Below are 136,223 nucleotides of genomic sequence, written 5' to 3' on the forward strand. Positions count from 1 at the left end.
CACAGGACAGAGGGAGCTGAGGCAGCCCTGCCAGGGTCCCTGCATCCCATTTGGATCTCTGTATCCCACCAGGGCTCCTGGCATCCTGCCATGGTCCCTGCATCCCAGCGGGGCCCCTGGAACCTTCTGGAAGTCCCTGCATCCTTCTGGGGTCCCTGGAACCTTCTGGAAGTCCCTGCATCCTTCTGGGGTCCCTGCATCCCAGCGGGGCCCCTGGAACCTTCTGGAAGACCCTGCATCCTTCTGGGGTCCCTGCATCCTAGCGGGGCCCCTGGAACCTTCTGGAAGTCCCTGCATCCTTCTGGGGTCCCTGCATCCTAGCGGGGCCCCTGGAACCTTCTGGAAGACCCTGCATCCTTCTGGGGTCCCTGCATCCCACCAGGGATCCCTGGGTCCCATGGACAGGGCTGGAGGTGCTGCTGCTCCCACTGGGGCTCCTGGCTGGGCCTGAGCAGTGCCAGGGTGGCAGGTGGGGACAATCAACACCCCTGAGGGCACCAAGGGCTCTGACAGCTCCCCCAGCCGTGGCACAACCTTTGCTTTCTCCTAATGGGGCCAATAAATACTTAAACTGTCTTTACTTAAACAAGTGAAAAGAGGAATTGATGGCCCTGGCAGGAGATGAGTTCTGGCATCTGCAGGGCCCCGAGGGGCTGAGGGTGTCCATCCCTCGGCAAGCAGGAACCTCTCTTCCATGAGTCACCCCAGCAGAGTCACCCACACGGGTCTCTCTGAGGTCCCTCACACTCCTCCTGGAGGATGGCAGGGACTCAGCTCTGGTGGGATGAGAAGGGTGACCCCACCCTGGAGGCAGCCTGGGGACAATCTCTGCTCTCTGTGAGCAGGGACAGGACCCAGGGCAGGGCTGGAGCTGTGTCAGGGGAGTTTGGGTTGGATCTCAGGGAAGTTTCTTCCCCCAAGGGTGCTGGCACTGCCCAGGCTGCCCAGGGAATGGGCACGGCCCCGAGGCTGCCAGAGCTCCAGGGGCATTTGGACAGCGCTGCCGGGGATGCCGAGGGTGGGATTTGGGGTTTTCTGTGCAGGGCAGGGGCTGGATTTGGATCCTCGTGGGTCCCTTCCAGCTCCGGACAATCCCGATTCCAGGAGCTGCGAGCACTCAGAGCGTGGAGGGCCCTGGTCCCCACCTGATGTCACCATGTGCCTCCAGCTCGGAGCTGAGCCACCCCTGCTGATCAAACACGTGGGGTTTGTCTCTTGTTTGCCAGCAGATGGAGATCAGGCTGTTCTGCTTGACGGAGTTATTCCAAGGATTAATTAGTTGATGTTTCCTGAAGTACTTTGAAGATGTGGAGTGCGAGATGAGTGCTGTGCTCTAGGAGCCCATCGGGTGCTGCAGCTATTTTGTTCCTTTTCCTCCTCATTCCCAAAGAGTTTGTACAGAACAAATCCCACAGGAGCTCGTGGGGCTCTGGCTGACCTGGTTTAGTGAGCGGCACCTCTGCCCGTGTGCTCAGTACAGGGAGGAGGCTGGAGAGATTCCAGAGGAGCCACGGAGCTGCTCCAGGGCTGGAGCCCCTCTGGAGCCAGGCTGGGAGAGCTGGGGGGGCTCACCTGGAGCAGAGAAGGCTCCAGGTGTCACAGGGAAGTGCAGGACATGTTCCAGGCTACAAGATGTTTCTGGTGCACAATCATTGCTGCCCCATCAATTTTAATTCAAGCTGGAGAACTCATGGGTGTAATTATTTACTACTGTGAGATTTCTGAAAATTATATTTCTGTAACTGCCCTTATTGATCTTGAAAAGGGCCATAAATTAACTTGACAGTTCACAGAGTCCTTCACACTTGGATAATTTCTCTGCTTGACTTGCAGTGTGTGTTGAACTTTCAGCACCAGCCAATTACAGTCATTCAAAGTGTGTATTTGAAGATTTTTCTTATGCAACCAATTTGATTATAATACCAAAGAACTTGAGGCAAATACCAAGTGCCCTCCATGTTGCAGAACAGTTTGGCCTGAGCTGGGCACAGCAGGATGGGATTTAGGGTGGCAGGGGGATGGCATGGCCACTCCACAGCCCTGGGAGAGCAGGTGGCCCCCCTCAGGTGCTCCCCACGGAGCTGGCACCTCCCTGGGGTGTTCAAAAAGCAGCCTGGCACTGGCAGCAGCAGGATGCAACCCTCACCCAGCCAGCCTGGCCCATGGCTTCACTGCTTGTCCCCAGAATTGGGGAAAAAGGGACGCTCATGGCATCGAAACACCTGCTAACCCATCCTCTGTGCTCTCAGGATGTCGTGATGGGAACAAATCACAGCAATCCTGAGTTTCTAGGGACAGAAATGGGGCAAATCCTGCACCCTGCAGGGGCGTGGGGTGAGGGAGAGCACGGGGGACAGTCCCTGCTGGGGCAGGAAGGACACGGCGGGGACAGCTGGGGCTGTGCCAGCCCCTGAGGGGCTCCAGCACCTGCCCTGTCCTGCCCCATCCCCTCTGGGGCTGCTCTGTGCAGAACTCAGTGCCAGAGGAAGAGGGAAGGGAAGGGAAGGGGATGGGGCAACCCAGGCCTTACATAAGGTGGAGATTCTGCGGCTGCAGGGGGAGGTGGCCTGTGCTTCATTAGAAACAAACTCAGTAAAGCAGCAACATCTGGGGCCTGCTGGCTGGAGCACCGCCCCGGCAGGGGAGGGAAATCTCCTGCTGTCCTCCCAGATTAAAGGATTTTGCTGTTTGCTCACAGTTTTGTACATGTAAAACGAGCTGGCCCTGACCAGCAGCCTGCCCAAAGCCTCGTGCTCCATCTCTGCCCTAAGCCCTTCCAAAACCCTCACCCAAGCCCCCAGCATAAACCCCTGCCCAGGCGCCCACCCAAGGTCTGGCTGTGCCAGCTGCTCTGAGCCCTGCAGGGACACCCCACCCTTGGGAAGTGTTTTTTGGGGTGTCTCAGGGGCAAGGTGGAGCTCGGGGCTCTGACAGCCCTGCCCAGCACCCCACGCTCCCCCAGGCAGGCGGCTGCACTTCGCTGCGTAGTATTTATTCATTATATCAGAAAAGAAAACCTCATTAAATTAGTCCAGGACTCTGCTGGCTGCTCCCAGGCGGGGACACCCGGTGCCGGGGGGCGGCTGGGGTGGGGATCCAGCATTTCCTCATTTCACAGTGATGGGAGAAGGGGCAGAGACGCCGTCCTGCGGGCCGGGCTGGGCAGCACCCCTCAGACCTCCAGCTTCTTCTTCATCTCCATGCGGTAAATGATCTGGTAGCCGTCATCCCAGGCGTAGATCTGCCTCTCGCGGGGGCTGTACTTGAGGCTGGCGTGGGAGCCGTAGCGCTTGGGGAAGTAGACCAGGGAGGCGTCCTCGGGGGCCAGCGTGCCGCTGACGTCGAAGACGCACTGGACGCGGGCGCGGCTGGGCAGGCGCGTGTTGTACACCACGTGCAGCGCCCCGCACACCACGAAGGCGCCCTCGGCGTTCTCCCGCGGGCACGGCGTGTCCCACATCTGCTCGATGTCCAGCGAGGCGGGGTCCAGCTTGGCCAGGCACATGTTCTTCTCGTCCTCCTTGGTGGCGTAGATGGCCCAGAGCCCTTCCTCGTCCGCCGACACCTCGATGTAGGTGGAGGGGGAGAGGCCGAAGACAGGGATCTGCTCCTCGGCCGGGAACACCGAGCTGTCCACCACCGTCTTGTTGGCCAGGTTGAACTTGATCACCTGGAAGGACGGGCCCTGCTGGCGTATGTAGTAGAGGTGGCCATCGTAGACGAGGTGCCCGGTGCCCACCCAGGGGTAGGGCAGCTTGATGCGGGCGGCCTTGCGGGTGGCAGAGAAGAGGGTGAACTCCCGCATGCGGGGGAAGATGTAAACGGTGTCGTTGGCGGTGCCGTCGAACACGTAGATCTTCTCCGAGCTCCCCGCAGCGTCCTTGGTCCAGAGCCCCGAGGAGCTGCCGAAACGCTTCAGGATCTTCATGGCCCTGACGCTGGCGATGGTGTCGCTGCAGTCTGCGAGAGAGGGGCGGTTGTGAGAGCCTGGGAACAGCCCGGCCCTGCTGCTGCCCCGTGCTGGGTTCTCACCCTGTCCCGCCCTGACCCTCAGGCAACTGCCTTGGAAATTCACTGAAGGGGTTTAGGTGCATCCCTGGTGGCATTCAGAAGTCCCCTAGTGCACCCGTGCCACGGGCAGGGGAGCCACCCTCACCTCAGCCCTGCCCCAGAGGCTTTGGGGACGCACAGGGTGCCAGCCCAGGGCTTGGATGCAGCTTCCAGGCCGGGGGGATGCAGGAGTTTGTGTCAGAGACATCTGCAATGCCCTGCTGGGACACAATGCCCTGGCTCGTGGCTGGGGGACACCTGGACTGGGGTGGGCTGGGAAGCGTCAGGGTGACCTTCAGACAGGACCATCCCCTCAGGGAGCCATGGCAGCCCCTCACCTGTGAGCTTAGTGTACTTCTCATTCTTCCTCTGCTTGGCTGTGGCCACCTGCTTGTCCATCAGCGTCTCATCCACCTCCACGCAGGGCGGGGCGGGGTTCTGTGTCTCCAGGTAGTCCACCTCCCGCTCCAGCCGGTCCACACGCACGGCCGCGCTCTCGGCCTCCGCCCGCATCGCCTCCCGCTCCTTCTCGGCCGCCTCCAGCATCCCCAGCACCTGGTTCTTGAAGTCCCGCAGCTCCGTGGAGTAGCGGCTGCTCTGGTCGTGCCACTGTGAGATCCTCTCCTGGGGTGGCCAAGGGGACGCTGAGGTCTCCAAACCTCACAGCCCACCAGTGGCAGCTGTCCCAGCCTGCCCGGGCTGCGGGAGCCCCTGGAGCCACACGGGGCTTGTGGCTCTGGGCCCCATCCCACCCTGTTCCTGCTCTCGTGCTGCTTCTGCAATGTTCCCAGACCCACAGTGCCCCATTCCTGTGCTGCCCCCAGACCCACAAGGCCCTGCTCTCCTGTGACATCCCCAGGATGCCCCCATGATGTTCCTGAACTCACAGTGCCCCCCCAGTCTCCCACACTGCTCCCAGATCCTTGATGCCCTCTTGCTGTGATGACCCTGTGAAGCTCCCACACCTGCAATGTCCCTGCTCTCCCATGATGTTCCCAGACCTGTGATGTCCCCATTCCTGTGATGCCCCCATGGCTCTTCCAGACCCACAATGTCCCTGCTTTCCCATGATGTTCCCATTCCTGTGATGCCCCCATGTCTCTTCCAGACCCACAATGCCCCTGCTCCTGTGATGTCCCCATTCCTGTGATGCCCCCATGGCTCTTCCAGACCCACAATGTCCCTGCTTTCCCATGATGTCCCCATTCCTGTGATGCCCCCATGGCTCTTCCAGACCCACAATGTCCCTGCTTTCCCATGATGTTCCCATTCCTGCGATGTCCCCATAGTTCTCAGACCCGCAATGCCCCTTCTCCTGTGATGTTCCCATTCCTGTGATGTTCCCATTCCTGTGATGTCCCCACGGTTCTCCCAGACCCACAATGTCCCTGCTTTCTCATGATGTTCCCATTCCTGTGATGTCCCCACGGTTCTCCCAGACCCACAAGGCCCCAATCCCCCGATCCGCCCGTCCCCCAGCGTTCCCACACCCATCTCGCTCCGCTGTACCCGCAGCTGGGCTGTGCAGGACCCGGGCAGGGGCTGCCAGGGCCCCCAATCCCTGCTCCGTCCCCACCCCGGCTCCTCCTCACCCAGCCCCGCTCCCGGCCCCGCTCCCGGCCTCCACGGAGGAGGGTTGGGGTCCCCGCCACGGGGCCACTCGGGGTGCGGGGCTGTACCTCCAGGAGGGTGATGCGGCGCTCCACGTACTCCATGAAGTGCTGCTGCTGGGCGCGCAGGGCGGGGGCGAGCAGCGGCAGCAGCAGCAGGCAGCGCCAGGGCCCCATGGCCGGCAGCGGAGCAGCCTCCAGCTCAGGGCTCAGGAATGCTCCGGCCTCCCCAGCCCTTATTGCATCCAGATGTGCTCCGGGAGGGGAGGCTGCTCCTTCCCCGCAGGCCAGCCCCGGGCGCTTTAACCCCTTCGTGCCCCAGGCAGCGCGCTGCCCCCGAGCCGCGGGGATGGGGCAGGAGGCCGGGGACGGGCTGCGGGCAGGAGTTTGGGGTGCGGGGAGAGCCGCAGGAGCCCCGAGCGAGAGGACACGTCCTCACGAGCCGTACTTTGGGGACAGCGAGGGGACAGCTCTGGCTCCTTGTCCGCAGAGGTGCCCAAAGCCAGCGGTCAACCTGAGGCTCGGCCATGCCCAGGTCTGGGGACAGGGATGTCCCTGGGGACAGGCATGGTGCCAGCCCATCGAGTTTGTCCCATGGGACAGGGACACTGCCAGCCCAGAGGGATTGTCCCATGGGACCGGGACACTGCCAGCCCAGCAGGTTTGTCCCCTGGGACAGGGACACTGCCAGCACTGCGGGTTTGTCCCTGGGGCCAGGGACGGTGCCAGCACTGTGGGTTTGTCCCTGGGGCCAGGGACGGTGCCAGGCAGCAGGAGGGACAGGGATGCTGCCCCGGGGCCGTGTTTCAGATCAAAAGGAGGGCATTTACGGCCGCAGGGCTCGGCCAGCCTGGCCAGGTGTCACCGGGCAGGCACTCCACGGTGTCCGGCAGCCCCGGGATCCTGCGGGCACCCTCGGCACAGGTGAACGTCACCCTGGATCCCACCGGGAAGCTGCTGGAGGGCTGGAGTGGGCTGTGGCAGGAGGGGGCCCGCAGTCACCTGCGGCAGGAGAACACCTCCTCAGGTGAGGAGCCCCTTCCCGGCCCCAGGAGGGTGCTTGGGATGGCCCAGGGTTCCCCTGCGGGAAGGCACCGCCAGGGCTGGATCTGTGACAGCATCGAGCCACGGCTCAGCCCCGGGCTCGGGGGGTGGCATCCCCAGCCCAGCCCCGGAGCAGCCAGGTGGGATCCAGGCAGGTGTCCCTGGTCCTTCCCATGGCCTCATACTCACCAGGAGCCACAGGAATGCTGAGGAGCCCCAGCAGGGCCAGGAGCAGCACAGCCCAGGGGGTCGGGGGTCCCCCCCATCGTGGTGCTCCAGCCTTCATTGCAATGCTGTGCTCCTCTGTGGAGCCCCGCTGCCTCCAGGGCCGGGAGGGGATGCACTGCAGGCTCCACCAAACCTATGGAGCTGTGGAAACCTCCCCAGGACACTCACAGAGCTGAAGTCTCCATCAGGAACACAGAGAGCAGCCAGGCTGGGGACAAGTGTCACTCAGAGGCTCAGGGAGAACTGCCTGGTCCTCCTGCCCCAAGCTCCTTATTTGTGTTGCTTTGTTCTTGTTTTGTGTTGCTTTGTTCTTGTTTTGCGTTGCTTTGTTCTTGTTTTGTGCTGAGGCTGGCAGTGAGCACTGCCCAACAATTTTTCTTAGCGTTTGCCCCCCAAAATGGGGATGTGGAAGATGACAGCAGCTCGGGTGTTTGGCATGGCCAGGAACCTGTTTGAGCCCAGGGACAAGGTGAGGCAGCCTTTGCAATAAAATCCTTCTGAGCTGCCCTTACCCAGACAAACAGAAATCAGGAGCTGGATGAACAGAAATCAGGTTTAACACTTACTGCCACCACTGCTTCCAGCAGGGTGCAAAGGTACCCCAGCCTCAGCTGGGCCATGGCAGCAGCAGCACCTTCAGAGCCAACTCTGGGCTCGTCTCAGCTTTTCTGGACTTCACTCCCTTTTGCTCCAGCTTACCACAGTAAAGACAGTGATTTTAAAAAGCGAGATTTAATTTCTTTCTATTCTTCCTAATATGAAACATGAAACAACTTATTAGTTAAAGAGCAAATCAAGCTTGTAGGTTAGAGCAAAACCCACTCCCTGCTCTGGCATCCAGCGCAGCAAAAGCAGCTTCCCAAGCACTGGTGATTATTTTTCTGGCTCCAGGCATGCAAACATAAACCATGAAATCACCCAGAGCCTTTTTAGAGATGCTGTGACTGCACAAACTGAGGTCACCAAAGGAAAGGTGAGCGTTACAGGGATCCAGTTTTGTTTCAGTTTTCTAGTTCCATCTCTAGTTTTTTAATTTCCAGGAACAGTTTCTGTATTTCCAGCAGACTTTTCACCTTTTCTACAGGCACACCGCATTCGAAGGTTGATTTGATGTAGTGAACCTCTTGGCACACATCAGCATCACCTTCTTTCATCTGTTAAACAGGAAAACAAACCCCAGAAAAGCCTGTAAGGATGGACTGCAGCAGAGACAGAGCCACCCACCCCTCAGCTGTGAGGCTGCCCCATCCCAACAGGGGCTGCATCCTCCTCAGAACCAGAAATGGAAAGCTTTTGAGAAGTTTAAGCAGTTTTCATGTTAGAAATCAGGCAGCACCCACGCAGGGACTCAGCCAGGCTCAGCAACCTGAGGCTCTGAGCATCTGGGAAGGTTGAAGCATGGCAGGGTGGAACTGGATGATCTTTAGGGCTCCCCCCAGCCCAGGCATTCTGTAATTTTGTGGTACTCACACACTTGGGCAGTGGTGTCCAGCTGCCATCAGGCAAGCACGTGGCTGTCCAGGCATTTTCCATCATTCCATTGTCTGGAAACTGGTAGCCAGGAAGGCACTCCAAGGTGACAGTCTGGTTGGTCTGGTACCACCTTTCCTCAACCAAGGGGCTTGTCAGCTTTCCAAAGGGCACCCGTGGCTGTGGACACAGGACTGAAAGGAAAAGCCAGGGCAGAAGGCAGCTCAGCCAGAGGTCGGAAGGGAGTTTGGGAAGTGCAGAGGAACTTAAAATTGCGGAGCTGTGAAATCAAAAATACTTCTCCTCAAGAGGAGGGTGAAGGCAGAGCAGCCCCTGCAAGGGACTGTGAACTCCTTATGGATTTGCTGTTTCTGGCACTGTCTCAATCCAGGCATCCCCACAGGGGGGTGGACATTTGGCAATACGGGAAGGGAAAGTCAGTGAGCTCCTGACCTGTCCTCCTTTACACACAGCTGTCAATAAAAACTCAACTATTACCTGGAAAAGGCCAGCTTTGGGAGGGTTGTTTCTTCTGCAAAGAGGAGAAGGACCCAGGAAGCCCCAAGGACAGGCAGAGCCAGGCAATGCTGCACCCCAAACCCTCTGCTCTGCCCCAGGGGCCAGAGGCTGAGCAGGGAGATTTCAGAAGCACCCCTAAATGCCCCTCACATTTGCAGTAGAAGGGCACATTTCATTCACCCCATACCACAGCTTGTTAGTGAATCACCACATCCTCCTGCGTTGGGGGTTTGGGACACTGAACTGAAAGGAAAATGCACATTAAAATCCAGGAACGGGAGGTGGAGGAGAAAATGCTCACTCACCTGGCTGGCAGGTGGGCACGGGCGGGTGCCAGGTGCCATCAGCCTGGCACTGGCTCTGGGCAGCGCCACGCAGCCCGAAACCTTCCTCGCAGGAGAAGTGCAGGAGCAGCCCGTAGGGAAAGGTGAACATCTGTGGGGCCATTCTTCCCCTCTCCAGCACGGGCTTGGGGCACCGAACCGCTGCGGGACAGAGCAGAGCTGGCACTGGGCTCTGGGGACAGCAGAACCCGGGCAGGGCTGCTGCTCCCGGCCCCTGATGGCCCCCGGTGAGGAGAACCAGGGTCTGTCACTTCCAGAGGGATCATCCCCCCTCCTGTGGAGGAAGCAGCATCTGCAGGCAGCCCTGCTCGCTTCAACCCCGTTGTTCTGAGTGCTGGCACTGCCCCCCAGGGCCTGGCTCAGGCTGATGCCATGCCCTGTTCCCCCCACAGTGACCCCAAAGCACTCACCCCTGTTCTCCCCACAGTGACCCCAAAGCACCCACCCTGCACTCCCACAGTGACCCCAAAGCACTCACCCTGCACTCCCACAGTGACCCCAAAGCACCCAACCCTGCACCCCCACAGTGACCCCAAAGCACCCACCCTGCACTCCCCACAGTGACCCCAAACCCCTCACCCCTGCACTCCCCACAGTGACCCCAAAGCACCCACCCTGTGCTCCCCACAGTGACCCCAAAGCACTCACCCCTGCACTCCGGGGCAGGTCCACTCCAGGTCAGGTTCTCCCCATCCTCGGAGGTGCAGTAGAGGGACCTGTCCCCGATGAGGGACAGCCCCTCTGTGCAGCTGTACTTCACTTCAGAGCCGTAGGTGAACTGCGTGAACCCCATGCCAGAGTGCTGCCCGTTGGCGATTTGGGGAGGGGGACCACAGACTGTGTGAGAGTAAAGGGAAAGGCCAGGTGTTCCTCACTCCATTCGGGAGGCAGAACGCAGGGGGGTAACAGGAGAGGCAGGTTCTCTGTGTTCATGCCAAGTGCTGCTCTCCTCACTGTCCTCCCTGCCTCTGGCCAGCTTTGGCCATGGCTGTGCCAGTGCTCCCAGTCTGAGCCAGCAGAGGAATCCACCCTCAGCACAGCCCCAGCACTGCAGCATCTGTCCCCTCCCCTTCAGCCCCTTCCCCTTCCTTACCCTCTCTCTTTTCCATCCGGCTCCTAAGCAAGGTCAGGGAGTGGTGAACATCATAAACCCCTTGAAGAATCCTTTCAGAAATGGCTGCAAGTCCCATTAACCAGCACATTTCACCAATGACGGTTTTGGTAGAAGATGGAAATGCCAAAGCCCTTCAGTGCTGTGGCTTGGGCACCTTCTCCTCACACCTCACATTTTTTATTCCCTGGGTGCCCGTGGCAGGAAGGAGTGATGAACCTGACTCTGTGTTCTCAGCAGGCTGATTTATTATTTTATGATCTGTATTATATTAAAGAATGCCGCACTAAACTGTGCTAAAGAACACAGAAAGGATACAGACAGAGGGCTAAAAGATAATAATGAAACTCGTGACTCTGTCCAGAGTCTGACACAGCCTGGCCCTGACTGGCCAAAGAGTGAAAACAACTCCCATGAACCCAATGGAACAATCACCTGTGGGTGAACAATCCCCAAACACATTCCAAAGGAGCAAAACACAGGAGAAGCAAATCAGATAATTCTTGTTTTCCTTTTTCTCTGAGGCTTCTCAGCTTCCCAGGAGAAAAATCCTGGGTGAAGGGATTTTTCAGACAATATGAATGTGACGCCTCCCCACGGATGGAATTCCCAGCCCTGCTGCTGCTGTCCCCACTCACCCCTGTCACAGTAGGGCACGGCGGGTCTCCACATCCCGTCAGAGGAGCACTGCACCCTGTCGCTGCCCCGGAGCGTGAAGCCATGGTCACACTGGAACTCCACCTGCTGCCCGAAGGTGTACTCGGCTCTGCTGGGGCTGGTTTCTGTCCCGTGGGGGATGGCCGGGCTGGGACACTGCACCTCTGAGGGACAGCAGCAGCAGAGAGGAGGGGTTTGCACAGAGGCATTCCCGGCAGCCGTGCTCTCCTGAGCCTGCCAAGCTGCCGGGCAGCGCTGCCAGGCACCTCTGAGCAGAGCTGGCAGGCTCAGGGATGGCAATTACAGGATAAAAACCTTCTCTTGGAAGGCAGAAGGATGTGAGCATTGTATTCACAGGCAACCCCGACGAGGGGAGAGAATAACGAGGAGGAGTCCATGGATATCACAAGGCTAATTAATCACTTTGTTATACTGTATTATTCTATATTATATTACACTATATTACATTACATCTAAACTGAACCTGCCAAGCACTCAACCCTGCACACACTGCACTCATCTCGTGACTGTCCCCAACAGTCCCCACACACACTCTTGGCCCTGACAGGCCAAGGAACCCAAACACCATCACTCTGGGTAAACAATTTCCATATTGCATTCTGCTTTGGCACAAACACAGGCACAGCGAATGAGATAGGAATATTCTTGGGAAGGATTGTGCCTTGCTTTTCTCTGCGAAGAGAAATGTGGGGCCACATGTGAGAGCCCTGTGATCAGCTGGAAATCGCGCTGGGGGGATGGCTCCTCACCGGCTGCATCCCTGAGTCCTTGCAGCCGCTAAACAACCAGGGAAGCTGCAGCTTTTCCTATCCAGGCACGCCACCTTTTGAGCAGCGAAATTACTGCCGGGGAGAGCCGGAGGAGCCGCAGAAAGCCCGGCCGGCCCGGCAGGGTGTGACAGCGGTGACACTTTGCTGGCAAAGCCAGCGCAGCGATGTACTCACTGCGGCACAGCCTGGGCACCGCGGTCCAGGTGAAGTTCTGGAGACAGGTGCTGGTTGGGGACACTCCGGGGATCAGCGAGAAGCCGGCTCTGCAGGAGTAGGACAGCGTGGTCCCCACCGGGAACTCCCGCCGGGGCTTGAAGTCGGCGAACTCCACAGAAGGGGGGTAGCGACACTGCCCTGGGGACAGCAGGGACAGCACAGAGCCTCAGCAGTGCCCTGGGGACAGCAGGGACAGCACAGAGCCTCAGCACTGCCCTGGGGACAGCACAGAGCCTCAGCACTGCCCTGGGGACAGAGCAGGGGACACAGAGCAGGGACAGCACAGAGCCTCAGCCCTGCCCTGGGGACAGCAGGGGACAAGCCTCAACACTGCCCTGGGGACAGCAGGGACAGCACAGAGCCTCAGCCCTGCCCTGGGGGACAGCAGGGACAGCACAGAGCCTCAGCACTGCCCCGGGGACAGCGGGGACAGCACAAAGACTCAGCACTGGGAGCTTTTCCTTGGTGGAAAACCCCAAAAATAAGTGAGGGACAGCAGCACCCCTGAGCTTGGCTGTGGGGTGAAGAGAAAGGGAAAAACAGTGGGGAGAATTCACCAGAGAATGTGAACTGAGTGAGAATCTTTATTCTTGTGTGCTTTGGTACCTCGTGGGTGTCCCCTGCAGGAAGGGACAGCCCTGCCATGCTCCCCAGGGTGATCCCAGAGGGAATTAACACAATTGACAGAATCACTGGGCTGGAAGAGACCCTACAGATTGAGTCCAACCCAGCCCCAACACCTCAACTCAACCCTGGCACCCAGTGCCACATCCAGGCTTTGTTAAACACCCCCAGGGATGGTGACTGCACCACCTCCCCGGGCAGAACATTCCAGAACTTTATCACCCTTTCTGTAAAAAACTTCCTCCTAATATCCAACCTAAACTTCCCTTGGTGCAGCTTGAATCCTGCCAGCCAGCAGCGCTCCTGGTGATGCGCCCACCCTCCAACCCCCCTCCAAGTGCTTTTGGGGAAATGGGAGCTGCCGACTGCCCCTGGCAGAGGCCAGCAGGGGCGGGTGAGCTCACCTGGGACGCAGGAGGGCACCCGTGGGTACCACCTGCCGCTGGGCGTGCAGCGCGCCGTGGCGGCAGTGCCCACGAAGCCGGGGTCGCACTGCAGCGTGGCCGTGCTGCCGAAGGTGAAGTTCTCTGCAGAGCTCAGCTGCCCGTGTGCGATGGAAGGGATGGGACACTGAGCCTCTGTGGAGCACCAAAAGGAAAAGGGGGTTTTGGGGCTGTTCTTGCATGATGCCACCACGGTGACCAAGTGTCACGGCAGCTCTGTCTGGGGGGGACAGGAGACGTGGCACTGTTGAGTCAGGAGCAGAAGTGAAGGTGACACAAACTCTCTTCAGCAGGCTAACAACAAGTTTGTTAGAAACCCATTCCTTTTATACCCTGTTCTGATACGGGTGGACCTGACTGGTCATTTACTCAACACACTGTCACCACTGGCTAATTAAGGAAACCCCCTTCGGTGAACACCTTATGAGAAAACAACGGTTCAAAGCACCAGCTGCAAGTTGTTTTAGTTCTTTCTCTCAGCCTTCTCCAAACTCCCCAGAACAATTCTTGGGGAACTTCATCTGCCTTTCTCTCCCAGGCTGTCAATATCCACAGAGACAAAGCTGTGTAATGACTGCAGCGACTCAGGCAGAGGTTTGGGGGTTAATAAACGCCCTGAGCAGCCATCAGTAGGACCCCAAACCTGTAGGGTTTCCCTGCTGCACCATCAACCACCTTTCCTGCCCTTCCCTTGGAGCCCTTGCTCAGGCAGGGCACAAGGGACTCAGCTCAGGGGGGTGACTCCAGGTGCAGCAGCCCCCTCCAGCCTGACCAGAAAAAAGAGGCTCTACAACAGCACAACCTGTGTCACACCTGCACATCACTGATGTCCCAACAAAAAACTCCTCTTTCCATGTCTCCCATGAGAAATATTTCAGGGCTTATCACAAATAACAGAGAAAATAAAACTCCAGCAGCTCTAACTGGGGTTTCTTCATGCCTGGCAGTGCTGGCAGGTCACCAAGACAGAGTTAAAAACATGTCAGAACATCCTGGTCCACATCCAGGTGCTGCAGCAGCATCCCACACCTGCGCCATGCCAGGGCAGTGCCACCCATGCTGCCTTTGGTGCCATCCCCATGGAAAATATCTTGGAAAAGATCTTGTTTGTGTCTCCTCCACATTAATTACTGGCACCTCATTAGCAATGCTTGGCTTTGGGAAATGGGATGAGAAGCATCAGGAAGTAAAAGCAATAAATATTAAGAATAAAAGCACTGTGCACAGGCAGTGCTGGTGCAGGGCTGTGCACCCTGGAGAAGTTTCTGGAAAGGTTTGGGTTTAAGTGAACCCCCAAGTTCCAGACAGAAACTGCTGCTTATTCCCCTTCCCAGAGACATTCAGTACTCAGCAGATTTGCACTTCTCCAGCTCTGAGGTCAGCCTGGGGGATGCCTGCCCGTGCCCCAGCTGCCTCAGGGCTGAGGCACTGCAGAATCAGCCAGAGAATCAGGGAAGGGACATTATGGAAGGGACATAAAAGTTGGAATGGAAGGGACATTAAACCCCATCCTGGGCAGGGACATTTTCCACTGTCCCAGGCTGCTCCAAGTCCCATCCAGCCTGGCCTTGGGCACTGCCAGGGATCCAGGGGCAGCCACAGCTGCTCTGGGCACCTGTGCCAGGGCCTGCCCACCCTCCCAGGGAACAATTCCATCCTAACACCCAATCCAACCCTGCCCTTATCCACCCTAAACCCATTCCCCTTTCCCTGTCAGGCCATTCCTGGTGCAAAGCCTCTCTCCAGCCTTCCTGGAGCCCCTTCAGGCACTGCAAGGCTCTGTCAGCTCTTCCCGAAGCCCCTGTGAAAGGAAAGCAGAGCCCCAGGAGCCGAGACCCCGAGGAGGGAGGGGAGGACACTCACCCTGAGTCCCCGTGGGCTGCAGCACCAGGACCAGCACTGCCAGGAGCTGCCCTGGCCCGAGGAGCCCGGGCATGGTGTGGGGTGGCAGCTGCCCTGGGAAGGAGAGCTCCTCTGCCCTGAGAGCCTGCCAGTGAAGGGGAAGCAGCAGTGGGAAGTTGGGGACAGGCCAAACACGGCGCTGACACCACCCCCAGCCCTGGGACGTGCAAGGCAGGGGAGGCTGCTCTGGGCACAGGGGGTGTGAAGGTGTTTTACAGCTCAAACTGCTCTGCAGCAGCCTGGCCTCGTGTCTGGAGCAGGTCTACACCTGGGGAAGGTCAGGTGGGGTGGGGGGGTCAGGCTGCTGTGGAAACACCCCCCAAATCCCTGCACTCATGGAACAGCACCTAATTGAGCTGTTGATTTACACACACCATAAATAAACCTATTTGTTATATACACTTTATGTATTCATACATATTACAGAAATGCTTCCCTTTACTAGAGATAGGACAGATTATTAAAACCCAGACAGAGCTGTTTTTACAATTTCATCTTTATTTTAATCTCTGGTCCCATCCCAAAACACGTGGCCCACACAGTGCTTCCCCTTCACTGGATGTTGCAGAAAAAAAAAAAATCAAACCCATTCATTTCTTTCTGTACACTGTTATTTGTCCTTGGAGCACACACAGACATGTGGCACTTCCATCCTGCTTGGGAAGAATACCTGGGATTTTTGTTTTGCTGGGACAGAGGCTTTGAGGTTTTCTTGGTGATAAGAAAAGTAATTAGGCAGTGAAGTGGTTGTTTCCCCTCATGAGTGCAGTGTGGGGGAACTGGGCAGCACTGGGGTGGACTGGAGAGGTGCAGCAGCTGCAGGTGAGTGGCTCTCACCACGTTCATGCATGTTTCTACCACCAAAATTCACTCAGTGCCTTCCTAACAGTGCACTGCCAGTGTAGCAAACAGATCTAAATGCGAAGCTTTAAAAGGTATAAAGTGATCTACAAACTGAAGCTGGTGAGCTCTAAAATCTGACTCACAAGTCATTGACTCCCAAGTCATTGGCTCCTCATGTGACCAAATCCACGGCCAATTGTTAAATTTTGTCCTGGCTACTTCAGCATTAGCACAAAGTACAAAGTGATAAAAATCCTCAGTCGGCATCGTGATCCAACAATCAGAGGATGGTTCTTACAATCCCAGTGCCACCAGTCATCCGTAGGTGATGATTTTTAGCTCCCTTTCAAGTTTCTGGATCTCCAGGAGGAGCTTCTGGATTTCCAGCTGTGTTTTCAGGTCCGACAGAGGAATTCCACACTGGAAAGCTGCTTTGTTTAGAAGAACCCTCTCACACACCTCACTTTTCCTCTTAAAAAGAACCAAAACAAAGGCAGAGTGAGACTCCAGTGCAGGGTGACAAAGCAACCACCCACGTAAAGCTGGGCCAAAGCTATTCCAGGCCACAAATGGGGCAAGAAACAGGGAAAATGGGGCAAGAAACAGGAAAAACGGGGCAGCTGGTGGTACTTACACACGTGGGTGGTGGTGTCCAGGTGCCATCAGCTGAGCAGGTGGTTTTGGAAGTTGCCCCTGTGTGCCCATCACGTCTGCAGTAGAAGGTCACAGTCTCATTCACCTCATACCACATCTTGTTGAAGTTGACCACCACGTCCTCCTGCCTCGGGAGCCTGGGGCACTGAACTGAGGGGGAAACACACACAAAAAACCCAATAATGGGAGGAGATGGAGGAGAAAGCACCCTGCAAACTCCCGCTGTGACCCAGCAGAGCAGCCCCTGGGCCGTGCAGGGCAGGGCTGGCACTCACCTGGCTGGCAGGTGGGCACGGGCGGGTGCCAGGTGCCATCAGCCTGGCACTGGCTCTGGGCAGCGCCACGCAGCCCGAAACCTTCCTCGCAGGAGAAGTGCAGGAGCAGCCCGTAGGGAAAGGTGAACATCTGTGGGGCCATCCTTCCCCTCTCCAGCACGGGCTTGGGGCACCGAACCGCTGCGGGACAGAGCAGAGCTGGCACTGGGCTCTGGGGACAGCAGAACCCGGGCAGGGCTGCTGCTCCCGGCCCCTGATGGCCCCCGGTGAGGAGAACCAGGGTCTGTCACTTCCAGAGGGATCATCCCCCCTCCTGTGGAGGAAGCAGCATCTGCAGGCAGCCCTGCTCGCTTCAACCCCGTTGTTCTGAGTGCTGGCACTGCCCCCCAGGGCCTGGCTCAGGCTGATGCCATGCCCTGATCCCACAGTGACCCCAAAGCCCTCACCCCTGTTCTCCCCACAGTGACCCCAAAGCACCCACCCTGAACTCCCCACAGTGACCCCAAAGCACTCACCCCTGCACCCCTGCAGTGACCCCAAAGCACTCACCTCTGCACTCCTCACAGTGACCCCAAAGCACTCACCCTGTGCTCCCCACAGTGACCCCGAAGCACCCAGCCCTGCACCCCCACAGTGACCCCAAAGCCCTCACCCCTGCACCCCCACAGTGACCCCAGACCCCTCACCCCTGCACCCCCACAGTGACCCCAAAGCACCCACCCTGCACTCCCCACAGTGACCCCAAAGCACCCACCCTGCACCCCAACAGTGACCCCAAAGCACTCACCCTGCCCCCCCACAGTGACCCCAAAGCACCCACCCTGCACCCCCACAGTGACCCCAAAGCACTCACCCTGTGCTCCCCACAGCGACCCCGAAGCACCCAGCCCTGCACCCCCACAGTGACCCCAAAGCACTCACCCTGTGCTCCCCACAGTGACCCCAGACCCCTCACCCCTGCACCCCCCCAGTGACCCCAGACCCCTCACCCCTGCACCCCCACAGTGACCCCAGACCCCTCACCCCTGCACTCCGGGGCAGGCCCGCTCCACGCCAGGCTCTTGCCGTCGTCCGAGGTGCAGTAGAGGGCCTCGTCCCCCAGCAGGGACAGCCCCTCGGCACAGCTGTAGGTCACCTTGGCGCCGTAGGAGAACTCCCTGCCGCCTCTGCCAGAGTGCTGCCCAAAGGCGATCTGTGGAGGGGGCCCACAGACTGTGGAGGAAAGCGAGGTGAGAAAAACACACACGTGCAGCATGGTTAGCACCTTCAGGGGAGAACCAAAAGCCTTTCTGTGAAATCAGCACGAAGCTCATTTCGTGGTTGGTGCGAGGCAAATTCACAAGAAGCTCCTGCCTGGTTTCTGGCCTCTTACAGCAGCTCAGGGCCACAGAAATATCAGGAGATTCCCAGTGGTGGCCTCCCCACTCCTGAAGTGGATGTGGCACTGGGGGCCACGGTGGGATTCTCTCAAAGCTGGGACCTGATGATGTTGGAGGTATTTCCAACCTTAATGATTCTAATTCCAACCCTGGGGAGGGGACACCTGGCTCAGGTCTGTCCCCAGGAGCAGGTGCTGCAGGCAGATCACCCACTGGTGGCAGGAGATCTCTTGTCCCCTGTGTGTCACACGTACCTTGGTCACAGAAAGGCACCTCGGGCTCCCAGCTCAGATCAGCCCCACAGGTGATGGAGTCGGACTTGCCCCTGAGGGCAAAGCCCTCTTCACAGGCCAGCCTCACCTGGGTCCCCACTGTGTAGTCACTCCTGCTTTTATAAACCTCCTTCCCATGAGGGACATCTGGCTTTGGGCAAGATTGTTCTAGAAAGAATGGGAAATAAAGGATGTTGTGTGTTTCCAAAAAGAACTCCAGTCATGTTTTCTATGGAGAAGAGCTACCAACAAATCTGAACCCTGGGCAGAAGAGTGACCATCCGCCAGGTGCAGGTTTCAGGCTGCCTCTGTAACCCTGAAAGGTCAGTACAGGGAATTCCCCATGCTCTAATGCTGCCTGCCCTGGGAGGTGGAGCAGGTTTTTCCCTCCTGCCAAGGTTTTCCTGAGTTTTTGGGGATATTGCTGTGGTGCTGGAGTTTGAGCAGTGTTTGAGCACTGCTCAGGAGTTGGAGCAGTGTCAGTTATTTACTCATTTTCTCCTGACAGGGGAAATGCCTTGGGAACATCCTCTGCTCCCCAGCCTCATGTCAGCAAAGCAGCCCCAAACACAAACCACATCCCCTTCCAGCTGGGTAAATATCTCCCTGGGTTCCTCAGGAACCTCCCAAGCCTCTAGAAGCTTCCAACACACCACCCTTGCACCCCTCTAGACACCAGCTCAGCCCTGCCAAAACCCCATCCTCTTTCCATAGGGTCCATCTGGACCTTTTGCTGCCTGTATATTCTACATTAACCCAGGAGAAGTAGACCTGGGGCCACCTGGAGTGGGGGGAAGTTCTCCATGGCTTCTGTCATGCTCATCCCTCCACTGTGTCCCACCTGGAATGCACTCTGGCACTGCTGGATCCCATTCACCGTTGCTGTCACAGTGGAGGGTGACGCTGCTGCGACGGCCTTTGAAAGCAAATCCTTCACTGCACGCCACCTCCAGCCTGTCCCCGCTCTCATAAACCTCCTTCACTTGCCATGGGTGCAAGGGCTTGCCATTTGGGATGTGTGGATCTGGGCAAGGAATTCCTGGGAAATGCCAAACATCAGCGAGGGTGAAACCACGGCAGAGCCAAGTGGGTGACAGGAAACTTGTTGTGAAGACAAGGATGGGTGTCTTGTAGGACACAGACACATCATGACATTAAATCTGCCCCAAAAGCATCCCCGGGCTTTCCTGGGGGGGGCAATGTTGGTGGTGCACCCTCAAGGCCACAATGGATGTTTTCCAGAGATTCAAGGAGCTGGCAAATAAAGCAAAGCAAACTCTGCAGCTGGGGAATAAATCAAAGGAATTCCAGGGTCAGCAAAGACCAAGCTGGGCCCTGCAGCATCCCCCTGTCCCCCAGGCTGTCCCCACCCCACGTGCAGCTCCTTCACACGTTCTGGCAGTCACAAGTAAGCTCCAGGCACTCACTTTCACACGGAGGTGGGGCTTCACTCCACACAAAGTCCTGCAGGCAGCTGATGTTCCAGGTGCTTTTCCCTGCTCTGAACTGGTGGCCCTGCTGGCACTCATAGGTGACCATGGTGCCCACAGGGAACAGATTGCCAGCCAGCCTGGTTTTCCCAGCGTTCCTCACATCTGGGGGGTCATCACAGCTGCCTGGGGGTGAGACAGCAGTTTAGGGACAGTGCTGCCTCACAGGCCTGGCGTGGAGGGAATTAGGGTGCAAACCACGGGCTCTCATTGTTCATTCTGAGATGCATTGAATCATCCAGGTTCAGGCAGGGGAAAGAGGGAATGCAAAGGAGACAAATGAAAATATACAAATATCTTTTTCCCCCGGAGAGAGATGTTTCACAAGGGCATGGGGTGACAGACAAGGGGAAGGGCTTTAAGATGGAGGAGGTTGAGTTTAGATCTGATATTGGGAAGAAATTCTTCCTTATGATGGTGATGCCCAGAGAAGCTGGGACTGCCCCAACCCTGGAAGTGTCCAAGGAGAGGCTGGACAGGGCTTGGAGCAACCTGGGCCAGTGAAAGGTGTCCCTGCCGTGGCAGGAGGTGGGTGGGATGGGCTTTAAGGTCTCTCCCAACCCAAACCATTCCAGGACTATGATTTTGAACCGCACAGCGATTTTCACTGTTACAACAATCTGTCATTTCCAATCAAGCTGATACTCCCTGAGCAGGGGGGGTCCCAGAGGGGCTGTCCCTGCACACTCACTGCGCTGGCAGAGGGGCAGGGGGGGCTCCCAGAGGCCATTGTCCCTGCAGGTGGAGGCCCCGCTGCCGCTGAGGCTGTAGCGGAAGTCACAGTCGAACACCACCGTGTCCCCAAAGCTGTAGTCGAGCTGGGACTTGCTCAGCAGCTTCCCATTCTCCACTCTTGGCTGCTTGCAGGTCACCACTGTGCCAGGGGAAGCACACAGTGAAGCAGCAGTTAGGCTCCAGACAGGAGATATGAGGGCGTCCCACATTGCACAGCAAGGTGTATTCTATTTGCCATCTGTTAGAGGTGTGGCAGTTATCATCTGTTAATTAGGCAGTCTTTCTTTATCTCCTCCACACCCACTCCTCCCTCCAGAGAGACATCTGCTGATAACAGGCCATGGAATGTCACTGCAGGGCTGATAAGAGCTACAGCATCCCATGGGAGATGCTCCCCCAGAGGGAGGAGCCAAGCATTCCTACCCAGATATAATCCGGAGCTTCTGGAACACCAGCACAGCTTCTGCACTGGATTCCCAGAGGAACAGCAGCTGCCTCTGCCACTGGATCTCCAGAGGAAGACTCCACCTTTCTCCAGGATCCCTGCTCCAGCAGAACCACCCCTGACACTCCAGGAGGGCTGCAGCCACAATTCCAATGGCACTGCTGCCAACCCCCTGACCCACAGGGTGTCAGGCTGTGCTCTGACCCTGTCAGTGTTGTTTTGGTTCACTGCATTGTTTATTTTATCCTTTTATTTTCTTCCCTATTAAAGAACTGTTATCCCTACTCCCATGTTTTCTGCCTAAGAGCCCCTTAATCTAAAATTTACAGCAATTCAGAGGGAGGGGTTTTCCATTTTCCATTTCAGGGGAGACTCCTGCCTTCCTTAGCACACACCTGTCTTTCCAAACCGAGACAGATATATGGGATATGAGGGTTTGGAAAAAGCCCCCATCACCTTTTTCAGAAGGGCTGAAAAGGACCAGGACAGCAGCAGGGTGACGTGGTGGTTTTGTCCATCTTGCTCCATGGTACAGCAGGGGTTTTAAGGCAAAGCACAAAGAGAGCCCAGAGGGGCAGGTCTGGGAATCCTTTGCAGCTGTTCTGTTTGACAGCAGGGAGAGGGATCCCTGCCCTATGAGCACAGTAAAATCCCACTCCACCTCCCTGCTGACACCGTGACCGTGAGGGGAGACCCTAACTCCTGTCACAGCTGCCACACTCAGAGGGTCCCATCTGCAAGAGGTGATCCCATTCCAGCAGGGTGGAGGGGAGAGGAGGCTCCAAGGGAAGAAACAGCAGAGCAGGAGCAGGCAGCAGTGCAGGGGCTGGTGGTGGGAAGTGGGAGCAGCTCACCTTTGCATTCTGGAGCTGGGCTGCTCCACACACCGTTCAGGTTGTCCCTGCTTGTGCAGAAAATGGAGGCCTCTCCCAGCAGGGAGAAAGGTCTCTCTCCCCTCCCGGTCTTGTGGCACTGGTAGGTGACAGAGTCCCCGTACTGAAAATGGTCCTTGTCCATCCCACTGTGCTTCCCATTTGCTATATTTGGAGGGGGTTCGCAGGGAATCGCTGCGGAAGGAGGGGAAGATCATCATGGGAATGAGGAGAAGAGAAAAAAATAATTTAATTAGTTTTAAACCAAAGATCTGGCCAGAAAAAGGTGGAAGCAGGAGGTAGCAAAGCGTCAGAAATCAAAGGCAGGTCTTGAGGAGCTGCACCAGCCCCAAGCTCTGGCTGGCACTGAGGGGGTTTGGGCTATCCCAGACTCAAATGCAGCTGCTTCACTCCCAGAGAGTGAATGAACATTTCTGCAGGAAGGGAAACACAGATTAAAAATGTCTTTCTAGACTCCACCATGCACTGAGATGCCAAAATCCTCAGCAGAGCAACACAACAGCCTCTTTATCCAGCCCCAGCCACATCCCAGATAATTAAAGAATAGATAATTAAGGAACTCTGCTTACCCTCACAGATGGGAATATCTCTGTTCCATGTAAGAACCTCATTTCTGATCACACATTGAATCTCAGACGGTCCAATCAGTCTGTACCTGTGTGAGACAGGGGAGAGGGAATTACTCCACAGACTCAGTCCTGTGTTACCCTCATCACCACCAGCAAGGTTTGGGCTCCTTTGTCAGAATTCCAGAAGATCAGAAATTGGTCAGAAAGTGTCACTTCCTCAAGGACACACTGGCTTTGACCAAAAAAAAAAAAAAAAATAATTAAAAAATGACACATTTCTAAGGAAATGGATGTACTTTATCAACTACTTACAACTCTGAGCTCAGTATTCACATCTTTCCTTCAAAAGGACACTGAAACACTGGGAATGGTTTGAAAAGAGCCAGGAGGGCGAACCTGAGTTTGGGAAGAGCTGCCTCAAAGCAGGAGATTAAGACACTCACAGTCAGTCTTAAAGCTCCCAAATGAAAGCTTAAAAGGTATTTCAGTCAGGGTCTGCAATTACCTACATGGGGGAGGCTCTGACAGCAAAGGGGGGAAAAAGCTTTGGAAAACTGGCTGGAGAGGAAGAAGCCCTGTGGCCCAGGTGCTCCTGGCTTACCCAGTGTCGCAGGTGAAGTTCACTTTGGAACCGAAAGTGAACGCTCCAGGCAGGACCAGTCTGCCATTGGCCGGCTCCCCGGGGAAGCTGCACGCCTTGGCTGGGGACAACAGGGCTCCAGTCAGCTCCCAGCTCAGTTTCTTGGTGAGAAAGCCAAAGAGTCACCCAGTTCTGAGCCGGGGGATGGAGCAGAGACCTCCAGATGTCCCCTCCAACCCGAGGTTATTCCGTGATTCACGGTGCTGGCCAGACCTGCCTCGTGAGCTGCTGCCTCTGGGGTTTGCAGTGACCTGTGGCAGCGTCTCTTCCCAGCTAAAGGACTCTCCCTCTGCAGCTCCAATGCTTTTCTAGACACAGGGGCTCAAAATGCCTGGGCAGAAGGACATCCTTTGAGCCAGCAGCAAAGCACAGCCAGCACCAGAGGTGATTTCAGCTCCTGCCCTCCCTGCCAGCAGGAACAGACCCGCTGCTTCCCTTCAGGACACTCATTCCAGGGCTCACTTTGGGTACTGCTCCAACAGAAGGAGCTGGCTGCATCAGCAATCAAAACCAAAAACCCCAGAATCACAGAACTGTTTGGGTTGGGAGGGACCCTAAAGATGATCTTGTACCAATCCAAGTGTCACTGTCATATTTTCTGGAAAATCTCTTTGCCCAGGATTCTTCTCCTGGGAAGCTGAGAAGCCTCAGAGAAAAATGAAAACAATATTATCTGATTTGCTTCTGCTGTGTTTTGCTGCTTTGGAATGTGGCTTGGCCATTGCTTACCAAGAGGTGCATGTTTGATTGGTTGCATGTGAATTGGTTTTACTTCTTGGCCAATTATGGCCAGCTGTGTCGGACTCTCTGAAGGGAATCCGTTTTCATTATCATTCTAGTTTTGAATGATAGTTCAAAAACTGGTTTTCATTATCATTCTTTCCAGCCTTCTGTCTGTACCCTTTCTCTATTCTTTAGTATAGTTTTAGTACAGTATTCTTTAATATCATATAATATCATAAAATAATAAATTAGCCTTCTGAGAAGATGGAGTCAGCTTCATTCCTTCCTCCTCCATCCGAGGACCCCAAAAGTCCCACACCCAAGGGCAGGGACACCCCAAACACACTCACGTGTGCACATCTCACTGGGTCCACGCCACACCCCGTTCACTCCACAGATGAGGACGTTTGGGGTGTAGGCATTTCTGCTGTAGCCTGGCCTGCAGACAAACTCCATCCTGTAGCCATAGGGGAAGAGCTCGATGCCCTCCAGCTGCTTCTTGGGCTGTGCCGACGGCGAGCGCGGCGGAGGGGGACAGCGACCTGGGGACACAGAGCCCGGGGCACAGAGTGGTCGTGTGGGAGCCACGGGGGTGGCACGGTCAGGATGGATGGAGATGGGAGATCCCTGAAGCCATGCTGGGAACTTGGGGTTCATTGCAAAGGGCCTGGGGGCAGGGCCCTGCTGGGAGCTGCCAGCCACAGCTCGGAGCAGCCCCAGAGAGGGAGAGAGGAAAAGAGAGAGGTAAAGGGAGAGAAGGCAAGAGCGTGGTAAAGAGGAGGAGAGAGAGAGAGTGAAGAGTAAAAGCAAGAGGGAAAGAGAGGTAAAGAGAGTGGTAAAGAGAAAGAAGGTAAGAGTGTGATAAAGAAAATAAGAGGGCAAGGAAGAGTAAAAGAGAGCAAAGTTCCCATTACAATCCCATAAATCTTCTTCTGTGCTGAATATTCTAATTTTCACTAGCCAATCTAGTACAAGATACAAATCCTATAGCATTTACATACAGCCCATAAGAATCATTACATTACCATACTGTGTTACAGTTTAAACCCCCAAAAACTGCTCTTTGGGCCCCTTGTGCCCAGCTGGCAGGGTCTGCTCTGACCCTGGGACCTGTCTGCAGGCAGAGGGATTGTTTCCTCAAAAGGGGATTACCTTCAGCCAGCCACACCATTGTTTTCCAGCTGTTCAGTAACTGAGTTTGGTATCTCAAAGCTTGCTTTCATTTCAATCTCACTTACAGTTTCCATATTCTCAAAATCTTTTGCCAGGCAATCATATTTGTAAGGCTTTTCTGGTTCATCTTCCCCAACAGGCCTGGTTTGGAATTGGGAGGAAATTTAGGGAAGTGATGTAAAGATTTTTGTGTAACTGACAGTTTGTTGAACTGCTGAAAAGTTAGACATGCTTTTGTGAAATGTACATGTTAGAGATAAAAAAAACTTGGATTTTTTTTTAAATCAGTAAAGAAGTAGCAGGCTTTGGTTTTAGTCTTCTGTCTCAGCTAGGTTAGTCTTGTTGTGGGCTGGGCTCTTTTTCTTTTTTTAAGTTTCTTGTTGGCTTTTAAAATCAGTTTTAGTTTGGTTGGGTTGGGTTTTAATAGCTGTTAAGTAAGAAAATAAGGGGAGGCTGTTGAGTTTTAGTTTAGTTGAGTTTTCACAGTTGTGGCTGTGAAGATCTCATCATTAAATCTTTCTTCCTCAGCGTAGCTGAGACTAGAAACTCTTGCAACTTGTATAAAAAAGTAAAGACTAACTGTAAAGCTAATCTTAGCACAACTTAACTGCAGGATTTTGTTACACGTTATTAACGAGTTCAGTAGACTCCAAGTGTGATGTTAATTTTTTTAGTACTTTAATCTTCTCTTGAGTGAAAGAACAAAATGTAAGCATGTGAAAGAACAGTATGAAGACATTAAAGTTAGTAAAGGAGTTAAGAAAGTTAAGATACATACTGTAATATTGGCTTTTCACAGACTTGAAAATGGATATTATATGTGTAATGTCCAAGTAACTTTATTATAGAGAGATGGTTTTTGTTGCTGTTAATTAAGCTTAGACATAGTAGTGAAGTAGCTGATATGAGTGTGCTTGTGTTAAAATGCCTGCTTGGATGGGCTAGCATCCAATGAACACAGGGTGAGGACACCTGCACAGATCTGCCAACCATCAGCACTCACTGTCTGAAGGCAGCGAGGACCAAGCCTAAAAACTGGAGGTGATAAAAAAGGACTAAAACCACAACCGAAAAATGCACGTGCTCTAAAAAGGTGCATCCAAGGAGGAGCCAGGCTAAACAATTCTTGGAACATGTAAATTAGTTTGGGGAAAATGTTTACTCTGCATGAGGGTCTATGAATATGCAACAGACATAAGGGAGAAGGTATTTAAGGGGTATCCCCAAAGATAGCAGGGTGCTCCTGGCTGAGTGCCAACCCTAATAACCTTTGCTCTGTGGTCCTGATCTCCATTGTCCTTTATTAAACTTTTTTCATTTTCACAGTGGAGTGAAGCTGTTTTTCACAGTAACAACCTTTGCTCTGTGGTCCTTGTCTCCCACTGTCCTTTATTAAATTTTTGCATTTTCACAGCGGAGTGAAGCTGTTTTCCACACCCCATCAGAATCATGCTGCCAGCAGAGGCAGGGGGGTTCCAGGCCTGATTCACCCCAGAGCTCCGGGGGAGGACCCCGCAGTGCCCCAAAGACTCCTCAAAGCAAAGAGAAGTGCAGCCTGTGGCTGGCAGGGATCTGGCCCCTCCAGTCCTGCTCCTCACACCTCACCCAGCAGGTTCAAAGGCTGGACACAAAGTCCAGATGAAGCGTTTCTTCTCCCCACTTAGTCTAAATTATTGCACTTTTCCAGCCAAAATAGTTTTGTACCTGCTTCTCACAGAAAGGGAAATAAAAGGCAAAGGAAGATCTGATCACAAAGATTTACAGAGCCCTTGAAATGCACAGGCGATGAGGAAAAGAGAAGGATCCAAGTCTTGTAAAACCCAGGAGAAGGTTTTCCTCCAGGGGGGTCTCAGTTCATCCTGGTGGCCTCGTTCACTTACTGTGGACAGTCACGACGAGAGCAGCAGCGAGGAGTGACCCAAGGACAGCTGCACAGCTCCTCTGCCTCCCCAGCTCCAAAGCTGACATGTTTATTCCTGCCTGGAGGTCCCACAGATGTCACCACACTCCCTCCTGGGCCAGTATCTGTGAGAACAGCAGAGGGGCATTTGGGGTATTTACACCCAGCTATATGCACAGGTCTGGTTTCTCCACCCCTGAGCAGTTCCTGCAGTCACGGGAGAGGAGCAGAAGGAGCAGGAGCTGAATTTCTTTTCTGGTAGTTTACGAGTAAAACACTCTATTTGTAGAAATAAATCACTTGGAAGGAAATTGCTAGTCAGGAGAAATCCTACAGGGGTCACCAGAAGAGTTCCCTAACAATGAATCACCCTCAGGGAGAGAGAGAAGTACCCAAGCCAAAAGTTCCATCAGTCTGTGCAAATATTCCCTGAGTATAGGGAATATTTCAAGCTGTAAAGCTCCCAGGTTAATCAAACCAAACTGGAATGGAACTTAAGTGCAATTTAGATGGAATTTTGCACTTTACGAAATGGAATTTAAGTGCAATTTGCACGCACCTGGCACCCCTAGGGAGCTGGAAGAGCCCTCTCTGTGTTATCCAGAGCTCTCTCTGTGTTATCTGGGTCATTCATGAACCTGAGCCCTCCCAAAGTTCCAGAATCTCCCAGTGCCTGATTCCCTCCTGGGCATGAGGGTCCCCCTCACTGCTCCCTGCCCTAAACCCAACACCTCCCCTGCCTGTTCCACTCCTCTGCCTTTCTTTCAGCCCTTGTCACACCTCCTGCTTTAATCTGATTTAGTTCCCTGCCCCGGGTGCCTGCTGGAGGGGCACAGGAGCTCCAGCCCAGCTCCCAGGAGCAGCCCTCGGAGCTGCCAGGCTGGGATTTGTCTTACCTGGAGCTGTGGAGGCAGGGGATGGAGAGCCCTGGCACGTTCAGCACTCGCAGGATGGAACGGGGACTGCTCTCCTCCAGCCCCCCAGGCAAAGGAGGAGTTTTATAGTGCCCACATGCTCAGATCTGGCCTCACAGAGAGAGCCTGAAATTCTGCAGAAATCAGAGCTGGCCTGTTGACCCATGAATCATTAACCCCTCCCAAGCAAGAAGAAAGGAGATTATTGCACCCCCAGAGCAAAACACAACAAAACCGAATGCAACCCGAGCAGATGTTGAAATTGTTTGGATTTTATGTGTGGAGGTGCCAAGTCTTTGAAATAACCCTTGCTGAGCTGTTCCACTGGGACCTGGGGCGCACTGAGGGGTGCCCCCAGGGGAGCTGCTCCACCCCAGGGCAAGGCCACCCTGAGTTCATCCCCTCTGACCTCAGGAAGCCACGACCAGCATTCCAAAAGGGGTTTCTTCAGCCAGCCCCACCCAAATCCCATGGGAGCAGCTCCAGCAGAAGCTCAGGAGCACAGGAGGGTCCCGGGAGCATCGCCCTGAGCTGAACACGCAGAGAATTCCAGAATGGTTTGCTTGGAAAGGACCTTAGAGCTCAGTTCCACAGAAGCCCTGAGATCCTGACCTCCAGGGGAAGCACCCTTAAAACTGAGGAGAGAAGGGGAACAGCAGTGGGGTTTAAAAGCCCCCATTTTCAACTCAGATTCCCAAACCAGAGGGCACCGGCCCACCCCTGCAGCCCCTCCTCCTCCAAACACATCCCAGAGACCCCCCGAGCTCCCCAGAAAAACAACACACAGCGGAGAGTTAGAGCAAACAATGGAAAAGAACCGAGGACATGATCTGTGGTTTTTAAAGTCTCTTTATTGTAAATAAACACTGACAGATATTTACGCTCAAGTGCGCAGAGCACACAGCACACAGCACGAGCTGACAGACACTCCAGCTTTTAAACCTAAAAAAAAACCACTTAGAAGGCAGCAGAACAGGAAAGTTCACAAGCAGCTGGGTAAGATCTCTCTCAGCAAACACTCCAGGCAGAGCTGCAGTGCAAACAGAGCAGGGGGACAGCAGGGGTGGCACTGGCACTGCTCATCGCAGAGGGGCATGGGGTGAGGCTTGGGGACACCCCCAGGGCAGGTGGCTCTGGCCAGGCTGGTGCTGGTGCCTCTCCTCCCCGAGCTGCTCCAGGGCCCCTCGGCAGCCAGGCCGGGCTGGGTTTGTGTCACCCACCCGAGCTGCCGGGATGGGGACGCCTGACAGAGGTGACAGCTCTGAGGTCACAGCCAGTGTACACAGACCAGCCAGCCAGGCTGGCTTTAACTCTTTTCCCCCGTTTTGCAGCTTCTCCCAGAGATGGAGCAGCTTTTAGCCCAAGTGCTCCCTTTCCTCTGCAGTGACACACAGGGGCAGGCAGGTCCCGCTGGAGGTGACAGCAGCCAGCTCCACCTTTGCTGCTTGAAACAGAGGCACAGAAAGTCAGGGGGCCACAAAACCCCCCCCAGTCCTGGGGAAAAGCTCAGGAAGGTGCCAGGCTCACCTCCACACCTCCACACCCACCTCCACACCTCCAAACCCACCTCCACACCCACCTCCACCTGCCCAGGCCACAGCACTGATCCCACTGACAGCACAAGCTGCTGCTGAGCTGTTCCACCAAAACCATCTCAAAAACCCCGTTGTGCAACGTTTGTTTGTTCCGGGGCGTCTGCACGCCCAGTGCCAAGGAAGTCAGGTGGTTTCAAGGAAATCCCTGGCACAGGGAGCTGCCAGGAGATGCCCACTGGCGTCACCCCAGCCCTGAGGGCTCAGCAGGACCCTCAGGCAATGATCTGCTCCCAAATCTGCTGCTGCTCTGCTCCAGACGTGTTTGCTTTAAACCTTCTCAAGGCTAAAATGCAGGAGGAAAAAGCTTTAATTAAAGCACTGAGGCACAGACGCTGCAGAGAAGGATGAAATTCCACCCCACAGCCCCAGAAGGGACCCCCAGCCACTGACCCAAACTGCAGAACACCTGATTTTCAGCAGTGATTAAAAAAAAAAACCACCAACAATACATCAACAGTGACATTCACAAATCCCAGCAGGTAAAAATAGAGATTTTTGTCTCCTTACAATCATTTACTGCTCAGTGATACGAACACAATGAACTCTTCAGCAAGTTATCCCAGCATTTTTGTGTGTAAACATCCTACAGTACATTTTCCACTCCTTTTTTCCAGAGCAGGAGGGGTTTGGTCAGAGCAGCCAGCCTGACAAGGACGGGTTTGTGCGTTCAGAGCATTTTGGAGTGTGACAGTCAGGACTGCCCTGGACAAGCTCTAAATCTCTTCCTTCAACATTTAATCTTTTTTTTTTTTTCTTTTTTCTGGTTTATTTCTAAGCACAGAAACATTTAAAACCCAAAACCAGACCTGGGGGGAAAACCCTGAGGAGAAAAACGAATAAAAACTCAACTTCTCACCACCAAATTTCACCCCTCTGTGGCACAGTCGCTTCAGATCAACACATTTTTCTGCTCCTCAGAAATCCTGAGGGGTCCAGATTTGTGCCTTGGTCCTCTCTACCTCAGTTTCATCAAATTGCAACTCTGGGAGTGTTTAAAACAACCAAGTTTGAGCTCAAAACGCCCAGGTTAAGCCTCAAGCTCTGGGGTTGCTGAGCTCCTCCACAGCCAGGGCATACTTGCCCTGCTATGGGTATATCCAACGTTTATTTACACATTTAAAATAAGCAATTTCTGGGGCCCAGAATTGCTCAGATAAACCCTGGAGTCACCTGGAACAGCAGGTCCAGAACAGCCTCCTGCTCTGTACCCAAATGTTCCTGTCTTCACCCAAGCTGAGGGTCCTGCCCTTATTGCAAGAACAGCTGGAGTGGGGTAAAATGGAGTGTGGCAAAACACAAATCAGGACTCGGGGGAGAGAACTGAAAATCTGGGGTTGGGCGGGGATTTAAGGGAAGGATTTAAGTTAAGACACGGCCACACAGAGCTGCACCGCCCGTGCTCCAAACTCTACAACAGCTTAAAACTAGGAAAGGCAGCGTTGGGAACGTTCACAGCTTATTCATAGGCAAGTTAAAAGCTTGTTGTGGGCCTAAAGTTTGGTGTAAAATAAAGCAAACTGGTAAAAACCTTGTGCTTCCTGCAAACCCTGCCCAGGAGCCCTGCTGGTCCCAGCCATGCTCCCATTTTCTGGGGTAAATGGATAAAACACCCCCAAAATGCAGGGAGAATGAGTGAGAGGATGGAGTTTAGGGAGGGAGGAGAAGCTAAAATAGGGCTTGAGGTGGGATTTAAAGCGCTGGGAGCTGTGCTGCTCCCAGAGAGGGGCAGGAGGGTTTATTCCCATCTGTCCCGTGGGATGGATGTGCTGGCCTGGGTGTCACATCCGAGCCAAAGCCTGGAACAAGCATCCAAGCAAAAAGGAACTGGCTCAGATTGGGGGATTCACACCAGAATCAAGGAGGGAAAGTCAAACCCTACCTGGAGCTCCCTGGATGGCTGAAAAAACAGAAAAAAAATGAGTTTGAACTTGGAACTAACTTGGAAATGGAGAAATAAAACCTCGGGGACTTGGCCTGGAAATGCCTTTTCCTAAGAAAAGCTCCCTCAGCGAGTAAAAACATGATTATCTTGTCCTCCCACGGTGTTAATTTTGGCACCTGGCCAGGAGGAAAGGCGTGGGATGCTATTTCAACACCCGGGGATGCGTTGGCTTACGAGAGTTAAAAGCAGCTTGGAAAAATCTCCACAGGAAATCTTCTCCAGCCCCTTGGACAGACATTGCAGCATTTGGAAAGAAAACACACAGACAGGCTCTAAAATCACAGCTCTAGGCAAGTACTGGCCAGGGTGGCTCATGGTGGTGCCCCAGGGATGCTCCAGTCCCGGCTCCTCCTGGCCCTGGAATTCCCAGCTGGATCCAAGGGGAAAGCAGGAACTCCTACACTGCCAAAGTGGACATCTTCTGCAGGGAAAAGAGAAACAGGAGAGGTCACAGCAGGGAAGGGTAAAGCAGGAGACAGTTCAGCTCATGGAGAGGTGAGTCCAGCTCCACGGAGCTGCTGCCCACAGGGGTGTTTTCAGAGTTCCCCAGACGGAGGAGGAATGATTGAATCTGACTCCATGTTCTTCGAAGGCTAATTTATTATTTTATGATCTTATATAAAAGAATACTATACTAAACTATAGTAAAGAATAGAGCAAGGATACAGACAGAAGGCTAAAGATAATAATGAAAAACTGGTGACTCTTCAGAGTCTGACACAGCCTGACCTCGACTGGCCATTAAGTCAAAACAATTCCCATGTTGGATAAACAATCTCCAACCACATTCCAAAGCAGCAAAACACAGGAGAAGCAAATGAGATAATGTTGTTTTCCTTTTTCTCTGAGGCTTCTCAGCTTCCCAGGAGAAAATCCTGGGCAAAGAGAAATTTCAGAAAATGTGATGGTGACAGCCCATGGCAGGAACCCCCTGAGGATTCGGTTCATCCCTTCCATCTGAGCACACAAACGTGGGAAATGTGTGTAGTGGGACCCAGGAGGGGTAGTTTTAGATTATTGGCTTTAAGACATTTAAAGCATGGTGGGGCAAAAAGCTGACAGGCCAAGAAATGCTCAGTGCTTTGTAATTAGGAAATAATTGGCTTCTGATTGTGGTGGTGTGAATTATAACACCTGTATTGTCTCACCCTTCTCATGAGACTGAAAATAAAATAAAAGTTTCTAAAACACCTCTCATTTGCCCCATCTCTGGGTCAGAAAAGGGCATTGTCTGACACACAAAGACCTGTTCCACTCTTCACATCACCCTTCAGCCTCCTGCCAAGCCCCCCTGAAGCGTTCTCCCATCTCAGCCTGAGCCCACACCAGCTCAGAGAGCTGGAGAAGCTCAGGAGTGAGGAGGCAGGTTGGTTGCTCAGGGTTGCTCACTTTTATTTACTTTCTCCATGGGGAATCACACTGCCAGAACCAGCCAAGAACCAGCACAGTGACCATCTTGCAACTGACCACAAAAAACACCTAGAGCTCTGACAAAACTCCTTCCTCTGCCTCACTCAGGGCCCAACAGACACCAGGAACACACTCAGGCAGTGAAAATCCAAGACAAATCCATGATCCAGTGACTCCTGCAAAATCCCTGAGAGCAGCAATGTCCCCACACCTTGCCCTGGGACACTCAGCTGGGACCCTGCCCTGCTCAGCACCAGGAGCCACCCCATGTCCTGACCCCAAGCTGGGCTAAAACCACAATGTGCAGCAGCCAGCACAAGCACCAGCCCAGCTGGAGCCCCTGGATCAGCAGGATCAGATCCCACTGAGGTCCCCCAGAACCTCAGGTTTATCCAGCACAAGATTCCTTCTGCTCCATGGGTTTGCCTTTGCCCAGAGAGGTTTCCATGCAACACAAATCAAGAGAAATCCGACTTACTAACCCCAAAGAGAGCACACCCAAGCTGCTTGCAGTGGCACTCAGAGGCAAGCATTTCCCTCTGGAGGCTGCAAAGGAAACAGAGAAGCACAGCAGGGCTCACAGTGCATCTTAAAGGAGACTGAAATAGGAAAAGCAGCAAAGCACATGAGGGAGGAGTGAAGCAGCCCCAAAATTCCCTGTTAGCCCAGGGCAGGTTTGTGTGGCAGCAGGAGGTGATAGAAGGCAGGGACAGCGCTTGGCTGCAGTAAAAAAACTGGGACAAAGAGGGATTTGTAACTTTTCCAGTGGGGCTTTAGCCGAGATGCAAAATCCTACCCAGAATTAAACCCCCTGCCAAAAGCCTGTGGCACTGATGGAAAGCTGCCTGCGTGGAGCCCGACTCTCAAAGACTGGCACCACAGTCCCAGTTGGATGGGGGGGATTTGGATGTTTTGGGGTTGGTTTTGAAGGGGTTTTTTCAGTTGTTTTGGGGTTTTTTTTTTCCTTAATCCAATCCAGGCTGGATAATTTCCATGCAGAAGCAGAGACCCTGCTCAAGAGCCTGGGCGGGGTCTGGATTTTGGAGAGACGGTGGGGAGGGGGAGCAGAGGGAAGGTACCACCTGGACAGTGACTTCCAGCTGTGGCTGCTCAGCCCCTTCTCGAGCTTCCAGGGGTGGGAAAGGCCCTCGAGCTTCCAGGGGTGGGAGAGGCCCCAGCAGGTGCAGGGGTTTGCTGCCCAGGCTGTGGTGCCGCGGGCGCTTTACGCTGTCGGCGCTGGCCCGCGGGGTAAAGCTGTTCCTCCTCATCCTCACAGGGCTCTGCCTGCTGGGGAGGTCGCGCTGATCCCACACAGAGGGAATCACCAGGAATGAAAAGGGGGAACCACAGTTTAAAGCCATGTCACACACCTCCAGCACCCCACCCTGAGTGTCCCAGTGACCCCGCGTCGGGCTGTGCCTTCCCCAGCTCTGCACCAGCTTGGGAAACAACTTCATCCACCTTGGCGACAACTGGAAAGTGATTTTCCAGCAGTTTTACTTCCCTTTGGGACTTTTGTTTTGCTTAGGTGGCTCTGTTTGGGTTTTTTAGAGGTTTTTTTGGGTTTTTTTTCTTCTCTGCACGATCAATTTAGGGGGAAAAAGAAATAAGCAAATAGAAAACTCTCCCTTCTTCCTGTTTCTTCTGCCCCAAAGCAGCTGTGTTACCCAAGCAAAGCAAAGAACAGAAGAGCCTCCAAGTGGGCAGCGACGATTTCCATGCAGGGGTCACAGAGAAGTTGGAAAAGGGATAAATCCCAGCGTGGTTTGGGCTGGAAGAACCTTTAAACATCACCCAATCCAACCCCCTGTGAGCAGGGACACGCTGGAAACCAGGAGGATCCACACAAATCGTGCCCAGTGCTCTCAGTTTGGCATTTGACAGCTCCCCCAAGGCTCCAGCTGCAGGCTCCCAGTTTCCCCAGTCCCTCAGCACAAAATAACCAGACCCCAGCCCAAGGGATCTGCACGAAACACAACCAAAAGCCTAAATGGACAAAACCTGAAATCAGATGCATTCAGAGCTCCTGTGAGCCATCTGTGCTCTCTAATTGGGGGAATTAATTAGAGGCAAACACTGAGGCCTTCCTTACAGTCCCTTTGGAAAACAGGGTTTGCAAAATCAACGCCCTCAGAGATCAGCAGCTTTAGGAGGTGGTTACAAGGTGGATTTAAATAGCAATTTAAACAATGGCAACAGGAATTTAAATAATGGCAGAGAGAGGATTTCAGAAAGAGAAAACTCATCAAGACAAGGAGAAAAATCCACTTGAACCCTTTTGCCAAGTCTTTTTGAAGTTACCAATAAGCATCAACAACAAACACTGCATTAAAAACTGAGAACAAGAGCTGGGGTTTAAAATCGATGCCCAAAATTTCCCCATTCTGCTCCCAGAACAGCTCTGAAAAATATCCCCCCTGGCCTGGGAAGCACTAATGCACCTTAAAACCAATTCTGCTTTTGGGGGTTATCTCTGAAGAGAATCCTTCTGCTCGCTGAAAGGCACCAGGCAGTTCCAGCAAGTGTTTAGGAGGGTTTGTGACTCGTTTTGGAAAAGCTGGAGCCAGAGGGGCGCAGCAAAACTTACTGAGTTGAGGGAGGGCTTGTCCCGGTGGGTGTTCACAGCTTCCACATCCAGGGTAATTGTCTCCACTTTGCAGCCTTCACCCAGGAGAAACAGAGGTTTATACGAGTCATTTATTAAAAAAACAGCAGGGAAAATGAACAGCAATCAATCCCTTATTTATAACAATAACCCAGCTCATAAATCCACAGTTCAACCCACAAACAGAGTTTTACACTTGGTGGTTTTCAAGTGTGAGAGCACAGCCCTGAGTTGCTCGGGCTGCACAGAAAAGCCAGTTTTAACTGCCTGCACCCCAAAATTGGAGGCACAGCCTTCCTCACCCACAGGGAAAATCCAATTGTTTAAAAGAGAGGCCGGGGAGGAGACCCTGCACCTCCACATCTGCTCCCCCACCCCTCCAGAACCCTTTTCTATGTCGACTTTTTGCATGTTAAGCAGGAAATAACCTCTTTAAGCATTACCAGATGCTTCTAGAGCACGGCCAGGTGCTGCCACACATGGACCCAAACCTGCCCAGAGCATCCCCACACGCAAACCAGGAGGGGAATTGAAATGAAAAATGAAAATAAAGCAGTTATTTACCATAGGCAACGGGTGTGAGCTTGAGAATGGTGTGCAGGGGGCAGCGCAGGTAGGGCAGCTCATCTAGGGCACAGAAAGGTGTTCTGGGGTCACCTGGGATGCCACAGCCCCCCTGTTCCCTCCCCAGCCCCCACAGCAGCGTGGAAGTCCCTGCCCACCACACAGGGGTTGGACTAAACCCTTTTCAGGGTCCTTTCAACCCAAACCATTCCAGGATTGAATGGGAGCTGTCCTGGCAATGAGAGCCCGTGGATGGCACCCAGACAGTCCCTGGTGACAGCAGAGAGCACAGAAAATCAAAATACAGAGGCTGGAGAGGAGAGTGGAGGCCAGGCTGGCTGGGCCAGCTGGCTCAGGGCTCTCCAGAGCTGGGCAGAGCTGGGGTAGGGGTTGCACTCCACCCTCTAAAAGGGCTTTTCCAAACCAAACAATTCCATAATTCCGTTTCCTCAGGGCCAGCAAGAGGAAACCTTTCCAGTGGCGCATGGCTGGGAAAGCACCTCAGCAACAGCTGCCATGGGCCCACAGGAGATTTATTCTGAGCTGTATTTGAAAGTTAATGCAGTTTTTTAGACGTTTATTAACATCATTAGAAGTTTTATGAAGCTCTAGTGCCGCTCACTGGAGCTTGCAGGAGACTGGAGCCTTCCACGTGTGTGTGCTGTGCAAGGAATCAGCATTTCCCTGGGATGGAGAACTCCTGCCAGCCCTTCCAGGCCACTGAGGCTCCTTAATTCATCAGAAAATGATGAATTTGTGTTTCTCTTTGCATTAAAAACCAGTCCCTTACACGTTCTGCAAGCACTGCTGCTGAAAGCAGCTCCCGAAACATCTGGGCAGCAAAACAGCAGCACATCCCTGGGGAGCTCCTTGCACTGCTGCAGTGCAAGGGTTAAAACACTGCTGAAACATTTCCTTTCCTCCTTTTTTAAACAGCTCGTTAAAAAAAAAAACCAAACATTTTGTTAAAAAAAAAAATTTAAAAAAATTCCACCCAGTCATTCCAAACCGCCCTCCCAAAACCCCGTGAGGGCAAGCAGGGAGAGCAGCCATCCCTTTATTTTTGTTATTTTTGTACCTGCACTCTTGTCAAGAAAATAAGCCAGGAGGCACCTCATAACTGCCTGGTGGGAGATAACCAGGACGTTGCCTTGCCTCTCCAGCTCCATAATTACGGGCTCCAGGCGCTGCACCAAGTCCTGGTAGGACTGGAAAACCAAACAGGAACTGGTCAAGGGGTTGTGTAAACACAGGGTTAAACAGAGGTGGCAATTACCAGCGTCACATTCAGGGAAATACCAGTTAAAGCAGCAGAAAGTTAAAGGAGGTGATGGGTGATGGGGGTAAAAATAGTGTAAAAAAAATAAAAATAAAAAAAGGCAACAGCAGAAAGTGAAATTCGGTGTCAGAAGCCTCAGACCGTGGGAGGGCTCAGATTACTGGGAACTCAAGGAGTGCAGTCAGGGAAAAAACCAAATAAAATAGTAAATGATTCATTTAAAGAGGTTGTGAAGTCAAGCCAGCGATGACTCCAGGCCACACCCATGATAATTCTGTTCCCCAGGTGGTTCTCAGTGACAGTTCTGGGATGCAGAAACCCCTCAGTGTCTGAGGGCAGCCCCCAGCAAGTGGCCAAATAAATGGACTGAAAAGCCTCATCTGCACACCCCAACGAGGGAAACCAAGAAACATTTCCCCCAAAAGAGAACTGAGGGCCCCAATGTCTTCATTAGGATGAAAATTTGCAATTTTGCATACAAATATTGGCAGAATAGCTTCAAATGGAGTCAGTTTTAAGTCCAACCCCCCACATAAATGTCTGTTTCACTGCCCTGTGCATTGTTGTGGTTTCCTCAGGGTCCTCACCTCCCCTCCAGGATAACGATAAAGATATTTCTCCTGATCCCTCATGGCAAACTCATCTGGATACTTGGCTTCGATTTCTGCATAGGTCATTTCTTCACAGACCCCCTGAGGGAAGGAGAAACGGGTTACCACAACCCTCATTTCATCAGAGGGCCAACGGGGACACACCAGAGGGAAGGAAAAGCAGAGGCTGAGATCAGGGCTCCCTTTATGGCATGGAAACTTTAGGTGCTGCATCTGACCCAGCCCTGCCCCCAGTGTGGGCTCCAGGGTGGTTTGAAGAGGCTGGGCTTTGGTTTTATCTCCAAACCAGAAAGGATGACATCCCTGGTGTTTGCCAGGGATGAAAAACGAGCCCTCGCTTCCCCAGCAACCACCCTGCAATTTCCTGAGAGAATCAGAGTGGGAGCAGCAACCTTTGCCCAGCCAGGAGGGTGTGACAGATGTCTGGGATGTTCAGGGCTCTTTTCCTCCTCCACACCACCTGGAATGTCCCCAGCAGGACCTGGCAGCTCTCAACACCCTCAGCCCTCTACCAAACCACCCCAAACCCCATCCTGGAAGGCTGAGCTCTGTGATACAAAACACGGCTGTAAATCAACAGAAATTGTGGGGGTTTTGTTTGGTTTTTTTTCTACTTCTGTTGGGGTTAAGACTGAAGGCACTTGAGAGGATAGTTCACATGTAGACTGAGGTGTTTATTGTTTCTTATTAGTGCTACAGCCTTACAGCCCTGAGTTCTGTAAGTCTTTCATTAGTAAGGTATAAAATGGGTAATTATTTTTTTGTTATAAGGTTTTTTAAGGCTAAACTATTTAATTAAGAAATTAATTCTAGCTAGATTATTTTCCTTTTTAACCCAATAACTGATCTCTCGAAGCCTGTAGTGTGGACTCTTCTATTTAATTGCAAAATACCACCCAACCCCATGAAGAAGGAATAAGAAGGTGAAGAAGAACAACCTGCCTCTGCCCTAAAACCTCCATCTTGCTTCATATTTATTACTATATTCTAAACCCCTAAACTTCAGGTTTTCTTTTCTGTGACATTACACACTTCTAACCAACTCCACACCCACAATCCCAGGGCTGTTTATCAGTTTTGGAGACCTGCACAGCCCCAGGCCAAATGCAGTGCTCTCTGGTGAGTCTGTGCCTTGCAGCACAGAAAGTTGAATTCTCAGCATCCAGGGGTCCAACACAAACCAGCTGGGTTTCTGGAGATTAATATGGCTTTAAACATTATTCCCCACCCAAACCCATGAAGAAGGAATAAGAAGGTGAAGAAGAACAACCTGTCTCTGCCCTAAAACCTCCATCTTGCTTCATATTTGTTACTAAATTCTAAAACCCCAAACTCTAGGTTTTCCACCCTGTGACATTACACACTTCTAACCAACTCCACACCCGTGATCCCAGTGCTATCAATCAATTTTGGAAACCTTCTCTCCAGCCCCACAGCTCTGCACAGCAAGCTGAAAATTCTCAGCATCCAGGGGTCCAACATAAATCAGCTGGCTTTCTGGAGATTAATTTGGCTTTAAACATTATTCCCCACCCAAACCCATGAAGAAGAAGGAAGAAGAAGGTAAAGAAGAACAACCTTAAAAAACCTCCATCTTGCTTCATATTTGTTACTATATCCTAAAACCCCAAACTCTAGGTTTTCCACCCTGTGACATTACACACTTCTAACCAACTCCACACCCATGATGCCAGTGCTATCAATCAATTCTGGAAACCTTCTCCACAGCCCCAGGTCAAATGCAGTGCTCTGCACAGCAAGTTGAAAATTCTCAGCATCCAGGGGTCCAGCATAAACCAGCTGGGTTTCTGGAGATTAATTTGGCTTTAAACATTGCTCCCCACCCAGAAAAGCTGAGGTTTTTTAGCAGCCCCTCACTCACAGCATCGATCTCGTTGAGGATCTTCCACTGCTCGTAGAGCACCCCCAGGGACTCGGCTGTCTGGATTGTCCTCTTCAGCTGGCTCGTCCACACCTTCAGGTCCACGATCTCCTGCTCCTCAATGAACTTCTTCAGCGCCTGGGAGAACTGGGGAGAGAAGCTCCAGGGAGGTTAGGAGGAGGGTGATGCCTTTTTGGGCTCCCTAAAAACACAGGGCAGACTAAATTAAGGGAATAAAAAGCAGGTCTATTTATTGAATATAAATATTCAGGTACGTATAGGGCAGAAAAAAGCCCCCCAGGGGCTACACCCCAAAATGGGTCACAGGTTTTCACACTTTTATAAATTTGGTCCATTTGCATGTTGGGGGTTAATGTTCCAATTACAGCTTCAGCTAATGAAGCCATTGAGCCCAGGTTTGCTCCCCCAGGTCACTTTTACTCACATCTCTGGGCCCTGAGGCAGTGAGGAGTCCCTGACTGCCAGGCCTGCAGAGGAACTGCTGTGTCTGCCCCAAATGGGGAAGCAGCAGCTCCCACTGGCAGGGGAGTTCAGAGTTCTACCCTAAAGAACTGCAGGATTGTAACAGATGAAATACATTAAAGGCATTGAGGGGACAGGGGAGCTGCAGCTGCATCCTGGGGGGCTGTGGGGAGGTGGAGCCCTGATGCCTTCAGATTTTAACCTTTATCATTTTCAAATCCTGGACTGCCTTAGTGCCTAACTGCAAACTCCAGATGAAGGGTTAACTACTGTTTTCACCTTTTGGCCAGGCAAAACAACCCCTCTGGGCTTGGAACTCAACCCCTCTTGAGTATGGAACTCATACTCAAGGAGATGAGTATGAACAAAGGTGAGTCGGGAGAGATCGACCTGGGGGTATCTGCCCTCATTACCTGAAGCTGGAATTGCAGAATTAACCCCTGATAAGCAAACAAACCAAACCTATTTCAGCCTGAGAAACTTGTGACCATCATTCATCTTGGGTGCAGCCTCTGGGAGGCTTCTGGCTGCCCAAGGTGTATCTAGTGAAGGCCTTTATGATTCTCTTAGTCTTGTCCAGCCTCTGATGCTTGGAGAGGCTGATCTGGAACAGAAACCACACAGATTTAAAAGAATAAAGTAGATATTTATGGAAAGGCCTTTAAAGGATACACCTTGGGCAGTCCAAGAGCCTGGCCAGGGCTACACCCAGGATGGATCCAAGATGGATCCCAGTCACGAGTTTTTACTTTTAGAAGTTTCAGTCCATTTCCATATTGGGGTTGTTTGTCCAATTACAGCTTCAGCTCATGAAGTCCCATCCTCCTGGTCTGCTCCCCTCAATTCACTGCTGTTTATGCTTTTTGGGGAATGGTCCTTGATTCCCCAGCTGGAAAAGGATTCTTCTGTCTAACTACCCTGTTTGAAAACTAGCTACAGTTTATATCAGAAAATATTTTCAATAAAGGTATTCCTTCTGTTCTAGTGTTATCATTTCCAATATTTCTGTTTTGCTTTTCCAACTGCACTTTGGATTTTCTGATTCTACTGGACTGTATTTTTCAGTTGAGTCTTGTTTTGGAAGTGTAAGTTATGTGAGGCTTCAGAAAGCAATGCTGGGGGATCAGCCTGGCCAAGGAAGAGGAATTTGCTGCAATCATTTGTAAAGACTGAAAAGGTGATGCATATGTAGTGACAGCCAATGCAGATGATTCTGCAGTGATCAGGACAGAATATGAAGGAGATATTGGTTTAGAGAGAAAAGGACAGATGATAAAAGTGTTGAGAAAAGGTCAGGAATTCTAAAGGAACTGAATGTGTCAGGCAGCAACTGACAGAACCAGAGGACACAGCCTCAAGCTGCACCAAGGGAAATTTAGGTTGGATATTAGGAAAAGATTTTTTCCAGAAAGGGTTCTGGATAAAGTTCTGGAATGGCTGCCCGGGGAGGTGGTGCAGTCACCATTCCCACGTGTTAAAAACAGACTGGATGTGGCATTCAGTGCCGTGGTGCTGGGGCTGGGTTGGACTCAGTGATCTTAAAAGTCTCTTCCAGCCTGGTGATTCTGTGAAGAGAACTTACTAACACTTCATACAAAGTTCAGAGTCCCACACCGAGCCAGCACAGGATCTGAGAAAGAAAAGCTAAGGCATCATGTGTATTAACACAACTTAAGGTATCATGTGTATTAACATGAACGTAAGGAATCATGTGTATTAACACAACTTAAGGCATCATGTGTACTTACACAAACGTAAGGCATCATGTGTATTAACACAAACGTAAGGCATCATGTGTATTAACATCATGTAAAGCATCATGTGTATTAACTTAAGGCACCATGTGTACTAACACAAACTTAAGGCATCCTGTGTATTAACACAAAAGCTAAGGCATCATGTGTATTAACACAACTTAAGGCACCATGTGTATTAACACAACTTAAGGCATCATCTGCATTAAGCAGCCACTCAAGGCACCAGCCCTGGCTCCCACAGCACAGCCACAGCCTGGGCACATACCTGCTTGCCCCGGGCTGAGAGCCCAGAGTCCCCACCAATCCTGCCCAGCAGGTTGTACTCGCTCTCGCCGTGCCGGCAGAGGTAGATGGTGCGTGGCTGGACGTGGATGTTCATCAGGTAATAGACAATTTTGCTCTGGATGTAGTCCTGCACTCGGTTGACCAGGAACCGCTGGCCCACGTTGATCACTTTAATGAAGGAAAGATCTCTGGAGGGGACATAAAATAAGAACACCCACGCGGGTGGTTTGAAAAGTGAGGCAGGAGCACCTGTGGGTGTCACCCAGCTACTGCTCCCCTAGGGAAGGCTCTGAACTGCTGGGCTTAAAAATCCTTCCCCGGGAGGACACAGGGTGGCTGCCCCTGGATGTGACCAAGGCCAGGTTGGACAGGGCTTGGAGCAGCCTGGGACAGTGGAAGGTGTCCCTGCCCGTGCCTCTTAGAGATGGGTTTTGAGATCCCTTCCAACCCAAACCATCCTGTGATTCTGCAGCACACAGAGAAAAATCCCCTCACATCTCACTTGGGACCTGAGATTCACCTGCACACAGAGAAAAATCCCCTCACATCTCACTTGGGACCCGTGATTCACCTGCACACAGAGAAAAATCCCCTCAAACCTCACTTGGGACCTGAGATTCACCTGCACACAGAGAAAAATGCCCTCACATCTCACTTGGCACCTGAGATTCACCTGCACACAGAGAAAAATCCCCTCAAATCTCACTTGAGACCTGAGATTCACCTGCACACAGAGAAAAATCCCCTCAAATCTCACTTGAGACCTGAGATTCACCTGCACACAGAGAAAAATGCCCTCACATCTCACTTGGGAGCTGTGATTCACCTGCACACAGAGAAAAATCCCCTCACATCTCACTTGGCACCTGAGATTCACCTGCACACAGAGAAAAATCCCCTCACATCTCACTTGGCACCTGAGATTCACCTGCACACAGAGAAAAATCCCCTCACATCTCACTTGGGACCTGTGAATCTGCAGCACACAGAGAAAAATCCCCTCAAATCTCACTTGGCACCTGAGATTCACCTGCACACAGAGAAAAATCCCCTCAAATCTCACTTGGGACCCTGAGATTCACCTGCACACAGAGAAAAATGCCCTCAAATCTCACTTGGGACCTGAGATTCACCTGCACACAGAGAAAAATCCCCTCAAATCTCACTTGGGACCCTGAGATTCACCTGCACACAGAGAAAAATGCCCTCAAATCTCACTTGAGACCTGAGATTCACCTGCACACAGAGAAAAATGCCCTCAAATCTCACTTGGGAGCTGTGATTCACCTGCACACAGAGAAAAATCCCCTCACATCTCACTTGGGAGCTGTGATTCACCTGCACACAGAGAAAAATCCCCTCACATCTCACTTGGGACCTGAGATTCACCTGCACACAGCCACACCTGGGGAGAGCAGAGGTGCTGGAGCATCCTAACAGCAAAGCAGCTCACAAGGACAAAGGGATGTGCCAAGGGATTTGCTTACTTGTCATTAGCATCCGGGTCCAGAGGCTGGTAGGTGACCTTGTAGCACTCAATCCTCTTCAGGAAATCGTCCATCACGTTCTCCCTGTGCCTCTCTGGGTAGTCAGGGCTGGAAACTTTCACCTCCTGCCCAACAGACAGCGTGAGTTGAGCAAACTGAAGAGGGAACAAAAGATGAATAACATTCCCCCCTTTTGAAACAAATCCACATTGTTTACCGGTGCCCTGAGGAAAAACCTGCTCCTGGAGAGGGAACAAAGGGCGACTCTTAAGGCACTGAAGTGGTTGGCCCTGACTGACACCCTGGCTCAGAGCTCTGCCCTCCCTCCCTGGCCAGCACAGCGCTTCAAGGTCACCCGTGCCCGGCTCCACTTGATTTCCACATTCTCCCATAACGGCATCCCTGGCTTTTAATAAACCTGCAAATCCCAGCTGCTTGTTGGAAAGGGGAGAGGGAGGCGATGGCAGAGATCCCCAGGAGCTCCCTGAGCCTGTGACCTTGCACTGAGCACCCAAAAGGCGAGAGGGAGGAGATTCCAGAGATCCCCAGGAGCTCCCTGAGCCCGTGACCTTGCACTGAGCACCCAAAAGGCGAGAGGGAGGCGTTTGCAGAGACCCCAAGGGGCTCCCTGAGCCTGTGACCTTGCACTGAGCACCCAAGCTCCCACGGCAGCCGAGCCCAGGGCAGCACGCACCAGGATGTTGGCAGCGATGACCTCTGGATCATCACAGACAGACTCCACGAAAAACACCTGGGGAGGAGGCAAGGAAGCACAATTCAGAGTCAAAACTCCAGAGCTCCCGTGCCAGGGAGCCACAGTGAGTGCTCATTAAATCACACAATCAACCACACGTGCAATTAAAGCACTACCTTGAAAGCATTTTCCTTAGCAAAATTTAGGATCAGGTCCCGGCGCTCCCGAGTCGTGTTGGTCGCATCAAACACCTGGCAGAAAATGAGGAAGGAGCACTGAGCAAGTTTATCTTAAGACTTTTAAACCCCAAATCAGGTTCCTGAGCACTCCAGGCAGCTTTGAACCGCCCCGATGGAAAACTATTTTTGGTGCAGAGGATCTTACAGCTATTTGCCCGCACTCCTCCAAGAGATAAGACTTCACATCTTCCAGAGCCACCAGGGCACAGCGTCTGCAGGACAGAAATAGGGATGGGCACAGCTGATGGAAAGCATTCCCACAGCAAAGCTTCTGAGCCAGCAGGGAGCGATTCAACCCCCTCCCTCACAGCCCTGCACCGTTCTAAGAGCCCCAAAAACCTTGGGGCACCTCCACTGGGACCTGACCCTTGCAGGCCCTGAGCTCTGTGCCAGCCCCAAACTCCCTCGCCCATCCCTGGCGGGATCCCTGCACAGGCTGTGCTGCTCCTTCTCCCTTCCCCAGCGATTCCGGGTTATTTTCTGCTCCTCACACACACGGCCTGCCACCACTCCAGGGCCCCCAGCCCTCCAGGGACACCCCCCAGCCCGTGCCAGGGACTCACTTGCGGATTTCCATGGCCTCTTTGTTGTCGTGCCTGAAGAAGTCGTAGGACTTGTAGGACTTCACCGCCTCGCGCCGATAAACCCCTAAATTAAACACTTCACACGCAGGAGAGGAGAGGGTGAGGGCACTGCACTGGCAGGGCTCACAGCACGGGGCAGGGATGTCCCCCACCACACACACCCACCTTTGGTGGGCACCCCGATCCAGTTGAGGTAGCGGGTGAGCTTTTTGGACATGTAGGTCTTGCCCCTCGCAGGCAGCCCGATCATCACGATCAGCGTCGGGGAGTTGGTCATGTAGGAAGCCCATGCTGCAAAAAAAAAACCCCAAAAAACACCCCAAACCCACCCCAAACAGCATCAGGGGCGCTGCAGAGCATAGAGTGAGACCCAGCACGGCGTCATCCCGTCTCCCGGCGGATGGAGCACCTCCGCGCATCCCAGGACGGGCTCGCCTCGTGTCCTTGTCGCTCAGGAGCGGCTGTGACCACTCTGCGGTCTCCCGGGCGCTCGCTAATGGGGCGGACGGGCAGCAGCGCTGCCTAACGGGGCTTCCAGCGTTAGAAGTATTTACCGCCCGGGCAGCGCCGTCAAGGGCGAACCAAAGATGCTTTTAACAAAACGGTCACGTCCTCTCAGCCAACAGCCCGGGCAAGCTCCGGGAACGGCCGCGGAGAGGCGGATTTGGGGGGAAAAGAAAAGCACGGGATGGGGACGGATGCAGCAGCCGGGAGGTTGGGGACAGGGTGACCGCGGGAGGGGACAGCCAGGGCAGGCAGCGGGACGGGGATCCCGCGCGGGAGGGACGCGAGGCTCGGGGCGAAGGCGCGCAGCCCAATCCCCTCCCGTGACGGGCTCCGTTTCTTTCGGTGAACGCGCGCAGCCCAATCCCCTCCCGTCTCGGGCTCCGTTTCTTTCGGTGAACGCGCGCAGCCCAATCCCCTCCCGTGACGGGCTCCGTTTCTTTCGGTGAACGCGCGCAGCCCAATCCCCTCCCGTGACGGGCTCCGTTTCTTTCGGTGAACGCGCGCAGCCCAATCCCCTCCCGTCTCGGGCTCCGTTTCTTTCGGTGAACGCGCGCAGCCCAATCCCCTCCCGTCTCGGGTTCCGTTCCCGTAGGGTCGCGGGGCGGCCCGGGGCCGGGGCTACTCACAGCACTGCTTCTCGCCGGCCCTGCCCCGCGGGGCCCCGCCGCAGCCCCGCGGCGCCGCCGACATGGCTCCGCGCCGCCGCTCCGCTCCGCGCCCCGCCGCATGCAAATCGCATGCAAATGACCGGCGGAGCTGGCGCGCGGCGGAGCGGGGAACGGAAGCCGGGTCCCGGGCACCGCACACGCGGGAAAAGGGGCGCGGCGGGGCGGGAAAACGGGCCCGCGTCATGCGCGGGGGCGCGCGCTGTATGCAAATGAGGCCGCGAGGGAGGGGCAACCGTTCGCTATATGCAAATAAGACCGGGAGCGAGGGAGAGCCGTGCGCTGTATGCAAATAAGACCGGGAGGGCGGGGCAGCCGCCCGCTGTATGCAAATGAGACCGGGAGGGAGGGAGAGCCACGTGCTGTATGCAAATGACACCGGGAGGGAGGGAGAGCCACGCGCGGTATGCAAATGAGACCGGGAGGGAGGGGCAACCGTTCGCTGTATGCAAATGAGACCGGGAGCGAGGGAGAGCCGTGCGCTGTATGCAAATGAGACCGAAAGGGCGGTGGGCGGGGCGAGAGGGGAACGGGAGCACGCGCGCCATGCAAATGAGATGGACGGCGATGAAAGGGGAGCGGAGCTCGCGCCTCTATGCAAATTCAGGCGGGCTATGCAAATCAAACGGGAGGCAATCATCACGGAAGGGAGGGGACAGCAACTCACGGCGACACCTCGCGCTATGCAAATGAGACTGCAGGAGGTGTCAGGCTGCATGCAAATTAAGTGGGCGGTGTCAGCTCCTGTATGCAAATCAGACGCCCGGCGTGCTGTACGGACGACACGGCCGCGGCACCCGGCTCTATGCAAATGAGCCGCGCTCTATGCAAATGAGCCGCGCTCTATGCAAATGCCCGGGCGCCGCCCGCGCTCTGATTGGCCACGCACCGGGGGGGCGGGGGGGGTGTGTGACGCGGCGTGCTCTCGCGAGAGCGGGGCGGGCGCGGGCCGGAAGCGGAAGCGGCGGCGGCCGGTGCGGCGGCGGCCCCGAGGATGCTGCGGCTGCGCTGCAAGGCCCGGAGCGGCTCGCACGCGCTGCCGGGGCTGTCGCCGCACTCCCGCCTCCGCGACATGCAGGCCGCGCTCGCCGCGCTCACCGGAGTGCCCGCGCCCGCGCAGCGCCTCCTGCACGGCTTCCCGCCGCGCAGCCTCGACCTCAGCGACGGCGAGCGGCGGCTCGGCGAGCTCGGCATCCACTCGGGTGAGGGCCCCGGGGGGAGGAGGGCGGCGGGCGGCGTTCTGCGGGCTCCGCCGCCGCGACGGCAGCAATTACGTTAATTAAAGAGGCCGCGGCACGCACGCCCCTCGTCAGCCGGCGGTCGGGCCGGTTCCTGCTCCCGGGGGAGGCGTCGGCGCCCGGCTCGGCAGCGCTTCCTGCTCGCTGCGAGCGCCGCCGGTGCTTTGGCTGCCTCCCGGGGGTCCGCAGGGAGAAGCGCGCGGGGCTGGAGGGGACGGGGTCCGGGCCACGCCAGGTGAGTCCCGCGGGGACCGTTGTGGTGCCGGCGGCTGTTGGCCGAGGCTGTTTCCCGGCGGGATCCCGAGCTGGGGGAAACGGGCGAGGTGTGCGGGGCCGGGCTGGACGGGGCTTGGAGCGGCCTGGGCTAGTGCGAGGTGTCCCTGCCCTTGGCGGGGGCGGGACCGGGCGGTGTTTGAGACCCCAGACCATTGCACGATTCTCCTCTGTGACCCTCGGCAATGACAGCACGGCCGCGTTGTTGTGTTGGAGGAGCAGCAGCAGCTTTAAGTCTCTCCTTTGTGTCCCTCCTCCTGTGTGGCAGGTGACACTCTCATAGTGGAAGAGGACACATCCAAACCCGAGCCCGACTCGCCGGTGGTCGCCAAAAAAGCCATGTCCCAGCCCGTGAGGGAAGCCGTGCCCGTGCTGGCCAGGAGGGTGGTGCCAGCAGACAATTCCTGCCTGTTCACCAGCGTGTTCTACGTGGTGGAGGGCGGCGTGTACGACCCCGGCTGCGCCCCGGAGATGCGCAACCTCATCGCCCAGATCGTGGCCAGCGACCCCGAGTCCTACTGCGAGGCCGTGCTGGGCAAAACCAACAGGGAGTACTGTGACTGGATCCGCAGGGAGGAGACCTGGGGAGGAGCCATCGAGGTGTCCATCCTGTCCAAGTTCTACCAGTGCGAGATCTGCGTGGTGGACACGCAGACCGTGCGCATCGACCGCTTCGGCGAGGACGCGGGCTACAGCAAGCGCGTGCTGCTGATCTACGACGGCATCCACTACGACCCGCTGGAGCGCCGCCTGCCCGCCTCGGACCTTCCTCCCCAGACCATCTTCCCCAGCAGCGACGACGTGGTGCTGGCGCAGGCGCTGGAGCTGGCGGACGAAGCGCGCAGGAAGAGGCAGTTCACGGACGTGAACCGCTTCGCCCTGCGCTGCATGGTGTGCCAGAAGGGACTGACGGGGCAGCTGGAGGCCAGGGAGCACGCCAGGGAGACTGGACACACCAACTTCGGGGAGGTGTGAGCTCGGCGCGACCAGGAGGGTGCCATCGACTACCTCAGCGCTCCGGAATCGGGTTCTGGAGTCCCAGATAAGCTGTTTGTAATCATAAAGATTCCGTTCGCAGAGCTTGAGAAGCGAATTAACTTGATGGTGGCCAACGCGCAGGTTTGGGGATCGGGGGTTGGGAATAGGGATGGCACTTGGGCTGGTGGTGGACGGTGGCAGCCACGGCTTGATTTCATCACCCTCTGTGTGTGTGTGTGTGTGACCTGAGCAGCCAGCCAGCCAGGCTTGTCCAGCACTGGTGTAAAATCCACCTCTGAGATGCTGAGTGTACGTTTTCAGGGGAACTCGATTGATCTGAGGGAATGAATTCCCAATGAATCTTTGGGAAACACACGTATCAGCATCACTGACACTGAGAATTGGCCTCTGCACGGATGTGCAGCTCTCAGAGGGGAAGCTGCTCGTGTGGTGCATGACTTTTGTAATGGAAACTCCAAGTACAATACAAATACAATTTGTAGTGGAAAGAGGATCCTGAGCTGCCCTAAACCATCAGGAATAGACTGTGTAGTTTGTGTGCAAAGAACTTTAGGGAATGCAATGGCCTCTAAGCTTTAAGGTAGCCTTTAAATTAATGAGTAGATGGATAAGTGTTGAATAAAACTTATTAATCCTCCATAGGTAGTTTTTAGTTGCTTGAAAAATAACTCTGAACCCCCTGGTGTTTACACTGCATCAGAGCATAAGCATGTTTCCTGGAATACTTGGGATTCTTCTTCATAATAGCATTGGAAATTCCTGCAAGAGGGAAGTGAGTAGTTAGGGAAGTGACTTAATTTGCATCTGTTAAATACATGGAATATTTTACTTGAGTCGAGCCAATCGAGGCCATGGTGTTACTAAGCTGTTCCAGTTTCCAAATACTGTGAATGAGCACTTTAAGGTTGAGTTCTCACTCTTTGCTGGTAAAAAAAGTTTTGCCCTCTGAAGGCCAGAGCCAGAAGGGAGGCTTGAAATTCCATCTGCTTTCTGCCTTAATGTGTTTGATTTGTCACCACTGACTGTGCAGTAGCAAGACTTGCATTGTGATAATGAAATTATCACAGCTGAATATTCAGACGAAAATAAGCTGGGGAAAGTGCCCCACTCCTTGGACTGTTCAGAATCAGGGAAGGTGAAATTGGTTTAATTGGAATTATTTTACCTCACAGTGGGGTAGTGAAGCTTAACAGCAGGTGCTTTTGAGGGCTTTTAAAGGTGCTGTAAAGGTGCATATTACTGAAGGGGATTTATGTTGTTTTTGTTTTTTTTTTCTTTGAAATGCCTGCAACACATCCTTGTTTCTTGAATTTTAAAATATCCTTTGCCTGCCATTCTTGTTACTGTTTGGAGTGACCCTCCTTGCACTTTTAGACTGGGGAACAAGAAGGGGCCTCCTTAGACTGAGGCAGAAATAAACCCACTTTGCACGTGGGTTTAACCCAAAACCCAGTTTGAAAGGGCCCCGTTCCCTCGGGCACCTGACCAAACTGGGGCAGCAGCACCACCTTTCCTGCAAAAATCACTTTTCTGCTTCTCAGCAGAGGCTCCGGGGTGGATCTTGAGATACAGGAGGGTTTTATTGAAGAAAGAACATAATTACTTAAGTGCTTTGCTGAATTAAGGCATGAATAATTAAACAGCCTAGGCTCACCCAGAGCACCGTGGACTGGGCTTGTTTTTAATTCAGTATTAAAACACACACTAGCACTGTTGGGAGTTCCCTGTAGAAAGCCACTTAGCTTCCAGTGTTAAACCCCACTCTGCTTGCAGCCTGTCATTAGGAAAAGAAGATAAAAACCCCCCAAAACCCAACATTAAACCCAGCCCTGTAGAAGCTGATGCTTAAAAACCTCCAGAAATACCTGACAGTTCAAAGGAACTTGAAGATTACACTGTGTTGTAACTACTTGAGCTGAAATACTGGCTAGGAACGAGACCAAGAGACTGGCAAGCCCCAGGTGTGCTCTCAGCTGTCCCAGGGAAGCAGGGACATGCCTGGGACCAGGAGCTGATCCTCCCCCTTTTGCCATCTGTCACACGGACACAATACCTACCTCAGAGAGGTGCACCAGGTGTCTCTGAAACACAACGGAAGATCCATATTTATTGTCTGCCTTGACTTTGGGGAGCAACCCTTAGATTTTAGCTTTGTGTCCTGGATGGATTTCTCAATGTGTGTGAAACCTTTTTCTTTTTTTTCCCCTGGTATTTCTCAGTTGCAGTATTTGAAAAATGAGCTTTATTTAATCCAGAGTGTGGAGCTTTGCTAGATCATGTTTGCATTGGGAATCTGCTACCAGAGAATCAGTTCCCTTGGAGGGACACGTGTCACTATCACTGCTTGGATGTTCTCTTTTGTTGCCTAGAAAAATAAAATCTCTTTGGTTAAAAAAGATGTACCTGTAATTTGTGGTTGTAAAAGTTGTTGTTTTTACAGGCTGACAAAGAACAACTCCTTGGTACTGACTGTGAGAAAAATTTCCCCTTACTCTCCTAAACTTTCCCAAACAAAAATATCTCCATTATTTAAAACATAAAGTCTGGATAGATTTAAAGTACAACTCTCTTGCTTTTAAAAAATTCTTATTAGAGTGTTTTTAGTATGTTTTAACTAGGATTTTCCTGCCCTTAATGACACAGTCAGGGAATTATCCCAAAAATGGCATCCTTCTAGTGGTGGGATGAACTCTGAATATCAGAAGGGGATGAGATGAGCTTCAGGATCCTTTCCCAGCCAAACCACTCCGGGATTCTATGAAATGTGGTACCTGAGATATCAGGAGTCAGCTGTAAAGAGAGTTTTACATTCCTCCAGAATCTTTTATGCATTGAAATGTACAAATTACTAAGCCAACGTCACAAATATTGGTGTCCAGTATTACCCAGATCTACTCCATGGATGCAACAGACTGAAAGAGCAGGAGAAAATCAGTAAAAACTGGGATTTCTGAAGGGCAAACCTAATTCTGAAGTTCTGAGCAAACTCGTATCAAAAGAGCAGTTTCTGGGGAGAGCACTGAGAAAGGGAACACCTTGTGCCATGGTACATCTCAAAGCAGCCCCTTTCCCTGGGCACAGGGGGGGATTGTGACAGTTTGGGGACAGTGTCCTGTGCCCATCCTCTCTCCATGGTACATCTCAAATCAGCCCCTGTCCCTGGGCACAGGGGGCCACTGTGACAGTTTGGGGACAGTGTCCTGTGCCCATCCTGCTCTCCATGGTACATCTCAAATCAGCCCCTTTCCCTGGGCACAGGGGGGGGATTGTGACAGTTTGGGAACAGTGTCCTGTGCCCATCCTGCTCTCCATGGTACATCTCAAATCAGCCCCTTTCCCTGGGCACAGTCACAGGGGGCCACTGTGACACTTTGGAGGCAGTGTCCTGTGCCCATCCTCTCTCCATGGTACATCTCAAATCAGCCCCTGTCCCTGGGCACAGGGGGCCATTGTGACAGTTGGGGACAGTGTCCCGTGCCCATCCTGCTCTCCTGGAGAATATCCCAGCTCTGGAACTGGGATCTGTTCTGGGGCAGCCAGGCCCCGGGGCGGCTGAAGCCTCTCTGGCCCCACAGAGTTGTGTTTGCCCCTCTGCTCTGGGCAGGGGCTGCATGAGGAGAGCAGCAGTTCTCTGCTGCTGCCCGGAGCTCGGGGAGGTCCTGAGCAATCAGACTGACACACGAGTGCTGAATCATCTGCGTGTGCCTGATTTCACTGCAGAACCCACCCATGGGCCAGCCCTGAGAACCCCTCCCTGCCAAGGAAACTCTCCAGAGGAGGAACTAAAAGTCGTCAGCTTGCTGTTTGGAAAATTGCAGCTGCCGTGCAATTAAATGTCTGCCTGCATTTGAAATCAGACTTTGCATCCAGCTCTAAAACTGCTGCCAGGTTTGCTCCAAATAAAATTCCTTCAAATGGGGTGCAATCACTCCTGCTGTTTGAGCTGTCCGAGCACCAGCTGCTCCCTGAAACAGGAATGCAGCAGAGGAGTTCACCAAATCAGGCTGTCCAGGATGGCAGCGCCCTTGTCTATTATTTTTAATTAAAGTCTTGAGGAAAATGTTGGGGAACTATTAAAGCTTGGGAGCTGCCTTCTCACTTCTGGTGTTAATGGTAAGCAAGCAATGGGAACACTTCAGCTCCTTTCTGTGAAACAGAGATAATAAATAAAAATATATATAATAAATAAATGTTTATTTAATAAATAAATAAAACCTTCCTTGGCCATAGGAAGGTTTGATGAGTGCTGTGCAACAGGAGGCATTAACTATGTGCTATTTTCCATAACTCTTTATAATAAATAAATATTACGTAAAGAATATATAATAAATAAATATTACATAAATAATATATAATAAATAAATATTTAATAAATATATACAATCTTCCTTGGCCATAGGAAGGTTTGATGAGTGCTGTGCAACAGGAGGCATTAACTATGTGCTTTTTTCCATAACTCTTTATAGTAAATAAATATTACATAAAGAATATATAATAAATAAATATTTATTTAATAAATGAAACCTTCCTTGGCCATAGGAAGGTTTGATGAGTTCTTTGCAACAGGAGGCATTAACTATGTGCTATTTTCCATAACTCTTTATAGGAAATAAATATTACATAAAGAATATATAATAAATAAATATTTATTAATTAAATAAAACCTTCCTTGGCCATAGGAAGGTTTGATGAGTGCTGTGCAACAGGAGGCATTAACTACGTGCTATTTTCCATAACTGATTTGTCAGCACACGGGCTGTGCCTGCAATTTGGGTGAAGGAAAGTGCCCAAGAGTCCCACAGAGTCAAAAAACCTCCTTACCTTGACAGGAATCTTATCAGTGACGCCGTGTGGATGCTTTTCCTTCAGGGCCAGGCCTGAGTCACTCGTGCCCTCGTGTTTAGGAACAGGGTGAGGCTCAGCAGGGCTGTGAAGCTGCCAAAGTCCTTCCAGGGCACTGGGGAGTTTTCTCTGCATCATTTGACTCCTCACATATCCTTCATGCCATCTGTGTGAAATCACACCTTATTTTGGGTTGCAGCTATTTATATTTGTCGGAGGGAATGTGGAAAAAGAAGAGGTTCTTTCTGGGCTCCTGATTCAGAGGAGCTCGAGGTTTCTCCTAAGGGACCCTGACACTCTCCTGACCCGCACGGGGCTGCGGGCAGCCAGCTCTGCCTGTTGGACTGCCCGGGCTGGAGTCCTGCTGCTGTCAGACACCCCAGCCCCTGCTGCTGCTCACTCACACCCTGCTGGCAGCGCAAGAACAAAATTACCCCAGCTTTGCTTCCCTCCCTCTCTCGGAGCAGCCTCAGCACCGGGCACAACCCAACGAAACCCACACAGCTCTAAAGCTTCCACTTCAAATTAAAATGAATTCATTCATTTACAACCAAACCCTCTTCATTAATTAATGCCACGTTTGAACTCTGTCGATGCTGTGCCATCCAGCACAGCTCCTGAAGCACTGGCACCAATCCTGCCCTCAATCCCTGGCTGCCACCATTGCAAAAATCACCTCAACCCCGGGCCCCGGACCAGGGGAGAGAAAAATGACACGGCATCTGACTCCATCTTCAGAGGGCTGATGAAGTACTTTATTCTATAACTCTAAAATTGAATCTGCCGTGCATTTACAAGCTCCCAGCTGCGCAGACTGCACTCTCTCTCACTCTTCCATGGCTCTGGCTGACTGCTCTCACACGGTCTGGCCACAGACACACTCTTGGCCTCGACTGGCCAAGAGAAGAAACATCCTCACTTTGGGTAAACAGTCTCCACATTCCATTCTACTCTGGCACAACGCAGGCACAGCAAGCGATAAGAACCGTGTTTCTGTTTTTCAGAGAACGTGAGTCCCAGCTGTATTCCTGGGAAAAGCTGTGCCTTGCTTTTCTCCGTGAGGAGAACTGTGGCAACGTGTCACAATGCTCCAGCAGCTCTGGCTGCATCCCCATCCCTCACCTGCGGCAGGCCACGGTGGGACAGCAGGAGGGGCTGGGGCTGGCTGGGGCTCTCAGCAGCTCTGCTTTGTTATTTGCTCTCCAGCACATGCTCCCTGCTGCAGCAGCACTTGCCTGGGCTCAGCATTGCCAGTGGGAGCCTCTGGCTCGTCTGCTCTCCCTCCATCTTCCCTGGCTTTAATTAGCTGATGTTTCCACTTCCCCGGTCTGTGGAGCAGGGAACATGTGTGGCAACACAGCCTTTTGCTAAAAATACCAATTAAAAAAAAAAAATCATTGGAGCGTGGAAATGTGAATGAATCTGGCAGCTGTGTCAGCCCTGGAAATTTCCTGCGGGGTGTTTGTAGATTTGCAGTGTGCAGCACCTCGTCAAGCAGGTACAAGTCCATGCTGTGTGTGGGGAATGGCCAAAGCATCGTTAATCAGCAGGAAAAGCTCCACTTTTAACAACAGAGCCCGAAGTCAGAGTAAGAAGGAGGCTCTGCTGTTCTCTGCCTGCCCCTGCAGCTCCACCCGGGCTGGGGGTCGGTGTCACCCTGCACAGGGTGGGGACATCTGGGCCCCTCTTAGAGGAGGCAGCAGAGGTGGTACCAGGGGCTCAGGGCAGGAGATGCTGCTGCAGAGCCCAGCAGAGGTTCTGAGAAGGTGTCGGTGAGAGGATGAGCCTGATGGGCATCTCGGGGGCTTCAGCTTTCACCAGAGCTCCAGGAGCTGCCTGGGGAAGGAGTCCCCAGCACGGGGAAGGAGCTCGCAGAGGGTTTTGGTGCCCACAGGGAACGGTGCCAAGTGGGGCAAAAGCAGCTGCAGGTCGGGACAGGCAGAAGGAGCCTCGGAGCTGCGCAGTCCTGGGCAGCCCTTCCTGCAGCACGCAAATAAATCTGTGCCGAATCTTCCCTCCCCAAACACTTTCTGCCCGTCTTCACAACCTCCTTCCTTGGCAAGCAGCAAACTTTTGGCCTCTGGGAAGCTGCGGTGAACTGCAAGTACCGACCTGCAAGTACCGAAATCAGGCCAGGCTGATTCCCGAGCTGAGCTCCCGGCCCGAGCTGCGCATCCCGGCCGAGCCGCCCCAGAGCAGGACCGGCTGCGGTGACGCGCTCCCCTAATTACCGTGTGCGAGGCCCCGCTGTCAGCCAGCAGCTATGCGGCAGAACAGGATGTCGGATTAAGGAGTCTCCGGCCAAAGCCGTGCCCGGGACAGCAGGGGACAGCAGGGAAGTCAGCGAGCTGGGTGGCACCGAGCGGAGCCGCCCGCAGCTCCCGGGCGCTGCCAGCTCACGCCCAGCGCTCCGGGGCACGGCACGGACGGGTTCTGGGGGCTCGGCCACGCCGGGATCCAGGCTGAAACAGCAGGAAAAGTGCCTGGCAGGGCTGCGGGATGAATTGCACTCGGCTTGGCCGCAGGTGAGGGGCCGGGGATCAGCTGTCAGGACGTACCTGCCGAGCACCCACCTGGGCAGCGCAGCCTTATCTGCAGCGGAGCAGTTAATGTGTAACCCGGCTGTGTTTGGTTAGCCCAGAAAAGCAAAGAACTCCTGGGATAGGCACGGCCGGGACAAGGAATTGGGCAGCACGGAGCGACGGACGGCCTGGTAAAACTACAAAACAGATTAATAATCATTTCTGTTCCTGCTTGTCCTTTGCTCTCTGCGCTTTTCCTGCTGGATGGGCTGCGGGGCTCTGGGTGCCTGCAGGGCTCTGCTTTGGAAGGGTGAAATGTGGTGGGGGATTCACCAGCGAAGCTGGACGAGGTGGTTTGGAGGTGGTGGTAGAGGGAGGAAAGCTGAGGAAGCGTGTGGTGAGGACAGCAAACAGCTCAGGCAGCTGCTGGGGTGCTTCATTTAGCTGTTGAGATAAGAGGAAATTCAGGTCTGCCCCCGACCCCTTGGCCCTGAGCTGGGATCATGGCCCTGGGCTGCTCAGAGCTGGGACAGTGCCTGCAGAGAGGGGTTTGCCTTGGCTTCTGTTTGGGGCTGGTCAGCACAAAGCCTTTCCCAGGCAGGAGGGGTCTGGCTGCTGTACCCCAGAGAGCAAAACCGAGGTGTTCTAAGCCGGGATGAAGAGCTTGGAGTGGTGCTGGCTGAAAGAAAGTAGCCTCTTCTCTAAAGCAATTAGCATTAATTGCTACCCGGCACCTCTTTGATGGCTCCGTGGACTTTTAAAGGACAGTTATGGAAACGGCCAAGAGCTGAGGGACCTGGCCCTTGGATTTTGATAAAAAAATAGCTTCTTCCAAATATGTTTTTAGCTGGGGAAGAGGGCTACACCACTGAAACCCAGCTATAAAACAGCTTTTTGAGTGCTGTGTCTTTTAAATCAAATGCTCCGTCGTGTTTTTAGTTCGTGGCTGTTACTCACCACAAAGAAGGAACTAAAATCTTTCTGAATCATTAAAACTGGGGGTTTCAACACTGATTTTTCCCCTTTCCCGAGCTGGATGAGTGTGCTGGAGCCTTGATCACATCAGAGAACTAATGGGCAGGAAAAGGAACTTCTCGTTTCGGTGCAGGTCCTCTGCAGTGCCCGGCGGGCTCGGGGTGGACTTTGCCTCCCGTGAGCTGGGGCTCCGTGGGTGCCCCAGCCTTGGCAGCTGCTTGAGGTCCCTGCAAATGCTGGTTTTGAATGAGAGAAAAGGATTTCTTTAGCGGACTGGTGGTGGAGGGATCCTCATGGAGACAATGCCTCTCTGCTGGCCCCAAGCAGCTGCATGCTCAAGTTCCAGCGAGGCTTTCACTTCCCCAGGAGGGTTTTGCTGTCTGAAATTTGGGAGGGAGGCAGCCAGGAGCAGCACAACAACCATGGCCAAGCCTCCTGCTACTGAGGAGTCGATGCAAATCTAGAAATCTGTATCTCTAGTTTTGATATAAATCTAAATTTCACGTTACGGATGCTCCAGTGCACAGCAAAACCCTGCAGAGGCCTGAAGTCCCCCAAGCTCAGCTCTGCTTCCTCACAGCTCAAATCCCTGGCTACGAAGAGATCTGAATTGAAAGAATCCAGGGAATTGCTGTTCCAAAGCCACCACTTACTTCAACGTCACTTAAGCAGTAAATAATGCAAAGCTGAGACTGAAATATTAAACTCCTCCTGCGTGGAAGGATTAGACCTGTCAGGGCGTGGGTGTTGAAATCTGATTTTTGCGGCGTATTCCAATTACAAAGGAATTCTTTCAGGGTCTAACGCTCTGAACAAGCAGCCAGTTCTGCTCACTTATCTCTGGATCTAATTCCCTGATCCTGCTACAAGGGAAAAAAGCAGCAGTGTGTTCCTGCCTGCAGGTTACAGCACAAAGGGCTCCTCTGTCTCCCGAGGAGCAAATCCTCTCGCGTGGGTCCGTGGGTCTTGCAGGGGCTGTGGGTGTTTGTTTTGCTGCTCCCTCTCGCCCCCACAGCCCAGTTCCCTCCCCAAGAACAGGGTGGTGCATGTGGAGGAGCCTCGTTGGTGGTGCCAGGAATTTTGGAAGCTCGGTGCTCTGCATCCCTCAGTAGTGGCACCTCCTGTGGGTGCTCAGCAGAGCTCGGGGCAGGGATAACTGTCCCCTCTGCCCCTGGCACCCTGCCCCAGTGTGGGACACCCAAATCCAAGGTGTTTGTCAGGCAGCTGCTGCCACACTGGGGTCCCGCTGGTGATGGAGGTCTGGGCTGCGTCAGGGGGACACTGCTGTGAGCAGAGGGGACGTTGGGGTGCTGCCTGAACCCCCCTGGGCACAGCCCCAGCCTGCCCTGCTCCCCACAGGCTGTGCCAGCCGTGTGCCCAAACACACCCAGGCGTGCCCCAGAGGCCCAGGGCCACCTCCCTGGGGCCACCTCCCTGGGGCCACCTCCCCGGGGCCCCCAAGGAAGGGTGGCAGAGGCAGCTCCTTGCCAGGAGGAAGCTCCTGACAGAGCAAGGATGTGAGTAACCAGCAGCCTTTTGGGCCAGCACGTTCACAAGTTCAAGCTGCAGGGCTGGCACAGGGTGTGGCGGAGGAAAGAGGTCCCATGGGGCTGTGCTGGGATTTCTGAGCCAGGCTTTCAGCTTTTCTTGTGCCTTATCCACCCCTGTGAGGTGAGCAGAGAGCCACCAACACAAGCTGGCTGTGCAGAGATTGCCCCGTTCACAGTTATTCTGAGGAAAACCTCAAGGATGATTTTTAAAAGCCCAGCTGTGCCTTCTCCTGGAGACAGCAGCCGAAGATGGAGCACAGTCCCTCCATCCAGCAGCCAAAGATGGAGCACAGTCCCTCCATCCAGCAGCAGCAGATGGAGCACAGTCCCTCCACCCAGCAGCAGCAGATGGAGCACAGTCCCTCCACCCAGCAGCCAAAGATGGAGCACAGTCCCTCCATCCAGCAGCTGGAGATGGAGCACAGTCCCTCCATCCAGCAGCAGCAGATGGAGCACAGTCCCAGCAGCTGACGATGGAGCACAGTCCCTCCATCCAGCAGCTGAAGATGGAGCACAGTCCCTCCATCCAGCAGCCAAAGATGGAGCACAGTCCCTCCATCCAGCAGCAGCAGATGGAGCACAGTCCCTCCATCCAGCAGCCAAAGATGGAGCACAGTCCCTCCATCCAGCAGCCAAAGATGGAGCACAGTCCCTCCATCCAGCAGCAGCAGATGGAGCACAGTCCCTCCATCCAGCAGCTTCAGAGCCTGCCCACCCTCCCAGCGTGCTTGAGTCAGCCCTGGGGGAACCTCACAACTGATTGTTTCTCCTTTCTCCTGCTCCAGCCGGGATCTTCCCGCCGTGCCAGCCTCCAGGGCAGCCCAGGCTATGCCCAGGAAGGAGCTGGGGATGGCTGGCTGCAACTCTGGCAGCTGTGACAGCATGGTCAGCACGGCCTCCAACCACTCCCAGCGGGTGAGTAACCCCGGGGTGCCCAGCCCGGCTCACCCCTCTGGGCTGGGGAAGGATTTTGGGCAGATCTCAGCCCAAATCTGCTCTCTGGCGGTGCTTTGGAGGCAGCTGGAGGCCCTGAGACAGCAGCAGGACCAGGTGGATTCCTGAATTCCTGCCCCAGAGCACTCCCAGCCTTCTGTCCTGCCACGTGTGCAGGGAGCTCTTGGTGCTGCAGGGGCTGCTCCGGGGCAGGACAGAGCCCTGGAGAGGGGATCCCTGGAGAGGGGATCCCTGGAGAGGGGATCCCTGGAGAGGGGATCTGTGGGGAGGGGGATCCCGTCCCCGGAGAGGGGATCCTGTCCCTGGAGAGGGGATCTTGGGAGAGGGGGTCCCTGGAGAGGGGATTCCTGTCCCTGGAGAGGGGGTCCCGGGAGAGGGGGTCCCTGGAGAGGGGATTCCTGTCCCTGGAGAGATGATTCCTGTCCCTGGAGAAGGAATCCCATCCCTGGAGAGGGGGTCCCTGGAGAGGGGATCCCTGTCCCTGGAGAGGGGATCCCTGTCCCTGGAGAGGAGATCTTGGGAGAAGGGGTCCCTGGAGAGGGGATCCCTGTCCCTGGAGAGGGGATCCCTGTCCCTGGAGAGGCTCCTGTGCTGCCGGGGATGCAGGGATCAGAGCAGTTGGGTAACTGGGTCACACCGGCTCCAAGCAGAGCGACAGCACCTGGAGGAGACAGCGAGCTGAGCTCCTCCTGCCTGGCACCAGCTGAATTCCCCAGTTAAGGCAGGGATGAGTTTGGACCATGGGTGTAGATGTGTAATTTTTCCCTATCTGTCCATTAAAGCTTGTTTGTCTCCCGACACTGATCCCAAGATTGATGGGCTAATTACACCCTGCCTGACTCGGAGCATAATTGATACGTGGGAGAGCAGCTCAGTCCTGGCAGCTTTTCCATTTGATGCATTGCAAACCAGAACCAAACCCTCTGAGTTTAATGGGCATGGAAGAACTGGTTGTGATACTGCATGGTAAAAGATTTGGATAAGGTGTCTCTGCAAAACAACTCCACCTGGGATAATTCCTGCCTCGTGTTTGTTGATCTGATGCACATTCCATCCTGAACCGAGCCTCGTTTTGTTCATGACAGACTGCAGGAAGCACCTTGCTATCTGATACTGCAATAACATCGCCTGGTGCTCAAAACACAACAAAAATTAAACAACTCTGGCTCAGGAATGAATGGGAGGACAAGGAGAGTTCATCACCTGCACAGAACCCTTGGGTGCTCGTGGTGTTTTCTAAGATTCAGCATTGCTGAGCACCACAGGTGTCTGTGCCTACAGATTTGTCACCCACCTGCTCACATTTCCATTAAAGAACTGAAAGTTAGATGCCAAGTTCAGAGTAATCCACCTTCTGACCCACAGAGGAGGGCAATATAAAAAAGGCTTGAATATAGATATATTTCTTATTTTTAGAGGAGGTTGGCTAGTTTCCTGGAGCTGTAAATACTCATTATTGAACAGCCACTGGCCAAGCAGCTGTCACAGGCTCTCTAAACTACCTGGACATTAAATATAAATATATCAAATATTAAAATAATATATAATATATTAAAATAATATATAATATATTAAAATTACATAATATTATATATATAGAAATATATATATATAAAGTTATATATATGAGTAGTGTAACGTAAACCTCTCTTATATATAGTGTAAAGTCAACCTCTCTTTCTTATATCTATATTTATATTCACATATATATTATAAATATATACACATATATATGTATATATAAGTATAAATATATTTATATAATATATAATATAAATATATATTTATATATTATATATACTACATATATTTTTAATATAGTCTATATATAGTATAAAGTTTACCTCTTTCTTATATATATCTATATATAATAAATATATACATGTATCTTTATATTTATATATTGTTATATAAATATTTTGTATATTATTTATATATATTTACTACATATACACACTACATATGAATTTTTATATGTATATATACATGGATAAAGTAAACCTCTCTTTCTATATATATTTTATATATTTATATACAAATATATAAAATATATAAAAATATATTTATATTTCTATGTACTATATACTACATATATACATTAAATATATATATATATATATATATATGTAGGGTGTAAAGTAAACCTGTTTTTCTTACCTGCTCTGCTTCATCTTCTTTTTTCCCAGAGTGACAACAGCTATGACTATTTATCTGTGGAAGAGAAGGAGTGTTTGATGTTCCTGGAGGAAACCATTGGCTCCCTGGATGCAGAGGGAGACAGTGGAGTGTCCACGGATGACACCGACTACGGGGAGCCCTCCAAGCCCAGGAGAGGCCCTGCGCCCCGGGGTGAGCTGGAAACCCTTCTGCAGATAAGATTTTAGTATAAAATATAAAAATCCATTTATTTCATTCCCAGAATAGTTTCATACAGGCCTTATTCTCAAGCACAAATATGTACAATACACGTCCTGTCTAGACAGGAATATTTTACAGAATTTTCTGATACCACAACTCAATGGCTTTGAAATTCTACAACATATAAACACCTTGCAGGGATCCTGCTTAGTGTCAGTAACCACGCAGATTAACGAGGCTCTGTCAGGCCCAAAGGATCCAATTTCCCCAGCAGTGATGGATCAGAGAGTGGGGTACCAGCTGTGGGTGTCTCTGGGTCTGGATTGAAGGCACTTGAGATGATGGTTCATGTTCGGACTCAGGCATTCATTATTTATCAGTAAAACAGTCTCACTACTGTGAGTTCAGCAGCTTTTCATTAGGTGCACAAAATGGCCAACAATCTCTTGTTACAAGGTCTTTTAATTCTAAACTGTCCAATTAAGAACTGACACCTGGATTATTTCCCCTTTTAACCCAGTAACTGATCCCAAAGAGCCCCAATGCAGACTGCTCTGCCCAGGTACAGAGTGCCACCCAAACCCATGGAGAAGAAGCATGAAGAAGAAACCCAGGACAGCACTCTGTGCCCTCCATCTTGCTTCCATCCACAACATCCTAAAAGTCCCAAAACCTCAATTTCTCACCAAGTGATGCACCTGCACTGCTCTCTATAATCCATTTCACACTTTTGTGTATTCCAGTCTATCTTGCAGTCTGGGAAACTTTCTCCATGGATGAGGGTCAGAGTCAGTGCTGCCCTGGGGGTCAGGGCACCCCAGAGCAGCCAGAGAAATATTCCCAGTGCCCTGGGAATCAGAGGAGGTGGGGGAGCCCTGGGTGCCTGTGCTGGCCCACAAGGGGTGAGGGGTGTTCTGTGCCCAGAGCATGACTCCAGCTCTCTCTCTTCCCAGATTTGGGGAACAGGACTCCCCCTGCAAGCCGAGATCAGCAGCGTGGGGCTGAACAGAGGAGTGGTAAAAGCATCTCTGCCCCGTCCAGCTCAGCCCCAGCAGCTGCTCCAGGCCCAGGTTATTCCAGCCTTCCCAGGAGCATCCCTGCAGCAAATGGAGCTTCTGGCAGCAAAGGAGGTGTCCACACGGCGCCAGCAGGAAAACCTGCCCAGGAGGTGCCCAAGGAGGGCAGGCTGGACCAAGCCAGAGCAGGAAGCCACACCAAGTCCGTGATTATCCAACCTCCAGACCCCTTCCAGGATGACCTGGAGTGGTCACGCAGCCAGCGCTCAGATGCCAAGGGGGAGGCGGCCAAGGAGACCAAGACTGGGACTTTGTGGGGCCACTCAGAGAAATCCACACTGGAAGAGGCCCCTCAGGACCCCGATGCCAAGCATGGGCCTCCAACCGCCCCCAAACCAAGGAAATTGCCACCGAACATCATCCTGAAAACCAGCAGGAACAGCCCCGTGCCGGAGCACAACCAGAAGGTAAAAGCAGCACCTCCACCCTCAGCCACCGCCCAGCCCAGCCCTGCCAGCGACAGCACTGCTGAGAAGGGGAGTTCAGGCCACCTGGACCCCAAGGAGAAGGAGAAAGCCCGACGGGAGGCCCTGGAGAAGCTGGGACTGCCCCAGGACAGGAGGGAGCCCAGCGCCCACCTCCATCCCCACCCCAGGGAGACACCGCTCCCCATCCCTGGGCAGCCTGCGGAGGGCTCCGTGCCGGGGATCCGGCAGATGCCCTTCAAATCCAACACCCTGGAGCGCTCCGGGGTGGGGCTGGGCAGCTCCATGGGCAGCGCCAAGGAGCAGAACGGCCGCAGCAGCAGCAGCTCCCTGGGCAAGATGTCCTTCATCGAGCGCCTGGCCCCCAGCTTCCTCCGCAGCCGCCCCCGGCCCGCCTCCCTCGGGGCAGGGAAGGACTTTGGCGGCCTGAAGGAGCAGGAGGAGAAGGACAAGAGCAGCAAGAGGAGATCCCACCCTCTGCCCAGCTTCCCCAGGCCGCCGCGCTCCGCCGTCAGCGTGAAGATCTCGCCCAAGGGCGCGGCCGACGAGAACCGGCGCGAGGCGCTCAAGAAGTTGGGGCTGCTGAAGGAATAGCTGGTGGGGCTGGTGGAAAAGGGGATTTTCACCCCGAATCCAGCGGCCTGCACTGCCTTGGGCACGAGCATCTGCTGCCAGCTCCTGCCCCAGCGGCTCGGGAGAGGCGTTGGGAGCTTCACACCGAGTCAAGGAACGCGGCGTGTACAGAATATTTTGTATATAGCAGATGTACATGAGCTATTTATACAAAGCATCTCTCAGCGTGGATGGGGTGTGCTCTCCTGCAAGGGCTTTACTGCATTTGGGTATCCATCAAAACAGGGAAGCCGTGGAATTCGGGGTTTGGCTTGTTTTCAAAGGGGTTGCCTGTGGATAAAGCGTCTCTGGGAAGAACTGCTGGACTTTGCTGCTCCTTTAGGACTTTTCGGGGTTTTTTTATTAATTTTATCACAGCCTCTGAGACCTGAGCACTCACCTGCCACGGGAAAGCGCCTCACAAAACCACCACTGCCTGCTGGGTGAGCTGGAGGGCTGCCCAGACATCCCACTGCCCCCCTGCCACGCGCTGCTCTCCCACCCAGCCCTGACCACCTGGAGGAAGCTTGAACTGCAGGAAGGCACAGCTGAGGAGGCCAGAGGCTGTGCTGGTGTCAGATCCAGAAGTGCTGCCCAAAATGGGGCCGATGCAAGGCTGGGACAGCTCCAGCTCATCCCTTCTGAGCTGTCCTGGCGCCTGTCAGGCCCAGCTGATGCTGCCAACACCTTGCTGCTCACCTTGGGGAGCAGAGGTGGCCAATGTCCCTAATAAACCTGTGTGTGATCAGAAAGTGCCACGTGGTACAGATTTATGTCACAGTCAGGTCAATAATAAATGCCCCTAAATATTTAAAAAAACAAAACCAAGAGGGGTTTAAAACAAAGAGTTCTGAGAGGAAGGATGAGGCAGGTCAGGTCTGTCCCCCCTAGAAAATAGAAAATTTGATCAGCACAGGCAAAGTCTTCCATGGAGCAGCCTGGGATGGTGGAAGGTGACCCTGCCTGTGACAAGGGGAGGAACAAGGAGAGCTTTAAGGTGCTTTCCAACCCAAAGTGTTCCATGGTTCTGTAACTGCCAGCTCTTCCTGCAGGCACGAAGAGGGAATATGGAATTCCTGGTGCTCCCGTGTTTGCTGGCAGCCTTGAGCCAGCCCCAGGTGCAGCCAGGCAGCCCCAGAGGGTCCCCCCAGCCCCAGCTGCTCGGGCTGGGCACTTCCACCTGCAGATGTTTGACTTTAAAGGCAGCAAGGAGGAGAGGAGGGGGAGATAAAAGGGTCAGCCGAGCTCCTGCCCAAATTAAAGCTGTGTTTTCATCCCTGTGCTCTTCTCCTCTGACCACTGTCTCACCCAGGGCTGATGCCAGCTGTTTACTGCTCTGACTGCTCAGCACCTGCGTGGTGCAAGTCCCAAGGGAAACCTCACCTTGTTCATCTAATGAGAAAGGAGGAAAGCATTAAGGACTCTCTCAAAGCATTTTTGCCCTGAAACAGAACCTAAACATTTCTTAAAACCAGATTGTTTTGGAAACAAAAGGCTTCTCTTCCAATCCTTGGCTTTAGTCAGAGCCACTGTGTGCTGGTGTCATGAAGGCTGAGTTCTGTTCAGATTTCCAAGGAGAAATCTCACTCCCAAAGATTCCTTATCAGCCTGTGACGTGGTGATGCTCGCAAACAGGAGCTGGTATGAAGTGGGAGCAAAAGAGAACAAATTAAAACAACAGCCAGAGAGCAGCAGGGTCATTCCTCTGGGCATCAACCCCACATTTCTGTGCCCTTCCTGGAGCTGCCAGATGCTCTGGGCTGAATCACTCACCACAGGCAAGCCCCATTCCACGAGCTGTTTCATCCTGCCAGGGGAATATGGAATTTTACCTGCTGGATCTGTTTGTAGCCCTTAGAAACGGAGCTGTTTATGCCCCAGGGCTGGGACCTTATGCAAGAGCAGGCCCATGACTGTGCCTGGTGCCACCCAGAGCCGAGCCCTGCTGCTGCTGGCAGCAGGATCCTGCTCATGATCCTGCCCCTGCTCCTGCCCTGCTTCTGCTCCTGCTGCTGGCAGCGGGATCCTGCTTATGATCCTACTCCTGCTCCTGCCCTGCTTCTGCTCCTGCTGCTGGCAGAGGGATCCTGCTCATGATCCTGCTCCTGCTCCTGCTGCTGGCAGAGGGATCCTGCTCATGATCCTACTCCTGTTCCTGCCCTGCTTCTGCTCCTGCTGCTGGCAGAGGGATCCTGCTCCTGCTCCTGGCAGAGAGATCCTGTTCCTGCCCTGCTCCTGCTCCTGGCAGAGGGATCCTGCTCCTGCCCTGCTCCTGCTCCTGGCAGAGGGATCCTCCTCCTGTCCCTGCTCCTGTCCCTGCTGCTGGCAGAGGGATCCTGCTCCTGCTCCTGTCCCTGCTCCTGCCCTGCTGCTGGCAGAGGGATCCTGCTCCTGTCCCTGCTCCTGCTCCTGGCAGAGAGATCCTGCTCCTGCTCCTGCTGCTGGCAGAGGGATCCTACTCCTGCTCCTGCCCTGCTTCTGCTCCTGCTGCTGGCAGAGGGATCCTGCTCCTGCTCCTGGCAGAGAGATCCTGCTCCTGCTCCTGCTGCTGGCAGAGGGATCCTACTCCTGCTCCTGCTCCTGCCCTGCTCCTGCTCCTGGCAGAGGGATCCTGCTCCTGTCCCTGCTGCTGGCAGAGGGATCCTGCTCCTGCCCTGCTCCTGCTCCTGGCAGAGGGATCCTGCTCCTGCCCTGCTCCTGCTCCTGGCAGAGGGATCCTCCTCCTGTCCCTGCTCCTGTCCCTGCTGCTGGCAGAGGGATCCTGCTCATGATCCTACTCCTGCTCCTGCACTCCTACTCCTACTCCTGCCCCTATTCCTGCTCCTGTGCCTGCTCCTGTTCCTGGCAGAGGGATCCTGCTCCTTCTCCTGCTCCTTCTCCCGCTCCTGCTCTACTCCTGCCCTGCTCCTGCTCCTGGCAGAGGGATCCTGCTCCTGCTCCTTCTCCTGCTCTTGCAGGGAGCGAGGCCACCTCAGCTCCACCTGGAGCACCTGCAGGTGCCTTCCTGCTGCTGCTGGGGAGTTTTCTCCTGCTGATGCAGGGCTTGGCATCAGGCTGGCCAGCCCCAGAGTAACTGGATTCATTGCTCAGCTACAAGCCAGCCTTTCCCTGCTCCTTTCCCTGCCCCGGTGCCTTGCATTCCTTGGATCCTTTCTGAGGGTCAGCAGCCTGTGCACACCTTTGGTGTGGTGCAGCTCTTGAGGAGGATGCCCTGCCCTTCCCTCCACGCAGAGCAGCCCCGGGGATGTTTGCAGAGGGATTGGGAGCCTGGCTGTGACTGTGCCAGCCTGAGCCTGTTTGGTATTCCCAGCCTGTCCTGGAAAGGTGCTGCTGCTGCAAGGTCAGGGATGGCAAGGACTGAGTGCAGCTCAGTGCTGCAAGCTGTTCATTAACATCAGTTAATTGTTCAGTGTAATTGCCTCCACAGGTCAGCCCCTCTCTCTGAAGAAAGCCTGCATTAGTTTGGAAATTACAGTGCCTATAAGTAACAAAGGCTCTCGCTTTGTCATCATCATAAAATCATGGCATGGTTTGGGTTGGAGGGGACCTTGAAGCTCCTCCAGTTTCATCCCCCTTTCACTATCCCAGCTTGCCCCAAGTCCAGGTGGGGGCAACACGAACAAAATCTACCCCCAGGTTCAGGCAGAGCCCAGAAGAACGCCTGGGGCCTTGTCTGGGACCCCTGAAATCAAAATCAGGCTTCATGCTCTGGCAGGGGGTGGGATGAGATGAGCTTTAATGTCCCTTCCAACGCAAACCATTCTGTGATTCTGTGAATCTAATTCTGGGCATATTTAACTTGGTTTGTGCCCGGAAGGCAAAATCCCAGCAGAGCCCAGACACAAAACAGCCACGAAGAGAGATCCCAGCCTTGCAGGAGCAACACGTCTGAGGAGGGTTGGTAAACGTACCCTCAGTGTCTTCAGGCAGGTTATCCAGACTGAGTTTGTGTGTTAACAATGTTAAAAACAACAAAGAAAACACCCAGCTTTGCATTTTGCACAGAATATTCAGCTAATTCCTAACCATCAGTCCCACCCTGGCTCAGACCTGTCATTTCCATGTCTACATGAGCCTGTCAAGACCTCCTGTCCCAATTGAAAACATCCTTGTGCACATCTTTCATTACAAAGATCAAACTCGGGAGCAGTGCCTGGTGGGATCTGGCAGTGGCAGGGAGCAGCAGCTGCACCCAGAAATAATTTGTGTTAATTACAGCTCTTGTGCCTCTGGGGCTGCATCAGGGGAGCCTCGGGGCTGAGAGTGGGGAAGGAGGCTTGGATGCTGCTGAACCAAGCTGGGGAACACCAAACCTGGGCTCCAGCATCCAGCTGGGCTCTCTCCAGGATCCAGCTGGGTTCTAGGACTGAGCTGGGCTCCAGGATCCAGCTGGGATCACTCCAGGATCCAGCTGGGTTCTAGGATTGAGCTGGGCTCCAGGATCCAGCTGGACTCTCTGCAGGGACTGAGCGGGACTAACTCCAGGATCCAGCTGGGCTCTCTCCAGGATCCAGCTGGGTTCTAGGATTGAGCTGGGCTCCCGGATCCAGCTGGGATCACTCCAGGATCCAGCAGGGTTCTAGGATTGAGCTGGGCTCCAGGATCCAACTGGGCTCACTCCAGGATCGAGTTGGGCTCACTCCAGGATCCAGCTGGGCTCAGTCCAGGGATCCAGCTGGGCTCTCTCCAGTATCCAGCTAGGTTCTAGGATTGAGTTGGGCTCCAGGATCCAGCTGGGATCACTCCAGGATCCAGCTAGGTTCTAGGATTGAGCTGGGCTCCAGGATCCAACTGGGTTCTCTCCAGTGTTGAGCTGGGCTCTCTTGAGGATCCAGCTGGGTTCTAGGATTGAGCTGGGCTCCAGGATCGAGTTGGGCTCAGTGCAGGGACTGAGCCGGGCTCTCTCCAGTGTTGAGCTGGGCTCTCTTGAGGATCCAGCTGGGTTCTAGGATTGAGCTGGGCTCCAGGATCCAGCTGGGCTCACTCCAGGATCGAGTTGGGCTCTCTCCAGGATCCAGCTGGGCTCTCTCCAGGATCCAGCGGGGTTCTAGGATTGAGCTGGGCTCCAGGATCCAACTGGGCTCACTCCAGGATCGAGTTGGGCTCTCTCCAGGATCCAGCTGGGCTCTCTCCAGCCCCGTGGGAGATGCTGGAGGTGTCTGAGGCTTTTTAACCCCGTTCCAGCATGGTTTGGGCAATAACCAGGAGCTGGGGCTCTGCCCTTTCCCTGCTCACAGGGAGAAAGGACCCTCTCCAACCCCACCATCCTTCTCTCCATTGTAATTTTTTCCTTTTGCCTCTGTTCTTTGTTTCTAAAGGAACTGTAAGTGACAAAGGCCCAACCCCATCCCTGCAGCTCCCACCCGTGCTGTGCTTGGCCCCACAGAGCCAACTCCCTGCAAAGAGGAGCCCCAGCAGGGGCATTGCAGCCTTTTACTGCTGTGTTAGAGCAAACAGATTCTGTTGGTTTGGGTTTTGCTTTCCTGTGTTTGCCGGCGATGCAAATTCACCTGATAACATCTAACCACAGCCAGCAGTGTTCCTGCTCCTAAATCCTGGTGGGTTTGGGATCACCCTGCCCGGCAGGCTGAGGCTCTCCACCTCCCCAGGATCTCAGCTCTTTTCTTCCCAACACCCTTGGCTTTAGAAGTCCAGGAAGGGACAGGCAGGGGCAGTGTTGTTCCTTGCAGAGGGGTTCATGTGCAGCAAAACCAGCCCCGGCTGGCTCCGAGCAGGGGTTTGATCATTAACTGGGCACTGAGGAGCAGCCAGGCGTTATCATTAATTAATTACAGCCCTGGGCACAGACAGGCTGGGCTGAGGTGCTGGCAGCGACCTCCACATCTGCACAGGGATGGAACTGGTGGGATGGAGCCCCTGCCTGTGCTGGTGCTGCTCCCAGGGAGGAGATTCCCCCTCCAGCACCTTTGTCAGAGGAAGGAAGAGGAATTTCCTTTACAAGCACAGCCCAGAAGAATTTAACTCTCCTTTAATAAACTGAATTAAAACAAAACAAAAAAACCCAAACAAACAAAAAAAAACAAAAAAAACCCCAAAAAACCAAACCAAAACAACAACAACAACAACAAAAACAAAAAAAAAAAAAAAAAAAAAAAAAAAAAACCTGAATTAAAATTCTACTTTAAACTTGAAATTAAGTTTAAAATCAAGATGTTAAATTAAATATAACTTTTAAACTTTTTACACTTAATTTAATTAAATTAACCTTCCTTTAGCAGTGGAAGGTGCAAGGCAGTGGTGCTGCCCCAGGAGGGTCTCCTGGAATTCCATGATTTTATGATTCTCTGAAATAACAGAGTGTTCCCAGGGGGTTCCCACCAGCACTTGTATCCCATTTTATTGCTCCTGCAAAGCCAGTCCTGGTGCTTTGCTGCTCTCAGGGCAATAAATGCCCTCAGTTCTGCTGGAGCCCAGCCAGGAGAGGTTTGGTACAAAACACAACAATTACTGCAATTCAAGATTAATCGGTCACCATTAACAGCACAGGACTGCTCGGTGGAAATTTATCTCCAGACAGGGAGATTCCAAAGTGCTTCAGGGATCGTCTCGCACAGAAAACAACCTGGCTGAGCCCAGAGGGCAAGATCGAGGCCCTGGACCCCACAGGACTGAGAAGAAGAGAATTCCTCTAAATCTCCCTCTGAACCCTTCCCACTCCTCACCCAGGGGAGGAATGTGCCCCCTGTTGATGGAGCGACCAAGTGATTTTGTGTCTGCTTAGAAAGGTAAAAAGGCCAGGAGTTTCTCTCCTTAATTTGGTACAAAGACACCTCATGGGACTTTGGGACTTCACCTCAGACCTGGGGCTGCCCACCGGACAGAGGCCAGGAGGTCCAGCCTGGGTAATTCACTAGAAAAAGAAGAGAATAAAGGAAATAATCACTTTTGTGGGGTGTTCCAGCAGGAGCAAGAACCTCTTGCCCCTGGCTCGGTTTTTCTCTACAAGAGCTTTGTTATTTTACCTGTTATTAAACCTTTTTTTTCTGTTCCCAGCACTACTTCAGAAGCCATCCTGCTGATTTGATGGCACTTGAAGTAGCAGAGCTGTCTCAGGTGGGATGGGTTCCTCTCAGAGCTCATCCCACATTACCCAGGGAATGCTGTCCTGCAGATCTGGGGACACTCGGGGTGCTGGAGCCAGCCCAGGGCCTCTCAGAGGTGCCACAGGTGGGCATTTTTAATTTTTAATCCATCATTTTTAACGGAAGGCAAAGCAGCCCCCAGTCCCTGGAAATAAATGATTTTTAACTGTAATTATTTTTAACTACTAATTATTTTTAACTAGTTAATTATAATTAACTACTGCCTCTGTAGTTTTGGAGCTATCAGCACACCCAAAGTCCTCTCAATCTCTGGCTGGTGCAAAAGAGGAATCGTGTTTATGGAACAAACTGCCCTGAGTTTGTTCTTCACCCCCTGTTTGTTCTGCAGACCTTCACACCCCGTGGCCTGAACCCACCCCGGTCACACTTCAGGGACTGGTTTAGGGCAAAAATGGAAGCAGAAATCTTCTTTTTGACCCCAAAACAGGATCGAAACACAGACATGAGCTCAGTCAAGGGCCAGTCAAGCCACAGGTGTCTGAGGAACCTTTCACGAAGTTCTTGGTGGGAAGTTCTGCCTGGAAGTGGCTCACAGCAAACACCATTTTGTGACATACTCCATGTTTTATATTAAAGCATTTTTTTTTCTGTAGAGCAGGGGAATTCCTCTCAAACTCTGCCGTTTCTGCTCCTGGCCTCTTCACCCTTTTTTTCCCCCTTTCCATGATGTCGTCACATCCCTAGATAGCTGAAAAAGACCATTTTTGGGTCTTTCTGATGACATCTCTGCCACTCCTCTGAGCGTTTTGACCATCTCCACGTCGCTCAGCAATGCACATCAAGTCCTCAGAAGATTTTTAGTGCGCCTGTTTTAAATCTACACATCACTATATGAAAAAAAAGAATTAGACATCAAGAGAAAAGCAAAGACTAACTGAGCTGCAAGCTGCAGAAACAACTTTATTCAACAAAATCTGAGCTGGAGGTGGAGGAAGAGAAAATTTCCAGCAGCAGAAGCATCACAGTGGAAGGTAGGTGAGTCTCAATTTGCCCTTAAAATACTGGTTTTTGGGGAACAGTGCTGTTGTAGAGTGATTATAGGAGAGAGATTTCACCTGTAGGATGTAACAGGTCTGAAATTCAACATAATTATTTCTATAAAAATAAAGGTAGTGACTTAGGATGATTTTTCTCCCCACTGTGCCCTTATATATTTTTTTTCCTTTTAAAGCTATAAATTCAATTACTGCCCTTTTTGGCCAAGAACAACCAAAAAAAAATTATATGGACGAGGTAAAATGCACCCCAGTCCTGGATGGTGCCAAAAATGGATCCTAGAAACATTTTCACAATATCAGACTGAAATAAATATAGAGAAAACCCAACCATTCATGGATTACCCCTGGGATTTCTGCAGCCCTTTCTTGTCTCTTTCTGCTTTATATTTAATGCCTGTTTGTGGGTTAGCATTAAAAAACAACTCCTTGCCTGAAAACCAACCTTAAATGAGATTAAAATGGGGCTGAGGGTTCTGTTCTGCAGAGCAGAAATAAGGAAAAGAGGGGTTGCACTGCTGGACATCAGAAAAGATGAAATAAGCATAGGAATTGCATTTTTACTGATTTTTTGATGACAAAAAAAAGCCATTCAGCTCTTTACAGGGCATTTTATGAGCTCTCATTGCTTCAAGTCCTCCAGTCTGGTGGGAATTGTGACTTTGAGTGAAAATCCCAATTTTTTACATATTCTGTATCTGTTGTTTGCAGTGAGGGAACTGCTGAGGCTCTGCCCTGAGTGAGCAGAGCGGGGGGGGCTCCAGCTGAGCCCAGTGCCCCAAAACCAGCACAAACTGGGGACACTGGAGCTGTGCCCCAAACCAGCACAAACTGGGGACACTGGAGCTGTGCCCAGTGCCCCAAAACCAGCACAAACTGGGGACACTGGAGCTGTGCCCCAAAACCAGCACAAACTGGGGACACTGGAGCTGTGCCCCAAACCAGCACAAACTGGGGACACTGGAGCTGTGCCCCAAACCAGCACAAACTTGGGACACTGGAGCTGTGCCCCAAACCAGCACAAACTTGGGACACTGGAGCTGTGCCCCAAACCAGCACAAACTGGGGGGATTCCAGCTGTGCCTGCCCTCTGCCCCAAACCAGCAGAAACTGGGGACACTGGAGCTGTGCCCTCTGCCCCAAACCAGCACAAACTGGGGACACTGGAGCTGTGCCCCAAACCAGCACAAACTGGGGACACTGGAGCTGTGCCCAGTGCCCCAAAACCAGCACAAACTGGGGACACTGGAGCTGTGCCCCAAACCAGCACAATCTGGGGGGCAGCACAGGCCTCAGAGCAGGAGTGTGAGACCTGCAGAGCACCATTAGCACCTTTTTTCCTTTTAAAATTTCCTTTAAAGATCATTTCTGGCCCAGGACAGGTCAAAGCCTCAGGGCCAGCAGGGAGGCAGCCCCTGTCCTGAGCTGCCACCAGAGCATGCAGAGGTTGCCACAATCTGTCTCTTCTCCTTGGTAACGCAGAAATCAGCAAAATCCCGTCCCCACGGTGAGATCAGTGAGGATTGCCCAGGGAACACTCGGGAGGGCTGGACATGGTGCTTCTCCTCCTTCTAGCAGCTCTGCTGCCAGGTGAGTCAGCAAGGCACGAGTGGCAGCCCCTGACGGGAACAGGTCAAGCTGGACCTGTGTGGGGTCTCAGCCCCAGATTGGGGTGACCCCGAAAGATGGAAAAGTCCCTCCTCCAACCCGTGCCTTCAAAGAAAGACTCAGCAGTCCTCTGTTGTCCGGTCTCAAGGTAGTTTATTGTTGGTTATCTAAAAGATTCTTCTCCTGAGCTGCTGTGGCCCGTTCAGCAGGTCAGACAAAGGCACACTGCCCTCCCAGGGGCTGCTGCCATCTTTTATATCACACATTACTGTTACATGTTTGTACTTTTTCCCCAATACCTACTATCTATATTGAATGGTGACTTTCTACTCTAAACCAATCTGTGAGTGCCAACAGCACCACAGACATGGAGGTCAGGAAGGAGAAAGAAGGAGGACAGGGCACACCCAAATCCCTCCATCTTAGAATCCCTGACCCCCATGGACAAAACTCGGACCCCTTGGCTTAAAACCCCCCTGTACAGCACTCAAAAATCCTTCCTTTCACTCCGTGACTACTTCTACTACAACACCTAAACTTTTGTGACTTCTTGTTCTTCCTGCAAAGTTGGTAAATTGTTCCATGGGTCAGGTTCAAAGCCACAGGGGTCTCTGGCTGCGTGCCAGGGTCTCAGATGCTTCTGACCCGGGTCTGGAACATCCGAGAATGTCTGCGGGACATTCTGAGTTCCGACAGACCTGGGCACCAGGCTGGATCCTCCCTTGGACACCCAACTCCTCCACCTGGGTTGGGTCCCTGGATGCTGAGAATTTTCAGCTGTCTGTGCTGAAAGGCACAGACTCGCCAGAGAGCACTGCATTTGGCCTGGGGCTGGAAAGGAAGCTTCCAGAATTGACTGATAGCACTGGGATTGTGGGTGTGGAGTTGGTTAGAAGTGTGTAATGTCACAGGGAGGAAAACGTTGGGGTTTAGAATACAGTGATAAATATGAAGCAAGATGGAGGTTTTAGGGCAGAAGCAAGTTGTTCTTCTTCACCTTCTTCTTCCTTCTTCTTCACCTTCTTCCTTCTTCTTCATAAGTTTGAGTGATGTTTGGTAATTGGACAGAAAAGTCTGCAGTGCGGGCTTCAAGAGATCAGTTACTGAGTTAAAAAAGAAAATAATCTAAGTGTCCTTTCTTGATTGGATAATTTAGTCTTAAAAAACCTTGTAACAAGAGATTGTTGGCCATTTTGTGCCTTGCTAATGAAAAGCTGCAGGACTCTTAGTTGTGAGACTGTTTTACTGATAAAAATAATAAACACCTGAGTCCAAGAATGAGCTGCCAGCTCAAATACCTTCAATCCCAACCTCAAGAAACCAATGCAGTGTGGAATACAAGAAACCAATGCAGTGTGGGATAGAAGAAACCAATGCAGTGTGGGGATAGAAGAAACCTGCAGTGTGGGAGCCCATCCCACCAGCCCTGCCCAGCCCAAGGCTGCAGAGAGCAGTGTGGGGCAGCAGGGAGCAGAATCCCATCAGCATCCCCAGGGGGAAGGATGCTGCCAGGTCAGGCAGAGTTTGCAAACGCCAAAGGGTTTTTCCATTTATTTCTGCCCTTGACCTTTAACTCCAGGGCTGGGGGGTCCTGGAAGGGGCATTGAGGGTCCCCCCATCTGTGCCGGTGGCTTTGTGGTACCAGGGATGCTCAGGGAGGGGAAACACCACATCCAAAATAGATTTTCTGGGACATCAGGGGCACTCAGGTCAGATCTGGAAAGAGGCAATCTGTGCAAAGATAAATGACAGGGAATAAAAATTAAAAAAAATTTAAAAGTTAAAAAATTCAAAATAAAAAATACAAAATGGAGATGATTTGGGCATGGCAGGAGATATTTAAGGGTGTTGGCACCACAGGTGGTGGGAGATGATTAAGGGTGTTGGAAACACCACATCCAAAGCAGATTTTCTGTGACACCAGGGGCTCTCAGGGAAGGAAACACCACATCCAGAATGGATTTCCTGAGCCCTGTGTGCCCTGGTGCCCCTCAGAACCCCAGCCCTGCCTGGAAGGAGCCGTGCTGGGCTCTGCTGGCTGGCTGGCAGTAACCCAACCCTTGTGTGTGTGTTTCCCCCAGAGCCCGTGGCCAGCAGCCTGCACAGCTCCAGGGTTTTGGCAGGAGGCCTGGGAGGCTCCATCACCCACCAGTGCTTCTACTCCCCCAGCCCGGCCAACCAACACCAGCGGAAATATTGGTGCAAGGTGGCAGCCAACGGGCTCTGCTCCACCATCATCTCCAGCAGCTTCACCTCCAGCCACTACCAGGGCAGGGTGGCCCTGGAGGACGTGCCCCAGAATGGCACCTTCACGGTGACAATGACAGGGCTGAGGAGCAGCGACTCGGGCACCTACAGGTGTGGCATTGGCAGCACCAACCGAGGGCTCTACGCCAGCCTCAACCTGACTGTTTTGGCAGGTAGGGTTTTGTCCTGGCTCCTGGGAGAGGTTTGGGGTCAGGCGCCTCAGCTTTTTGCTGTTAGCCAGTCTCGTGTTTGTGGGGTTCCCAGACAAAGGAAGGAGTGCTGAATCTGACTCCGTGTTCTCAGAAGGCTGATTTATTACTTTATGATCTATATTATATTAAAGAATACTAAATTAAACTATGCTAAAGAACACAGAAAGGGTACAGACAGAAGGCTAAAAAGATAATAATGAAAATCTCATGACTCTTTCCAGAGTCTGACACAGCTTGGCTGTAATTTGCCAATAAGTCAAAATAATTCACAGCAGAAACAATCCCCTGTGGGTGAACAATCTTCAAACACATTCCAAAGCAGCAAAACATAGGAGAAGCAAATCAGATAATTATTGTTTTCCTTTTTCTCTGAGGCTTCTCAGCTTCTCAAGAGAGAAATCCCGGCGAAGGGATTTTTCCAGAAAACATGAACAATGACAAGCCAGATAACAGAGTTTTATAATCTATTTTTATATAAAGTTATTCTATAACTTTATAATTTTGGGGTGTAAAAGCACCCACGTTTGCCAAATCAGCTGTTCAGAAACGTGGAAGGATTCTCCTTCTCCTGCCTGTTGGAAACACAGGTTTGGAAGTTCTGGGGAAGGGCGCAGGGGAAATATCTGAGTGAATGGGTTTTGGAGAGGTAAAGGAAATACCTGATGGAGTTGCAGGGTGTGACACACCATGTGTGTGTGGATATTTTTGAGATATTTTAAGCTAAAGAGATGAATGTTTGTTATCCTAGAGCAGAGCTCAGCAGCATGGCCTGAGATAAGTTGCAGAGCCAAAAGGATGGGGCAGGTTTTGGGGGCTCTGTGTGCTGACAGTGCCTGTGCTGCTCTCTCCCTACAGATGCCACGGTGTCAAAGCCAACCCAGCTCATCCGAGGGCAGCTCCACGGTTCTGTCACAGTCCTGTGCCGCTCTGGGGATGCCCAAAGTGCCCAGAAGAGGTTCTGGTGCAAAGTGGGCAGAAGCAGCTGCACTCCCATCGCCAGCTCTGATGGCTTTGTGAGCAGGAGGTACCAAGGACGCATCGCCATCACCCCTCAGGAGAGCTCTGGAGCTTTCAAAGTCCTGATCAATGACTTAAAGGAGGAAGATTCGGGGCTGTATCTGTGTGGGACACAAGGATTGAAGGGTCAGGACAGCCCACAGGAGGTGCTTCTGCAGGTGGCCACAGGTAGGACAGGGCATGGGGAGCTCAGCGCTGGGTGAGGGGCATGAAATTCTAACTCTGTGCCCTCCCCTGCAGCCTCCACCCTTCCCAGGAGACCCAAATTCCTCCGCGGCACAGTCGGGGGCTCGCTGTCCTTCCAGTGCCACCACGACCCCCAGGGCACCTACGAGAGGAAGTACCTGTGCAGGTGGAGGGCAGGGAGCTGCCAGGTGCTGCTGGACGACGAGGGGTTCGTGCTGGAGTCCCACCGAGGGCGGGCACACATGGCCAGCAGCCCCCCCGAGCTCGGCAGCTCCACGGTGCTGCTGGGGCAGCTGAGGGAGGAGGACGCAGGCTGGTACTGGTGTGGGGCCAGGAGTGGGGACACTGAGCTCACATCCTCCCTGAAGCTGCTCATCCACAAGGGTAGGTGGCGGGGTGTGGTATTTTTTGAGGCCCCCGTCAAAGGGAGGAAATCATTAATCTGATTTTATGTTCTTAGAAGGTTAATTTATTATTCCATTCTATTCCATTCCATTCTATTCCATTCCATTCTATTCTATTCCATTCTATTCCATTCTACTAAACTATACTAAAGAATAGAGCAAGGATCCTGACAGAAGGCTAAAAGATAATAAAGAAAAACTCCTGACTCTTTCCAGAGCCTCGACACAGCCTGACCGTGATTGGTCTTGAAGTCAAAACAATTTACCTGTTGGATAAACAATCTCCAAACACATTCCACATGAGCACAACACAGGAGAAGCAAATGAGATAATGTTGTTTTCCTTTTTCTCTGAGGCTTCTCAGCTTCCCAGGAGAAAATCCTGGGCAAGGGGATTTTTCCAGAAAATCTGACAGTGACAGTATGGTAGGTGGCATGGCCTGGGTGGTTCCCAAACCATTCTACATTTTCCTGTCATTATTAGCAAGCAGCTGGAGTGATGGTGAAGGTTTTCAGGGGTGGGAAAGCTGAGCTTTCCAAAGAAATGGAATAGGTTTGGGTGATATTGATTAGTTATGATGCAAACCCCCAGGATGTGACATCCTGGTCCTGGCACGGGCAGCACGGGGACGTGTTTGGCTTTGAAGAGAAGCTGAAGGTTAGCTTGCAGTTTGAGAAACTGCAGAGGGTAAATAGACAGATCCATGGAACTGCTCCTCTGGCAAAGGCAGAACGAGGAGGGTTAAAGCAGGAATGTTCGCCAGGTGCCCAGGTTTTCATCAGAGCTTTTACAGCACTCCCAGGAGAACAGGAATGCCCGAGTCTGGTGTTTTTTCACAGGAGGTGCCAGGTGAAATGTGTAAATCTGTGGTAAATCTAACAAACACACTGTCTCTGCCAAAGGCTGGCTACTAAAGCTTTAAAATAATGTTCTCTGTAGGAAACTGCTCCTCACGGGGCCCAGGAACAGCCACTCCTGAGGGAGCCACAGCACCACGTCCTGCTGCCCTCAGCACTGCCGGGCACAGCCGCAGGGCACACGGGATGGGCACTGTCACCCCGGGCACCAGAACGGGCACTGTCACCTATGGGACCTCCACGGGCACTGTCCCCAAGGACACCAGAATGGGCACTGTCCCCAAGGACACCATGGGCACTGTCCCCAAGGACACCATGGGCACTGTCACCCCGGGCACCAGAACAGGCACTGTCACCTATGGGACCTCCACGGGCACTGTCCCAAAGGACACCATGGGCACTGTCACCCCGGGCACCAGAACAGGCACTGTCACCTATGGGACCTCCACGGGCACTGTCCCCAAGGACACCATGGGCACTGTCACCCCGGGCACCAGAACAGGCACTGTCACCTATGGGACCTCCACGGGCACTGTCCCCAAGGACACCAGAATGGGCACTGTCCCCAAGGTCACCATGGGCACTGTCACCCCGGGCACCAGAACGGGCAGTGTCACCTATGGGACCTCCACGGGCACTGTCCCCAAGGACACCATGGGCACTGTCACCCCTGGCACCAGCTCCCTGCTGCCCACTGCCACCCCTGGCACCTCTGCAGCCTCCCCAGGTGACGCCTTTCAGGAGAGGTGAGTGCACAGCCACATCCTTGGTGTTTTCCAGCCTGTCTGCCCCATCCCTGGGCCCTGTGGAAGCTGTGCACAGCTGGAAACACCTCCAGGGACACCAGAAGGGAGAGAAGGCAGCGAGGCCATTGTATTTGTGGGGTGCCCTGAGGAAGGAAGGAATGATGAATCTGACTCCGTGTTCTCAGAAAACTAATTTATTATTTTATGATCTATATTATATTAAAGAATGCCACACTAAACTGTGCTAAAGAACACAGAAGGGATACAGACAGAAGGCTAAAAAGATAATAATGAAACTCGTGACTCTGTCCAGAGTCTGACACAGCTTGTCAAAACAACTCACACCAGAATCCAATGCAACAATCACCTGTGGTAAACAATCTCCAAACACATTCCAGGCGAGCAAAACACAAGAAAATCAAATGAGATAAGAATTGTTTCCCTTTTCTCTGAAGCTTCTCAGCTTCCCAGGAGAAAAATCCTGAGCAAAGGGATTTTTCCAGAGAATGTGAACGCCACACAAGGCCACCTCATGCCTGTGCATACTTTGAAGCTGTCTCTGGCCCTGCTGGTGCTGGCTGCTGCTGAGGAGCAGATGCCAGAGTCAACAGCTGTGCTCCTGCCTGTTTCCCTGTGCTCAGGACACTGGCAGGACCTTGGGGGACGTTGCTGAGGTTTGAGCAATAGCCCTGGTGAATGTGTGGCTGCTGCACAGCCCAGAGCAGCCCTCCTGAGCCCTGCAGCAGCTAGGAGTATTGTACCAGGATGACTCTTAGTTAGGGAATAATGTGTAACGGCTCTATGGTTTCAGAAGGTTGAAGAAATGCTTTATTAAGCTATACTAAGAGCTTAATAAAGCATTTATTATTTCTACTATATTACATTAGATTATATTACATTACATTATATTCTATATTAATGCTTTATTAAGCTATACTAAGAGCTTAATAAAGCATTCATTATTTCTATTATATTACATTAGATTATATTACATTACATTATATTGCATTACATTATATTATATTCTATATTAATGCTTTATTAAGCTACTAAGAGCTAAATAAAGTATTTATTATTTATATTAGATTAGATTATATTACATTACATTATATTCTATATTAATGCTTTATTAAGCTATACTAAGAGCTTAATAAAGCATTTATATTATTATATCACAATAAAACTATATCATATTAAAGAAAACCTCCTTTTAGACAGTCATGACACAGCTTTGACTTAATTGGTCAATCAATCTAGAACAACCATCACTAGTGGCCAATTAAGAAATCACTCTGGTAAACAATTTCTATCACACATTCCACATGCACTAAACAACAGGAGGAGCAAATAGAGAGAAGAATTGTTTCCTCCCTTCTCTGGGCTTTCTCAGAGACTTTCACGGCTTCCTAGGAAAATCCTGGGAGAGAGAATGATGTCTCTCTGTTCAGAGGATGTGAGTGCCACACCAGGAGCCCACGGGCAGTGCTGGGAGCTCGCTGTTGAACCAGGAGTGGGCTTTGGGCAAGGTTCATCCAAAGGCTGGCAGGGTTTTGGGCAGCAATTATTCCCTGGTCGTTCCCCACAGCAGTTCCTGTGTCTCTTCCCAGTGGATTTCCCTCCTGTGAGCAGCTCCAGCTTCTCCCCCAGCCGTGGCCACCAGCCAGCCCTGCTGGAGGGATCCTGCAGCTGCACCAGGAATTGCAGGGTCAGCCAGAACCCAGCTGGGCAAAGTCCCCAAATCCACCTCAGTGCCGAGATGGGCACCTGGGACCTTCCTCCACCCCCATCCTCCCCACCCCAGCTTCCCCCAAGCCACATCATCCAGGCAGAAAGAGGGAAGACAGCTTCCAAAGGTGTGAGGGCTGTAACAACCCACCACGAGGATGTATTGCTTGTGAATCGGGGTTGTGCTTGTGGATTTGTGTTGTGTAAACAGCTCATTTTCCCCTTGGAGGGGCTAATTCAGCTGGCAGCACAAACCCCAGACAGCAGCTGTAGAAATCACTTCCTCATAAGCCAAACTCCAGATCAAATGATTGCAACTCTCCTTGACTCTGTTGACTTGGCTTTGATTCAGAGTTTACAGCTCCTTGGTACTCTTCAGTGTGAAAACAACCACCTGCATGAACCACAAAGGGGACTCCAAACCTAATTTAATCCTGGTGCTTCATCTTCCCAGCTCCTCAGGTGAACCACAGCTGCTCCCGGTTGTGCTGTCAGCTCTGCTTTTCCTGATTTGCATCACCATCATCATCCTCACCCTGGCCAAAATCAAGCTTCAAAAGCAGACAGGTAAATTGGCCAGGCGGGACCTTTTGGGCCTGCAGTGGTTGTTTTGCAAGGGCTTTGCTTGTGATTTCCAAGGGCTGGAGTCTGACCCGTGGAATGTTTCCATCTCCCAGACACGTGTCTGTCCTGCAGCCCCAGAACATGGCTGGACCTGCAAGCAAAGTCCTTGAGAAGTTGTTTGGTTTTGTTTGAAATGTGCTGAAATGCAAAGCAAATGAAAGAAATGGCAATCCTGGAGCCCTGCTGGAAGCCAGGCTGGGTTTTTGTGTGTAGAGGATTTGTGGCTCCGTGGCTGACAGAAAATCCTGGAGGGAGGGACCTGTGTGGTGTGAGTGGCTTCACTCTGGGCAGCTTCTGGGGCCAAATCCAGCTCATTCCATGCAAAGCTGAAAAAGACAGGCCCAAAAATTCCTTCTAAGAACTGATTTGCAAAGATAGGTGCATCTGTCTCAATCCAGACCATGTTACAGCCATAGAAATAAATTTAGGGACAGAAAACCTTCGGCAATGAGAGCGGTGAGGGGAAACACGTAATTCACAAGAAGGGAACTGTGAAATATGGCCTAATAATGGCTGAATAATGGCCTAATTTGGTGTCTGACCTGCTGGAATGCTTCAAGAGGTGCTAGTGGGGGTGCTCCCTGCCGTGCACCCGTGTGTTTTGTGTTACAGGAGGAGGAAGCAGCAGCACGGGGGGCCTGGAGCCGGCTTTGGCCCGTGCTGGGCTGAGCCCTGGAAAGGAGGAAAGGATGGAGGAGAACCCAAGCCCAGGAGAGGAGCAGGAATTCAGGATGGGCTCTGGCAAATGTAGGTGGGTGTTTGCTGAAACTGGCGCTGCAAGTGTCGTCTCCATTGATAAAAGAGAATAAACTGACATTTTAAGCAGGGGATTTGTGGCTCAGCGAGGAAAACCAGGTTTGCAGTCCAGGAATCACAACCCGCAGCCCAAGAATCACATTCTGCTGCCAAACTCCTGCCTCTACTCCTTCCCAAGAAACCTTAAGGCATGGGTTTCATAAGACTTGGATTAAATCCTACATCAAGTTTATATATTTATTGCAGGGTCAATTATAATTTTTGATTGCAAGCAGTAAAGCTGTTATCTCACTTCCTGCCTCTTTCAGTAAATTCTGATTTCTGATCTCCTTTCCCAGCATTACACAAAAGTAATTATTGTTCACAGTGTTGCAACCATGTCATTCTCTTTTGTTCTGTTGTGCAGGACAATCTCTGCTATCCTTGGAAATATCAGGATGACCAGCTTCTATGTAAGAGTCACAGATTGTTGATGCTTTTTAGAGAAAAGCTGCTGTAAAAGTCATCTCAGAAAATATTTTAAAGTGTATCTAATCTGTAGGAATTTGTGTCAGTGAGAAGGACTCCACTGGAAAAAAAATAGTGGAATAGTGGCTCAGAAATTTGGTGATTTCGTGTTCTCACTCCAATGCACTCAGAGCCAACAGGGGTCTTCTGGTCCTAAATAGAAAGGAAAATTACACTTCCCCTAAAACCTTGAAAATCAACTAAACTATCAACATTCTGTGAAAAACTCCTCAAAGGGAGAATGAAACTCAGAAATTATTTGTGCCTTTTCTTCCCAGATGGCTGGGCTGGGGTAAAGCCTGGGATAATTCTCTGCACCGAGCAGGAGCTTGACTCCAGAAGTCCCCTCTGACCCAGGCTTTTCCACCTTTCTGCTCTCAAAACTCCTTAAAATATCATTTTAAATACCAAGTTTGGCATAAACCCAGAAATACCTATGAAATTACTTCTACAAATACCAGAGAGAGGCAATGCCAGATCACAGCTTCTCTTCTGTTTCATTATTTTACAGTTACCCTATGGAGAAAAATTACTGGAAATTTTCTCTGTGGAAAGCCAAGCCCTCAACACCTCCCCCTGCACTCCTCAGAACCCAAATCCCCTTTGCTGAGAGCTGAACCCCCACGCTGCCCAAATTGCTCCCTGTTTTGCAGAAGAGAGAATAAAATAACACCCCCGAAAACAACTATTTGTGGGTTGTTTCTTTGAGGGAAAGGTAAAACTGGGGCGGGGGAAAAGGAAGGACTTTTGTGGCTTCGGGGCTGCTGATATCAGAGAATCACAGAATTGGAAAGGATCAGGCTGCTCAAAAAAGAAGGATTTTCTGTGGTTTTTTTTTAAATCCTGATCGATGGAGTCATTTTCCAACACATAAACCACGTCTCATTTCAGTTTCTCAGACACCCACGTTCCCAAAGTGCTGGTTTTCCTTCACCTCTCCTGCAGGGTTATCCACAGCTTCAGAAGCAGCTGAAATTCAGCCCGAGCACAGCCCAGCCCCAGGCAGCAGCGTTGTGTTCACACTCACATCGGGGCTCATGCTGCAATCTGCACTCCCCAAATAAAAGCAATCCGAAGGTTGTTTGTTTTCTGGAGATGCCAAAATGCTTTGGAACCTGGGACTTGGCAGGGACACGCTTCCTCGTGTGCTAAAGCAAGGAAATACATTCAAATATATTTGCATGAGGCAAGGGGCTGGTTTTACTGGAAACCTTGAGGGTGGAAAGGGGGGTTTGGTTTAAAAGAAACCTCTCCATTCACCTTGGATTAATTTCTGCTCCTTGAGATGCACCAGCAGGTAGAGGTTCCCATATTTCTGCCAGGTTTTCCTCTGCCCATGGCAATCCCACCTTCCTCTGCAAGGTGTTAAAAGCACATTTCCATCCCTCTGCAGGATCCAGCAGGGAAACTGATCCCGAGGGATCCGTGCCTGGGAGAGTGGGAGCTCCAGGAGAGCAAACACAGCTGTGTCCACCGTGGTCCAGCCAGCACAAGTGGTGGCCACGAGGCAAAAAAATGTCCTGCCAGCATGACCTGGGGAATGTTTGGAATGCCCAGGGAAGCAGCACTGGTGGGAAGCTTGCAGGGGATCAGGGTTTGTTCCCATCGAGGAGAGGTGGTGGTGGCTGCTCTCTCAGTCCAAGATCCCACCAAGCACTGCGACAGCCAAGAGCTCCTTCCTCACCCCAAGAGCTCCTTTCTCAGCCCAAAAGATCCTTTCTTGGCCCAAGAGCTTCTTACTCGGCCCAAGAGCTCTTTCCTCCCCCAAAAGATCCTTCCTCACCCCAAAAGATCACTTCTCACCCCAAGAGCTCCTTCCTCACCCCAAGAGCTCCTTTCTCAGCCCAAAAGATTCTCCCTTGCCCAAAGAGCTCCTTCCTCACCCCAAGAGCTCCTTCCTCCCCCCAAAAGACCCTTCCTTGCCCCAAGAGCTCCTTCCTCACTCCAAAAGATCCTTTCTCACCCCAAAAGCTGCACATTCATAGAAAAAATGGAGCTCAACACCCTCAGCTAAACAAAAGGTACTTCCAAGGTTGGCTTTAGGATCTGATAAATTTGTTGAAGATCCCAGTTCTGGGTCAGGATCTTGCTGCTCCCAGGCACTGCAGGAGCGGTCATCCTGTTCAAACATCAGTTTTCACTGAGTGGGTGAGAAAAGCTCCATGTGAGCCCCCAGTCAGAAGGAATTCCTGCTTTTGCATCATTGAAACAAGGCAAAACAAGGAATCACAGCTGCCCTGGCTGCTCGGGTCCTGCCCAGGCAAAAAGCTGGCACAGAGGTACCCAAAAGATTCTCCATCCACTTGACCCCACAGAGCCACCAAGCTCCTACCCAGAGGAGGAGGAGGAGGAGGAGCCCTGGAGCTCTCCTGGGAGGCCCCCAGCCCTGGGGTGGCTGAGGAGGGGACACCCTAGAGGGACAGCAGAACTGGGCTGGGCAGTGGCTGGGCATGGGCTGGGCAGTGGCTGGGCTTTGGCGGGGCATAGGCTAGGCATGGGCTGGGCATTGTCTGGGCATGGGCTGGGCATTGACTGGGTTTGGCGGGGCATGGGCTGGGCTCTGGCTGGGCAGTGGCTGGGCTCTGGATGGGCTCTGGCTGGGCAGTGGCTGGGCTCTGGCTGGGCTCTGGATGGGCTCTGGATGGGCTCTGGCTGGGCTCTGGATGGGCTCTGGCTGGGCTTTGGATGGGCTCTGGCTGGGCTCTGGATGGGCTCTGGCTGGGCTTTGGATGGGCTCTGGCTGGGCTCTGGCTGGACAGTGGCTGGGCTCTGGCTGGGCTCTGGCTGGGCTCTGGCTGGGCTTTGGCTGGGCTCTGGCTGGGCTCTGGCTGGGCTTTGGATGGGCTCTGGCTGGGCTCTGGCTGGGCTCTGGCTGGGCTTTGGATGGGCTCTGGCTGGGCAGTGGCTGGGCTCTGGCTGGGCAGTGGCTGGGCTCTGGCTGGGCTCTGGATGGGCTCTGGCTGGGCTTTGGATGGGCTCTGGCTGGGCAGTGGCTGGGCTCTGGCTGGGCTCTGGCTGGGCTTTGGATGGGCTCTGGCTGGGCTTTGGATGGGCTCTGGCTGGGTTCTGGCTGGGCTCTGGCTGGACAGTGGCCGGGCATTGTCTGGCCATTGTCTGGGCAGTGGCTGGGCTTTGGCTCCCAGCCCCAAGTGGGCAGAGCTCACCTGGCAGCGCTGCTGGATGTTGTTCCTTTAAGGCACAACAGGTGGAAACGCAGGGCAGAAGGTGCAGGGAGTATTTAAAGCAGGCTGGCACTGCCACAGCCCCACAGGGACACGGGACACGGGACAGTCACAGCAGCTCCTGGGGTCAGCCTGAGAGGGAAAGAGGGAAGTGCCAAGAGGAGCCTGGAGTGTAAGTAATGCTGCTTTGGCATCTTTGGGAATGACCAACTTTTTTTAGGGCCGTGCTGGGATGGGGAAGGAGAAGAACATGAGTCTTGAGTCACTTTTGAGGAGCCTTCCTCACACAGAAGCGGAGCAGCGATTTGGAGCCATTTCATGTTCAGAGCTCACTGGTGGGAGGCTGATTTCTTCTGAAAGAACCATAGGAACAGGCTTGTGGCAGTTATGGTTTCTTCTCCGCAGCAGATTTTTAATATTTAATTTCTGGGGAAAAAAACCCCAACATTATTTATCATTACAATATTTGCATTAAGTTTTAACATAGGAAAGAAAAGTCAGTAATTCTTACTGTAGTAATCTAAATTTTGCGACTCAGCCTGAGCTCATTACTGGCTTTTGAACCCCAGCAGGCAGATACTGAAATTTTAGAAGAGAATTGCTGCAGTTGTGTCCTAGAGGAGCTGCTTTGGAAGCTCCCTGAGAAGTTTGTACAGTACAGGAAGATAAGTAGAACCTGAAGCTTAAGTGAATGGATTGAATGTGTGTCCTAAAAGTGAAATCAGAGGAGCCTGGCAGAGCCCTGTCCCACTCAGACCCATGAAGGTGTCGGTCCTACACACCTGAATCCCTACTCTGCAAAGGGACATTCCTGTAGAAGATTTAATACACTTCTGAAGTACAAATAATTGTTAATGAATTGTTAATGAATCCACAGTGGCACCATCCATCCCTCCAGACTGAGGTGAACATGTGCTCTTGGGCCGTGGGATGTTCCAGCTCCTTGCAGGCAGAGGAGAATTAAACTAAAATAATTTACTAGTGCTGAAGTTGGTTTCACTTTCCAGCCCAAGAAACAAATGAACCATGAAGGTCTGATCTGAAAAGCAACAAGTGGGTGCATGGAGGATCTGGAAGGAACATAAAATCAGGTCTTGGGTTAGCATGGAGGATCTGGAAGGAACATAAAATCAGGTCTCGGGTTAGTGTAGAGTGGATCCAACAGCTGAAAGGAACAAAAAATTGACCAGCAGCACAAGCTCAGCTGGGATGGCCGTCACTGCCATAAGAGCTGCCTGATTATTCTACTCTATTTCTTTTCTGAAATATATTGCTTATATGTTTAGGTGACACAAACATTCTTAGTTCTAAGCACTGCAGGCATTCCTAAAAACTGCTGATTTCTTGGTAAATCTTGATAATCTTCAGCAAGTTCTACCTAAGTGTTTCTGCTCGCTGCATCACCAAACGAGCCCCTCTTATTTATTCTCTCAATACTGTAAAGGAGGCATCTGCTTGGAACTGGAAAAGCTCATTTTCTGCATGTGTTTGGGTCAGCTTGGTCTTATATCTGGAAGCTGATTGCTCCTTCTTAACCCCGTGGAAATGGGGTGGATTGGTGGCTTTTCCCCATTCCACTGCAGCAATTAAAACCCATGGCAAGGCAAGATCAGCAGTGCCCTTGATGGGCAGTTGAAGATGTGAATAATCCAGTCCCATGCAGGATGAAATTTGTTATCAGCAGTGCCTTCGATGGGCAGTTGAAGATGTGAATAATCCAGTCCCATGCAGGATGAAATTTGTTGCTGTGCCCTTTTTCTGGGCACAGAAGCCTCCAGCACCTCCTCACAGCACACCTCTCTCTACAACAATTTGTATCTGCACAGTTTCCCCATGGGTCAAAAGGATTTGAGGGGCAAAATATATATATAAAATATAAAATATATAAAATATACAAAATATATAATATATATAAAATATATAATATATAATATATATAGAATACATTATGTATAATAGAATATATAATATATATAGAATATATATTTTAAAATATTTTATTTAAATCTATATATATTCTATATATTTTATATAAAATATATAGAATATATGCGACATATTACATCTCTGCTATTATTTCTCAAGTATTTGAAGAGCAGCAAACATTCCACAAAAAAGCCAGAAGGGATCCCAGGCTGGAGTGACAAATGTCACAATTAAACCTTCGTGTCTTGCCAATGCCATGGCATGGCCTTGACACTGGTCATTGTCAGGAGCAATAGTTAATATCTAATGGGCTGGACTGGGCTGATCCCTGGCAATCCCTGCAGCAGGAATTCAGCAGAATTTGGGAATTGGACTCTGGTGTTCCATACCCAGAGAGAGCAGCTGCTGGCTCAGTTTTGCTCAACTTGGGGATCAGGTCTTGGTCTCTTCCAGGATCTCTTCCAAATCATCATAAATCTGGAGATAGTTCTCTCTAGGACTGACAGAATCCCAAAAGCACAACAGAAACGTGGGGAAAGTCTTGGAATGGATGAGATTTGGAAGAGCCAGCCTGGCCAGAGAGCACTGCTGCTGGAAAGCTGGAAAAGATAAAAATTTAGGCATAAAATAGCACTGGAGAGGAAGGTGATGGTCCCAACCCACGTCCAGAGAAGTGTCCTGGAAGTGACCATCAGCCAGCATTAAGGGTAAAGACACTAAAAACACATCTCTGAAGAGGGACTGGCTGAGGGGGGTCTGCCCTCCCCAGGGCTTTCCGCACAGCACTGAAATGTCCTTGTCACCCAGTGGAGCTGCAGTGAGGTTTAGAGGCCAGCTCCAAATCAAAACAGAGAATGTTATTCATTCTCAGAACCACATGAAGACAACAACAACAACAACAACAACAACAACAACAACAACAACAACAACAACAAAATTATCTGTCCTGAGTTGCACAGCAAGAGGAAAGGTCATGATGTTGTCATTTTTCCATTGACATTTTAAGAGCATCTGAGAAAACAGGGCTGGCGATAACTCAGAGCTGTAGGTGTTGGTGGTGCAAGAGCACAGGAACCATTGGTTTGGGTGGGCAGAGGTCTTGGTAACCCTTCCAGACCTGACCGAGCAACGTGGGCTGTACCCCAAAACCAGCTGAACTTTTTGAAGAAATCAGAATAAGAGATTATTTCAACTTTGCCCAGATGGGCAAGGCTGAGCTGGGTCCTGCTTGCACCACAGGCTGGAGGGCAGTGAGGTGACCATCAGGCCGAGGAGCTGCTGTCAGCCAGGGGCAAACATCAAGGCCCTCTTTGTGCCACATTGTTTGCTTTGTGCAGAATTTGTTATGTTTGCCTTGCTGGCTACTTCTGGGATGTGTTTGAAAGAGAATTTTTCATGCTCAGCGAGTTAATTATTAGCCATGGACAAGTGGCCATTGAGCAAGGAGAAATCACAATACAAGGAAGAGGCACAACAGAACACCTTTCATCTTAACAGGGAAATAAATGGTTTTTTCTTCTGCCGGGAATTACCCTTAATAAAATTGTGTCACTTGATGCCCTGAAATCAAATTCCTCTGATTGTTTATGAGGGTTTTCCTTGGCACCTCTCCTCAGCTCCTGTGGGTGCCTTCTATGAACTTGGAACAGGCAGGTGGATCAAGAGGTGTGCTCAGGAAATGCGTATAAAATCTGATTTTTGGAGGATATAAAATCTGATTTTTGGAGGAGCAGAACTGAGGTAAATCCCTACAGCTCACTCAATTCCTCAGCAGCTGAGGAAAGAATTAAAAAATAGAGGTGAAAAATCATCTTTTTTCTCTTTTATATGGCCTTGGAGAGACCAGGGAAACAAAGAGAGTCACTAAGTACAGGCTCCAGGCAGGAATTCTGTGGCAGAGGGAATATTGGGGTGCTGAGATGAGATCCACAGGCAGTCCTGTTCCTGTGCAGCAACCCAGGCAAGAACAGAAATATTATTAACTCCCTTTTCCTCATCCAATTCCTCGACAGGAGCAATTAAAATCTCATTTCTCTCCACTTCGCATAGCCACAACCCTCATATCCTCCAAGCACAAATATTATTAGATGATTAACATTTTGCAAATGGGATTATTCAATATCTTCCATCTCTTTTCCAGGGAATGCAAGAAAAATGACTTTACTGGCGTTCCTCTTGCTGCTCGCCTTGGTCCCAGCCGGGTCTGCAAGAGGCAGACACCCCCCCAAGGCAGCCAGTGAGTGTCACCTGCCTGGGGCACGGGTTTTGGGGGGGCCAAGGACCAGAGGTGGCACTGGGAAGGGAGGAGGAGGGTCTGGGTGGTGCCTGCAACAGGCTTAAAAAGAGAAAAATATAAAGTTAAAAATATAAAAGTGGATGTATTTAAAGAAGGGCCCTCAGGTACATTGAGGGCAGATGAAGCCTCCCATGAGGCCGCACCCAAAATGGACAATGGTCACGAGTTTCTCAGACTGAAATAGGTTTGGTTCGTTTGCACATCAGGGGTTAATTCTGCAATTCCAGCTTCAGGTAATGAAGGCAGATACCCCCAGTTTGCTCCCCCAGAATGCCCTTCTGTTTATACTTTTGGGGCCTGAGGCAGAGGGTGTCCTTGAGTTGCAGGCCCAGAGGGATTTTTTGTCTGACCAAAATGTGAAGAGAGCTTCTGACACTCTTTATGCAGTTCAGGGTTTTACACTAATGCAGTAGAGGGTCTGAAAAATATAAAACCTAAAATCTGAAAGCATCATGGGGAGCACCTTTATCTCGCAGATGCCCCTCGCTGCCACGGGAGCTTGTGGGCCCCTGGTGGCACACACAGCCCTGGGGGCACACAGGACACGGGCCTGGTGGCACACCGCACACCCAGCCCTGGGGGCACACGCAGCCCTGGGGGCACACAGGACACAGGCCTGGTGGCACACACAGCCATGGGGGCACACACAGCCCTTGGGGGCACACACGGCCCTGGGGGCACACACAGCCCTGGTGGCACACACAGCCATGGGGGCACACACAGCCGTGGGGGCACACACAGCCGTGGGGGCACAGCAGGCCTGGTGGCACACACGGCCCTGGTGGCACACACAGCCCTGGGGGCACACACAGCCATGGGGGCACACACAGCCGTGGGGGCACACACAGCCCTGGTGGCACACACAGCCATGGGGGCACACACAGCCCTTGGGGGCACACACGGCCCTGGGGGCACACACAGCCGTGGGGGCACAGCAGGCCTGGTGGCACACACAGCCCTGGTGGCACACACAGCCCTGGTGGCACACACAGCCATGGGGGCACACACAGCCGTGGGGGCACAGGAGGCCTGGTGGCACACACAGCCGTGGGGGCACACACAGCCCTGGTGGCACACACGGCCCTGGGGGCACACTGGGGTCTGGTGGCACACACAGCCATGGGGGCACACACAGCCCTGGTGGCACACACGGCCCGGGGGGCACACACAGCCCTGGTGGCACACACAGCCCTGGTGGCACACACGGCCCTGGGGGCACACTGGGGTCTGGTGGCACACACAGCCATGGGGGCACACACAGCCCTGGTAGCACACACGGCCCGGGGGGCACACACAGCCCTGGTGGCACATACGGGCCTGGTGGCACACACAGCCATGGGGGCACACACAGCCATGGGGGCACACACAGCCATGGGGGCACAGCAGGCCTGGTGGCACACACGGCCATGGGGGCACACACAGCCCTGGTGGCACACACAGCCCTGGTGGCACACACGGCCCGGGGGGCACACAGGGCACTGACCCCAGCCTGTTCTCCCCGCAGTCTCCAGCCCCGTGTTCGGCCCCCGGCAGGTGTATGGCGTGCTGGGCGGCTCGGTCACCGTGAAATGCTTCTACCCACCCACCCCGGTGAACAGACACGACAGGAAATACTGGTGCAGGCAGCGGGGCTCCGCCTGCTTCACTGTGGTGTCCCCTGACTACGTGGCTGATGGCTACCAGGGCAGAATCACCCTCACCGACCACCCCGAGGCAGAACATTTCCTGATCAACATCTCAGCGCTGGAGCAGGGGGATGCTGGCACCTACCAGTGTGGCGTGGGGGTCAATGGCAGAGGGCTCTCCTTCAGAGTCACTCTCAGCGTTGCTGAAGGTAATTAAAACCTTGGGACTCCCAAAAATACCATTTTTTTGGTATTTTACCAATGTTAGGACTCCCTAAAATACCATTTTCTCGGTATTTTACCAATATTAAGACTCTCTAAAATACTATTTTCTTTGAGTTTTTCCCCCTCTTCCTCTTAAACATAAGTAATTACACCCTTGGGACTCCCAAAAATACCATTTTCTTGGTCTTTTACCAATATTAGGACTCTCTAAAGTACCATTTTCTTGGTCTTTTACCAATATTGGGACTCCCTAAAGTACCATTTTCTCGGTATTTTACCAATATTAGGACTCCCTAAAGTACCATTTTCTTGGTCTTTTACCAATATTGGGACTCCCTAAAGTACCATTTTCTTGGTATTTTACCAATGCTAGAACTCTCTAAAGTACCATTTTCTTGGTCTTTTACCAATGCTAGAACTCTCTAAAATACCATTTTCTTGGTCTTTTACCAATATTAGGACTCTCTAAAGTACCATTTTCTTGGTATTTTACCAATATTGGGGCTCCCTAAAGTACCATTTTCTTGGTCTTTTACCAATATTGGGACTCCCTAAAGTACCATTTTCTTTGAGTTTCCCCCCTCTCCCTCTCGACCAAGGCTCCACCGCTGGCCTGCCCGGTGTGTGAGAGCCGCAGGTGCTTTCAGGGAGGGTTCATTTCAGCCCCTGAGTGTCTCTGTGCACAGCCCCGCCTGTTCCTGAGGCACCCGAGCTCTTCTACGTGAAGCTCCGCAGCACCTGGAGCGTGACCTGCGGCTTTGGGAAGGACACGGCCGAGCTGAAGAGATACCTGTGCAAGAAGGAGAAGGAAGGCTGCCGGAACATTATTAACACCTATCAGGATAAAGATGTCCCAGCAAGAGTTCAGCTGACTCATGAGGACCCTCCAGGCTCGTTCCGTGTCACCATGACTCAGATGGACTGGGAAGATGCAGGCTTGTACTACTGTGGGGCCGGTGAATATGGGAAGGACAACACAAGCAAGGCACTGGACGTGTTTATCTACGAGGGTGAGCTGTTCCCAGGGTGTTTCACCCTTCCTCTCTCCTGCTTTTCAGAAGCATCACCAGCAGTGTCACTTTATTTAGCAAGAACCTGAATTTCTCTTTGCTATTGTCTTATTCTCTCATCTATATACTTATTTCTATTCTATTTCTATTTCATTTAACCACCTGTAACGTACCAAACCATCACTAAATGAAGCTTGTATCCAGACTTCACCTTCCCAGAAGTGGATAGCTCTGTTCCCCAGCCCAAAACTCCAGGAGACAAATTCCACCCCCCCGGTCTGAGGCAGGCAAGCTGTCTCTTCAAGCCCCCAGTTCCTTAAATCTCAAACTGACGGATGTAGATGGTCCCTCTAGCAAAGGGAACAAACCTTTGGAATATCTGTCCACAAAGCCAACAACACTCAGTGAATCTGGGAAAAAGCAAGGCCTGACTGACCCTTTAGGATGAATTCCCACCAGTGCCAGGACAATCTCCTGAGGTGTGCACCCCTGAGCTTTGCCTGGCCTTCCCTTAGCCATAGCAGCTTTGTTTGATCTCATGATGTTGATTTTCTTGGGAAGGTGCCCCATGGACACAAGTGAGACTCTTATAACTGCTCATTTCATTCTTACCCACAGACAAAAATTTCCCTCACTTAAAGACCAACATAACTGCAAAAAATGGAAGTTCAGCAACCTTTGAGTGCCTCTATGAGCCTCTAATGAATTCCTCCACGAGGTTCTGGTGCAAGCGGGAAGGCAAGAGATGTGACATAATCATAGACAACACTGGGTATGTGAAGGAGAACTATGAAGGAAGAGTGGCCATGTTCGAGAACCCCAAAAATAAAACTGTCGCCATCATCCTGAACCAGCTGCGGATCGAGGACGAAGGCAATTACTGGTGCATGTCAAACGAGCTGAGGGATCTGCAATCATCAACAGAACTGACGGTTGTACCAGGTAAGAGCTGTGCACGGGCAGTTCTCTGCCTGCTCTGGAGGTACAGAACCACCCCAAGTGAACAATCTGGCTTTTTGGGAAGAGATGTGAGCTCCAAGCCTGAACTCCCCCCAGCAGCTTTAGAACTGAGACAGAAAGTTTCAGTTTTGTGGGAATGAGTTCACAGAAAATTCTCTTTATTTATTTCTTAAGCCATGCAAGAAGAGAACCATAAACAGCATCTTTAATGTTAATTTAGCAACATAAGGGGAACTTTCCCTCCAGGCTCCATCCCCAGCAGCCCCACAACCTCTGAGTGCCTCCCCCAGCCCTGAAACCTCTCCCAGCAGCCCTGACGTCCTGTTTGCCCTCGCAGGAGAACCTGCCCTGACGGGAAAGAAGAACGTGACGGCACAAGTGGGCTCACGGGTGAATTTAACCTGCTGCTACCCCTGCAAGTACTACTCCTTCGAGAAGTACTGGTGCAGGTGGAACAAGACGGGCTGTGCCATGCTGCCAGCGCAGCCGCAGGGGCTGCCAGAGCCGGGGGACGCCTGCGAGCGCTCCGCCAGGACGGTGGTGCTGAGCCTGGGCCCGCTGGCCCGGGAGGATGAAGGCTGGTACTGGTGCGGGGTGAAGCGCCACGGGGTCTTCGGGGAAGCCATGGCCGTGTGGCTGAGCGCAGGTGAGCTCCGGGCAGGCTGCCCCGCTCGAACCTTGAGCCGCACGGGGCTCGCGTCACCGCTAGGCTGCAGCAGCGCGGAGCAGAAGCGCTGGCACCGCAGCCTCCCGGGCAGGACCGCAGCGCCCCGCTTGGCGCGGCTCCTTCAGGGCTTCTGTCTCTCAGTTCTGACTTCCCAGCCATTAAAAACCCCTTCCAGTCTAAAACTCGCCTCTTTCCAAGGCAATTTTAGCTTTAACCCCGTGCTGATTAATTGGTCCGATTACAATGTAATATTTTATTTTATAATATTTATTTTTATTTTTTTAAAAATAATATATATTATATCTAATTAGATATAATAATTATTCTATTATTATATTAATTATATCATATCATTATATCATTAATATAATATTATATAATTAATATTCTATAATTAATTATCATACATAATATATAATTACATTTTTATAATTAATTATATATAAGTATTATTATGTTATTATTTTAAAATACTTATTGTTATGATAATAATATAATTTATAATATTATAATATTTTATGATGATATTTTATTTATTTTATAATATATTTTGTTTTATATTTAAATATATATAAGTATTTTTATGTTATTTAATAATTATATTGTTATTATTTTATAATAATGTAATATTACTATATTTAATAATAATATTTAATTTATTTTTAATATTTGTATTTAGGTTTATAATTAATTATATATAAGTATTGTCATATTATTATTTAATACTGATTATTATTGTTATTATTTTATAATGATATCATATAAAATATTATAATGGTTTATAATAATATTTAATTTAGTTTATAATATATTTATTTAGTTTAGGCACGATCTGGCACCTTTCAGGTGAAGAACTGATCAAGTTCAGAGCTCTTGCTCCAGGGAATTTCTTATCTTAATAAACATGAAATGAGGAAGGAGCAGGAGAGGCTGACAGCAACAGCAAGGGGCTTAGTCTCAGCTTTGGTGGAGTATTTTGGAATTGAAATGGTTTTGGGGGAGGAATATTGTTAGAAGCAGAGAAAGAATAGAGCCCTGGGTGTCTGATATTTATCCATCCTAAGTGGGTGATGGCCAAAGTGAAAACAGGGTAAACCAGCCCCATTTCATTGCTTTTGGTGGGCAAAGAGCCAGGAATAACAGCAAAGCAAGGAGGTAAAATTTGATCTGGAAATATTAGAGGCAGAGCTTATAAACACAAGACTTTTCCAAAAGTTCATAGGCAGAGAGATTCTACTAGAGATTCTTGCAGTAAATTATTTGCTGTGAGAGCACTTGAGGCCTCGAGCCCCCCTTCTGAAGAGCCTCTCATGGAAAGCCAAACCCCACAGCAGCAGCTCCACGTCCACCAAACACATCCCAGCAGGTTTTGTGTCCAGCTCTCATGCTGCTGCTCTCTAACCCCCTCCTTCTCTGGGACACACAGAGGGAGAAGCTGTTCCCCCAGGAGGAGCCTACAGCGACGCTGAGGTGCGGAAAGGAGCTGCCCCAGAAAGGTTGGTTCTCTCGGTCCCCTGCCATTTATCATTTTTGTGGGGTTGATATGTGCCCGTTGTGTTTGTACACCCCGTGCGTGTTGTTTAGCAACACACAAAAAAATCTTGTCCCCAAAGAACTTTGCTCTAAATGTCAGAGAAGATAAAAATTGACAGCAAAGGGCAAGATGACTCACAATTAATCTCCAATTCAAGAAAATAGTATCAGAAGGAAATTATTAGAAATTCCAGGTACAAAGTACTTCTGTTAATATTAGAGAATTTTCCTTCATGTATTTATAACCCAGCTGCTGATGTAGCTTTTTCAGCCTGACCTCAAGCCTATATTTTTATTTGGATTTTGTTTTAGTCTGTGTGCTAGAATCCAGTTCATTGATTGAATTGCACCATGCTCACTCAGAATTACCATCCTACCCAAATTTAGCCTGCTGGATTTTCACAGGCATCATCCTCAGTGAGATCTCTCTCCCTGTGTTCCAGCCCTGATGAAAGCCATGGCTCCAACACTCTGGCCTTGGTGCTGGGCCCTCTTGCTGGCCTGATCCTGATTGTGGTGACAGCTTTTGCCATTGTCAAATACAGGCAGCTGAAGAGATCGGGTGAGTCCCTGACTCTCTGGGCTCTCAAGAAGCAGCAGCAGCACTGAGTTAAAGGTGCTGGGCTGAGCTGCTCTCCTGGTACCACACCAGGATGGGCAGGAAGGTCCCTGCTCCTCCTGTGACCCATCCAGAGAGCTCCCACTGACCCCATCCAGAGAGCTCCAAGCCCCTGCTCCTCCTGTGACCCATCCAGAGAGCTCCAACCTCCTGCTCTGACCCATCCAGAAAGCTCCAGCCCCCTGCTCCTCACACTGACCCATCCAGAGAGCTCCAAGCCCCTGCTCCTCCTGTGACCCATCCAGAGAGCTCCAGCCCCTGCTCCTCACACTGACCCATCCAGAGAGCTCCAGCTCCCAGAGTGTCCAGGCTGAGGCAGAGCCCAGCCCTCCGTGGGCTTTGCCCATTGTGCCACAGCATCACCTGGCACAGAGGGTTTGGGTCCAAATGTGCTCCTGCCCACTCTGAGCGAGACCTGAGGGATTTTCCTCCTCCCTCCCACCAGACCTGGTGTCCGTGGGGAGCTACAGGACCAACATCAGCATGTCAGACTTTGAGAGCGTGAGGGACTTCAGTGCCAGCAACAGCGTGAAGGAGAGCCAGGAGACCCCCATGGGAGGGGATGGTGAGTGACCAGTCAGGGGCAGCCCTTCCTTGCTGAAATACCCCACAAAAGCCACAGAAACACCTGCCAGCCACTGCCCCCTCCCCAACACCTTCCTTCCTCTGCCTGCAGAGTTCATCACCACCACGGACACTCCAGAAAGTGATGCCACCACAACGAAGGCAAAAAGGGTAAGAGGAGGCAGGAGCGAGGCCTCTGACCTGGGAGATGTGGCCACAGCCCTGCAGTCTGTCCCAAAGGGGCTGTCTCCTCCCGGGGGCTTTATTTATACCCAGGTGCTCTCCATTTTACCCAGATCCAGCCCCCGCTGCAGACCAGCCCCCATGGGTGTGGGGGTCTCACCCCTGTCCTCCCTCCCTGTTTTAGCAGAGACATTAACAGCAGCCGCTCTCCTTCAAGAAATAAACCCAGGCAGCGTCAGGAATGTTGGGTTTGTTACCAGAAATGCGAATCACTGGGATAAGCAAATGGCTGGAAACCATCAACATCCCACTTCTCAGTGCTTCAGGGGGCACAGGGAGGCAGGGAGGGCTCTGCCATTGCAAGGGCTGAGATTTGCTGTGATCTCTGCCTTTCCCCAATCTTCTGTGCCTCCCCTCCCCTCCCCTTGGGTAAGGTCGTGGTGCAGTGGCCCCATTTGGCAGTGGCTGCAGGTGCCAGATTCATGCCTGTGCTTTTCCAACTCCCTACCTGGGTGTTGTGAGTGCCAGGAGCTGAACTGGAGCAATCAAGGAAACTGTCAGGACACCAGTAAAGCCCAGCAGCTTTAGGACAGGGGGGCTGGATGCCAACACCCAGGGACAAGCTTGCCAAGGAATCCCAAACCTGAAAGATTTTGGGGTCTCCCCAGGGTGATGCTCACACCGGCACCAGTGTGAGCTGCTGGATATCCCACTCCTGCAGTGTCTCCATGTTATCCTGGGGTATCCACAAAGAGCTGCCCATCCCCATGCCCTGACTGTGTCCTCCTGTCCTTCCCAGAGCTCCAAGGAGGACGCTGACCTCGCCTACTCCTCCTTCCTCGTCACCTCCAGCAGCATTGCCCAGGGCAGCTCCGGGGGGGACAGCGCTGTCCTGGACCTGTCCCCACCCCAGGACCGCGTCTGAGGGGAGGTGGCAGCTCTGGGACCGGCCCTGCCTTGAGGATCACGGTGTCAGCAAACAACACTGTTCATTTCTCCCACAATTTGCTATAGCTTGACCTGGTTTTTTGCTTAAATTCAGCTTCGAGTGGTGATTTTGGAGGAATGGTTTGATGGCAAGGGGGGCTGGAAGTGCAGGTCTGAGTGAGGAGGTCGGGCTGGGAAACAGCAGGAATTCAAGTGGCTCATCCCACCAGCAGCCCCAGTTCCTACACTGGGCTCTCACAGGCCAGAAGGAGCATTGTGAAAAAAAAGAGAAAAAAAAATCCCATTTTCTTTTAAAGGCAGCTGGGAAACCCTTTAGAACAGCGTCTGATGCTCTTGATTCCTCTGAGCTTTCCCGACCTGAGGGCAGCACCTGCAGGCCAGACCTGTCTGGAGTGTTTGTGTGCACGAGCAATAAAGAATCCAGTGGCTTTCAGCAGACTGGGGAGCTCAGTGTCTGTGGGATATCACAGCAGAGCCCACCCAGAGAGGCACAGAAAGGGTGGGAAAAGCTGAATATTCCACAGATAAAGCAGTATAGGAAGAGGTGACAATGGCAGGCTGGGTTATCTGGGCAACACGGAATTTCGTTGAGGATAAACGCAAATTATTCCTGAATTGTGGATTCCAGAATTTCTCTGAAGATGAAACACAAATAATTCCTGAATTGTGGACTTTCAGTGCTGGGGTGAGCAGGGCAGCATCTCCCTCCTGCTCACCAGCTCTCACACCCACATTGCACCTTCCTGCCTGCCCTCAGAGGGAGGTGAGGGCTCACCTGCCGCATCCCCGGGGCTGCATCCCCTCGGCAGCGCCGTGGGAAGGCTTTAGCTCTCGGGAAAGGCGTGGAGGGGCGGGACAGGTCCGTGAAAGGGACCGGGACAGTGGGACAGGTCCGTGAGAGGGACCGGGACCGGTCCATGCTGGGATTGGGACAGGGCCGAGAAAGGGACCGGGACAGGTCCGTGGAAGGGGCTGGGACAGGTCCATGAAGAAGCCGGAACAAGTCCGTGTGGGACCGGGACAAGTCCGTGCTGGGACAGGGACAGGTCCGGAAGGGACCGGGACAGATCCATGGAAGAGTCGGGACAGGTCCGTGGAGTGCTAGGAGAGGTGCGTGAGGGACCGGGACAGGTCCGTGCTGGGACCGGGACAGGTCCGTGAGGGACCGGGACAGGTCCATGAAGAAGCCGGAACAAGTCCGTGCTGGGACCGGGACAGGTCCGTGAGGGACCGGGACAGGTCCATGAAGAAGCCGGAACAAGTCCGTGTTGGGACCGGGGCAGGTCCGTGAGGGACCGGGACAGGTCCGTGAAAGGAACCGGGGCAGGTCCGTGAGGGACCGGGGCAGGTCCGCGCCCGCCCGGGGCCGGGAAGGGAGGCAATGCCTGACTCAGGTGCGACAGGAAAGGCGTGAGCCCGGAAAGCATCCCCGGCGGGCAGCAGCGGCAGGAGAACGCTCGGGTTTGGAAATTTCGGGGAGGAGAAAACCCCTTGCGCTCTCCCTTTGAAAATCCTCTTCCTCCTCAGCCTGCCCCACGGCGTCCTTTGCCCAGCCCCGCTCCTCCCTCGCTGCCCTGGGAGCCGCCGGGACGAGCTGAGCTCCGGCAGAGGAGCAGGGGCTGGCAGAAGGGGTGGGCTGAGCATCCTGCACCCCTCAGCTGCCTGATGTGCCCCCCGCTCCTTCCCACTGCTGGCACTTAATTAATTGTTCTTATTACAATGCGTAGCATCATCTAGTTTGGGCAAGATCTGGCACCTTTCAGGTGAAGAACTGATCAAGTTCAGAGCTCTTGCTCCAGGGAATTTCTTATCTTAATAAACATGAAATCAGGAAGGAGCAGGAGAGGCTGACAGCAACAGCAAGGGGCTTAGTCTCAGCTTTGGTGGAGTATTTTGGAATTGAAATGGTTTTGGGGGGAGAAGTATTGTTAGAAGCAGAGAACAGAGCCCTGGGTGTCTGATATTTACCCATCCTAAGTGGGTGATGGCCCTGGGCTGCTGCCGTGCCTGCAGTGGGGACAGAAGTGTAAAATCCCTGGTTCAGGTGACAGCACTGAGCCGGGCATGGGCTGAGGGGTGCAGCACACAGGGTGAGGTGGATGGGATGAGCTGTAATGATTGTGGCGTGAGCTGAAGGTGTGCAGTAAAACCCTCGAGCTGTGATCCAGAGCCCACAAAGACCCCTGAGGAACTCACCAAGCAGACCCCGCTCCTTTGGCAGGTGCCAGCTGATTTCCTGGGGTCACGGATGGGCTGTGGCCCCTCACTGCAGCCCGGCATCATTCCCAGGGGTTGCTCTTCAACAGAGAGCCGTGGAATGTCCCAGACGCCTGTCACTGCTGAGAGAGCGATGGAGCTGAACAGTCAGCTCTCCTGAGCACTGCCAGAGCCCAGCGAGATGTGCTCACCTGTTCATGCCCTGACACCTGGACAAATGAAACCCATGGGAAAGTGAATTAATACAATCCAAGCCCTGAGAAGCTTTCCTTTGGCATCAGAAAATATCTGAGGGGGGACAGTGAGCAGTCAGAGATCTTTCCTTTGAAAGGGAATCACCCAATGCCACCCAGCCTGACACCTGTGCCACAGGGAAATGCTGGTGCTGTCCCCCAGCTGGGATTTAGGGCACGCACTGGGTACCAGCAGCACCCAAAATGGGAGAGAACAGACCAGAGCTCTAAATAACGCACAGTTTTGGGGACAAACTGGGGGGGTTTAGCGGCGCTGGGGTCTGAGTTTGGTGTTTCTGGCGTGCCCGGAAGGATGCATCAGCCCTGGCACGCTGGAGTGACAGCATCTGCTGTAAGAGGACACCACAGAGAATTCAGAAAGTTTCACCAGCAAGAATCATGTAATTCCTCAGAATTTTGACAAACAGACTCAGCACAGTTTCAAGTTGGGTTTATTTATGGTCATCACAACCAATTTCCACAAAACTCACTACTGAGTGTCAGTAAATTGCTCAATACACTCAAAAACCTTTTTCTATTCAGCAACCACATATCTTGCACAGAAACTTTTTTTACTGATAAGGCAGAAAATATCATCTCAAAAGGAAACATAGATTTCTAAGGCCTGACATACCTGCTGGGACCTATTCTTGGAAGCATTTCCCACACTGTACTTCTCATTTCAGCCAGATCCACCAGTGGCAGCAGCCCTGAGACCAAGCCCAGGTTTATCTGCACCACAGCCAGCTCTCAGCACTCATTCCCCACCTTCCCTCGACAAAATATCTATAATTTAAACAATAATTTTATGACATGATCACAGTTTATGTCTGCCAGCGAGAGAAACCCTTGTGAGTTTTCCCTGGGAGCATCCTTTGGCAGCAGCGAGGGTGATGCTGATTTCATCAAACTCGTTATTTCCGTCTTAATGAAGACTCTGCTGATGTCCCTGGCTGGCAAAGCTCTCCATGTTCACCTGAGTGCAGCTGGGACTGCTGGGGAGCTGCCCTGGTACAGTGATTTATTGTCCCTCTCATCTCTGCAAAGCCCCTGCAGCTCCTCAGCCCCAGCCCGTGGGTAATTAACGCCGCCCGCTAACGAGATTTCCCTATCCAGTCCAGGAGGATGTCCAGCTCCCCCAGGGATTTCATGGCTGCAGATGTGACATTCAGCTGAAATGATGTTTAAAGGAATGAGCTGTGAGCAGGCACCATCAGTACAACCCAACATGAAGAGAATTTAAACATCTGCATTTATAATATGTATAATAATATATATATTATTACATTATAATAAATTATTATAATATATATAATTATAATATATAAAAAATAATGTGTGAGACCAGGCTCAGTCACCAACTCACCCCTTCATAGTTTGCAAGTATTTGCTTGAATTTCTCCGTGGATTCCTCCCCACACAGGCAATTATTCTGCTCACGCTGGAAAAAACAAGATTAATTCTTTAGTCTGGGTAGTTCACTTTTAAAATAAGATTCCAGTTTCTGATTTTGCTGGGCATCACAGATTGAGACACTGCGGAACTGTGGGAAAGGCTGCAGGTCCCTAAATGAGCTCGCTTGACAGACACAAGGACAGGATAAGTTTTGGCCTTTAGGACCAGCGGGGGAGTTTGCTGGAGAGTGGGCGAAGATAAAAATCCCTCAGGGCACAGAACACTCTTACACCACTCTGCTTCATATTCTCATTGAAAACCCTTTCTGGAAACAGAGACTTTGCAGCTTTATGAATCTCCCAGGCTGGTTTATAGATGAAATATTAAGGGATGCACGCTGGAGCAGAACCCAGCACTTACACACTGCCCGAGCTTCCTCCTCGTGCTGAGGAAGGAGTTGGCGATGCTGCTGATTTTCCTGTTCACAAACGAGTCCTCGGTCCTGCAGTGCTTGAAAACCTTGTCCACGTAGAAGGTGAAGAGCTGGTAAGTGATGCAGCATCTGTCTGAAGACTTAAAAAATTAATTTAATGACTAAAAGTTCTTCCAAAGGGGTGTAAGCTGCAGTCACTCTCTGGGATAAAGCATCTCTGACAGGAAATTCGTGGTAGCTGAGCACAGCAGGACAGTTTGACTCAGAGAAAGCTTCTTCAGTGGTGCTTGATTGAAGCTGATAAAATAGATGGGAAATCATTTTAGGCTGATTTTCCAGCAGATCCATCCTCAGCGAGTCTCACAGAATGAAACCAGTTGATTTTGCAGCTGGGTATCAGAGGCTGAGGCCTGGGCAGTGGCTCCTGCCCAGGGCTCTGGGGTGTGAGAAAGCTGAAAATCACTGATTTATGATAGATTGCACTTCTCAAGGTCACATTCACCTGCCTTTGGATCCTGGGAGGGCTCCCCAGCCAGGGCCACCTACCTTAACCTTGTGGAGGGAGTGAGGGTGGGACAGGATGCTCAGGGTCCGGATGGGGTCTCTGGATTGCTGCGGAGAGGACGGAGATGGGCATGGAGCTGCTGGCTCCAGAGGGGCTCCAGGAGCTGCCAGGGGCTCCCCCGGCCCCCCGAGAGCCTGGGAAATACTCACAATATTGGCTTTAATTGCTGTGAAGCCAGCCCTGATCTCCGTCATGCTCATGGAAACCCTGCAGGCTCCAAAGTGGAAGATTTTGTCCCCAGCTGTTGGCATCAAATTCATCCAGCAGGACATGGAGAAGAGGCAGAGGAACAGGGGGGATCCTCTCATGTCAGCTGCCTGGGAGACCTGCCCAAGGAAGAGAATATTCCTGCTTATTTTCCTAAATAACACAACTGTCATCTTTATGAAAATACACACATTTTATTTAAAACTTGTACGTCTGTATGAAAAACCCCATACTCATTGCTATCTCTTACCCATTTCTTTTTTGCTCCCCATGATCAAGAGAAAAAAAAAATCAAATATTTAACTGAAGAGCTCAAAAAGAAAAGGAAAAAGGAATAAAATATCAGTTAATAATCTATCAAAATAAACAGAGTTCTTCTGAAAAGATGCTATCAGAAAAATAAATACAGTGAAATTAAATTCTTCAGTCTAATGACACAGAAGCAACAGAAGGTAACTGACTGAAACTAACAGATCCCAAAGTCTTATCCCAAAAGAAACCAGTTTCCCTCTGGAACAGCCTAAGTCAAAGACAAGTTTTGTTAGCACTGAAAATTAAGGTTATTAATGAAAACTATATTTCAGAGATAGGAACACAAGGAAATTCCCAAAAGGGCACAGAGCAAAGGGATAAATTCAGTATCTTACCTTGCTCTTTGGTGTGGGCTCGCCTCTCTCACCAACGTCTGGCCTGGAGAGCTCCAAAGGAGGCGTTTTTATCCCGGTACCAGGAGGAAATAACTCTTGGATTAACTTTTGGGATTTTTCTTGCTTTTCCCAGCACGTATTTCCCTTTGTAATTTGCTGAATTAATGAGCTCGTGCAAGGGACCAGCTCTCTCTCCCAGGTGTTTCCCTCACCTACGGAGGCGGGAACTCTGGCATCACTGCGTGGGTTTTCTTTTGGGAAGAGGGATGTGAAATCCCAAATTAGGGACCATCCTTGGGGTCACATCCCCACAACGCCCCAACATGGAGCAATGCTGGCAATCCCCTCCTGGAGAAGGGCCATTCCCAGCTGCCCACAGTGGTGGTGGGATATTGGAAGCTCAGGGGCATCACCCCACAGTGGTCCCAGCACTCCAGGACTTCTGGCAATGGACCGGGTGGAACTGGTGAAACTCAACTCCAGGGTTTTCTCCATCATTGTCCTGGCACAAGTGGCCTTGCTCTGCCACTTTCAGGGAATCCTGGTCCCAAATTCAAGGAATCCGATAACCAGGTTCAGGGAATGCTGTTCCCAATCTCCTCAGTTCCTGGACGCTTTCTCCATCCTCTGTCCCTGGTGTTGGTGACACACAGAAACACGAGGTCGGGGGTTTTGGAGGACACAGCTCCCACCCTGCTGGCAGAAGAAGTGGTTTCCAGGGTCAGAGGGGATTTAGGTGATCAGTCCAAACCTGTCACCCTGCAGCAGGACAGAAATTCCACTTATGCCTTCCCAAGTCCCCAGCCCAGTGGCACAGTGGCACCCATGACCACCTCACCACGAGCTCTCCCTGCTGAGCAAACGGAGCAGACACGTTCTCCTCCCAGCATTTCAGCCCCAGGCTGTCCCCAGGGAACCAGGGCTGGTCAGCTGAGGCACGTTGTCACACGGATGTGGCAGTGCTGGTGCAAACCCCTGGTCCCTGTGCTGGTGGCTCTGAGGTTGGTTTGGACATTCCTGCAGCCCCTCTGGAGAGAGCTCCATTCAGTCTACAAACAAAACCAGCTAAATAAACTCCCTGGAGTTTCTGGCACCAGGAGGGATGGTCAGCTGGACTTGGGGGGCACTGGGGTGGCGAAGTCACCCCTGCAATGCCAGAGGCAGCCTCTGGAGCGGGCTCCTCCTGGGAGCACAGCCCCAGCGTGTCCCTGTTGCAGTGCAGGTGTACCCTGTGCCTGTGGGCCAGGGCTGTCCTGCACGGATCTGCTGGGTGACTAATTAATTTATTGATCGCCAAGCTCAGTCTTGAGCCGAGATCTGTCACTAGGCAAATGGATCCTCTGCCCAGGCTAGTCAGGCTGTTGCACACAGGGCTGCTGGAAGTGCCCCAGATGTGCCCACCGTGCCTCCCTCACCCGCTGGAAACCAGCCAGAGGGCAGGGCCCAGGCTGCAGCAGGTTGGATTTGCCCTGGCTGAGGTGTTGGAGGGATCTGGGCTGTTAACCCTCCCCCAAATCCCAGCTGCTGCCTGGAATTGCAGCCATAGTTTTGCTGGAAGCAGAGGAAGTGGCAGCACTCCCGGGAGCCCGGTGCACACCCAGCCCGGTGAGGAAACAATGGAAGAGGCAGCGAGTTCTTACTTCATTATGTAAATGGCAGATGACATGAAAGGATTTCTTTCTGTTCACTTTTTTTCCTTTTGGTAACTGAACTGACGCCCAGGATGGGTCAGCCAAGTGCCAGAAGGCAAGGAGGAGACGTGGCAGTGGGGGAGGTGGAGGAGAGATGCTGGGATGATACAGGAGCAGCAGGGAAATGCTGGATTATCGAGGTCCGGGGCCGTGTACAGGTCTCTGCATGTGTCCCTCAGCCTCTCTATTCTGTCACTGGCGTTCTGCAAAGCAAAAGAGCCACAGGACCCTCAGCACAAGGGCAAGGAGGAGGAAAACCCCACCGGGGTGGGGAACAGCCCAGCGAGATTTCCATTTTGGGGTTTTACTGGGTGTGAAATGGTGATGATGGAGCACCCCAAGTGCTGGACGTGGGGGATGTCCAAAAGCCTCTCATTTCAGAGCAGAGGGGGTGGAACCAGCAGGGTTCCCAGAATGGTTCGGGTTGGGAGGGACCTCACAGACCATCTCGTGTCCCATGGGCAGGGACACCTCCCAGTGTCCCAGGCTGCTCCAAGCCCTGTCCAGCCTGGCCTTGGACACTGCCAGGGATCCAGGGGCAGCCACAGTTTCTCTGGGCACTCTGTGCCAGGGCCTGCCCACCCTCACAGGGCAGAATTTCTTCCCAAAATCCCATCCATGCCTAACTCTGGCAGTTTGAAGCCATCAGCACATGTTGGACCAAACCCAGAGGGAAGCAGTTCCCCGCAGCGTGGCTCTCCCCAGGCTGTCATCAATCTGCCAGCTCCAGCAGCATGAGAACACCCTCAATAAAACAGCAAATCATCTTTCTTTTGCTCTGGGAAGGAAGAGGGAAAGAAGGAGCAAGGATTTCTGAAACTCAGCACTGTGACGCTGCAGATGAGCTCAGAAAAATGGGAAGTGATTCCCGCAGGCACTGTGGGCATGGTTAAACCTTTGGGGCACTGCAGCGCTGGGAATGGGGCAGGGAAGGCACTCCTCTCCCCAGAACACTTCCCGAGAACGGGGGAGGGCTCCTCCCTCGGTATTTCATGGCAGGCACGTTGTGACAGGGCACTCCAAGGGTAGCGACGGCCCAAATAACAAGCAAAGGCAGCAGAGAGGGTTGTGTGTGAGCCAGCTGCCCTGGTGCTCGGGAACTAAAACTCAGCCCTGGGTGTCACTAACTCATCTGAGAAACCATTTATGCAAAGCCCGTGGTGAGCAGCACATCCCACATCTCACAGGCACAGAAGGGGCTGAGCTGGGATCAGAGGGAATATCCCCAGAGCAGCTGGAAAATCACCCTGTGTCAGGAGAATTCATCCACAAACACCAGAGGTTTATGTCCAAAAGGAGACAGAGGAGCCCTTTTGCTTTATTCCAGTCAAGGGAGAGGCCACGGGGCATTCCCCTGGGGTCTCACATTTCTGGAGGACGCAGCCTCCTTTTTATCCCAATTTCCCAACCACATTTCCCTTCTGTCTTTCCCCATTTCTCAGGTACTTGAGAGGTTCAGACTTCCCAAAACACCTGATACCAGAGACTTCCCTCTAATGTACAACCATGTCTTTTAATTTTTAATTCTTACAGAATTTAGGGGTTTGCCCCATTGTTTCTTTCATCTTTCAAGATCCAGTTTCATTTATCAGCAAACCTGCAGTTTATCTGTAAAAGCAAATCTCTTTTTCCATTCATCAACCAGTGGAACCCTTCCCATTGTTTATCTCTCGGCATTGGTTCTCTCCACCAGCAGACCCACGGTGGGGACGATGCTCAGCCCTGCCCAGCACCGCTGCCACCGTCACTGCTGTGGTGACAAAACATCTCCAGGGCAGCAGAAAGCACCAGGCTGCTGCAGACACAGGGCTTGGGGCAGTGACTAACACAGGACACGTTTCTGGAGAGCCCTGGAGCGTGACAAGGACCAGACACTCGGAGGGGACAAGACACTGACTCACCCCTGGCTGGCTGCATTGGGAAACTCAGCCCTGCTCCATCCCCTGTGCCCTGGGAGTTACTGGGAGTCATCCCACCGGTGCTACTGGGAGTGACTGCACTCCTCACCCACCTTAATTAATTCCCAATCATTCATTTGAATTCATTCATTTCAAACCATTCATTTCATCCTAAAAAAAAAAAAAAAATCCTCCAAGAAGTTGCCATGGAGCTGTTGTGATCCGAAGGTGCCCCGCTCTCAAGGGCAGGTCCCGGATCACGTTCAGCATCAGGTTTCCAGTAAAATGTCTGGGGGTGATAAGGCAGTTTCAATAGTGCCTTTCAAGGCGCTTTTTGTGCTCTAAGAAGTTCTGATAACACTCAACAGCCCAGCTTTGGTTTGGCATTCTTTGTCATCGCTCCCGTTTCACAGCAGCTTTAGGTAAACCATCATTTCAGATATGAGCCTGATAATGGTTTTTCTCAGGTCCCCAGAGCCAGAGAACGTGAGTGAGAGAAATGCTCCCTGAAATTTTCATAAAGGAAGAATTGAGCCTTAATAACAACATTCAGCAATAATATCTGGGCTCAGGAAACCTTCCTGATCTCCTTCAGGAAAAGAGCTGCAAAAACCAGCTCACAAAAACGATTGTGGGGTGTTACACTTGCCCTGATAATGCTGTAGCTCACCAAAACCCCTGTCAAATTTTGTTTTCAGCAGCAGAAGGAAACGTTTCTATGTGGTTTTTCTGCACTGGAGTAATTTCTTTGACACCTGAAGTGATGTAATTTGTGAGCCAGCCCTGCCCTCTGCGTAGCTGGGTGTCAATGGAAAGGCGTAACACAGTTCTCAGCTTCTTGAAAATCAACATTTAATTGTCAAGAAATCGCTGTCCCTCCAATCCGAAGCCAAACCCTCGCTTTAAGGAGTGCTAATGTGGCTCTGTCCTCCTGAGCCAGGCACGGACAGCAGCACCCTACAGGTGCCACCCCTGATGTCACTCTTTCCATGAGCCTGGCACTCTCTGTCACGGAAACACCCTCGGCCAGCCCTGACCATCAGACCGCTCTTCTCTCTCCTAATTAGTGCAGCTCGTTATGGGCAGAAAGCCTGGCCAGGGCCAGCTCCAGCCCAGCCCCAGCTCTGCAGTGCTGCTGACAGAAGTAAAAAAAAAAGAAAAAAAAAATTGTTTTTCTCGGTAAACTCAACAAATGAGTCAGAAATCACTGAGTGAGGAGGCACTGCCAGAGAGGTACAGCGTGTTCCCTCTCCTCAGTCACGTTTTGAGCCACAACCCCTTGAATAATTCTGCAAATCAAACACTGGTGCTGCCTCATAGGGAGCAAGAGGCTGAGCGTGGCTCGGGGAAATGCAGATTTATTCAGGCGAGCTCCAAGAGACATCCAGAGCAAAGGCTCAGCTGCTTCCCAGGGTTCTTCCCGACATGCTCACACTGCCCAGGGCTCCCAGCAGCTTTAGGATGGGCAGAGCAGCTCCTTCTCCAGCTCTGGGGGATCAGGGACCTTTGGAGAGCCTGGGACAGTGTCCTGCACCCCAAAACGATGTTCCTCACCCCAAAACAATGTCCCTCATCCAAAACAATGTCCTTCATCCAAGACAATGTCCTTCAACCAAGACAATGTCCCTCACCCCAAGACAATGCCTGAATCCTCCTGATTTAGGGCATCACCCATGGTTGTCCCTCTGGGGCTCTTCCTGCCATCATCAGACACCAACAGCCCAGCCCAGGGTGTCCCCAGGTGCAGCAGGAAGGGGACAGTGCCACATCCCCCAAGGAGCATCGCCCCAGTGCTGGGGGTGACCCTGGGCTCCCCCTGTCCTGGCTGGACATCCTTGGCCAGGCCAGGGACACGTCCCAGCAACGCCACCACCTGTGCCACCTCCTGCCCGGCACAGATGTGACACTCGCCCTGTGACTCACCAATGGCACTGCTGCTGCTGCTGCTGCTGCTGAGACAGGATTTTACCCTGAAAGCGGAAAGAAATGGCAAAAATAATTAAAAAATAAAAGGAAATGTTCTTTTTTTTTTTTCCCCTCCTCTTCTAAGAGTCACCTTTGAGGAAGAGGAAAAGCGTGGTGGAGGATCTCGAGCATCAACAGCTGTTCTGCAGAAAATTCATTTAGTCACCAGGGTGGGGGGCGTGGAAGGTCAGATAATTGTTTCCCCTGCTCTGGCAAAACGTGAATTCATATTTTGGTTATCATAAATGGCATCTACCCCACAGGGAAATGCGTGCTTCAGGCTTTTAGAGTTAAATAATTCAGCTCGAAAAGCGTTTTTTTTGGGTTTCAGCTGCCTCCTCTGTATCCATGTGAGTCCACCCAAAGTGCCCCTGTGCCCAAAGCCAGGCTGTTCATGCTCTCTGTGATCCAAGGACCAGCCCATGGGAGCCCAGTTCAGGAACCAACTGGGAAATCAAATTACACTTGGGAAATTCTCATCCCAAAACTGCAGCTGCTCAGGAGTTGCCCCAAAAGGGGAGGGAATCATCCATCACATTCCAAGAGCGGTGCCACCAGCAGCGCCAACACCACTGGGACCAGCACTGGGCTCTGGGCCAGACTCTGCTGGGATTCCCAAACCCATCACCAGCTCTCCTGTTCCCCAATCCCATCACCAATTCTCCTTTCCCCAAACCCATCACCAGCTCTCCTGTTCCCCAATCCCATCACTCCTGTTCCCCAAACCCATCACTCCTGTTCCCCAATCCCATCACTCCTGTTCCCCAGTCCCATCACCAGCTCTCCTGTTCCCCAATCCCATCACCCATCACTCCTGTTCCCCAATCCCATCACCCATCACTCCTGTTCCCCAATCCCATCACCAGCTCTCCTGTTCCCCAATCCCATCACCCATCACTCCTGTTCCCCAATCCCATCACTCCTCTTCCTCCCATCCTTATTCCTGGAGATCTAAACGCTGCTGTGACAGCAGAAGTCACACAGGGCACTCCACAGAAACACAGACTCACCCGGGCTGGAGGAGGCTTTCCAGCTCGCCTAGTCTGACAGTGAACCCCATCACCACCCCCAAAGCGTATTCCCAAAAGCATCTTTTGATGGAAAACCAGGCTTGGCCTCCTGGAGCAGCCAATGGATGTGACAGTCCCCCACAGCCCCTGGGTTTGCCCCGAGGGGGAAATGTGCTGACAGCGCAGGGAATAGATGACACCTAATAAAGGAGAAACTGAGAGCTGGCTGCTATCAGCTCCGTTTCTGAACAATCCAAGGAGCGAATGAATCACTCCGATAGCCAGCCGGGTTCAGCTTTCACCAAAACTGAAAGCTGTGTTTCAGTAAATTCGCTGCTGGCTCTGTACGCAACCGGCTCACGGCCCGGGTTTCGGTTTTGGGTTAATATTGCCCCTCTCAATTTCACAACCCCGAGGAGCCAAGGCTGGTTTCGGGATGGATGCACGTGAGCCTGGGGAGTTCTGCTCCAGCTCTGGCCCCAGGGCACGGAGACGGGCAGCCAGGGACAAGCAGGGGAGGCTGGCACGTCACAGGTGCTGGGCTCCACCGATTCCTGCCTGATTTGATACAAAAACCAGAAAAATTGGGCACTGTTTGTTTGCCTCTAGGTGTAAATTCCTGGGAAATCACGTTCTGACGCAAGGTTGATTTTTCCAGAAGCTTCTCCAATTCCCCTGGATAGCTCTGCCTGATTCTGGCACACATGGGGAGCACCAGCTTGGCCTTCTGTCCCCTGACCTTGGAGGACACTGAAAACCCTGGAAAATCCAGAGCATTTCCTCCCTGCTCAACCCCTTTTAGCCATCAACATAAATCAGGGGCACTGTGAGGGTTTTGGCTCTTCATTTGACTTTGTATTTTCAGCAGACACTGCTGAGGGGCAGGGATGAAGTTCCCTCCTTTGCTGACAGTGAGGAAGTTTGCTTCAGATCTTGTTTTTTCTTCTTTCTTTTTTTGTTTTTTTTTTTTTAATCTTCTTATTTTTAAACAGTGAGAGGGGTTTTCCACCATTCAACTTCATCTTCCACTTCCTAGTTACAGTCCCCAAAAGCCGCAGGGAGAACAATAACAAAACAGAGACATAAACGCCTGATGCTGTCAATGAAGCAAATCTTCCTCAGGCTTCCTCAGAAAGATAAATCCCAGGGAAATTGCTGAAGAAGCTCAAGGAGAGCAGTTCTGAGCAGGAGCGGAGCTGACACCCGAGCTCCCATGGGGAGCAGCAGGATTTCAATGAACTCTGCTGCTTTTGTAACTCCACTTCTGCCTCCACAGCAGGGGCTTGGAAAGAAATTATCTTTACAGTCCTTTTCAGCCCACAGCACTCTATGAGTCCATGATTTTCGTTGGGTCTCCATATTAAGATATCTGTCAGGAGAAGGAGGTTGGATCACCTGTTCCCTCAGTAAAAAAAAAAAAAAAAAAAAAAAAAAAAAAAAAAAAAAGAGAGAGAGAGAAGGAGTATTTAAACACTTTTAAAAGCCTCTGAAACCTCCAAAAAGCTCATCTGCTGGATCATTTTTTTAATCAAAAAACCACAGCAAAGCTTTTGGAGCAGAAAGACACAGTGGGAGCACATGGAAAATCCCCTGGCAGCTCTGGGGATGCTGCAGGACCCCTCAAGCTCTGAGGATGAGCCACCATCCCCATGCCAGCCAGGGCTGATCCACACTTCGTGGGGTGACAAAGGAAACCCGGCATTTCCAAACCCTCTCCGTGAGCACCACACAAAAACCACCCCAAAACCCCACGGCGGGGCTGCCAGGCCAGTGCTGGCTGCAGGGCCTGGTGCTGCTGTGGAAAGCGAGGGAGGCTGGCTCTGAAATCCACCCTGGAGCTTCCGAGCAGCAGCTTGGGCTGATCTGATTTCTCAAACCGTGATAAGGAGTTTCTGTCTCATGACCCCCCTCCCCGAGCTATAAATAGGCTGGGTTTGTGTTATTGGTCAGAGTTTTGGTGATAAATCATGACAAAGTCAATCTTCTCCAGAAGATCCACACGTTTCCCCCCCTCGCCCCCACCCAAGTAATACCAGAACTAGAGAAAAAACTCCTCAAAGCAGCACTTGTGCAATGAGTTGCTCAGGGCAGGAGTTGCTCAAAATTGCTTCTGTAGAGGGCTCAAAAAAACAAAAAAAACAAACAAAAAAAAATTAAGGCAGTGCAAGGGATATTTGGGCCGATGCATTATATATTCAGGGGGTTTTTTTGCATACTTTTACACTTTTTAGTTATCCTCAAAGAAACTCACCTGAGGAAACCTCACTTGGAGCCCACAGTGCCCACTCCTGAGACTCCAGTGCCAAGGTCCTGTTGGTGTCCCTAAGGACAGTGCTGTGAGCGTCATAAAATTCCTGTCAGCAGCTGATTTCAGGGGAAATGAAAGAGATACAAATAGAACAACACCTCTGTTTGCTCTGTGGAGCGGGAAAAGCCCCGAGAGGATGGTGGCAGCATCGCTGGCCTCACCCAGGACTCCTCACACGCCTCAGAGAAAGGCCTAAAATGGCAAAACCCATGGAAAATAGGGAATAAAGCACAGCTCACTCTTCTAGGCTGGCAGAGGGCACCCTGGAATTCCAGGGGGGATGTTAAATTTGGGTATTATTCAATCTCTGCCTTAGGCTGCAAGAGAATTGCAAATATTGGGAGGTTTATGTGTGCAATTAAAAAGTGTAAATATTTCTCAGTTAAGTTTAGCACCAAAACTGAATCTGCAGAGGGGAGAAAGTCTCCATCACTTGATTCTTTCATGTGGCAATTCCTGACAGTTCCAGCTTAATTTAGATCACGCGGAAGTTCTGGACCTTCTAAGAACTTCTTATCTAACTCTGTGTCACGTTAGCAGTCACATCAGAGTCCGATGACACCAATTCATGATTAATAACCCATTTCTGGACAAGATAAACCGGTGACATTGGTTAAATTTCCAAAGAGCACTTTGGGATTTACCTGTTGAGGTCGACGTGAGTCACGCCACGAGCTCTGACCGGGTTCCCACATTTGAAATGTCCAACATCACGCCTCGCCAGCAGGAAAAAAATCTTGAAAAAAAACACAAAGCGGAGCACTTGGTGCTTCACCAGGAACTGTTAGTCATCAGCACTGGGCTGCTGAGAGAGCAGTGCCATCGCTTCAAACATGGGGTGAAGGAAAGGCCACCGAGTCCCGACTTCCCCCAGCAGCGTCACTGGCAGCAGATCGTCCAGATCTGGAGGGATGAGAAATGGGGAATTTCTGAAAAAGAGAGAAGGAACAACACCAGTGACAGCCTGGAAATGGAGGGGATACTCCAGGTTACGCCTAGAATAGATCGTGCAGAAAATCACAGAATCACAAATCACTGAGGCTGGAAAAGACCTCTGAGATCATCGAGTCCAACCTGTGACTGATCCCTGCCTTGTCACCAGACCAGAGCACTGGATGCCACATCCAGGCATTCCTTGGACACCTCCAGGGATGGTGAAACCCTCCAGGGATGGCAAAACCCCTCCAGGGATGGTGCTACACAGCATCCCTCTGTCCAAAGGCAACACAGAGACCAAGAGGGCAAAAAAAAAAAGTAAAAATTTATCACATCAAACCGTGCCAAGATAAGAAAAGGCCCTTTAATTATCAGGGTGAGGTGCCAGCCTGCTCCAGTGATGGACCCTGAGGACATCCAACCCCAAACCCTGTCCAGACCATGTCCAGGACCAGCCTTTCCTCACGGCACGTTGTGGGATAGCGCATTTGCGCACAGGCCTCTGTTTCGGTGCAGAAGCAGCATTTGCTGCCCCGCTGCTTCTGGTGAGCTCGCTGCTGTCAGGAGCTTGTGGGAGGTGGGGTAAAAGCACACGAGTGGCTTTTGAGGAACACACGTTCTCCTTCCTGAAGCGATCTTCTTGGCAAGGACGAAAGCTGTTTCCTAAAGGTTCAGCACTACACCCACGGCCCCCGGACACTCTTTAGGAAGAAGGTGTTTTCTTCATTCATGAAGCTCGCCGTAGTAGCGCAGCCACCGCCTTTCCACAGCGCTCAGCAGGGCTGAGTCACAGCGAAACTGCACCGTCAAGATCTCTGACGAGGCAGAGGAAACGCAGGTAAACACAGCAGAGAATCGCCCTGCGCACGCCAGAGTTTCCTCTGCGGAACGGGCACGGCTGCCTGACGCTGCTGCCAGCCCCAAAACACAGCCCTGGGCTTCCACAACGGGCTGGAGGGAATTGCACAAGAGCCAGAGCACGCTCGGGATGTCACATGTGACTTCATGGAGAGCCAGGGGGGCTCGAAACAAGAGAAGTTTGGAAATGAGCGCTCAGCTGCTGGGCAGGGTGGAAGGAGGCTCCAACGCTGCGGGGCTGCTCCATCTCCTGCTGCTGCCTAGGCTGGATGTTAGGAGAAGGTTTTTATTTAAAGAGTGATAAAGTTCTGGAATGTTCTGCCCGGGGAGGTGGTGCAGTCACCATCCCTGGGGGTGTTTAACAAAGCCTGGATGTGGCACTGGGTGCCAGGGTTGAGTTGAGGTGTTGGGGCTGGGTTGGACTCGATGATCCTGAAGGTCTCTTCCACCCTGGTCATTCTCTTTTCTCTTCTCTTCTCTTCTCTTCTCTTCTCTTCTCTTCTCTTCTCTTCTCTTCTCTTCTCTTCTCTTCTCTTCTCTTCTCTTCTCTTCTCTTCTCTTCTCTTCTCTTCTCTTCTCTTCTCTTCTCTTCTCTTCTCTTCTCTCCTCTCCTCTCCTCTCCTCTCCTCTCCTCTCCTCTCCTCTCCTCTCCTCTCCTCTCCTCTCCTCTCCTCTCCTCTCCTCTTCCCCTCTGCCAAGCCCCCCATAAAAACACCAGCTCCTGAACCCACAGCTGAGGCTGAGCAGCCCTTCCACTGCAGGGGAGAGCCTGGGGCTGCATCCTTCCCCGAAGGGATTGGGATCAGCTCCGGGATCTGAGGATCCAGGAGTGCATAAACCAGCCCAGCACATCAGCTCCCACGCCCTGATGAAGCCTCAGCAGCCAGCCAGGTCTTGGCACTGAAGACTTATTAAGACCCAGCAGGTTCAAATTAACCCAAAAGAAGCAAAACCATGCGTGGGATCCCAGGGAAAGGTGGGATCCTGCCTGTGGGAATTGAGTTTGAGACTAATTTTGTCCGAGCTTTCAGCCCTTCTCCTTTCGGATGGATTCTGCTGACAGTCAAAAGGAAAAACCCCACAGCTGATTTAGAGCAGGGGAACAAAAATGGGTCACCAAAACCGTGACCCAGGCCATGATTCAGCTGCACTGATGTCCCTGCAATGATCCCCCAGGAGCTTCCCCGTCACCTCTGGAAGAGGCAACACCAACAGAAAAAAGGAAAACGAATCACAAAATCCCACACTTTCCCTACCTCAGACTCTCCAGCTGCTGATGTTTCGTCCTCTTTGCTCTTACACGTGTGCATGCCAACCATTCCTGTCTCCTGCTCCTAAAAATAAAGTGGAAAAACTCTCGGCATGCAGGAACAAACAATACTTTGCATTTTTTTCCAGCATTTTTCCAGCAATAAATTCCCTCTCAGAAGTTCACAAATTCAACTTCAAAGAAGATCAGTGTGATGAAGGAGATGAGAATTTAAGGGATTTGGTCCCTAATGGAGGAAGGCTTCCCCCCTGGGAAGAATGAGCTCTTTTAAAATAACATGAGGCATTTCAAAGAAAACCCCCTGATTTCAGAAAAGCCAAATTTATCTCCACTCTCACTTTCTTGGATGCCAAATTCCTGAATAAATAAGTGAAATCTTTATCCCAAGGAAGCAAGGGGTGTGGGCTAAAATAGATACAGAAAGAGAGGTGAAAAGAGAGGGAAACGGAAAATGGGGAGACGTCACAGGAATTCTCTGTGGCTCCAAAGGGACAGTTTTATCACGGCTGGGACAATAAGTCCCAGCTAAGACAGGACATGCTGCTGCTTGGATGGGGCTGCTGTCCATTTCTAGGAAACAAAAGAAGATTTCAGAGCCTGGAAAATGCATTTTTATGACCTGCTGACACACTTTAACACCAGGCATCAAAGAAGGGGCACAAATCCTGATCCTGCCCTGGAGGATCCGCAAGGGACCAGAGCAGGGCTGGGATCCTCCTCTGGGGTCCTCCCCTGGGGTCCACTGGCATCCAGCTGATATTTGGGAGCACAAACTGAGCTTGCTGAGCAGTGAAAATTCACATTGGCTTCAGCTGACATGTGCATTAGCTGGAAAAAGAAACCCAAATGAATTAAAAATGAAGATTTCAGGTGACGATGTGCGTTTGCAGATTAGAATTTGTACAGTTCATGAAAAGCAATTCTGCTGAGTGATGCTCTCTGCAGGTTTGATACTGAGATTTCAAAGTAGCAACACTCTTTTTTCCCCCCCTATCAATACAACATTGATCTAAAAATAAAAAATGGAACTGTGAGAATCAATGAACATCACGCAGCCCCTTGGCTTCTTCGTGTGTCTCTGCAGCTTTCCTCCTCAGCCACAGCTAAATTTACAAGAAACAAGCAATGTAAAAAAAAAATGCAGAGTCTAAGCACAAAAAAATTGATGGGGTGTGAGGAGAGGACAGGAAACCCAAGTTGACGGGAAACCCAAGTGACATTTGGGCTTAATACTGACTTAAAACCCCAATATTGCTCGTCAGGAAATGGGGAGAGGAAATGGAGTGATGTATAAATTAGGGGCTCCATCAAGGTGAAAGCTGCAGATCTGCTTTGTACCCTCCCAGGGGATCCAGCTGAGAGCTGCAGCAGCCCTGCCCCACAGGATGAGGACCTGCTCCAGGGGCACAGCCGTGCCCATCCTGCTGCTGCTGCTGCTGCTGGGCACCGCGCCCGCCCGCGCCCAGCCCTCCTGCCTCCACTTCCCCGAGCTCCTGCCCGCCAAGCTCAAAGAGCTGAGGCTCAAGTTTGAGGAAATTAAGGATTATTTCGTAAGTATCGTTATTTTGTCTGCTGGTTGTTTTTTTTTACCTTTCTCGCAAAGTTCTGGGATCTGGAGGAGGGGGAAGAGTTTCCTCCCAGCAGAAATGATTTGGCTGTGTTGCGTTAAGAGCGGCTCGGTTTCGTTGCTCACTGAGACAAAAATCTGTCAGGCTTTTCTTCCTATTTTTTTCATTAACAATGAACTCGAGGTTTCACAAGGAACCTCTGCAAACCTTTCCAGCCACGCTTCCCCCGAAATACTGCAAACCAAGTTAATCACTGAATTAATAGGAAGGAAATAGTTTTTTCTTCAGGGCAACCAGGTCCAGCCCCGCTGAAGTCAGTGCCAGGTGAAAAGGGAAATCTTTCGCTGCAGATTTGTTTTCTTGGAAAGAACCACAAAACCTTCACAGGGTGTTTTATGAGGGGAGGAGCACAACACCTGCACTGGTGCCCGTGCAAGGTCCCTGCCCTGCATCTCAGGAGCCTCGGGGCTGCAGAGCAAACAGCACACCATGCCCTCAGAGCATCTGCCATGGCTGCCAGAGGTGCTCGGTCACAGCCCTGGTACTGTTTTAGTCCATGGCAGTGTGTTTTAATGATAAAACAAGATAATTCTCCACTTCAAATCTCAAGCTCATGTCACGCTTGTGTTTGTCATCAAACGAACACAGCCAAGATTTTAGCTGTTCAGCTGGCTGTGACTCTCCCAGATAATGCTGGGAAGGAATGTTTTGAACCTCTCAGTACGGCTTTTAAGGCTTTAATTCTTTGGGTGGTGCCAGCCCACCCCACTGCAGCTGGCACCACGGAGACACCACGAGACCAACCTCCCATTTCCCCATCAAGAGGAGGCTTTCAGGGGTAACCACACAGGGGATTGAACCTTCCTGCCCTGGCAGAGAGGCTGGGAGGGCTGCCAGGGGCTGCCAGGGCTCTGCCACCCCTCTGGAGAGCTTTGCTGCCTGCAGCAGCGCCCTCAGCCAGCACCACCCCGAGGGGTTTCCCTTGGACAAGTTCAGTGGCACCAGAGACTGTGATTTCATTTTCTGGCCGGCCTGACCCAACAGTCCTTGTGCTGCCGGGTTGTGGGGCAGTGACCCCTCTGCCTGGTGCCACTGTGCTCTGCCCACACGTGCACTGAGTGCCCTTTGCCTGCGCTGCAGGGAGACCCCGATGCAAGCAAGGGAGGGATCATGTGTTAGGGCAGATGGAAAGAGTGAGAAGCTCATTTTTCAATCCCATCCTCCCCCAGCAATCCAAAGATGAAGACCTCAGCATCCAGCTGCTCAGCTCCGACCTGCTGCAGGAGATCAAGGTACGAATCTCATTCCCTCGTGAGTTCCTCCTCCTCCTCCATCCTTGGGCAGGCGTTGGGTAAGAAGGGAAGCAGCCTGGAAACTGAGGCACGAGCTGCTGTCACGCCAGGCTGGCCCTGCCACCCTGCAGGGACACGCGTGGCCGTGGCGGGGCTGCCACAAGGTTTCCCCACGGCCAGCGTGGCTCCCACGCCCAGCTCTGGTTTGGGAAAACCCACCCCTGGTGCTGGTGGCCGTCCCCAATCAGGCTTCCCCCTCGTGTCCCCCAGGGGAGCCTGGGCTGCCAGTCGGTGTCGGAGATGATGGGCTTCTACATGGAGGAGGTGCTACCCAGGGCCATGAGGAGCAGCAGCCAGCACCAGCACAGCGTGGGCGACCTGGGCAACCTCCTGCTGAGCCTCCGAGCCATGATGAGGCGCTGTGTGAGTGGGGACACGGCCGGGAGCGGGGCACCTCTGGGGGGTGGGGTGGGGTGGAGGAGCAGGGCTCCAGGCAGGCTGGGTTTGTGGGATCCAGCGGTCCAGGATGGGTTTGTGGGATCCAGGGGTCCCGGATGGGGTTTGTGGGATCCAGGGCTCCAGGCAGGCTGGGTTTGTGGGATCCAGGGCTCCAGGGTGAGGTTTGTGGGATCCAGGGGTCCCGGATGGGTTTGTGGGATCCAGGGCTCCAGGCAGGCTGGGTTTGTGGGATCCAGGGCTCCAGGGTGAGGTTTGTGGGATCCAGGGGTCCCGGATGGGGTTTGTGAAATCCAGGGGTCCAGGGTGGGGTTTGTGGGATCCAGGGCACCAGGCAGGCAGGGTCTGTGGGATCCAGGGCTCCAGGCAAGCTGGGTTTATGGGTTCCAGGGGTCCCGGGTGGGGTTTGTGGGATCCAGGGCTCCAGGCAGGCAGGGTTTGTGGGGTCCAGGGGTCCAGGGTGGGGTTTGTGGGATCCAGGGCTCCAGGCAGGCAGGGTTTGTGGGATCCAGGGGTCCTGGGTGGGGTTTGTGGGATCCAGGGGTCCTGGGTGGGGTCTGTGGGTTCCAGGGGTCCAGGGTGGGGTTTGTGGGATCCAGGGGTCCCAGATGGGGTCTGTGGCATCCAGGGGTCCCAGATGGGGTCTGTGGGATACAGGGGTCCAGGGTGGGGTCTGTGGGATCCAGGGGTTCAGGCAGGCTGGGTTTGTGGGATCCAGGGGTCCGGGGTGGGGTCTGTGGGATCCAGGGGTCCCGGGTGGGGTCTGTGCTCACAGCAGTTCAGGGATGATGGTGCAGCCAGCCCTGCACCAGCCTGGCTGGAGACACAAAGGGAGGGCAGGAGGGGATCTGTCCCTTCCGTGGATGCTGGAGCTGCTGGAATCACACCCGGCGTGGCCATGAGCCCATCACCGGGGTCAGGTGGGACAAACCCCGTCCCACTCAGGGAGCTGCTGTCCCCAGGGACTGGCAGCAGGGACACGGGGACAGGCCGGGAGCCCGCGCTGGGGTCACTCCAGGCAGGGCACAGTGCAATCCAGCTGGGATTGCTGCCCTGCGGGCACACAGGGAGGGGAAGGTGGGCAGCAGCGGTGACAAGGGACAGGAGGAGGGGACAGGCACCAGCAGAGCCCCAGGGAGAGACCCCTGGGGCTGAGGCCGTGCTGGTGTCCCTTTGCAGCACAGATTCTTCACCTGCGAGGAGAGGAGCAGGAGCATGGAGCACATCAAGGAGACCTTCAGCAGGGTAAGGAACGGAGGCAGCTGCTGCCACGACAGGGCAGAGGGCTCGAGGGGGAACAGAGCCCAAAAACATCTTGAATCACACGAATTCTTGCAGCAGAGAGCAAGAATCTGGTGGGAATTCTGGAGCAAGGGTGGGAATTCTGGAATTCCCAGGGGATTGGGCAGAGAAGCTGGAGGTGTCCATGGAAGGAGAATTTGTCCCGGCATTGTACATCACGTATCTGTGACAGCCACCCTAACACCCCTGGCCTTCCCCTGCAGATGGACAAGAACGGAATCTACAAGGCCATGGGAGAGTTTGACATCTTCATCAACTACATTGAGAAATATTTAACAATGAAGAGAAGGAACTGAGAGCACCCCTGGGTCTGCATTTTCCACGCCAAACCCTGTTACAAGTTTAAAAATCACTTTAGGCTGCAAGAGCTCAAATTAACTTATCTCAAGGTTCAGGTTAAGAGTTACAGGTCAATAACTTCCAGCTTAATATTGTATTTAAGAGCTATTTTTTTAATAGTTGAATCTATTATTTATTACTTCTAATACCTCAGTGTTGATGTTTACAGTATGTTTTGAAGAAAGGAGGCTTGTAAATTACTATTTATTGTTCAATATTTTAATATTGTTTATTGTAGTGCTATTTTATTCATAGCTTCGAAACGTCCCGAGCAGCATTTTTCTGAAGGGCAGACAATGAGCTGAGCTTATCCCGAGTGAATTAGGAGCAAGGCCAACTCTGAGTTCAACGAAATTTAATTTTAGGCAAATGAGCCTCTCCTCATATCCTATCTCTCTATTTATTTATGCAATCCGGTGGTTTTATGTTCAGAAGGAGAAAAAGCCACAGCAACAGCATGGCTGAGTCTGCTTAGGATTTCAGCCTGTAGATTTAGTCCAGACTAAATTTTTTAAAATTAACATTAGTAATGAAATGTTTGGTTCTAATAGAACTTGACTTAAATATTGCTCAGTATCTGCCTCCCAGAGCTGCTGGGTCAGCCACTCCTCACTTTCCAACGTTAACCTTACTGCTCTCCAGTCTCTGATTGGGTTTCACTCACTGTTTTACTGCTGTTCATTTCCTTTTAGACGTTAGAGGGTATTTAATTAACCACCATTTTAAGGTGGCTTGGGTAATTTGCATTCAAATCCGTGGGGCTGCTCCCAGCGCTGCCCGTGCTGGGATTGGATTTCGGATCCCCACGAGCAGTGGGAGCAGCTTCAGTGCCCCCAAAAGTGGCTGATTTTAGGGCTCAGCTTCCTCCTCACCCCGGTGGACCCTGAGCCAGAGGAAAATGCCACAGCCCCAAGAGAGGCTTTTACTTCTAATATTTAGAAGCTGAAGGCCCCTCAGCCGATGAAACACTGCCAGTTTGGTGTTTGCTGTGCACGTCCCAGCTGAGGAGGGGTTATTTATACGGGATTTATTCTTGGTGGACATTTCTGGTGGCAGCAGGGGATTCCTGCTGGCAGCCTGCCCACACAGGAGTTGGATATTCCAGAGCAGGGCAGGAATGCTGCTCCATGGGTCGCTCCTCCTGCTGAAAGCTCAGGCTCAAGGGCAGCCAAAGACTGTAAAACTTAAATTAAGCTTCTTACCAAGCACATTAAGCTCCCGTTGAGCCAATTCCGAGCTTGTTTTTCCCTCCAAACACCTTCGATGTCGTGGAAGAAGCAAGGGCAGCCCTGGAGCCAAGGACACCATCAGCACAGCTTCTGTCACTGGGTGAACTTCCACCTATTTATCTGAAATGATATGACAAGAAATCCTTTATTTTTGCTAATAAAGACTCCCTAACGAAGGCAGCCTCTGTTCTCCTGTTCTTGAGTGCTCTTAGCAGGGCTGGAAATCAGCTCCAGCCGTGGATGATGTGCCCGGTGTCACCGGGCTGGGACACAGCCCAGCAGGCACAGAGCCAGGTGGGACCCCAGGGACACCTTGTTTGTGTTAACGTAAGTGAGAAAACCTGAGGTCTGTCCCATTTAAAAGCAAATTTCTCACCAAAGACCTGGCGTTGATCCCCTAGAGCAGGGAAACACCAGGGGAGGAGCAATCCCATGAATCGTGCAATCCTCCAGCAGCATCTTCCCAGTGCTGGAGCTCTGTCCACAGGATGCACTGTTAAAAAAAAAACAGGGAAAAAAGCCCAAATGGCAGCTTGGAGAGCTGGGAGACCCAGGGCACCATCACCAGTCATCCAGGTGACCTAATTCCAGCCGGAATCCTGGCACCAGCATCACCCAGTGTCCCTCCAGGCTGCACCCTGACCTGTGCTGGGTGTGGGCAGCAGCTCTGCAGATCCCTCAGGTCCCAGCATCAACTAAGCCCAAAATATCAGTGTTTGGGGGGAAAAAACACCATAAACCCCAGCTTTTTGCTCCTCCTGACTCCCCAAAAGCTGCTGTGAGCCCCAGCAGGGCTCCTTAGCCCCGGAGCTGAGGTAGTTCCTGCCCATCTCAGTGGCAGTCTGGGTGTTACAGTAAGAGCACCAAGCCGTGGCAGAGATCAAAGGTGGTGGTTTCTGGTTTTGTTATCCCACAGAAGCTGGGTTTCCTTGCTGGGTATCCTCCCCCTGAGAGCGCTGCCAGCTCAGCAGCCCCAGTCCCGAGAGCCTGAATCACCTCCCCAGCTCGGCTGCTCCTGCTCTGCCCCAGGGCTGAGCTTCCCCCCAGCCCAAATTCTGCCCCTCCACCCGGGGCTGCCTCGGAGCTTTCTGCTGCCCGGGGAAGCTGCTGCTTCTGCTTTTGCTTTTTCTCTCTTGAGAAGCTTTCCTCAAAGCCCTAAACACCCGGTGCTGTACTTGCTGCCAGGGAAGTAATGAACTTTCTTCATCGTCTCCTGTTGGCCAGCATGAGGAGGGTAAACCCCAGGGTGGAAGTGTCTCCTGAACACAGCAGGACAGACAGACAGACACCTCCTGTCACGTGCTGGGACTGAGGAGCCAAACCTCACTGGCCTCTTTCTTGGGACAGGAAAAAATTTGCCATCTTGGAAGATGAGCAGCTCCTCCCTGACCCTTCAGCCTGCCAGGGTGCCACAAAGCCCAGGCACAGGCCTTGAGGTGATATGAGGGACCTTAAGCACAAAAGGGGTAAAATTAAAACAAGCAAACTCTGCTCTAACTCCACTTGAATTGCAGAAGCTTTCAGAACTTTCCTCATTTTGTTGTGGTTGTAGTTTTAACACTTGTTATTTAACTCGAACTGGCTGCACCACTCAGGCCCACGCAGCTCCTGCCTCTCTGTGTCCTAGATTTTGGCAGCACGTGACTGAAATTGGGGCTTTTGCCGTGAAAGAGGCCAGGGGGAGCAACAAAAACAGGGCTGAGAACCCCAGCTGGGCACGTAGACCACGGAGGGGAGTGGAGGGCACAGCCCTGACTTTGCAGAGCTGCCAATTCCTTCCCTCAGGTGGTGAGAGGCTGAGTAATTACCAGAGCTGGGTGTTAAAAACGGGACCACACTGCTGGTACTAAAGAGATTTCAGCATTTATTGTAATAAAAGAAAGGCCTAAAGCAAGGGGTACTGAAGTGATTTCAGCTTTTATTATAACAAAGAGAAAGGCCCAAAGCCAGGGGTACAATGGTGATTTCAGCATTAATTCTAATAAAAGCAAGGCCCAAAGCCAGGGGTACAATGGTGATTTCAGCATTAATTCTAATTAAAGCAAGGCCCAAAGCCAGGGGTACAATGGTGATTTCAGCATTAATTCCAATAAAAGCAAGGCCCAAAGCAGGGGCCCGGGCCGAGCAGCAGCGCTCCCGCCGAGGATGCTGCAGCGCCGGCGCTGGGGCTGCTCCAGCAGTGATGCCCCGATGCTGCAGGGGAACGGCACAGCTCCCCCGGCTCAGGAGCCCTTTTTGTCCTTTGTCCCTCTGGGTTGGTTTCTGTCGGGATCCTTCATTCGCATGAAGGTTTAAGGCGCTCGGTTGGCCCATTGCAGTTCAGGCCAGGCTGGCTGTTTCGCTGGGGGTGCTGCACTTTGCTGAGGTGAAATCTCTTCTAACTACCCTTTTAACTCCTTTTACAATATAATAACCGACCTAACAGTTCATACATTACAATTACCAGCTATTTTACAACCGTTTCTAACCTATTTTTAACATTGGGGGTTGCTAACGGTGCCACAGCCCAGTGATGCTCACCTCCACCCCCAGGGCCAGCAGCCCCCGGGGCCAGCAGCGCAGAGCGGGGCTCTGCAGGCACCCAGCTGCTGCTCCAGGGGATGGAGAGGGGAAGCTGGAGCTGAGCAGCCCTAGGATGACACCCCCAGTTCCCCAGGGACTGCACCCAGAGCTCCCCAGGGGCTGCACCCAGAGCTCCCCAGGGACTGCACCCCCAGAGCTCCCCAGGGACTGCACCCCCAGAGCTCCCCAGGGTCAGCACCCCCAGTTCCCCAGCACCAAAACCCCCATATTGTAAAAGCAAGGTGCCCCCGAGTGGGAAGAATGATGCATCTGACTCCATGATCTCAGAAGGCTAATTAATTACTTTATTATTTTATATTAGTCTATACTATATTACACTCCATTACAGTACACTACATGACACCACATTACACTATATTACACTATATGACACTACATGACACTATATTACACTACATGACACTATATTACACTACATGACACTATATGATACTATATGACACCACATTACACTACACTACACTACATGACACTACATGACACTGTATTACACTATATGACACTACATGACACTATATGACACTACATGACACTATATTATACTATATTACACTACATGACACTACATGACACTACATGACACTATATGACACTACATTACAGTACACTATATGACACTACATTACACTACATGACACTATATGACACTGTATGACACCACATGACACTACATGACACTACATGACACTACATGACATTACATGACACTACATGACACTGTATGACACCACATGACACTATATGACACTACATGACACTATATAACACTATATTACACTACATGACACCACATGACACCACATGACACTATATGACAGTATATGACACCACATGGCACTATATGACAGTATATGACACTATATGACAGTATATGACACCACATGGCACTGTATCTGCACTGAAACCGCAGCATCACCAGCTGCACAAGGGCTCGTGGCTGTGTCCCGGCAGTCCGCGCGCACACGTGGGTGCAGTTGGTCACCTCGGGTGGACAATCTCCAGAGCACGTTCCGCACGAGCACCACAGGAGCAGCCATTGAGGTAACAATTGGTTTTTCTGTCTCTGAGGTTCCTCGCCGCAATTCCCAGAAAATACCCTTGGGAAGTTGTGCCCTGCTTTTCTCTGGGAAGAGAAATGCAGCCACGACCCCGGGGTCCCCCACCGGCAGTGAGGGTTCACCCCGGGAGAAGCATCCCAGGGCGGAAAGGGATTCAACCCTACCACACCAACCCGGCAGAAGCTTTGCCCCACCCCTGCTGCTGCCAGAGCCTGTTGAGAGCAGGAAAAGAACAGATGGATGGTGGTTACGGGGCGAGCAAAGCCACACAATCCTCCAGGCTGGCTCGCAGGCGGAGCAGTGGGAGCGGTGGGGACCTTCCCTGCAGGTTCTCAACAAGGTGCCAGCTTCCCAGCAAGGTGCCAGGTTCCCAGCAGGTTCTCAACAGGTTCTCAGCAAGGTGCCAGGTTCCCAGCAGGTTCTCAACAGGTTCTCAGCAAGGTGCAGGTTCCCAGCAGGTTCCCAGCCAGGTGCAGGTTCTCAGCAGGTTCTCAGCAATGTGCCAGGTTCCCAGCAGGTTCCCAGCATGTTCCCAGCAAGGTGCCAGTTCTCACCAGGTTCTCAGCAGATTCTCAGCAGGTTCTCAGCAGGTTCTCAGCAATGTGCCAGGTTCTCTGCAGGTTCTCAGCAGGTTCTCAGCAATGTGCCAGGTTCTCTGCAGGCTCCCAACAGGTTCTCAGCAAGGTGCCAGGTTCTCGGCAGGTTCTCATCAGATTCTCAGCAAGGTGCCAGGTTCTCACCAGGTTCCCAGCAGATTCTCAGCAAGGTGCAGGTTCCCAGCAGGTTCCCAGCAGGGTGCTGGTTCTCACCAGGTTCTCAGCAGATTCTCTGCAGGTTCTCACCAGGTTCTCACCAGGTGCTCAGCAAGGTGCCAGGTTCTCTGCAGGTTCCCTGCAGGTTGTCACCAGGTTCTCTGCAGGTTGTCACCAGGTTCTCTGCAGGTTCCCTGCAGGTTGTCACCAGGTTCTCTGCAGGTTGTCACCAGGTTCTCTGCAGGTTCCCTGCAGGTTGTCACCAGGTTCTCTGCAGGTTCCCAGCAGGCTCTCAGCAGGTTGTCACCAGGTTGTCACCAGGTTCTCAGCAGGTTCTCAGCACGGGACTGGGCTGTGCCACAGCCGAGCCCCCAGCAGCCCCGGAGTTGGGGGTTTCACCATCACTCAGGACTGAGAGAAGGCAGGCTGGGAGAGCAGCACCCACAGGAGCAGGCACTGCTCGCTGTCCCCTCTGCGCTGAGTCACTGCATCCTCACACAGCCTGGGGCTCTGCAGAGGACTCAGATCCAAAACTGAACCCCAGGGAGGCTTCTCCTCACAGAATGGTTTGGGTTGGAAGGGACTTTATTGATCATACTGTTCCCACCTCATGCCATGGGCTGGGACACCTTCCACCATCCCAGATTTTTCCGAGCCACATCCAACATGGCCTTGAATGTTCCCAGGGACAGGGCAGCCACCACCTCTCCCAGCAGCCTATTTCAGTGCTTTACCACCTTCCTTTTAAAAAGTTTCTCCCTTATATCTAGTCTGAATCGACCCTATTTTAGTTCAAAACCATTCTCCCCTGTCACATCACAGCAAGCTCCTCTGAGATGTTCATCCCCACTTCATCAAAAGCCCCTATTGTATTTGCAGGGACCCTGGTGGCAGGGAGGAGTGATGGACCTGACTCCGTGTTCTCAGAAGGCTGATTTATTATTTTATGATCTATATTATATTAAAGAATGCCACACTGAACTGTGCTAAAGAACACAGAAAGGATACAGACAGAGGGCTAAAAGATAATAATGAAACTCGTGACTCTGTCCAGAGTCTGACACAGCTTGGCCCTGACTGGTCAAAGAGTGAAAACAACTCCCAGAACCCAATGACACAATCACCTGTGGGTGAACAATCCCCAAACACATTCCAAAGGAGCGAAACACAGGAGAAGCAAATCAGATAATTATTGTTTTCCTTTTTCTCTGAGGCTTCTCAGCTTCCCAGGATAGAATCCTGGCTGAAGGGATTTTTCAGACAATATGACAGTGACAAACCCCCTTAGGTACCCAAAGCCCACGCAGCAGCAGGGGCAAGGTGAGGGCACAGAGCTGGCACCCTGTGGCCTTTCCAGGGGGCCTTTCCAGAGGGCCATCCCAGCCAGCAGTGCATCCCTGTGTGACATTAACTAACACGTGGCACACACTGGAGTGGGACAGGCGCTGCCCCTCCTGGGGCTGCTGGAGGGCAGTGCAGAGCGAGGAGGGACTGGAGCTGCTCCCCATCCCTGCCAGACCCCCGGGTGCTTCAACCAGAGACTTCCCTGAGCTTCCCAATGGAAAATGAGCTGAGATTCCAGCCCATGGCGCAGGGAGAGCACCTCAGCTGCTCAGGGGTGGTGATTTAGGGGTTTAACATCAGCACTTCTCATTTTCTGCCTTGTGACCTGTTGCCTTTGGCCTCTTGGCAGGGTCTCTCCACCATTTCATCACACCCTGAAGCAACCAAACCATCTCCTTTGCTCCAGAGCTGGACTACAAAGTTCCTTTCCTGGCAGCAGCACCAAATTGACTTTTTTTCCGAGCTGAAATTCGGTTTCCTGGCTCTTTTGCAATGCTGAGCCCAGCTGCTGTGAGTGGCACATCTCACACACCCTCTCCACAACCTGCTGGGTCTGATTTTCAGAGCACTGAGGGACACCTTTGCCTTTCCTGGTTGGAAAAGGCACTGCAAAAGCCTAGAGCAGGATCCCTGTGGGCCTGGTGCGCTTTGATGGAGCAATTTCTGAAGAGAACCCCACTCTGAGTGAAAATCACATCTCCTTCCTCTGCTTTTACAGCCAGGTTTCCATCACCAGCTGTCCTTTTAGAGCCAGCCCTCAGCAGGATCCCTGCAGCCCCAGGTCTCAGCAGGCCGATGCCAATGGATCTTTCAGAAATCCAGCATTTTCTGAGCACTAAGCAATTTAACCATGTGCAGGCCGAGCCTCACACCAGGAAATCCTGACATTCCCCTGATGGGCCTGGTCTGATCCTTAGGAAAAATACAACCATCAGCTGGTTTTGCACTGAATTTTTGCCTTTCTGAGTTGTCCTGCTTACCAGGAGCTGTTCCCAGGGTACAAACCAAGGCAGGGCAGAAAGGCAACCAAGCCAAAACCTCCTTAACCAACAGGAGGAGGCAGCTGCTGCAGTCCTGAGCAGCTCTGCCAGTCCTGGGAGCCCAGGCATGGAAAAACAACCACCCTCGGTGGTCAATTAGGGCAATGAACAGCAAATAACCCCCATCCTCACCAAACAAAGGGCAGGAGTGAAACAGCAACCAGCTGAGGGCTCCTCAGTGCCGTTGCACAACGCTCCTTCCTCCCGCACATCCACACGAGCCACAGGACATTTTGTCCTCCTGGGGCTGTCCAGAGTTGACCAACACCGCGGGAGCACAGCAAACCACGGCTGGAGGAAGGGGCTTCACCCCCAGCCTTGCAAGAGCAGCAGGCACTGCTGGTGTGTGGGGGGTTTCCTGCCCACCCAGGGACGCCAGATGTGGGGTTTCACCCCCGGATTGGGGTGACCCCGAAAGATGGAAAAGTCTCTCCTCCAACCTGTGCTTTCAAAGAAAGACTCAGCAGTCCTCTGTTGTCTGTTCTCAAGGTTGTTTATTGTTGGTTACCTAAAAGATTCTTCTCCTGAGCTGCTGTGGCCTGTTCAGCAGGTCAGACAAAGGCACACTGCCCTCCCAGGGGCTGCTGCCATCTTTGATATCACACATTACTGTTCCATGTTTATACCTTTTCCCCAATGCCTATCATCTATATTGAATGGTGACTTTCTGCTCTAAACCAATCTGTGAGTGCCAGCATCACCAAAGACATGGAGGTTAGGAAGGAGAAAGAAAGAGGACAGGGCACACCCAAATCCCTCCATCTTTGACCCCCATGTACAAAACCTGGACCCCTGCGTACAAGGCTTAAAACCCCCCTGTACAGCACTCAGAAATCCTTCCTTTCACTCCGTGACTATCTCTACTATGCTATCTAAACTTGTGTGTGTGGCTTGTAATTCTCCATACAGAGTTGGTAATTTGCTCCACGGGCTCAGATCCAAACCCCACGTGTGTCTTTGGCTGCTGCCAGGGTCTCAGAGCCCCCTGCCAGCGGCTCGGGCCATCCAGGGCACCCAGAGGGATGTCCTGGATTCCGACAGGTGTGGGCAGGTAAGAACAGAGATCTTTGTGATTCATCCCCTCCCCAGTGATCAGCCTGGAGCAGAGCCAGACTTTTGATCAAAATCACCTCAAAAGCAAGATATATCTATTTTTAAGTTGTTTTTTTTTTCCTTAGCAGGAAGCTTGCTGCTAAAAATAAAGCAGGTGGGGTGAGGAGAGAGGGGTTATTTTTCTACTAAGTACTAAAAATTTCAAATGTTGCACTGAATTGTTCACTAATTCCCTCGGAGTCAGCAGGTCTCGGGTCCCCCCAGGTTTCCATGCTCTGCTCCCACTGCAGCTGACTCCTGCGAATAATTGTGGCCATCACCTCCCACAGCTCCCAAACCAAGATTTTGGTCCTCAATCCAAGATTTTATATCCTTGCTGCCCTTGGGTTGTTTTTCCCAAAGGTGGTGGAACCCCAGAATGATTCTGGAAGGGACCTTGAACCTCATCTCCTCCCAGCCATGAGGAGTGAATCCATCTCACCTTCCCCAGCACAAAACTGGATTCCTTCCTGCTGCTTTTCCCATCCTTACCTGCTCCCAGGGGGCACAGAGCCCCCAGAATTCCAGCACCTCTCCTCTTCCCTCTCTGCTGCTCTCCAGCCAATTTATTTACAGCTCCCTGTGAGCGGATCTGCCCCGAAATTCGGGTTTCAAGTCTGAAAGGATCAAAACACGGCCCCGAGTGAGTAAGCCCATTCTCACCCCACCCACACTGCCCCAGCTATTCCTTTTAGCATCAACAGCTTCACAGAAAGCAGCCCTGGGTTTCATCCACCCAGGCACTGAAAGCAGTGACAGAAAGAGAGAGCCTGGGGGCTGCAGCAGGGCCAGAACCCCTGCAGAGGGACAGCTCTGCTGGGGATGAGGGACAGTGCAGGGTGGAGGGGGTGACACCGTGGGCAGCCTTCTTCTCCAGGGGCTGGGATGTTCAGGAAAGCCTGGGAAGCTCCAGGACCACCCTGGAAAGCTCCAGGATCACCCTGGGAAGCTCCAGGCCACCCTGGAAAGCTCCAGGACCACCCTGGGAAGTTCAGGATAACCCTGGGAAGCTCTAGGCCACCCTGGGAAGCCCCAGGACCATCCTGGGAAGCTCCAGGATCACCCTGGGAAGCTCCAGGACCACCCTGGGAAGTTCCAGGACCACCCTGGGAAGCCCCAGGCCACCCTGGGAAGCTCCAGGACCACCCTGGGAAGCTCCAGGATCACCCTGGAGACCTGGTGTCCACTGCTGGCTTCAATCCCAGTGCCCAGCTGAGGGGAATGGAGAGGGGAATCAGCCCTGGGCGCCTGCTCTGCCCTTCCCTCCCCAAACACACACAGAAAACATTTCAAGCCACAGATCTTCGCACCGGGGTTGAGATTGGTGTCAGTGAGCACCGTAATTTCCAGAACAGGATCTCTGTGATGAAAGAAACCTGAACCTCATTCCCCCCCGAGGCAAGCTGGGGGGTTCACTGCCAGGATTTGCGTTTGTTTAGAGAATCTTTTTGGTTTTTTCCAAAACGTGGAAGGTGCGCAAGCCCGCGAGCCCTCGGGGGATGATGGAAACTGCTGCCCGTGCCTCTCCCCTCTGCCGGTGTCTCACCCCCCTGCCCTCCGAGCAGCCACGGCGAGCAGCGGGCACCGAGCAGAGCCCCGGGCAGTGCCAGGGATCAGCTCCCTGCTGGGCAGCCCGCGGGGCTCCTCCCGGCCCGCCTGGCACAGGAGGGGCTGGAGCTCCTCTGGCTGCTCCCGGCTCACACCTCGCAGCCCCTCTGCTGCTCAGGAACACAGGCTTGGGTGGGGAAGGACCCTATAGACACCCAGTGCCACCCCTGCCATGGCAGGGACACCTCCCACTGTCCCAGGCTGCTCCCAGCCCTGTCCAGCCTGGCCTTGGGCACTGCCAGGGATCCAGGGGCAGCCACAACTGCTCTGGGCACCTGTGCCAGGGCCTGCCACCCTCACGGAGAAGGATTTCTGCCCAAAATCCCACCCATCCCTGCTCTTTCCCAGTCTGGAGCCGTGGCTCCTGCTCTGCTCACGCAGCAGGGGTGCTCAGAGGGGAGCAGGGATGTTCAGAGGGCGGCAGGGATGCTCAGAGGGGAGCAGGGATGCTCAGAGGGCAGCAGGGATGTTCAGAGGGGAGCAGGGATGCTCAGAGGGTGGCAGGGATGCTCAGAGGGCGGCAGGGATGCTCAGAGGGGAGCAGGGATGCTCAGAGGGGAGCAGCAGGGATGCTCAGAGGGCGGCAGCAGGGATGCTCAGAGGCAGCAGGGATGCTCAGAGGGCGGCAGGACCGGAGCTCTCCGCCCGGAGCAGAGGAGGGTGAGGAAGGCACTGGGCAGCTCGCCCCTTCCTCCTCCCCGGCAGCAGCAGCAGCTCCCGCAGCCCCGACACCGGCGGTGACAGTGGGGACCGGGCACAGCCCCGGCGGCCCCGACACCGGGCGGGCAGTCTGTCTGTCTGTCTGTCTGTGCGTCCCCTGCCGGCACCTGGGCACGGCACCCGCGGCCCCGTGTGCCGCAGCATCATCCACAGCACCCACAGCAACCCACAGCAACCCACACCATCATCCACAGCATCCACACTACCATCCATGGCACTCCACATCATCCACAGCATCATCCACAGCATCCACACCATCATCCACAGCACCCACAGCAACCCACACCATCCACAGCACCCCACACCATCATCCATGGCACTCCACATCATCCCACAGCATCATCCACAGCATCCACAGAACCCACAGCAACCCACACCATCATCCACAGCACCCCAGAGCATCCCAGAGCATCATTCCACATCACCCCACAGCACCCCATACCCTCCCCCAAAGTACCCCACATCACCCACATACTTAACATCCCACAGCTTCATCCACAGCATCCACAGCACCCCACAGCATCCCACAGCACCCCACAGCATCATCCACAGCACCCCACAGCATCATCCACAGCACCCCACAGCATCCACAGCACCCCACAGCATCCACAGCACCCTACAGCATCCCACACCCCACATCCTACATCACCCCATCACCCCACAGCACCCCACAGCACCCCGCAGCATCATCCCCCATCACCCCGCAGCATCCCATACCCTCCCAAAGCACCCCAAATCACCCCAGAGCCCCAGCCCAGGGGGTGACAGGTGCTGGGGAGGGCAGTCCCAGTGCAGCTGTCCCCAGGCACAGGGCTGTTGTGTCCCCCGAGAGCACCCAGGGGAGCTCAGCCTTCCTGCTGGAAAAAAGAGCGATTTTAGGACACGGGGAGAGCAGCTGGAGCACTGGGGCTTCTTCACAGCCACACAAGCAACAGGAGAGACCGGGTGACTCTTGAAGGGTCTTTAATCCAAAGGACTGAAGAGCAGACTGGGAAGATTAGTATAAGCCAACAGACAAAAATAATTAAAAAAAAATTTAAAAAAAAGGGGGGATAAAAACCAGTTTTCAAAACAAATTAAAATTCCATACAGTGTCTAAAAAGATCACCTAAAAACTAAACATCGCCTTAAAAAATTGGTTTTTCCCATTCAAACACATTGAACAAAGTGAAACATCGTGACAAATAATAATAATAATAATAATATTAATAATCATCCATGGACTAAAGACTTCAGAGCAGCTGCAGGAGCCACACTGGGGGCACAGCAGCACCCCCAGCCCCAGCCAGGGAGGGGTCAGGGCTGCCACCCTGCCTCGAGCTGTGCCACCTCCACCCTGCCCGGGCACCCCCTGTCCCCAGGGACCCCCCAGGGACCCCCCGGGGACCCCCCAGGGCAGCAGCAGCACCTCGCTGGGCACGGGGTGAGGGGGACACATCCCTGCAGAGCTGGGGGGACAGGACAGCCCCCCCTGCCCCCCCCGAGGTCAGAGCTGCATTCCAGGGGAGCCAGGGCAGCTGCAGGCCCACGGACAGACACACACCCCACACGGACAGACAGACAGTGCTGCCAGGCAGACCCCCAGGGAGGGCTGGGGCGCTGCTTTTTGGCTCCTGTGCTTGATTTGGTGGCCACAGGGACCCCCCCGGGGCAGCAGGACAGGGGGGAGGGCAGCTCTCCTTCCCTGGAGCCTGTCTCTAGCCAGCATCCACACAGGGAACACGCTGTCTGGGTTTCAGCTCTACAGTAGTTTTTAAAAAATATTTATATGTTATATACCCTAAAAAGGTCACCACAGGAGTTTCCATGTCTTTGGAAGGAAGGAGGATGAAAAGAAAAAAAAAATATATATATAAATCAAAACTGTTTCACAAAAGAAAAATAAAAATCCAATTATTGGCGGCGTTCACCTACAGGACAAAAAAAATCCCTGGCTGCAGGTGTGGATCTGAGGGGGGATCTCACCACCTGCTCCAGAAAGGTCAGAAACACAGTGAGTAGCTAAAAATAACTAGTCTGGTATAAATGTCTGAATTCCATGCGCTCGACAGAACAGTCTGTTTCTTTTTGTCTTTTTTTTTCCTTAAAAAATATATATATATAGTTATTGCTTTCTGGAGGGCCGGCGGGCAGGGCCCTCAGTGGGGCAGCGGGGTGGGCTCGGGGGCGTTGGCTTTCTTCCTCCTCTTCATCAGCAGAGGGTTCGAGGAATCCTCGATTTTCTTGATCTTGATTTGTTCGTAGTCCACGCGCATGGTGGCCAGGGCGCTGGTCATCTCCTCCTGCGGGCAGGGGGCACAGAGCCATCAGAAAAGCCCCCCCAGGGGGAAATGGGGCTCCCAGAGCCAGGTCTCATGAGCTCTTGGAGATCCCCATCACACCCAAGATAGCTCAGCTGCCTCAGAAGGCATAAAATCAGCAGGATGGCTTCTGTGGCAGCGTTGGAAACGGAAAAGTTTTAACAAAAGGCAAAATAACAAAAACTCTTTACAGAGAAAAACCGAGCCAGGTGCAAGAGGTTCTTGCTCCTGGTAAAACCCCTCTCAAAAGCCATTAGTTCCTTTTTTCTCTTCTTTGTCTAGTCAATGGCTCAGGTGGGACTTTCTGGCTCCTGCCCAACTGGCTGTCCTTAAGTTTGAGGTGAAGTCCCCCAGGTACTGTGAGGTGTCTTTTCACCTAACTGAGGAGAGAAGCTTCTGGGCTCTTTTCCTTTTTGAGGAGACAAAGGACAGTTTGGTCACTCCGTCAACAGGAGGCACATTCCTATAGCAGGGTCCCCAGAGCAGCTGGGAATAAACTGCAGCAGGGCCTGAGCGTCCCACTGCCGCCTTCTCCAGCTCCCTCCCAAGTACAGGTTGGCCCCAGAGCCAGCACGCCCACACCAAACTGGAATCCTGGAATTGTTCAGGCTGGAAAAGCTCTCCAAGGTGACTGAGGCCAAGCCTGCTCTGCCCGGTGAGGGTGGGGAGGGGCTGGGATGGGATTCCAGAGCAGCTGTGGCTGCCCCATCCTGCCAGTGCCAAGGCCAGGCTGGCTTGGAGCAGCCTGGGACACTGGAAGGTCCCTGCCCTGGCATTTGAGGTCCCTTCCAACCCAAACCATTCCATGATTGCGTGGTTAACCCAACACGGCCA

The 136,223-nt window shown here is 52.3% G+C and overlaps 10 protein-coding genes and 1 long non-coding RNA gene across 19 annotated transcripts in view; 5 read left to right on the forward strand and 6 right to left on the reverse strand.

The window, feature by feature from the left end:
* Positions 1–2,971: 2,971 nt before the first annotated feature.
* On the reverse strand, positions 2,972–5,900 carry OLFML3 (olfactomedin like 3). Its single transcript, XM_038162759.1, has 3 exons — positions 5,730–5,900; positions 4,389–4,674; positions 2,972–3,960 (listed from the first exon to the last, which is right to left on the reverse strand). Exons 1-3 carry the CDS (start codon positions 5,835–5,837, stop codon positions 3,173–3,175), a joined length of 1,182 nt encoding a protein of 393 aa, XP_038018687.1. The 5' UTR covers positions 5,838–5,900; the 3' UTR covers positions 2,972–3,172.
* Positions 5,901–7,645: 1,745 nt separating this feature from the next.
* LOC119711771 (complement receptor type 1-like) lies at positions 7,646–28,130 on the reverse strand. Its single transcript, XM_038162306.1, has 22 exons — positions 27,897–28,130; positions 26,981–27,125; positions 24,278–24,469; positions 23,166–23,265; positions 22,565–22,650; positions 21,957–22,169; positions 20,614–20,796; positions 19,860–20,048; positions 19,274–19,471; positions 18,415–18,600; positions 17,805–17,993; positions 16,782–16,961; positions 16,487–16,656; positions 16,171–16,323; positions 14,971–15,166; positions 13,069–13,242; positions 11,999–12,178; positions 11,015–11,197; positions 9,914–10,102; positions 9,227–9,406; positions 8,403–8,596; positions 7,646–8,086 (listed from the first exon to the last, which is right to left on the reverse strand). The coding sequence occupies exons 2-22, from the start codon at positions 27,066–27,068 to the stop codon at positions 7,934–7,936; spliced, it is 3,576 nt and encodes a 1,191-aa protein (XP_038018234.1). The 5' UTR covers positions 27,069–27,125; positions 27,897–28,130; the 3' UTR covers positions 7,646–7,933.
* A 1,871-nt stretch (positions 28,131–30,001) lies between these two features.
* On the reverse strand, positions 30,002–46,705 carry PFKFB2 (6-phosphofructo-2-kinase/fructose-2,6-biphosphatase 2). 4 transcript variants are annotated; one of them, XM_038162232.1, is made up of 16 exons: positions 46,465–46,705; positions 45,497–45,622; positions 45,311–45,407; positions 44,893–44,959; positions 44,685–44,759; positions 44,509–44,565; positions 43,815–43,939; positions 42,308–42,515; positions 39,803–39,949; positions 37,897–38,001; positions 37,109–37,238; positions 36,031–36,093; positions 35,449–35,522; positions 33,944–34,162; positions 33,344–33,407; positions 30,002–31,872 (listed from the first exon to the last, which is right to left on the reverse strand). In XM_038162232.1, the coding sequence occupies exons 1-15, from the start codon at positions 46,688–46,690 to the stop codon at positions 33,381–33,383; spliced, it is 1,746 nt and encodes a 581-aa protein (XP_038018160.1). In that variant the 5' UTR covers positions 46,691–46,705; the 3' UTR covers positions 30,002–31,872; positions 33,344–33,380. The 4 variants fall into 4 exon arrangements, with proteins under 4 accessions (XP_038018160.1, XP_038018158.1, XP_038018159.1 ...); XM_038162230.1 differs by having other exon boundaries at positions 33,944–34,186; XM_038162231.1 differs by lacking the exon at positions 33,344–33,407 and having other exon boundaries at positions 33,944–34,186.
* Positions 46,706–47,442: 737 nt separating this feature from the next.
* On the forward strand, positions 47,443–51,411 carry YOD1 (YOD1 deubiquitinase). The gene is made up of 2 exons (XM_038162282.1): positions 47,443–47,705; positions 48,283–51,411. Exons 1-2 carry the CDS (start codon positions 47,498–47,500, stop codon positions 48,987–48,989), a joined length of 915 nt encoding a protein of 304 aa, XP_038018210.1. The 5' UTR covers positions 47,443–47,497; the 3' UTR covers positions 48,990–51,411.
* A 4,281-nt stretch (positions 51,412–55,692) lies between these two features.
* C26H1orf116 (chromosome 26 C1orf116 homolog) lies at positions 55,693–66,213 on the forward strand. 2 transcript variants are annotated; one of them, XM_038162265.1, is made up of 4 exons: positions 55,693–56,380; positions 59,688–59,817; positions 62,043–62,205; positions 63,168–66,213. In XM_038162265.1, exons 1-4 carry the CDS (start codon positions 56,355–56,357, stop codon positions 64,307–64,309), a joined length of 1,461 nt encoding a protein of 486 aa, XP_038018193.1. In that variant the 5' UTR covers positions 55,693–56,354; the 3' UTR covers positions 64,310–66,213. The 2 variants fall into 2 exon arrangements, with proteins under 2 accessions (XP_038018193.1, XP_038018194.1); XM_038162266.1 differs by having other exon boundaries at positions 55,818–56,568; positions 63,168–66,132.
* A 5,726-nt stretch (positions 66,214–71,939) lies between these two features.
* Positions 71,940–84,007, forward strand: LOC119711723 (polymeric immunoglobulin receptor-like). Of its 5 annotated transcripts, XM_038162238.1 has the most exons (11): positions 71,943–72,422; positions 73,929–74,036; positions 76,136–76,474; positions 77,369–77,698; positions 77,771–78,100; positions 79,060–79,547; positions 79,626–79,723; positions 81,903–82,015; positions 82,685–82,823; positions 83,235–83,280; positions 83,847–84,007. In XM_038162238.1, exons 2-11 carry the CDS (start codon positions 74,000–74,002, stop codon positions 83,943–83,945), a joined length of 2,019 nt encoding a protein of 672 aa, XP_038018166.1. In that variant the 5' UTR covers positions 71,943–72,422; positions 73,929–73,999; the 3' UTR covers positions 83,946–84,007. The 5 variants fall into 5 exon arrangements, with proteins under 5 accessions (XP_038018168.1, XP_038018167.1, XP_038018166.1 ...); XM_038162239.1 differs by having other exon boundaries at positions 71,942–72,422; positions 79,060–79,723; positions 82,685–82,819; positions 83,847–83,937; XM_038162237.1 differs by having other exon boundaries at positions 71,943–72,426; positions 79,060–79,723.
* Positions 84,008–86,532: 2,525 nt separating this feature from the next.
* On the forward strand, positions 86,533–99,511 carry LOC119711726 (polymeric immunoglobulin receptor-like). The gene is made up of 11 exons (XM_038162244.1): positions 86,533–86,689; positions 90,584–90,679; positions 92,244–92,573; positions 93,276–93,599; positions 94,218–94,541; positions 94,897–95,205; positions 96,653–96,722; positions 97,203–97,321; positions 97,824–97,943; positions 98,055–98,113; positions 98,925–99,511. The coding sequence occupies exons 2-11, from the start codon at positions 90,598–90,600 to the stop codon at positions 99,048–99,050; spliced, it is 1,863 nt and encodes a 620-aa protein (XP_038018172.1). The 5' UTR covers positions 86,533–86,689; positions 90,584–90,597; the 3' UTR covers positions 99,051–99,511.
* A 2,462-nt stretch (positions 99,512–101,973) lies between these two features.
* Positions 101,974–110,325, reverse strand: LOC119711758 (interleukin-20-like). The gene is made up of 8 exons (XM_038162294.1): positions 110,283–110,325; positions 106,411–106,664; positions 104,771–105,463; positions 104,066–104,242; positions 103,898–103,963; positions 103,339–103,491; positions 102,890–102,964; positions 101,974–102,695 (listed from the first exon to the last, which is right to left on the reverse strand). The coding sequence occupies exons 4-8, from the start codon at positions 104,222–104,224 to the stop codon at positions 102,618–102,620; spliced, it is 531 nt and encodes a 176-aa protein (XP_038018222.1). The 5' UTR covers positions 104,225–104,242; positions 104,771–105,463; positions 106,411–106,664; positions 110,283–110,325; the 3' UTR covers positions 101,974–102,617.
* A 3,260-nt stretch (positions 110,326–113,585) lies between these two features.
* Positions 113,586–119,783, reverse strand: LOC119711764. Its single transcript, XR_005259756.1, has 4 exons — positions 119,549–119,783; positions 116,693–116,770; positions 114,287–114,571; positions 113,586–113,668 (listed from the first exon to the last, which is right to left on the reverse strand). It is a non-coding gene; the product is annotated as an uncharacterized LOC119711764 (long non-coding RNA).
* On the forward strand, positions 118,072–123,059 carry IL10 (interleukin 10). The gene is made up of 5 exons (XM_038162291.1): positions 118,072–118,256; positions 119,504–119,566; positions 119,837–119,989; positions 121,202–121,267; positions 121,528–123,059. Exons 1-5 carry the CDS (start codon positions 118,092–118,094, stop codon positions 121,618–121,620), a joined length of 540 nt encoding a protein of 179 aa, XP_038018219.1. The 5' UTR covers positions 118,072–118,091; the 3' UTR covers positions 121,621–123,059.
* Positions 123,060–135,123: 12,064 nt separating this feature from the next.
* Positions 135,124–136,223, reverse strand: part of MAPKAPK2 (MAPK activated protein kinase 2) — a 28,785-nt gene continuing 27,685 nt past the window's right edge. Inside the window, 1 exon segment of the mRNA XM_038162278.1 lies at positions 135,124–135,371. Within this exon segment, the coding sequence (XP_038018206.1) occupies positions 135,228–135,371 (144 nt within the window). The 3' untranslated portion in view covers positions 135,124–135,227.

This window comes from Motacilla alba, chromosome 26, assembly GCF_015832195.1.
Source record: "Motacilla alba alba isolate MOTALB_02 chromosome 26, Motacilla_alba_V1.0_pri, whole genome shotgun sequence".
NCBI classification, from domain to species: domain Eukaryota; kingdom Metazoa; phylum Chordata; class Aves; order Passeriformes; family Motacillidae; genus Motacilla; species Motacilla alba.

Coding starts and splice junctions, on each gene's coding strand:
- OLFML3 (XM_038162759.1), bottom strand. CDS start 5,837: ATGGGGCCCTGGCGCTGCCTGCTGCTGCTGCCGCTGCTCGCCCCCGCC. Junction 4,675..5,729: donor GCCGCATCACCCTCCTGGAG/GTACAGCCCCGC, acceptor TGGCCACCCCAG/GAGAGGATCTCACAGTGGCA. Junction 3,961..4,388: donor GAAGTACACTAAGCTCACAG/GTGAGGGGCTGC, acceptor CCTCTCTCGCAG/ACTGCAGCGACACCATCGCC.
- LOC119711771 (XM_038162306.1), bottom strand. CDS start 27,068: ATGTCAGCTTTGGAGCTGGGGAGGCAGAGGAGCTGTGCAGCTGTCCTT. Junction 23,266..24,277: donor ACCCAGTGAGATGTGCACAC/GTGAGTGTGTTT, acceptor TGTTGTCCCCAG/CCAAGGCGTGCAGCTTCCCC. Junction 10,103..11,014: donor CGTGCCCTACTGTGACAGGG/GTGAGTGGGGAC, acceptor ACTCTCACACAG/TCTGTGGTCCCCCTCCCCAA.
- PFKFB2 (XM_038162230.1), bottom strand. CDS start 46,690: ATGACGCGGGCCCGTTTTCCCGCCCCGCCGCGCCCCTTTTCCCGCGTG. Junction 43,940..44,508: donor TCATCGCTGCCAACATCCTG/GTGCGTGCTGCC, acceptor TCTGTTGGGCAG/GAGGTGAAAGTTTCCAGCCC. Junction 39,950..42,307: donor TCTCAGCCCGGGGCAAGCAG/GTATGTGCCCAG, acceptor TTCTCTCCCCAG/TTCTCCCAGGCGCTGAAGAA.
- YOD1 (XM_038162282.1), top strand. CDS start 47,498: ATGCTGCGGCTGCGCTGCAAGGCCCGGAGCGGCTCGCACGCGCTGCCG. Junction 47,706..48,282: donor CGAGCTCGGCATCCACTCGG/GTGAGGGCCCCG, acceptor CCTGTGTGGCAG/GTGACACTCTCATAGTGGAA.
- C26H1orf116 (XM_038162265.1), top strand. CDS start 56,355: ATGAATTGCACTCGGCTTGGCCGCAG. Junction 56,381..59,687: donor TGCACTCGGCTTGGCCGCAG/GTGAGGGGCCGG, acceptor CTCCTGCTCCAG/CCGGGATCTTCCCGCCGTGC. Junction 59,818..62,042: donor CCTCCAACCACTCCCAGCGG/GTGAGTAACCCC, acceptor CTTTTTTCCCAG/AGTGACAACAGCTATGACTA.
- LOC119711723 (XM_038162237.1), top strand. CDS start 74,000: ATGGTGCTTCTCCTCCTTCTAGCAGCTCTGCTGCCAG. Junction 76,475..77,368: donor CAACCTGACTGTTTTGGCAG/GTAGGGTTTTGT, acceptor CTCTCCCTACAG/ATGCCACGGTGTCAAAGCCA. Junction 79,724..81,902: donor GGTGACGCCTTTCAGGAGAG/GTGAGTGCACAG, acceptor TCATCTTCCCAG/CTCCTCAGGTGAACCACAGC.
- LOC119711726 (XM_038162244.1), top strand. CDS start 90,598: ATGACTTTACTGGCGTTCCTCTTGCTGCTCGCCTTGGTCCCAGCCGGG. Junction 94,542..94,896: donor AGAACTGACGGTTGTACCAG/GTAAGAGCTGTG, acceptor TTGCCCTCGCAG/GAGAACCTGCCCTGACGGGA. Junction 98,114..98,924: donor CCACAACGAAGGCAAAAAGG/GTAAGAGGAGGC, acceptor TGTCCTTCCCAG/AGCTCCAAGGAGGACGCTGA.
- LOC119711758 (XM_038162294.1), bottom strand. CDS start 104,224: ATGAGAGGATCCCCCCTGTTCCTCTGCCTCTTCTCCATGTCCTGCTGG. Junction 103,964..104,065: donor CAGCAATTAAAGCCAATATT/GTGAGTATTTCC, acceptor TCCTCTCCGCAG/CAATCCAGAGACCCCATCCG. Junction 102,696..102,889: donor TACTTGCAAACTATGAAGGG/GTGAGTTGGTGA, acceptor ACATCATTTCAG/CTGAATGTCACATCTGCAGC.
- IL10 (XM_038162291.1), top strand. CDS start 118,092: ATGAGGACCTGCTCCAGGGGCACAGCCGTGCCCATCCTGCTGCTGCTG. Junction 118,257..119,503: donor AGGAAATTAAGGATTATTTC/GTAAGTATCGTT, acceptor ATCCTCCCCCAG/CAATCCAAAGATGAAGACCT. Junction 119,990..121,201: donor GAGCCATGATGAGGCGCTGT/GTGAGTGGGGAC, acceptor GTCCCTTTGCAG/CACAGATTCTTCACCTGCGA.